Raw genomic sequence first — 128,329 nt, forward strand, 5'->3', positions numbered from 1 at the left:
TGGTACCCTTCAACAATACATGCTTATGACTAGGTGAAAAGGAATGATCCACTTACTGGCATATGACATGATCCTGACCAGGTATCTAATATGGGGAAAAGGGCATGTTTGTGGTTTTTCTACAGGATGCTGAAGGAACATGGTAGCTGTCAGAGAGATTGGTGAGACATGCTGATGCTGAGACAAAGAATGTTGCTGACCTGTGAGCTTGCTGAGTGCCCTGACAATGGTGACTGGAAGCTATATTGGACATATATTCCTCACTCACCTTTGCTTTCCTAAATCCCAGATGGTTCAAGCTGCCTTGCCTCAAGTTTTTAGACCTTGTGGGACAGAGAATCTAGAAGAGATGTTATAATGACTCTTGTATTTTTCTTACAGGTGACCAGTTATTCAGACTCAATCATGTAATGGTCTAGAAATCAATCCAATATTGGAAATAACAGTCTTCATTTGGAAGGCTGGATCAAGACATTTTCAGAGATATATTTGAAAGTTAGCTGCAATTCTCTGTGATGTTATGTTAGCATGAGATAAAGTTGGGACAGATTCTGGATTTCAAACAAGTGTTAGTGCATATGATAAGGCTCTTTTAATTGTCAAGTTAAAATTAATTTTGTTGTTTCTACAGTATTTATTGTAAGTTTCATTGATTGTATACTTTCTAATTGTGATAGTGTGTTGAAACCTGGCATGTCTGTTATGGGGTCTAACAATGAGCTTTTGTTTTATTGACCTGAGTATTACAGAACCCTGGTTTTCTGGAAAACAAAAAAAGCTTGCAAGTACTGGAAGAAGTGAGTTAAGCTTTAAGCGGAAGTAAGAGGGTAGTTGGGCTTGAACATTGCTGGTATAACAGCTTTAATTACATTTAATGCTAGCACCACAGCTTCTGCAATTGTTTTGACACAAGAAGTTAAGACAGCTACTTTTGTTAATTATTTAACAAAAATGTTACTAATGTGTTGAGTATACAAGAGGATTTAGATAGGTATTTGGAACAACAGATTGATGCTCTTTATTCCATTCAAATTATTGGAAGGACATTTAGAATTTAAGAGTAAGGAGCCATTTTGAGTGTCATGCCAAATACCAATGGAGTTGTGTTACTTCTAAAATTTACAATGATAGTCATTATAATTAGAAAAAAGTTTAAAGGTACTTGTAAGGTATTTGGCATAATTCTAACACCTCTCTGGATTTTTAACTTTGCATAGTAAGATTATGAATTTAAAGAATGCTGCTCTGCTGAGCTTTGATGCTGCAGATAATGCTGATAAAATTATCCATGGCTTGAGGTCAGTATTTCTATTTTGGTCAGGCTTCAGGAATGGCATATATAGATTGATCATGCTAGTCCTTTTTATCCTGAGAATACCTTTATTCCTGCCTATCATATTAAAGCTTGTCTTTAACAACATCAAGATATTTTCAGGCAAAGTACATGAAACTAAAAATGGACCCCCCAGACAGAATTATTAATTTAATAAGTTGGCAAGCCAAGGATGGGTAAGATTCTGCACAGAGCCTTACCAACCTAAGACAGAAGTACATTGCTTTTGATAATGCATATTCCATGACAGGTAAGGAAGGCATTCTTGTCAGAACGATCTAAGACAGGCTCAGTCTTGTTTATGCAATAAAAAAGGGGGAGATGTGGAGAGCTTTTGGGACTGCCTGGCAGAAAGCTGACTGACATTGGCTAAGGACAAGGAAATGGGGTGCTTGGAAGGAATCTCACATTGGCCAAGGACAAAGAAATGGGCTGCAGGCAGGAATCTGATATTAGGCTAGAACAAAAAAGTAATTTCAGGCAGGAATCTAAATCCTAGGCTAGAACAAAAAAATAGGCTTCAGGCATGAAAATGACTTTGGGCTAGGACAGGGAAGTAGGCTCAGATATTTTGGTCATCCTGATAAACATTTAGAAATAGTGTTCACATGAGAGATCAAGGGACTCTGTTTACTGCCTTGCTTGTTCTTTGACTATTTGTGTTTATTGTCTTGCTTGTTCCTTGACTATTTGCACCTATTATGTTGCTAGTTCCTCAAGCTAGAACTGACCTTAATACTTGCATGTAACTAAAATGGTCTAAAAGCAAAAAGGAGGAGGAGGGATGAGATAGGGGGTTTTCTCGGGGTGAGGAATGAGGAAAGGGGATAACATCTGAAATGTAAATAAATAAAATACCCAATTAATAAAAGAATGTACTATATAAGAGAAGAATCTATTTCAAGAGAGACAGAGAGAGAGAGAGAGACAGAGAGAGAGAGAGAATGTAAAATCCTACATAATGAGGCTTCATGACTTCAGAATGGCTGTTATAACTGTATAGAAGTTCACTGAAATATGTAAAGTTTGGAACAGACTCTTTATTTGAATAATCACTGTTATCTAGTTATGTGATGCTTCCATTTCCATGTTCATTGCAACTAAATAGTTTTATCTAATATTAAAAAAAGAATTCTCTGATTTTGTTTCTCAACTTGTAGTAGGTTTTATTGTCTAAAAGTGGCTGCATCAATATGCCATCTATAGTATTATGTATTCTTAAAAGTGGCATTGCTATCATGCCATTAAATAGTGGAATTTATGTTACTTCTGAAACTGGGCAGACTTCAAACTATAGTGAATGTGAATAGTATGGTACTCCTAAGACCAACTATTCAATTCAGTTTCCACCTGGTTCTCTCTTGATCCCTGCCTTCAGAACATAGTCACTGTGTTGTGAGAAAGCTAAGCAGCCCTATAGAAAAGACACATGTGAACCTTTATAAAACAAAACAAAACAAAACAAAAAAACACTCCATTTTAAATCCTAAAAACAGCCAGCACTTCAGCAACCAGACATGTGAGTGTGAGAGGCTTTAGATGGAGGCTTTATATGACTCAAGAGTTCAGCATTAGGTCACCCTAGGAGAATGGTGATGAATTATCTCACCTATCCTAGACTAAAATTTAGCTTTGTAAATAAAATAAATGTTGTCACTCTCCTCATGCTTTACAGTGAATTGTTATGTATCAATAAATAAACAAAGTAACTAAACACACACACACTCCAAATACATATACAACTTCTTCAGAGGACATGTGTGACCCAGGAATACTTTCATGTATTCCAGCTTGCACTAAGAATTTCTTATTCTGTCTGTCCCATTGTATTACCAGTCTAAACCAACTTGCCAAATCCTGATCTAGGTAATTATCTATGTCTACCATTTTCAACCAGGAGTGACTGATGCTCCCTCCCACACACACATCCAAAGCATTGCCAATATCTGGGGCAATCAAGATGGGTATACCTGGCACTGAAGAGGTGGAAACTAGGAATGGCACTAAACACTCTATAATGCACAGCCTCTACCTAACAACAAAGACTCAGAGAACAGAAAAAGTGGCACAGTTGAGGAGGGTCTCTGACCTGGATCTGGTCCATGGCTCTAAGCTACTGAGTTCTTGCCCAAGATTTTCTGCACTATCACCCAGGTCTGGTGTTCTTCAGGTAAGACCTAAAGAAATTATTTATACTGGGTATGGAAGACAAGTTTAGAATACCAAATATTCATTTTTAATATATTTAACACAATAGTATGAATGTTTATCATCCTTAAAAGTGCATGTATTGACATTTAATTCCAATGTGATACTATCAAGAGGTGCGGCATTTGGGAGGTAATAAGTTCCCATGACTCCTATAAGTAAGGTTTGCTGTTTCAAAAGACAAACCACACCGTGTTGTGTCATTTCCACTAGAAGGAGCTACCTTTGAGAAAGGTATGGAATCTGCTGGTATCTTAATCCAACACTTCTCATACTTCAGAACTGTAAACAGTTTGTGTCTGTTTTTTTTTTTTTTTTTTTTTTTCCTAAGTTACTCAGTCTGTTGTTTTGTTGTAATAGAGGAATAGACCAAAACAATATGCAAACATATGGTGTTCAAGCATTGTGGGGCGGTGGGCTGTGAGAAGCGGCCAGGTGCTTGGTCAAGCATGAGCTCTGCTCCTAGGCCCTGGTTCTTTTCATTTAGCTTCAGCCCTCCAACAACCATTCCCACAGAGAGGTCTATGGCCATCAATCCTGAGGAACAGGCCTCAGGCCCTAGAGGGATTTACATACTAATGAGGTACCTGAAGGCCAGAGGGTGGAGCCAATTAAACATTTTCCCCCAGCCCCTCCCCCCTCTCTCTCTTCCTATTTAACTCAGGTCTGCCCTGGGTTTTGGGGGGAAGGGGTGCATCCAGATCCATCCACCATCCACCATGACATTAAAGCCAGTAAAAACCTATGGACTTTCTTGTGTCACTGGGTCCACTGCCGTGAGGAGCCCCACCGCTGCACCTAACTTCCAGCCTGGAGGAACCTTCAGGGTTCCCAGTCAATTACCCACAAAGCATAACCACAGGTTAGAAAGTCTTTCTAAACCTGACCCCTCAGTCCCTAATTCTAGAGATTTTTGTTTTTAAAGTACTGGTTATTAACACCTCTTATCCAGCTTTAATGGTAGCCAAGCATTCATGAAAGAATTGGCCTTTTTACCTGGAAAATGACTCCAAAGCTAGAGAACATCAGAGAAGTCTAGAAGAATCACCCAATAAGTGATTCTGGCCTCTTCTTTTCTCCCACTGAGAGCCATGGCTTCCATGATCTGCACTTAGCCTGCTCTTTACTGGCAGGGAGAAGTCATAAGGCCAAAGCTCATCCTTTATTCCTCTACATGTATGTGAAAGGGAAACAAACTCAAGGTAATTGATTCATGTTAAGCCAGGAGGCAGCACTATTCAGCAGATGCTGAATAACTGATTCTAGCACATGTTCAATATGCTGTGTACCTCTCATCAGTAAGTAAAACTAGCTTTGCTTACTACACTGCTCATTAACTACCTATGAAGTCTGTAAAAGTGCCACTGTCTGAGAGATCTATTGCTAGAGTGTCAAGCTAAATCAAATCACTTTAAGGATTTACACAAAGGTGGCTGATGGAATGTTACTCTAGGATTTAGTCCACCCTTTTGTGAACAGGGCATACCTTGGCACTCTCCCATTGCAGATGTGCCACTATTTGCCTCACATGCTAAGCAGATGAAACTCTAAAAACTGATGGGTAGAACAACAGGAAAATGTGAAATAGCCTATGATTATCATAATTACCTCAGCAAAATGTGTGCTTTCATCACAATGGGCTTTTCTAAGCATGTTATTACATTATACTTATGGTAAGAAGAAGAATCAAACTGTTTTCCTTTTCAAAATTTATTCATCAAAGGAAAACACCAACTCAATCAATTGCTCAGTAATTATCAAGTTGCAACTTTTCTGGTTTTTTTTTTTCTTCCATTAAAGCCAAAAGATTCTGAAAGAATTGTTTATATCACATTTATGTGCACTGCATGCCTAGAGTGGCTATTAGTACTAATTGCTAAAAGTCAGTCGTGATTAAGGTCATGGGATATTACATTTAATCAACTAAATTGAATTTAACTCCACCATCTGCAATGCTGGTTTTGGACCAGTTATCTCTTGTGACTCAGTTTTCTCTTCTGAAATGACAATAGTCATGAGTATCCAGTTGCCTCTATGGACTAACCACAGAATGGACAGAGCTGGGTGACCCCCAGCACAGAAGACAAACTTGATAAATAAGTGCACCTTCACTTCAAAGTCTGTAATGAAACTTTTCTTTCTTTTTAAAACTTCAGACATGCATTTCCAACTGCCTTCTGGAGATAGCTATATGAAAATTTCTATTCTGAATGATCTTTTCATCTCTTGATTATTCCACAATTAATCATCTTTATCACTTTACTGAGACTGAGAAAGCTGATCTTTCATCCTTCTAAACATGGACTGTGCTTCAATTATAATTTCAGTCATCATTGCCCTCCCTTCTTTACAGATATATTGTTTGATAGCAGAATATGTAAAGTATTTCAATTGTCTTGAAATCCTACTAATTTTTAGTTGTTTTAATGTTCTAAAGAATATTTTCAATGGTTTTCTGAAGGGACTTGGCATATGTTACTGAATATTGCATAAATATTAACCTGAGGCTGTCTAGCTGTGCATACATCACCTCTTGAGCTCTCTCTTTTTTCCACCATTGAAAACCACATTATTATTATTATTATTATTATTATTTTATTTGTTTTTGAGACAGAGTTTCTCTGTGTAGCCCTGGCTGTCCAGGAACTCACTCTGTAGACCAGGCTGGCCTCAAACTCAGAAATCTGCCTGCCTCTGCTTCTAAAGTGCTGGGATTAAAGGCATGTGCCACCACTGCCTGGCATATTGTTATTTTCTTGCAGGACATAAAGTCAATGGGACAAAAAGGATAGGACTGCAGGCCTAGTTTGATAGTCAATAATGCATACCAGGCATATTTTGCTAGAAAGGACCCCATCAAAACTATACTGAGTGACATTTATTCACAACTAAAAACGCCAGTTTTCTTTCAGAAAAAATGATAATTGAATAAGTGAAATCTATCAAGGCTCAGGAAGCAATGCTCTATAATAGAGCCAATCTCCTGATCATTTGTTTGGTCTCCTGTAAAGTAAAAGTGGAATATTTCTCACTTTCCAGTTTCCTTCTCTATTTTATCTGTGGCCAGTGTAGATGACACTAAAGGGGCTCACTTGTTTCTGGCTTTTATTGCATGTGACTCAGCTGAGGTCATTGGCAAGCATTTGAATGGTGGTAAGAAACTGGGATCATTGTACTTGTCAGTGTGTTTTTCTATACTAGTCCCATGATTTCTTTTTCCCTTGGGGAGGCCTCGTCCTACACACACACACACACACACACACACACACACATACTGAGTATTTCTTGTAATACTTCCTTTTCTATTTCTCCAGGCTATGTGTACTATTACCTACATGAAACACATTCCTTGTGCTTTTCCTTACAAGCTCTCTACAGTCCTAAAAATACAAGCTACTTTCTCTTTCTTGAGACTTGACTTTAAATGTTATTTCAAAAGTCATAATCATTATTCAAGGTGGAGATCCTTGCTACACAGTGTACCATCAACTCCTTTAATTCTCCTAAAGTCATAATCATTATTCAAGGTGGAGATCCTTGCTACACAGTGTCCTGTCAACTCCTTTAATTCTCCTGTCTCTGGATCATCTACTCTGTTCTATTTTCCTTTGTCTTTAGACTATCAAATCTTCTCCCAACACACACAGGCATGCTTCTCTTCTTGCCAGTTGTCATAAAGTTTTCCCCTAAACCTCTGGGTGCACTTATGCCCTTCTAATTGGAGAAAAAGCTTCTACACTTTTACAGTCTGCTAGAAAAGCAAAGCCATTTGATAGTAATTGTTTGGAGTCTTGAGAAAGTCTTTTATCTTTGATCTAATGACATCAGCTTTGCAGTTTTTTTCCTAAAGAAAATCTTAAATGTTTAAGGGTTTGGATAAGGACTAGAGAGATGATTCAGTGGTTAAAAGCACTGACTGCTTTTCCAGAGGTCCTGAGTTCAACTCTTGGCAACCACACGGGGGCTCACAACCATCTGTAATGGGATCCAATGCCCTCTTCTGGTGTGTCTGAAGACAGCTACAGTATACTTATATAAATAAATAAATCTTTTTGTAAAAAGAAGTTTAGATAAAGATCCATACAAGTATGTTATCAATAGTTAAAAGCTCTAAAGAACCAGAATTTACCATAGGGCATGTCAGGTGTCTTCTGTTTGCCCGGCTCTGCCAAACCCTCAAGACCAGCCTTCTTCATGTTCTGTCTATAACTCTACTACCACTGGACTTGGGATGAGCATCTCAGTGAGATATCTTTATAGAAGACTGAAGAAGTAAAAGAGAATAAAGTATGAATTATTATGCTCTTGTCTCTTCCATGCAGGTTTGTTGCAGTAGATCGCCAACCGAAATAGCCTGGGCAATGAAAACACAACTCAATATGAATACAAGCTGCATGCCTAGATTGGGGATATCCACCACTACACTAGTATATTCCCCATCTGTGAGATCCCTTATAACTTGTGCTTTCTCCAGGTCACGTGCTTCTGTTCCATTTTCCTTCTACCTCTTCTGCGGCCCTCTTTCTGGCACCTGTTGTGGGAAATATTAAAATGAGTGGCAAGCATTTCCCGAGCTACACCCAACTACTCTCTGCCCCCAGCAGGCACCGGTGGGCAACGTGGCTCCAACAGGGTGTTCTCATCTCTCTGATTCTCTGACTCAGAGCTCCAAAATCTCTCCACCCAGCTCACTAAGTTCCCACTGGTGAGTCGCTACCATGCCAGCCCCACGTTTCAAAACCCCCACCGCCTTTGTGGTACACATCTGGCAAACCTATGCTTTGCTGCTGTACCTTTCTCTCTTGAACTCAGTTGAACCGCCACAGGGACAGAGAGTAGCTGGGTGTAGCGCTCAAACTTGACGTTCTTCTTAATATTTCCCACAACAGTTGACCTAGGACTGGCTGACTTTTGAACCAATGGAGGAGAGCATGTCCTGAACCTCTTCACACTCAGTCCTCCTGGGGTTTATTTAGTAAGGCATTCTTCTTTTGTCCTTTAAAGCCTAAGAATAACCCTCCTCTCAACACTGCTTCTATTTCCAAATACTGTGTGCTCATGGACACTTTATCCCATACATGTAAATTGTCATTTTGTTAGCAAACCTCCCTCTAATTATCCAGTTAATGGAGATTTTGCTAATGAATCTGGAGGAATTAAAGAATGTATTTAAATATACAGAGCAATAATATATTGTTTCTATAGACTTTGATGCAGCATAGAAAGATATTCATAATTACAACAAAAATGGTGAATCCAGTCTAAAAGCCACTTCGTAGTTGTCCTAATTTGGGCTAGTAATTCTATGATTAAGCATCATGATCAAAAGCAACTTGGGGAAGAAAGGATTTATTCAGGTTATACTTCCACATCCATAGTCCATCACTGAAGGAAGTGAAGACAGGAACTCAACCAGGGAAAGATCCAGGAGACAAGAGATAATGCAGAGAACATATAGTAGTATGCTTACTGGCTTGCTCCCCATAAAATTATTCTACACCATAGGTAAAGCAAAGGTCATGAATATGTAACCATTATCCTACACTTTCTATATCAACACATATTATTTGAAGGGAAGGGATCTCAAGTCAAGGTTTCTCTGTGTAGCCCTGGCTGTCCTGGAACTTACTTTGTAGACCAGGCTGGCCTCAAACTCAGAGATCCACCTGCCTCTGTATCTAGTGTGCACCACCACTGCCCAGCCACATATTATTTTTAATCAAAACAACTTAGTGATTTAAAAGTGAAAGATATACTAGACATACTAACGGGTTGGGTGTTCAGACTTGGTAGAGATCACATTACAAATAATAGTGAACATGGCTGGGGATGTAACACAATTATAAAAAGCATCTCTCTCTCTCTCTTTCTCAGAGAGAAACTGTATTTTTGACTTTTTTGACTATCAAGTGAGACCAAAAGAAAAGGGGGAAAATAAATCTGGCTAAACATGATGCTTACAAAAAGGCAAGTGAAAGTAGCAGAGCCCCAGGATCCTGGTCTGTAGAATGCTGGGCAGATGAAGTTGGAAAGTAATAGGGGAATTTCACAGAAAAGGGCACTGGGAATACGATTTGGGCTAAGAATGTCCAAAGTTTCAATGCCTCTCTTTTGTGGCCTAGGAGAGAGACAAGAATCTGACATGAAATGAATTTTAGAGGAAGGTAAGTGGTTCAGACTTCAGTGTTTCAGAAGGAAGACTCTAAAGCACTATGTAGAAGAGATGGCTGAAAGTTCCAGAGGAGACTGGCAAAAGTCTGGCCTAAAGATACTTACTAAAAATAAGCTGGTAAACTGTATAAGAAAAGAGTATAATCTGCTCATTACATTATTGATGAAATATTAATATTCAGAGACATCCAGTTGGTCAGAGAAATGATCAATCAAGAGAAGCCAATGAAGAAAACAAAGCATACATATGATAGCCCTTGATGCTCCTTATGAAGAAGAATGAAAATCCAAGCTTGCCCTAGATGATCCAGCTGTAATCACCCACTGAGAAGACCTAAATACTGACAGTTACAGGTGGACTGACAGGCTCCAGGTACTACTGCTCTTTCTCCTGAAGTCCATGGCCATGTCGTCGACTAGCCTCAATCTCTGAAACAATATATCACTATTCACTGTGAATTAATTGTCGCTGCAAAGCAGAGAAGTTTATGTATAAGGATTTGTTTTTAATGATCCTCCACACACATGCCGAACATCCTTAGGGTTTCCACCAAGTGTTATATCATATTATATTATAATAAAAGGATTAAAGCAAGCAAACAAGCAAACAAAAACCATTCTACAATCCAATGAATGCCACAGTCACAAAGGTTTTTTTTTTTGTTGTTCTTTCAAAAGGAGACCAAACTAAAATTTTTCTCTAGTGCTCAATTAATGAAAAATAATTACATGCCACTCATGAATCACCATATGCCAAGCTATAGCTGTACTAGATCTAAGGAGTTCAATATTAGGTTAAATAATCTTTCTCACTTCTAATAACTCAGACATTTGGAAAACAGAAAATGCACAGGCTTAACCATAGAGCAGCAGTCATGGTACTTAACAGTACTCACTGGAAGTGGGACATTTGGTACAAGCTATAGAGAAAACCATTTTCCAGAAAAACCATGAGTGAAGGTGGGGAAGCAGGAAGCTTGTGAATTCAAGTAGTGATGACTGTTTGGTGTAAAAAGAAAGCAAGCAATGAGGTTTGGAAGGACTTTTTACCCAAATCCCAAGAAGTGGACTGGTGGATCAGACAATAGAAACCCTATCAATTTCTTTGCTGTGATTACTGGATTGCAAGTTAACTATTTCAAGTAAAGGGAAAAGATGATTATGACTACATTATTTTAAAAAAGTCTTTTTGTAATAAACCAGTTGTTGGCAACAACAACAACAACAACAACAAAAAGGTCTTCACTACAGGACTACAGCTGACAAATGACTAAGGGACAAAAGTTATCCAACATCCACCTATAAAATGGAAGCATAAAATACAGATGTACCTGAAACTCTACTCATCTCTCTGCTGCTTTAGCTTATACAGGGTTGGTTCTAAGAACTCAAAATATTGTTTCAGTCTTGTGTTATAATTAAATGTCATACGGAGACACACATATTTATAAATAAATGCCCCACGTTTCTGAATCTTTAGAGGTTTCACTCCATAGATGTGGGGTTAGTGTTTCAAAAATTTTAGAGATTTTATTAGATATCACTAACTGTAAAAAAAAAAAAGATAAAATTTAAAATTCTGTAAGCATTTTTTAAATTTATGTCAGTCCTCTATATTTTGTCATGGGTTTTTGTTACATAAAAATGTCATCTCATCGTTTTTTGTTGGTTTTTTAGAGAGGGTTTCTCTATATAGCCTTGGCTGTCTTGGAACTCCTTCTGTAGATCAGGCTAGCCTCAAACTCACACATCTGCCTCTGACTTCTGAGTGCTGGGACTAAAATGTGAGCCACCACCACATGGGAACCTCTTATATCTTCAACTACATTTTTATAACCAGTGACACTGAACTACTCCCATGTATCTTTAAGCATTTATCTTTCCTCATTTTTACAAATTCATCTGCTCTAGACTAAGTGTTTTATAATTTATTTCTATGCCCTAAAGTTTGTAATTTTACCTTTTTCTGAAATATTTGTAAACATATAAAAATGTAAAACCTCATTAAATCTGTTACTTATTCTTATAATATTGACTAAATTATTTTTACATTTGTTATTGTTTATTAGTGTTGGTAATGTCCAATTATTACCAATGTCAGAAAGAAATTATGTATATTGTCTCAAGTTTTTACACTACAGCATCTAATCTACCACAAACATTCTGGTAAAAGTATCTAGATTAAATATCTTTTCCAAATAGCTATCATTTATTAAATCACTTCTTAATTAGTTTCTGAATAATGTTTTATGTTAGATTAAATTGATTACTGATATTAAGATTGTTTCGTCAGCTACCTTATTTAGCAATTTAGTAACTGAGTCATCTTTTTCCAAAAATCTGATTTAAATATATCTGAGAAGAAAGATTCACTTTCACTAATGTTTGTATTTTTCATAAGGCCTATCACTTTACACATAGTAAATGTTCAATAAATAGTTATATGTTTACTGAATGAATGCTTAAATTCAATATCTGATGCTTAAATCACAAAGAATTTCCTTAGTATGTTAAAAGGTCACATTCTTCAAGGTGAAACATGAAGTAATATTGAAATTAGAGAAGGAGCTGATGTTGGCTGAATGCCAAGTCTAAACATTCCATGTGCATTCAATTAGAATAATTTAAATTTTGTGATGACTTCACTCTCTAGAGGCCATGTGATCATGAGAAAATGCTGAAAGAGAAGCTTTTAGCCCTGGGCTCATTGACTTATTGAGCTTTAGAAGGGCCTGTAGCTGTGAAATGATGCATGACTCCCTCCAAATACCACAGTGGCTCAGCAGATAAACTATGTCAGTGTGAAACATTGTCTTTATAATATCTGCAGATACCTTTGTTGGAGAGACCCAGCGTTAGGTACTTAAAACTATTACATGTTTGAAGCAATAGCATGTAATGCTTATTACACATTCATTTAGTTTCCTAAGTACATAAAAGTTTAAACATCTTAAATTTGAATTAAAAGGTAATGTTATAAACATGTGTCCCTTCATGAACATATCCTGTAGTTGTATATCAAGCTAGATAGTGATGATATTGGACTGAAGATTTAAGAATAACTTTGTCTGACTAAGAAGACATAAAATTAGATGTCATTAAAGATGCTTGGGTTACAAATTTCTATACAGACAAGCTCACTGCATCTGTTACTGTGTGTAAATAAGTAAATGGATACTAGAAGGGGAAAGTTAAGCATTCAGCAAAACAACAGCATTTCTTTTGGTTTTTTTTCTTCACAACATGCAAGTCTGGTGATAATTTTTACATATTCACACATTGTAAAATTAAAATAATTCTAACTATCAATTTTTTTAAAAACTCTAAGTAGTTAATACCTGATGAATTCTCCTGTGTTTTGCTCATGGTCTCCCTTTTAATTTTAACAATTATTTTACTGGATAATTTCATGTGTGCTATGTGTATAAATACATATGGGTATGAGTATTTGTTTATGAACTATTTTTTACAACATCTTTAAGATCATACCACAATTAAAAAGCACACACAAAGAACGTTTATATATCTGTGTTTCCACATTTATACAGCTTCCCTATGACCAACCTCACACCACAGTGATATTTTTGATAGAGTAATACCATATTTCACCTATAGTTCACAGTTTATATTGAGGGTTACTCTTGCTGTTCTACATCTTGTGAGTTGACACTAATGAGGCTGACATTTTGTTCACCATTGTATAGGACACTTTCACTGCAGTCAAACACTTCTGCTCTTGCTGTTCATCTTTCTAGCCGAAATAACCTCTACCAATCACTGTTCCTTATACTGTCTCCATAGACTCCCCCCCTTTTTTTATAGAATGGTATATAGTTAGAATCATATAGTAGAACTTTTGCAAATTGGCTTGTAGTGAGAATTTCTGGTTTTGCTGGAGACCCAATTATGCCATGTGATGTTTTTCTCAAAGCTATCTTATGAAAGGATGTTTTGCTGAGGCAGACACGTGAGAGGATGTGTTTTGCTGAGAACAGATACATGGTGTTTTGCTGTAAGCTTTCTGGTGAATGGGCATGTGATATTTTGCTGGAGCAGATGCTTGAGAGGACATGTGATATTTGGAAAGAATATAAGTATAATCCAACAGATAGTGGACGATGTTCTGGTCTTGAGTCACCTTACTGTCTTCGCTGAGGATGCTCTGGCATTGGTTCACCTTGCTGTTCTTCCTTGGGCTTTGCTGATGCTGATCTGTGCTGAGCACACTCTGCCATTGGCTCACCTGGCTTTCTTCACTGATCTTGGTTGGTTGTGACTTTGTAGAGAGAAACACACCAAAGAATTTCTGGTAGTGTTCCAGCTGCTTCTTGCCACTTCAGTGGACTTGTGCTGATTGGAGAAGCCTCATGGTTTCTTCTGGGTCAAGCCACTGCTGATGATTCATATTCAGTATTTTGCTAGTAGATGGGCCTCTAGCAACCGAGATTGAGTTACTTCTGAACAGGTCCACATTCCCCTTTTCCTATTAGCCATCTTCCTCCTTTAACTTTGGTGTTGACCAGCTATAAAAGAGGTTGAAGCATTTAAGAAACCTTATTAATGTAGGTTTTGAAAAGTCTTAGCATACAGGGCCTTCTTTCATGTAACAATATGCACTTAAGTTTCTCCATATCTTTTGCAGTTTAATAATGTACTTTGTTTTAGTGTTGATAAATATTCCACCATCAGAATATATTATGTTTTACTTATTTACCAAATGATTAGAAAACATCATTTAAAAAATTTACTGAATTTATTTTTTGACAATTTCATATATGTATAAAGAGCTAATTGCTATAACCCTCTGATGTTGGGGGCCGACTTTTAGCAGAAAGCAGCTATCAGCTTTGCAGCCATCTTGAGCCATATACCCTGACATGAGACTTGGATTACAATAGCCTACAACAGCTGAGCACACTCTGATAATCTTGGTTCAGATACCTTGGGTGTGTGAGATTAAAGGTGTGTGAAATTAAAGGTGTGTAACTTAAGAGTGTGACTTAGAAGTGTAGAGATCAGACTTAGAGACAAGACTTAAGGGCATGATTAAAGGTGTGGCCAAAAGGCATGGCTTAGAAGTGAGACATAAAAGGCAGAGGCAGACAGAGAGAGAATCAGACACAGACAGAGGAGACAAGAGAAGCAGACACTTAGAGGAAGAGAGACTGAAGAATAAACAGGATTGAATCACACTCTGTCTGGTCTCCATTCTTCGAGTCCGTCCTCACTCTCTCTCTTGTTGAACCCCGACCCTCAGACTGGAGCGGCAGCCCTGGCCTCAACATTTTACTCGGGCCGCGACACTCTGACCCTTGTATCTCTCTCTCTCTGGCCATCTTCCCTACAAGGGAATAGTTTCCATCTATTTCTTTTTCTTTTCTTTCATTTGTCTAAGACCTCTACATTTAACTAGAATAATCTGTGTGACTATGGGTTTAGAACTGTCCAGTGAAGTCCTGTGATTTCTTCAATAGGTTCACAATGACTGTCCCCCAAGTATCCAGCTGTAGCCAATAATCCAAAAGAGACAAGTAGTACCTATGAGGCCCTCCAATATGTGTGATTGATTGCTGATAGTCCAGTCTTCTGTAGGCTCACTGAAAGCAGACATATATGCTACGAGCTTATTACTATACAGGTTGTGTTATGTCTAGAAAACAACATTTTACAGCCTTTGAAAAACATCTTGATTGCTTCCAAGTTTGAGAAATTATGATTAAAGGTGATATAAAAATTCATGTTCTGGTTCTATGTTGACATAGTTTTCAACTCCTTTGAAAAAAATAACATCAAATATGATTACTGTTTCATTTTGTTTATAATAAATGCCAGACAGTCTATATAAGTCTAATTATAGTACTTTGGAGTCTCGAGAGCAATGAATAGTAGTAGTTTCTGTTGCTTTACATTCTCACCAGAATTTGGTACTGTGTTAGGGATTTTAGCCATCATAAAAATGTCATGATGTATCATTTTCATTTTCCAATTCTGGTAGTTGTTTTAATGTCATCCTTGTAAAAATGAATACATTGAGGCATGGGGAAAATAAATAATCTGCCCATGATTCAACAGCTACTAAGTGACAGATTCAAGTTAGACATTTTCTACTCCAAAGTTCTTGTAATTTTTTGTTGTGGGTTACTTTATAGATAGACAAGAATAGAATTCAAATTTTCATATTCAGCATCTCAATTAGGTTCCTCACTGGTGTTATTTTAGTTCTCCCTTGAAACAAGGAAACACCAGGAAAAAGTGGAGAAATGAGGGAGACAACTCTTGAAATGCGTAGATCTACTACAGTTCATTTTCATGGGGGAGTTTAGGGGAAATGTACTCAGTGTTGTTCAAACTGTGATATAATGTATGTTCCTTTCAGAATGATCTGAGAGACAATTCTTTGTTGTTTGGAAAGGACATTTAGAAACTGAAAGTTATTAGAAACTTATACAGCCATTTAAAATTTTAGTGACATTTATTATTCTAATAATTTATTTTATTTTATTTTTATTAGCCTATGATAGATAAAAAACTATTTTTGAAAACTATTTCAAAAATACTGTAGAATATAGGTCCCAAGTGATTTCTTTCACAGAACTGGGAACTGGAATATTTATACCTTGCTCTTCATATGATCAGTTGCAGTTAAGGGAATATCAATTCACCAGCATTCCAAGCTATATCATTAGCCAGATGAGATAAGAGGCAACCCTGATAGCACCTGCTATAGGCTTGAGCCAATACAAAATTTCTCAAAATTTAGAGATGAATTCAAACATCTTTGCATTTCTAGAATTCCCATAAAGATGAATTGGAGGCTAAGTAAGCATCACTTTGCTGCATGCTGAAAGGGGGTTGCGGAGAATAAAAGGAGGCCGGAATAATAGATAAAATATTAATAATAATAATAGATAAAATATTCCTAAATAACGTATTTTCCACAGAGGAATCCAACAACAATAGCTCTTCCTTTTCTTCTCCACTCTCAGTGCTCCAGTGCAATGACATATGAGAGAAGTTCTGAAACTTAGATATTTGATTATGAATCTTCAGCAACTGGTTTACAGATAACGAGATGATTCAAACTCTTGTGAGTTAGACACTTCTAGGTGTAGTCATTTGAATGAAAATGGACCCCACAGGTTCATAGGGAGTGGCACTATTATGAGGTGTGGTCTTGTTGAAAGAAGTATGTCATTAGTAGGTGGGCCTTTCGGATACTCAAGCCAGGCCCAATGGTTCACTCTTTTCCTACTGTCTTGAGATCCAGATATAGAACTCTCTGCTATTTCTCCAGCACTGTGTCTGTCTGTATGCCATCTTGTTTCCTGCCATGATGACAATGGACTAAACCTCTGAACGAACTAAGCCAACCTCAATTAACTGTTTTTCTTTATAAGAGTTGCCATGGTCATGGTGTCTCTTCACAGCAGTAGAAACCCTAATTATGACAATCAGTCAATGTCTCCTGGTTCTGTGGCCTCATTCAACCCTGTTCTCCCAGCCTGATTCTAATTCTGTGAGCTCTCAACTTCTTCTCATTAAAAAAAAAAAATAATAATAAAAGGATATAGCATTTACAATACTATTCTATTACTTGAAATCAAAAGTCATCACTAATGTGTGGTGGTCCAAGAAAATCAGAACTCTGATTCATGCACGCCCAAGAATTCTTAAGGAAATGAAGCTATCCTCTTTGCCTACTTGGGTCTCAATTTCTACATCTGTAGAAGAAGAACAATTGAGCATTATGCATGTATGATGGTCCCAAAATAAAGAGTTTTTCAACATCAAATAAATGGTGGCCTAATCTACTTTCTGGAAATTTCTCTAGGGAAGAGCTTAATACTTAACTGAATGTTTTCTGAGCTTAATCATCAAATCTTGCTTCATAAAACAATAGTAGCTTTAATCATCTATCATCTACTTTTATAAGATACTAGTTCCACCTCTCTCTCTCTCTTTCTCTCTCTCTCTCTCTCTCTGTCTCAAAATTTCACTTAATAGACTTTGTTTCTATTGATAACAATTTTGAGAAGCCTTTATTTAGTACTTAACTATGGGCTTCAATAGTCATGAGAATAGAAAAGCCATTCTAAGAGCTTACTGAGATGGTTGCTGGGCTGTATACAAAACCTACTAATTCCAAATCTCCTGGAACAGAGAAAGAATAAAAGTTTGTTAATACTTTAAGATGATTATGTGGTAGATATTCTTCCACCTATAAATAGCAAAACAGTCTAAAGAGAAGTGCTTTCCAATGTTTCATGTGCGTCCTCAGAAGAAGCATCTAGACACGATTATTATCATGACATAGTCCAATTTTTAGATCATTTTCATCTCTTATGAGCTGTACATGAGAGAAGCTTACAGACTTGTGATGATGCTCTGAAAAGCTACCCAGTAGCTCCAGTCTCAACTTCAAAAGACACAATATTGGAGTGTTAATATAACTGGGGACACAAGTATGAAGTAAGTCATTTGGGGAAAAAACAATCAGTTTCACATTTACATACTCAATAAAATCTCTCAGATATGTCTGTCATTCCTACTACCCACACAGCTTATTCATCCTCACCATAAACTGCATTGCCAAGAAATTAAGGTTAAAGGAGTAGGGTAGAAACTTAAGTCGTCTAATTTTATGACTTATTAACAACTCAAAGAATCTAATGATTCAAGGGTGAAATGAATAGCTAGGATGTTATTTTAGACTATCTATGAATTTCATTTGCTCTCATTACCACAAATGATGAAAAATTGACTGTCAGAAATTTCAAAGCAAGACTGAGCAGCATGATAGAAAACAGAAATTAGTCATCATTTTGAACATTTTTCTTTGTTAAACTTCAGGTAACAATGGAGATATTACTGTATTTCTTTATAGTATCATGTCCATTTTTTTAAATAAGAGAAATTATAAGTTGTGTGGCCAGTGGCATTTGTTAAATACAAGTATACCTTTTATCTCTAGGTTATTTATTACATTTATTATTAGAAAACTCAAGGATGAACTGCAGAATTTCAGGAGTAATTATATTTTCATAGCCCAAAATGTTCAAATATTTTCCTCATATCTGTAGGCTCACAGTCTAATGTCTAGCACATTATTTTATTTTGATAACCAGGGTTATACTCTCTTTCCATCAGAAAAGCAGTAGCAAGTAATGCTGTCATTTTTCAATAACCTTTAAAAATTGGCATTTGGGAGTTTTGGGTGTATGCATAGTGGTGCCTGTGTCATGTATGTAGTTGTGTGGTGGTTGTTCATTTTGTCAACTTGACACTATCTAGATTCACCTGAGAAAGGAGTCATAATGAGGAATTATCTTCACTGGCTTTGCCTATGAGGGATTTTCCTAATTGGGTTTATTGATGTGAAAAGACTCTCCGTGGATATAGGCAGCACCTTTTCATGTTCTGGCCTGGAGTGACTAAAACAAGGGACCCTGGGTACTGCCTGCCCTGAGTGATTTGCTCTTTGAAGTTTCTGTCAACTTGATTTTCCTTGAAATAATGGACTGTCACCCTCAACTGAGAGCCTAGCAAAGCTTTCTTTGGTTGATCTTGTGAAAGTATTTATATCACAGCAACAGGAAACAAAACTGAGACAACCTGTCAGTGTGCAAATATACATCTGTCATGGCATATATATGCATATGTGAGTGCATGCCTGTGGACAGTGGGTAGAGTTGACTCTGAATGCTTTTCTGGATTTCCCTTATTGGATTCTTTTCTCAATTTCTCTCCATCTTTTGTTTTTTTAAGACAAGGTCTCTCATTGAACTTGGAACTCATGGATTCAGTTAAACTGGCTGGCCAATAAGCTTTGGAAATCTATCCAGTCCCTATGGAGTTGGGAGGAGGGGCTCCCATGCCAAGCTTTTTATGTAGGTTGAGGGGGATCCAAATTCAAGACCTCATGCTTGTGTGACATTTACCAACTGCACAGTCTACCCCAAACCCTGGCATTTATTTTCATGTATTTTTTGGCCAAAAATGGATGTCTTTGGAATTACTTTCAACCTTCCCTAAACAGATTTGTTTCACTGTTTTATCTTTCCACACAGTAGATTTGAATATATCTATATCTATATGTGTGTGTATATATTGTTATGTGTGGAATATATATATTTATATATATATATTAAATATATATATATTTCCCACCTAACAATATACAGTTATATATTTCAGCAGTTGCACAATATTATTATATCCATTCTTATTGTATAAGCTTCTGTCTCATTCAATATTGTAACTGCCAGTTCTGATCCAGATGTAAAAACATGTGACTGAAACGTTAATATACCAGTAATTTTACAACACAGATTGGAAACTATTGAGATTTTGTTATCTTTGTTGGAGCATTGCACTGTCTCAAAGGTTGTTGCATTGCCTAGGTTTGTCACATAATTTCAAGAAAATAAACACACTTCCCAGCTAAACAGTCTCTAGCCGTATTTAGACTATGTTAGGTTTGTGTAACACCCTGTCTCAGCTACTTTGCAGGCCCTTTATAGATGTTTCAATGAAGATGTCCATGAAGAAATTTGAAAAACAAAAAAACAAAAAAAAAAGAAAATTTAAAAATGAGGTAAAATGTGTTTTATTTGCTAAGAGAACAGTGATTTGTGTTGACTGACATCTGTCCTTGAAGTTTGTATTGCCCCCTTAGCTTAGCAAATGGTCCTCCTTAACAGATCTAGGGCACTTTTCTAACTAGGTTCCTGGCTTTATTGTTAACCCAATGCACAGTCCACACCTGAAGAAAGGGGAGTTTTCGATGTTGTGGTTTATTAACCAGGTACTTTCCATTCTCTGTCAACAATTAGAAAACAGAAAGAATTTTTTAAAGAAGGGGGTTGGTGGGACCTCCTACTTGTTTTCTTTACTCCAAATAAGAAGCCGGAAACAATTAAGTAGAGAGGAAAATCCCCTATAGTTCACCTTGACCTGGCTGGTCTGGTCTGATGCCTGTAAGAAGCAGTGCTGTGTAAGCCACTAATAAAAAAGTCAAATTTCAAGACAATGGAAATTACTTCTGCTCCAGGGCAAACTAGGAGCCAAGCTCTCCCAGTATCAAATTAGAAAAGGAGCTGTTTCCCAAACCTAGAGACTTGTGTTCCTTCTTTCTCCTTAAGGTGTCAAGGGCGCTGAGAAGACCTGGAAAGGCAGTGCTACTTCCTTGGCTGTCCAGTTTAGCCACGCTTCAGCCTCACCCAAAAACTGCAAAACTGAATTGCAAGCTTGCACTCATTTACTCTTCTGCTGCCATCTGTAACTTCTTGTTTCCATTTACTGAGAAGGTGGTGTTTAAGGTCAAAAGATCCATTGTAACCATCAAAAGGCCAAAGAACCACAAACAGACCCTGGGAAAAAGCTAGGCTGTCCCTTTCAGAGCTGAGGATCTACAAAAGGAACAACGAAATAGATCTGACAGTAGAATACATCTTGTCTAAATCTCTGGGGAGACTCCAGACAGATTTGGGATCGGACACAGGGAGAAGTCTTAAGGCTGCAAGGAAAGTGGGCAGTGCATACTCCAAGAGCAGTGCTGGGGGAGGGGAAAGGCCCCCGAAATCCACTTTGTATGCAGCAGCTGCGGGCCAGTGAGGATTCCTGAACAAAGGAGCACGCAGCACGAGGATGAAATGTTGGGGTTCAAGCTGCCACTCGAGCTGAGCGAAGTTTTCCACCTATACAGTTATGCGAGCGTTGGGGCTCAGGATTGGGGGGTGGGGGGAATAAGGGAAAAGAGAACTCAGCATGCGATTCCTGTTGCGCCACTACGCACCAGGAATTCTTGAGAACGATGGGAATGGCAACTATCAGATTCGAGGGGGGAGAAAAAGAGCTGGAGTGAGCAAAACAAAGAGCGAGTGTGGGCCGCGGTGACTTCATGCCTCACCAATGTCCCGCCCACGCTACTCCGAGCTGGAGCTGTTTGCTGCTTCTGCTGCTGCTGCCCTGGGCCGCCACTGCGCTTGCTGGCGACCCAAGCAAGGAGCATTGTAGCGTGGGGAGGTTTCCTAGCAACTCTCAGTTCGGAGCACGCCCAGCCACCCGAAAGCTGGTAGCCACCACGGGGGGCCACAGAACTAGAGCACCCCATCCCTGCCCATCGCCTGCCTTGCTTCCCTCTCATCCTCTGCGGGTACAGCCCAGAACTCATCAGCTGCCAGGGTTCTGGGTGGCCAGACGCCTGAACCGACTGAGTCCGAGAAAGGACAAGGGTACGCAACTCCCTCCCAGCGAGGTGCGTGGAACGTCCCCTTCCAGCCCAGTAGGCAACCGGGATGCCTTGTTCGTGGCCCGCGAGTGCAGACGGGAGCTTCTAGGGGGCTCGCGGAGCCGCTCCCCCAGGCTGTTGGCATCCGTGTCTCCTCTCCCGCCAATCGGGACGCTGCCGCCTCGACCTCAGTTAGCTGCGACTAAGTGGAGTTGGCCTCCCTGCCCACCTGTGGAAGAAGCTAGCACAGACTGATGCGCCAGCAACTCCCCCACCCCCTTGGCCTTCTAGCTGTCCCCTCCCACTAATGCAGCATCACCCTGTGAATTACATTAGGGTGGTTTTCCCCCCAGCCTCAGGCTTTGTTTGGGTTTGATTGTGTTTGGCTCTTCGCTAAGCTGATTTATGCAGCAGAGCCCCATCGGCTGGGGAGAAACAAAAGCTCTTTTCTTTGTCTGGGAGCGGACTGTGGAGCCCGAACTTGCTAGCCCCCGCGGGCTATCGGCTGTCCAAGGAGGTGCTTTTGGTTGAGACTGCAAGCCCCGCTGTGCGGAGCTGGGAGGGCCTCAGGGGCCCTGAGATGCAGAGAACTGCCTTGGCCCGCATACCTGTATCGCCTACTCAGAGCAACTGGGTCGGTCAACCCGGCCTGTCGAAAAGGTCCTAGGGATTCTCGGCCCACGGGCCTCAAGGTGCGCTCCCAAGACGCGAGAGCGCATTAGGCAAGCGACTAGGCAGCGGGCACGGGGCGGGCTGCTTTGCATTATGTGCGGCTCGGCCCTGGCTTTTTTGACTGCTGCATTGCTCTGCCTGCACAACTGCCAGCGAGGTCCAGCCTTGGTTCTAGGGGCGGCCTGGGTATTTTCACTTGTTCTCGGACTGGGCCAGAGTGGTAAGTTATTTTGCTTTGTTTTCTTTTCTTCTCCCAAAATCTCGGGCTGGTATTGAGAGTTTATGGCCTGGGCATCCCTGACAGGTAAGTGGTATATGTCAGTCATGGTCAGTCGAGACTTGAGGAGTGCAGGTGTGTAACAAAGTTCCCCATAAAGAAGCCAGGTATCAGACATTTTCACCCCTAAGTGACAGCAATAGTCCACAGTGCTGGGAAAAGTTTATTTGGGTTGAAGTTTGGGAAAGAGTCTGTTGTACTTACAGAATACAATTTGGGGGTTCCAGTATTTCCTGAGGGTATCACTATCTAGTTTGTATTTCCCAACTTTTCACCATGGGGGCTGGACATCATCCACTAAGTGGCTGTGGCTAAGATGATTTTTCATAGGACAGAGTCTTCCATTTATTGGTCTATGAAAGAACAAGTTTCTTCTGCCATAACATTCAGCCTGAATGAATTAAATGCCCTTGAGGAATATCCATTCATGGTTTAAGCCACTGGCCTGCGGTGGGGTGGGGAAGAACACTTTCAAGTTGTTAAATTATTGCATCTAATGATCTGTCCCCTAAGTTAGGTCTCTGTTACCAAGAGGTCACCTCTCTATAAATTTTTATTGTTTTCATCTGTAAAACAGATAAAGATGCCTACCTTTCCTAAGTCATTTCTAGTTGGACAGTGCATGAGAAGGGGCTTGGGACTTTAACATGGTAGCATTGTATTCTTGGTGATTCCTGAAACAGAGTAAGTAATAATAACAATTACCTACCTAAGAATCAAATTTACCGTAGAGGCCAAGTATTTATTTTTGCAAATGGAGTTACCATTGCCGTACTTAAATTTTTTTTTCACTTTTCTCTTTGGGTTACTAATCCCTTAAATTTTATTAGAGACTTATTGTAGTCTCTTAACCTGAAAGGAGTTTTAATTAATAGCCACACTTCTGTAGTAAAACTAAAATTTAGTTCTGCACTTTGAATTGGCGTGCTGGCTCTCTTCCTGAAGTTAACTAAACACTTATATGTAAAAGTTTATACTGGAAAAGTCCGGGTAACTTCTTTTAATTATTGAATATATAGTTGTCTAACATTAGTTTTGGGAGAGATTTTTCTAGTTATATGAAACAGGACAAGCTAGAGCTGACTTTCATCTTGTAGTTATTTTGAGACTTTGAGATTTCAAAATAAGTGAAACTTAATGCAAAGGAAAGAGTCACACTTATTATCAAGTATCTTTTAAATGGAACATGTGTTTGCCACAGCAGATTTTCCACTGAGCATAATTCCATCCTATGTCAGTACGTAAAGTGTTCTCCTCGATTTAGTAAATATCCACACCAGTAAACTGACCAAAACATATCTACAGAATATATTTTGTTCCGAAAAAAGTCTCACTCACCTTTAATCTTTGCTAATAACAGAGGTTTTAAAAGGTTCATTGCTCTTGTAAAGATAAGTCAAGTTCCTGTGTACCAGCAAGATATTTCCATCCAGTGACTATTATTGATTTGAAGCAAGTATTATGAATGGGCTGCCTTGCACCTGCTGACCTGAAAAGTGAATGCTTATCTGAAATCAAAACAAGGCATCCTTTTCCCAGTCTCTGTCAATATACAAAGGCTTCTGATGTATACTGACTTGCATGGTAGTTTAAAACATGAAGAAAAAATTTAAATTATAGCCGGTACTACTCAGCAAATTAGAGATCAGTATAAACAGCTGTACTTTGTGATACAGCTACAAGTCTTAAATTACAGGTCTTACTGTGCAAATTAAATGCTTAAAGCAGAGTAGAAATTTAGGTATCAGTTACAAAGGAAATCTTATTCCCATGCCCAGTATTTTACACCAAGAAAATGCTGAGGGCAATAAAGCCATAGTAAGAAGACTAAAGCTACACATCACTTTGGCTTTAATTTTTAAAGAACAATTTATACAAATGCACATTAGACGTATAGTAGTGCGAGTAGAGGGAGCTGAGGATGGCTGGATACAATGGGTAGAATATGTTATGAATGAGATACAAAGATTTCTGATGTAGAAAGCATTACTTTAGTTTCTTTTAATTTTCCCTTCCAGAAACTAATGACAATTAAAGTCATCAACGTCAACATTAAAAAACTAAGACAATTAAGTCATCATCGCCAACATTAAAAAACTGATGACTAATGGTTTTCCATTAAATAAAAAATTAGTTAACATTGAAGTTATTGTAGCAACATTTTGCTTCTACATTTGCTAATTTTAAAAGATTAAAACTAATTTGTTACCCAATTTCATAGCAATAGAAAAATGATATAATCTCAAAACTCACAATTTCTTTAACAAATGGTAGTAGCTATTATTGCAATGAGATTTCATTTTCTGTTTATTTAGCTATCATACATTTTTCCATTGCAATCAACCTACAGAATGAGCTTTGCTTTGTGACAGCAGCATGACTTTCCCTGAAATAGATTTCATCATATCAAGTATTCTTTGACTATCCCGAGTTTGTGTGTTTGTGTGCGCGCGCACGCGTGTGCATTCAATGCACAGCCATGATTTTGCATGTGTGGGGTGCACATATGGGTGGGTATGAATGGATATGGATAAATATGCATTTGGAAGCTGGAGGTTGATGTCCGAACCATCCTACATTGCTCTTTCACCTTATCCCTTGAAGTAGAGTCTCTCAGTCAAACCCAGAATTCATTGATGTGGGTAGTCTTGATAGCCAGCTTGTTTCTGAGGATTCTGTCCCCATCTCCCAAGACTAGTATTATAAGCAGTTAACATACCACTGGACATTTGTATGTGAGCTTCCAGAGACCTAAACCCCAGCCGTGCAAGCAGGTTAACCACTGAGCCATCTCACCAGCCTCCAAAATTCTTTAGCTAGTCTTCTATGTGACTTTCATATAATATGTACATAATAATTCTGTCTTTATGCAACAAAGACACTTTGGGGTCTGTTAAAAGCCATCCATAGTGATCTTACATATGAAAACAAGGAGCTGATATAGTTTCAAAAATGTCCTTCTACTGTAAGTGCTTTGAAAGAGTTTCCTGCTTATTTCATTTTACCATACTGAGCCCTTGTGGAAAGCTTTATACATCATGCGGAGGTTCTGCTAAACTCAGATCTGGTGACTGATTATCAAATCTGTTATCTAACTCTTAGTTATCACCTTACTAGACCTATCATCAATTAGGAAGTTGATACTGTCGACCCAACAGTATCAACTATATTCTCCTAGTTTAACCTCTTTATCCATCACTGATTTTGATTCTTGTTCATTCTATAAACTCCAATAACAGCAGTGGCTCTAGAATTCTGCCCTCATTTCTCTTCCTTATCAATACAGAGACCCCCAAGTGTATTGATCTAGCCTAGGTATTTTAAGTTGTGATTCTATGATGACACTATGCAGATGTCTATCTCCAATCTTGACTTCTTATTGGATCTCCAGAGGAGAAAGCAAACTGTTAATTCCCTATTGTGTGTCTAAAGACAAAATTGATCCTTATATATTCAAAACCAAACTTGCCCCTTTCACATTCTGTCAGTTCAGTCAGTGGTGAGTCAGATTCTTGGTAGTTCAGACTTGAAAGTGAGGACAACTGACCAGAAAGCAGAATTTCTTAGACTACATTTGCCAGCTGATAACTTTTAAAGGTATGTTTACGTTTGAAAGATATATTATTTACTTGTGAATATATATGCCTCCCAAGCTAATTCTGTCTTTATTATACTGAAATACAAATTAGTTGGCATCAAAATAAGCCAAGAAGAGTCAATGGATACAGTTCATAAAAGAAAGGGCAAGTTTCAAGTAAGATTAGGAGAGGTAATCAAGATAAGTATGATAGTTTCTACTCCAATTAAATGTTTATGAGAATTTAGAAGTATCATGATATAAAACATTATATTATCTTTCCAGTTTTTACATACTACTATTTTAAATAAAAGTTTCTTGCAGAAAACACAGCATTGAGATAATCTTGTCTCTGTTCTTTACATTTACACACTTTTGAACTCCTAATGATTGAATCTGGTACAGACAGGGATAAATAACCTGTTTTTAAAATCTTGCCACAGACAGGCTCCCTTGGGTCCTTTTAAGGACCACAGAAGTAGAAGGTTCTGTTTTAAACTCAGATTTTCAAACTTTAACAAATAAACTCTGTTTCTCTGTAGTTTTCTTGCAACTCAGTAAACTGTCTTTGGTGAGTCTTTGGGCTTGCCAAGAAGAGATGCCCACCCATCTTCCCTGATGGAACCTGTTGTATGGCATCTCCTGTCACTGAAGAGTTTACCTTGTTTCTGTTATGATAACTCTATAATAACTGACGTAAAATCCTTATCATATACTTGAATCTTACCTTGCCAGACTGGAATGAGGATATCATCTTTTGTGCATCTATTGAATAAGCAAACAACTTTCCCTTAATGTTCCTATGTTTGTTCAATCTTTCTTGTTTTTAAAACTCTAGCTTCTGTTGCAGTGCAAGTTGATGATTGTCAAGTGTTGTCAGTGGAAGACAACACTTGAAGGTCTTGTGAAGGTTCTCCAATTTTATAAGAATTCTCTGAATTACACATCAACTCTATCATAAAATAAACCATAGAAAAAAACTTACATTTTATAAAATTTTATTTGACTATATGAAGCTGAATATTAATTTACTCAGTTAAAATCTTTACAAATGGTATCCTTAAAGATATGTTTGTCATTTGAGCTCAAATTCTCTGCCAAGCCTTTTTATAAATGATTCAATGAATTCATTAAATCTTCACAACAACACTGTGAGAAAAGTGGATTTATAACCCCTGCTTTTGAAAAGAGGGAATTGATGCACAAGAAATGAACAGTGTGTACAATGCATAACTAGTACAAGGGAGATCCAGAATTCGAATTCCTTTATACAGCTTCACAATTTCTTAAGGAACTTTCTGTGTATTATATAACCCTGTCTCTGTCACACATGCCACACCTGGGAGTTTTGGGCATCACCATGGCATGAGTAAATAGGATCCCATTGTCTGTTGCAAAGTAATCACAAGGATAGAATTTTGATTTTAGAATCATGGGTATCTTCAAAACATGCCTCCTGGGGAAGCTCCCAGTTATTCCCAGCTTGCCTCATATAAACCTCACTGTGGAAAGGTTTCTCATGTAGAGGGAGAAAAAACAGGTGGCTTAGTGGGGAACACCCTGTGGTAAAATCTGCTTCCCTGTGGTTCCTTGGCTTTCCAATGTGTCAGCAAGAAAAAAAAAAAAAAGAAAAAAGAAAAAAGAATGAGTCTCTAAGGTCCATCAAAAGTACTTATACAAAGGCCAGGTGCAGTAGTGCATACCTTTAATCCTAGCATTGGGGGAGAAGAGGCAGGCAGATCTCTGTGAGTTTGAAGCCAGTCTTGTCTACAAATTGAGTCCAGGACAGCCAGGGCTGTTACACTGAGAAAACATGTCTCAAAAAACATAAAACAAACAACAAAGGAAACAAAAAGTACTTATAGGAACAAATCTATGATGTGGTCAGATTATTAACCAACTCAGGCTAGTTAAGCTTCCACCTGCCTGTGTGCTACAGAGTAGCTGAAGTTCTACATCATTTCATATGTTCATATCATTTTTGGCTCACCCATGCATACTTAATAACTCGAGTGTTCCATTGGCTTTTAATAATTTTCTGGTTGGGAATTTGGCAGTCTATGAAGCTCTTAAACCTACAGTCCAGGGTCACATGCATATATTACCTTTTCTTTTGTGTTTTGTTTTTTGTTTTTTGTTTTTTGGGTTTTTTTCCTTAGCTCAAGACATTCTTCAGTTTAGTTTCTCAGGGAAAATGTAACAGGAGGTAGATGTTAGGACAGGCTGTCATAAAAGGGCTCCTGCCTTGACTCCTCAATGCCTTCAGGCTCTGCAGCTGAGTGGCATACAAACCCCCTCCAGAAGACCAAAGGTCCAATGCTGTCTGCTTTGTTTATGTCCTCTGCCTCCACCCCCACTGATCCCTCTGACAGGATACAATGTGCCTCCTGATTCTGTCTCCAGACACTGGCACAGTAGGTCCAATAAATCATTTGAAATGAATCACCTTGAATAATGTAAGAACAGTGAGCAGCTTTGAAATAAGATAGTGCCTTACACGTTAGTGCCTGATCCCCACTCAACACCAACCCTTATGTGAACCTATGTAATAAGAGTTTCTTCTAAAAGTGGAGTTGCTTGTTTTGCCTTTCCAAGTCTATCCCAGCAAGCATTTGCAGCAGATCCTGTCCTCTGGGCCTTTGCAGCATATCTTTACCAACATCAAAAGCTAAGACTCTGAATTATTAAATCTTAACTCCATAAGTCTGTTCTTTCTTAATTAGTCCTCACATACTTCTTTTCATGGTTACTTAGATAAGTATGAAAAGGATCCCTGCTTATCCCTCGTTGGTGCTGGCTTTAAAAACCACTTCATTTAGAGCACACAAAAAAAGCAATTAATAGACAAAGTATTCTCATCCATGTTACCATCGTGTGGCTTTTCTTAAGCCTTTAATGTCATGACAAGTACTACACTGAACTTTAGAGTTAAAAGAGTAAGAATGGTTAAGATTTGTGAAAGATTTCTACAGGCCAGGATGCCTCCTAAGCATGTGATGTGAAAATCTACTATTTCCTTATTGTTAACAATTCTCTGTGCTGGGGGAAGTTACCAGATAACTTCTGAAAGTTCTCTTACTTAGCTAATAAGTAATGGAAACAGAATTTAGAGCTGGATTTGACTCAGCACTCTGAATCACCATCATAGACTGCCATCTACAGGGGAGTGGAGTTCCTCTCTGACCTTGTGAGATCTCCTTGTATCCTCCTCTGGTTATGTCTCAATCTGGCATGAATGATCCATGGAGGGTGCCTTGTCTGTCAGTCACTTCTAGATTGTTCCTAAAATTCTTGATCTAATAGCCCCAAGCTGCTTTCTGGGCCTTCTTTTTGTACCAAACCCAAGACAAACAGCCAAATATGGCTAGATGCCAGAGGAACAAGACAGAGCTTAGACACACAGGCTGCAGTTTCCATGTAGGTAAATGGCTGCCTCTTTGCATTGCAGAATGATTCTAGAGCTGGGAGGGAGAAGACTAACCTTGGGTGGAGGTTTGAGAGCTTCATACACTGCCAAGTTCCCAACCAGAACTTGAAATTCTTTTGCTAGAATTTAATTAACAAAACACCTGAGAAATAAACTGTAAGAAGGGAAATTTGATTTGCCTTCAGGCTCCAGATTGTCCCACCTTTATCTCTTTAGACATCCTGGGCAGGCTACTGAGGCAGTGGGAATCTTTGGCAGAGAATGCTCACTTCATGGTAACCAAAACTCAGAGTGAGAGGGGGAGAAAAAGAGACTGTCAGGGAGCATGCTCATGAACATGGGCAAAAACAAGATCTGCCTTTCCTCAAGGACAAGTGTTCTACTTCCTCAAATAGGCTCTGTCTCCAAATGGTCTTTTCAAATAAAAATTCTTCAATGGATTTATCCATTGATAAGATTAGCATGCTCATGATCTGATTGCTACTCAGACTCACACCTCTGAACTGTTGCTTTAAGTACCAAGCCTGTAGCATGTGAGTCTTAAAGGAACATTTTATATCCAAATCACAGTGAACTCCTTTGATTTAATGATTTCTAATTCTAGTTTGCAAGTATTAAATTCTTGGCTTTGTTATTCCTGGTGTTGTTTGTACTCTGGCCTTGGCCTTGAAAAGTTACAGCAGACTTGCCTAATAGTTTAAATATTATTGGAGAGTGGGGCAGACAAGGATAGTATCAGAGTAAAGTACAGAAGGCTTTTATATTTCCCTACTTTCAGTAAACTCCAAGACATGAACTGAGTTCTACCCTCTTGCAAATAGTATGCCTGTGAGAGTCGGTGCACAAATATTCTTAAATTAGTTTTACCTTTTATTTCCTGGAATTAGTTTAAAATATCACAAGAAAGATCATTTTACTCACATGAATAAGCTAAATTTGGCCAAATTATTCAGCACATATAGTTACTATTAGTAGGAGGATGAATGTGTAGTAGGTAGCACCACACTGTTTTCAAGGAGTAAAGGAACTACTTTTCACTTCACTAATCAGGTTTAATGTTACCTTTTTTGACTTTCACAGTCAGTAAATCAGCATAATTTTCAGCCTAAGAAAACTGTAATGAAAGTGAAAATGGCATCCAGTGGGATTTTATACATTAAAGCAATCCCACCTTTCAATAGAAGAGCAGGAGTCAGTTCTTGTCAAAAAATTATGATATCAAACAAATATATTCAAATTATTCCAGTTATTTTTTAAAGGGCAATTAACTTAATTAAAATCCAAATCATTGACAGAAAATTGCAAAGTAAATTACAATGGTCTTATCATATATATTCTTTTAAAATTTTTATTAAATTTTAAGAAGTTATTTTATTTATTTATCATGGGTGTTTATGTGTGTATATATGTGGGCACCCATGCCATGGCATGAGTATGGAGGATAGAGGACAACATGAGTGAGCCCATTCTCCTGTTCTACTGTGTGGGTCCTAAGTATTGAACTTAGATTGCCAGACTTGCCTACTGTACGTATGTTCTCATGGTAACTTTAAAAGATGTTTCATTTTGATATATATATATATATATATATATATATATATATTACCATATTACATTTTAAAGCAGGATATAAGCTTTTAAGAAGTAACCTTTCATCCTGACCTTCCTAATGACCCATCTATCATAAGTGGTTTAGAAATGTGTTACCTCTTCCTGCAAGGCCTTGGTATGCATGCAAACACAGATCAAGAGGCTTCATTTTGCACAGTATATCTTGAACTATTAGAGTAAATCCAAAGTATCTAAAGCTATTTCATGTTTCATATTACTTCATTTTGCCTGAAAATATTAATAAATTTGACAGAGAGTCTGTTGTGATTATAAGTAAGTATTGGTGAGTGTGATTGGCCTAGAGTGATACCAAATATACCCCATGCCTAATACCGAAGTATAAAACAGAAATAGCTGGGAAGGGCTGTGTTAAGCCAAACATTCTGGATGGTTATAAGCCTGGGATTGTGGGAAGAAAGGATAGTAGTCAAGGCAGAAGAGAAGGATGGGACAATTAGACACAGTTCCACATGTGTCCTGCAAGGCACAGAGGATGGACACTGGGCTATTTCATGTTTTGAATAGCTTTAGATACTTTGGATTTACTCTAATAGTTCAAGATATACTGTGCAAAATGAAGCCTCTTGATCTGTGTTTGCATGCATACCAAGGCCCTTTGCCTTGGAATTGAATGACAAGTACCTTTCCAGGTAGAAACATTTTGCCTAATCTGAGCAAGGTCTATATACTGAGTAGCACTCTTTAGTAACTCTGGCAGGTATTGAGTGGGAGAGGGAAGCTTCTCAGAGACCGAATACCTCTATCTTACAAAGGGACTTTTGAATATTTAGAGATCTTAAAGGAAAGTCACTAAAATAAAAACTCTAGTTTCTTTAAAAGGAGAAAGTTGACAGAATGTACCTTGTAGAGTGCCAAACTGCTGGTGACTTTCCTAAGTACTGGAGAGAAGCTCCAAAGCCAGGCTGGCTTTGCCTAGTCATGTAAGGTATTCATTATTGACTTCTAGGGAACAAAGAATATGAGAAAGTAGTAGGAAGGGCAGGGATTGCTGTAGAACTGGCTGTTCTAGTTGCAAACAAAGAAGTCATTGTAGCAAACTTTATTGATGGCAGAGAAAGGATGGAGCCAATCTCTCTTAATACAAGGCATACCTCCTTAAAAGGTGTTCCTCTGTTGTCTTTTTGTACATTTGATTTGAATTTGTGTAATGAATTTTAAACAAGTAGATTATAATTTGTAAAAGACAACCTTCTACACATGACATACATTGGAAAAAAAAAAAAAAAAACAACCTTCATCTGGATGGTTAACCCTGAAAACAACAAAGCAGCTCAACTCATGATAGAAGTCAGTTTTAGGAATCCTGAGTTTGATTTAAAAGGTCACTTAACAGGTATGTTGGTGCTGATCTTTAATCCCAGCACACAGGAACCAGAGACAAGTGTATCATCTGCAGGTTAAAGGCCAGCTAGATCAACATAGCAAGCTCCAGGCTAGCCAAGGCTACACAGTGAGACCTGGTCTCAAAACAAACAAACAAACAAACAAACAAGCCAAACCTAACTAAACAACCAAACAACAAAAAGATCCCCTTTCAATGAGCATTTCAGGTCCAGTCAGCTCAAGTGACAGTCAAGAGAAAGGTCTAGTATATATCGGCACAATACCAGACCTCTCTAAGTTGGTGATTAAAATATAAGGATTAAATGTCTTTACCACTATTATTAGTTCATGGGATGCCTGTATAGATGATGCTTTGTGAAGAATTAAGACCACACAGGGTTCAGTGCTATCTGCTGGACTGAAAGGCGTGGGAGAAGAGGAAGGGGCTCCTGAGGGTTGCACATGTTTGGCTGAAGGCAGAGCATTTGGAAGATGATCAGCATTTCCTAGCTAAGTTCCCATGATGGCAATAAACAAGTCCAAGTCAGTCCTGGTCTGCCTGGAGGTCAGCACAGCACTAATACCAGAGCCCACTTCTCTGAGCCTTAATTATCTGTGACAGACTTTGTGGGACAGTGGATGATGTCTGAATATTATGGAGGAAGCAGATATCAGGACTTTGGAGAGAAATTCTGCCTCCCAGAGACGAGTTTGGCCTTGAAGAAGTGCAACTTCTTAATGAACTTGTGAGCAGGGTGGATATGCCTGGCCAGAACTGTCACTGAACATTATACTTTTCCTCACAGATAAACATCTTAACTATTGTCTAGAGACCACAAACTGTTTTCCTTCTGCGCTACAAATTATGATTCTTGGGGCTTAACCGTTTTTTCAACACAGTTTCTATGTGTAGAACACAAGTGTTCTTGATCCTTTGTGGTTACTAGGTATTTCTGTTATGTTAAGGAACATTTAGCAACAAATTATTCCAGACTGTATAAAGCCATAATCTCAGAGAGCTTACTAAATCATCAATCTGTGTGAGAATCTTTATTAAAGATGTTTATTAGTAAGCAGGGAACTAAATGCCCTGAAAAAAAAATCACAAGAAATACAGAAGTATTTCAATTTTTAGAGGCCTTTCTCTAGCCAAATATTACTCTTAAACATGGTTGTCCTAGAAAGAGTCTGGGTCATGATAACTTTACCTTCAATATTGCATATTCACCTTCGTAGAGCTTTGACAATACTGTTCAGTAAGTGATCCAAATGGTGCAAACTAGTTGGTCATAGAAATCTAGGTTCCCAGTGACTTTTCACAGATGATGTAGCATCAAACTGGGAGACTGGCAGGAAATTCTAGAAACTAAGGTAGTTTACAAATCATTTGTAAACTTGTGTCATAAGAGGTCTTTATCTATTCCTTCTCTGAATTGTTTTCATACCAAGGTAAAGTGTCATAAAGTTCAGGGTACCTCTGATTGTCTACAAGGGAAAGACTAAATAGCTATCAGCATTTTCACTCTGAGTATGGGAATATAGAATCCTGTAATCTCTGAGTTTCAGTGACATTTATTTTGGAGTATAGCAGTGTTTTAGACCCAAAAGGTAAATTAAAACAGTTATGTATACATGGACCTATGATTCTGAAACATTCTATAGCTTCTTTCATTGTGAGCAAGTAACTCTTATACTGCCCACTCAAATATGATTTTATTGGAGTATTATAGGAAGCTTGGCGTCTTTAGAAGAAGCATTAAGTCTGAACACTCAAAGAGGCCAGTAGGTGTTCAAAATCAGAAAAGACCTAAGTTTGAGAGGAAGCTGGGTAAATTCTAGGGGTCTTAGCAATCAGATTGAATAGGGGTTCTGGATAATGAGAATCATTTCTTGTCTCTGAACATCCTGCTGCTGTTTTGTGGTTGTCATCAATCTTGGTCTAGTCCTGGCAATAGGGTGTGATATTTAACAGGCAGCATGAGGCAGGGAACCAGACAAAATAGAGGTGCAATCATGCAATAAAAAGGCCCCAGAACTTCCTCGAGGAAGTTTGCTTTGTCCCTCTTTGTCTCCATTTGAGGTGACAAGTCCCTGTTATCTGATGCCACTCTACCCTGCCTGATCCTTTTTGTGATATAGTTGTAAAGGTTCTGTTTTACATCAGGTTTGGCTATGATGCCATAAACTTCACACAGCAAGTACTGTAGCCTTAAAATCTCTGTACAGTAGCAGGCAATACTAGAAAACCCATAGACAAAGAAATGCCATCAAAATCATTACTAGTCCAAAATCCTGAAGAAATGGAATCTGCTACCTCTACTCCCCAAATGACAGGATATTCTTTTTTGGACTAAATCCTTGCCCACTTCTTCATCCTAAGCAACCAGTTTTTACTAATACTAGCAGGGTTCTTGTGAGGTGAAAAGTAGTTAAACTTAGATTCCCTGGGCTACATGTAAAAGTTGTTTTAATAAAGTTCATGATCATTCATATCCTGACTCCTTTTTAAAGTATTTAAGATGTGTATATATGCTTTCCTCTGTTGACAATGACCTTATTTAAATGTTATTTGTTAAGAGAAGGAAACCTTACAGTTATCATTTGATCAGATTCACAAAACTCAGAGCTGATCAGAAAACATCATTAAAACATCATTAGGAGTTCCATGGGACCTTGGTCTTGATACTATGGAAATTGCCTTTAGACAGAGTAACTGCTCCTGAGGATTTGAGGGAGTACACACGGCAGTGGTATTGAGCTGCAGAGGAGTCCTTTGGCTCTCAGTCCCTCAGAGCTTTAGACGGTTTACAGGGCAGATGCACTGTAACAGAAGACAGAACCTCAATGTCTTTATAAATATTAAGGTTTACTTTTTGCTTTTTCTCTCCTCAGCAGAGTGTTAGAGTGTGGATCCCTGGCTAATAGAAGATTTTAAGGATGTTTATTTCTCAGTACACATGGGCACAGTATGTCCCTACTGTCATTAACTAAATCATCAGAAAGTGCCATCCATCCAGACTGTGCATGCTGTACCTCAAGAACATAGTCTGCTTGTACTGTGTTTAAACTGTGAAATATGTGTGTAAAATGAGAAACAGGAGGATTAACTAATGAGTAGACTTGGGATATCAAAGAGCCCAAATTCAGGGTTGGCTCATAGAGGAAAATATTAGCGTATGTAGGCTGGGAAGTAGTACAGAAGAGGCATAACAGATGAGATGTGTCCAGGCTAACCTCCTCCAAGATGGGCATGCTGAGTTCCTGAGTGGATTGAGAAAAGGGGACACAGATGGGGAAAAGCAACATGAATGACACAGAAGTAAACACAAGTCAGATGTGGGGGAGGGTGAGAGAGAATACACACAGGGCATTTCGATCAATGCAAAAGATGCCCATTCATTCTCTCACTCCACAAATATGTACTGTTTAGAGCATGCCTGGTCTTTCTCTAAATGCTAGGAGATGACAGAGAACAGAGTGAACAAAAGTATTTGTCTCATCGGAGATTACATTCATATGACAAGGAAACAGTTTAAAAAAAAAAAAAGGAAGAGGGTGGCTAAGTGGGTAAAGTACAAGCACTAAGACCCGAGTTCCATTCCCCAGCACCAGAATAAAAGCCAAGCATGGTGGCACAAACCTGTAGCCTCAGTGGTGGTGGGGGGACAAAGATAGGCAGATCCCAGATCCTAGGGGGAAAATCTTGTCAACCAGTTGCTGAAATGGTAAGGTCTAGGCTTTGAAAAGCTATCTCAGAATCAAAGTGGACAGTGACAGAGGCACTTAGCATCAATTTTTGCCTACATACATGTACCCACATGTACACAAAAACACAGTGTTCTTTTCTCCTCTCTCTCTCTCTCTCTCTCTCTCTCTCTCTCTCTCTCTCTCTCTTTTTCTCCTCTCTCCCTTTCTCTGTCATGCGTATGCACGCTCGTACACACACACACACACACACACACACACACACACACACATACACACACACATACACACACCAATACACACACCATCCTTTTCCATGTGAGTTATTATCTTGGTAGGAGTCAAAAGAATAAATAATAAGCTACTGTCTTCTGCAAGGATTCACTACGTGGGGTGGTGAAGAAATGAAGGAAGAAAAGACAGACACACAGACACCAAAAATCTGAGATGGTCTATCTAGTGGAAAAACCATGGCAGTGGAAGCTCTTAGTCTAAATTGAAGAAGCTACCCAAATTAACCAAATACTTTGTAGGCTTAAACAACCTAAGTTGGCCACTAAGGAGCTGAAGCCAAAAACATATATAAAGTGTCATTAGTTCAATTTTTAAAAGCCATATCATGCAATTTACTGTTTTCTGTAACTGTTTTTTTTTTCTGGAGAAAAAAAAATATATTTTATTTGGCACTGGTTGCTCGTTTAACAAATAATATTCTAATTTACAATGTTAATTGTGCATCTTATTGATATAACATTTAGAATGAGTGTACAGATTATGACAGACTTGTGGAGGAGGTGCTGTGTCCACATGCAGACCCCTCCCATTTTCTGTATGGGCTGATGATGACATTTAGTAGTGTTAAAACAGGAAACAGTGATTGTTCACTCAACATTATGTGCACGTGTTGTAGCTAAAGCATGGGGATTTTGTTGATCATTAAAATAAATCTTGCCAGTTATAAACTGTATCTTAAAACAGCCTCATTTGCTAAGATGTATAATCTTGTACAGGCTAGAGATCTTCACCACTCATGTCCCATTAATTCATATTTTGCTTTTAAAAAGTTCTTTGGTTTTTTTTTTTTTTTTTTTGGTTGTTGTTGTTCTTTCTTTTTAACAATTTGGAGGACAAGCAAGGCCTGTGATTTGGGGAGCAGCACCTCTAATCCACCAGCAAGCAGAACCTCAGCTGAGTTCAGTAACAGAGCCAAGGTCAGGGGAGCAGTTGTGACTGAGGACCAACCTGCCCTCTTCCCTGGTCCAGATTTGGCTGTCAGGGCAGAACTGGAAGTTAGCAAGTGAAAGGCCACTGTGAAGAGCACTTTATGCTTTTGCCTAATTAGTAAGCAGCTCAGAGCATCTCCTGGCAAGAGGCCAGGGAAACAGTTGAAAAGAGGATCCTGCCTCTCTCCACTGAGCACTAGCCAGCAGACCTGATTCATGTCTCAGCAAGAGGCTCAGGCAGAACTTTCAAGCTAAAATTCATAGTTATCCTGAGCATAGAAAGAAAATTAATCTTGCAAAGGGCTGAAGCATGTAGGGGGTTCTTTGGCATTGAGTATACCAAACACTTTTTGGGGAATGAAACATCCTCACTTTTAGAGTGGGAGAATAAGCTGACTTTAGGATTGATGATAGGAAAACTGCTGACTGAATATTTGTACTTAAGTTATGTCTTAGGGTATCTGGGGTTACTGAGTTATCACTTAAGGACTAACATTAATGACTCTAATGCTCAGGAGCTTTGAGGGGATTGGTTTTCTGTTGTTCTCAACTGCATGGTGTGGGGGCAATCCTCAAGATGAAATGCTCTGTAGTCATGACTGCCCATGCCTGTTCCCAGGCATACTAGCTGGATGATGACTTTGGGTTGAAAATTAGCTTCTCTAGACTTTAGTTCACCATCAAAAAAAAAAAAAAAAAAAATAACAAAACAGAGATAGCAGTGCCACCCTTCAAAGGATTTTTATACCGTCAGTGAGACTCAGTTTAGAGCCCAACCTGAGGTAATTACAAGATAAATTTTTACTGTTTTAATTTTCCATAATTGTACCTGAAGGTGAATATAGACTTGACTTTTCAAGTGGCAGTATCCAGACCTTTGAAATACAGTGTGGAGAAAACAATTTCTAACTGGACTTCATCCATGTAGGTTTCTATTTATTTTATTAAAAACTAAATTCCTGGACTGAGAAGTGGTACATGGCTTGTTGGGTATAAGCATGTGGACCTGAGTTTAGATCCTAAGAATTCACATAAAACCAGGTTGATAATGTATATCTGTAATCTCATTGCACCAGTGGCAAGATGAAAGACAGAGATAGGAGAATAAGCAGGAATTCACTGACCATCAGACTTGAGTGAGGTGTTTCCTCTGGTGAACAAGAGAACTTTTACAAACCATACAGATAGGAGTCACACACAGAGACAGACACACAAGGTTTACAGAAAAGCAAGGTGAATTTCTTAGGATGTAGGTGTTGCCTTGCGGTTTTAATCAAGTGCACACCTGCAATATGACTCTCAGTTTGGAAGATTCTATTCAGACAAAGGATTTCTTACCAGAGGGCATTTTTCTTTTGCTTCTTTAACAAAGACATTTTTTCTGGCATGTGTGTTTTGGGTTTACTGTTGTTGCTGTTTGTTTTTTAGAGTGGGAGAAAAGGAAATTCCTACCTGCATAGAATTGGAAAGGAAAATAGGGAGAGCCCCCTGGAACCCACTCTATCCAGTATATTAAGTTCAAAACATGTAGGGTGGAAAGCTGGTGAATATTTGGCTTTTATAGAAAGGGAGTGTGCCTCATAAACAGGATAGTTGGAATGTATGGAAAAGTTCCAGTTAAAACAAGACACAAAGCACATGACTAATATTGCCTTTCCAAGTTAGACAAATGCAGCCTTAACCAGAATTTACCTCAGAGTAGCCTCTGGAACCTTCTTTGAGTCCTGAGCTTTTGATGTTTTTGAAGTCTGAGGCTTTGGTAGAAAGCTGTGCTGAGAGATGAGTGGTCTTGACCCTACCTTTCTTCCTAAGTTTGTCTCACTTTCCTACCAGTTGAGTGTCTGAAGAAAAACTGAAATGTCAAATGAACAATCTGTTGCAAAACCAAATTGGATGCTTTGTGACAACTTGGCCCACCAAAGAACATCATGACCTAGGGAAAAATAGGAACAGCAATCATCAGGCAAGCCAATATTAATGTTGTGTGTTCATCTGCTTTACACATCAAATGATATAGATATAGATGATATAGATATAGATATCAGGGTGTACATGGAATATGATCTAAACATAACCTTCTTTCAATTCAATTTCTGCACTTACCTAGCCTTCAATCCCTGCTCCAATTCAGACTGTGAGGTCAGAGTCCTTCATCACTGACGGCTGTGGGGAGTAGAGGCTTCCAATCGTCAAACTGCTAATTGCTTTGTTCTTACTTCTCATTGCTCACCATTGAAACATTCAGGGCCAGTGGTTCTCAACCTTCCTAATGCTGCGACCCTTTAATGTAGTTCCTCATGTTGTGGTAACCTCCAAGCATAAAGTTATTTTCACTGCTACTTCATAGCTGTAATTTTGTTAGTGTAATGATGTCTCAGGTCCTAGGACCATTAGAAATCTGTGTTTTTCAATGGTTGTGACTCACAAGTTGAGAACTTCTGATTTAGGCTGATCTTGGCCTTCGGCCTCCCTGGGGAGTTCCAGTTTATACCAATGACATAACTGTAATTGTAACTAATTATACTCATGCCCTGTTAAATGTAAAAATTGCCTGAAGATAAAGAATGAATAAATAAAGCACCCAATGGGCCCACTAGTCAGAGCCTTTCAAACTGATTATTATGTATAAAAATATATTATAATGAAAACTTCTGCTATGATCCTCTCTGATCAGGCCCCTAGGGACCATGAGTTTCAACACAAATGAAGGTTACTTGTAGCTATATACTGGCTCTTCTTGTAAATTTGGCATTCAGATTTATGCCATCCTAGCCCAGTGCAACAGACTCATTTTGGATTACCCCAATCCAACGAAATGATTAGACCAATAACTAGGACCAATGACTAGAATGTACAGTGTTATTACAACATTCCAGACCTGCCAAAGTTAAACTGGTCTTTTCCCATTTTGCTTTCCTAATATAACTGCATGAACTATTTGCTGGCTGGAAAATGGGAAAGTTGAGTCTTGTCCTTGAAACACAAGGTAACATACACTAAGGACCTCTCATCCCCAAAGCCCCATCTGGCTTAAAGGAGCAATTCTTCTTGCCATTCATAAGGAAGTTCCACATTGGGCTTATTCCAACATAAAAAAGGAACACTTTCTGAATGGAACTTTGGCTTTGATCTGAGCAACCAAAGAATAAAAATGGATATAGTGGTTTTTGTATCTGATGAGAATAAGATTAAAAAGTGCTGTTTAGTTCAGTATCATCTCATCATATTGTCAAGAATTCTTTTGAAACAAATTTAATTTTCAAAAATAAATTGTATTTTCAAAAGACTTTCAAAATAAAAGTTGTATTTTCAAAATAAATAATGTTGCTAGGGTATATTTGTTTTCATGGATTTGGAGAGTCATGTACTTTGTGCAGATGTGGATCAAGAAGCAAACATAGTTATGTTGCCTTTTAAAAATAAATGTTTGGTAAATGAAGGCTATTTTAAAATGAAAGCATTCAAGAGCTATTATAAACCCCAGGAATTAAATTTCCAAATTAAGCTTCACATAGAATTCTGTTTATTAATTACACATTTACTGAGCATGACCCAGGTACTAGGGATATAAAGAAAATACATTATAGGCATGCAAGAGAGCTCAGCAGGTAAGAACACTTGCTACAACCTGAGTTGGATCTCTGGAACCTATGTAATGGTGGAAGGAGAGAATCAACTCTGCAAAGTTGTGCTCATGATGACATGTACCTGACATGCACAAACATATACACATATCACATACACATGCACTTGAAATAATGATAAATAATAATAATAAATTAATCTTTTAGACAAAAATATGTTTAAAGAGTCTAGTAATCTCCAAGGGAAAGCAAACAAAATGTGTGAGGGTGGGGGTCTTTTCAGCGTGGTAGGTTTACTTCATGTTTGTGAGAGAAGATGTCCCAGTTGTTTTAAAACCATGTACTTGAATTTTTTTGTCTCTCTAAACTCTTAGGTAAAAATTTGTTAGTTAATATCTGTCAATATTTTAGTGTGAGGTTTTCTAAAAGCAGTGGGTTAATTAATACCAGGATATATGTATTCTCAGCCTCAGATGCAGCTATTGAGTGTTACATACAGACAGATTCAGAAAGGCATAGATCCTCTCTGAATCTTTAGTATTGACTTTCTGAGGCAAGCTCTGTCTGGTCGAAAGATGATGATGGGCATTGGAGATATTTACACATACTAGAAAATAAGAAACAGGAGGCAAAATAAAGAAAATGCCTTTTGAGAACCTTTCACAGAAGACCCATTAAGCAACTCTGTGATAACTCTGTCATTAGAGTGATTCATACTACCATCATCATTGCAAGAGAAGCTGGGAATTGTGACATTCCAGTTCCTATCAATGCTGGTTTAAAAATCCTGGGTATAGTAATTTAAAAGGAACAGGCAGGCCAATAGTTTAGCACTAATTGGGGTAGACCATTGCAGATGTTGGTGGCAGTCTACCTAAACTTCTTTCATCAGAATGTCAGTTGCCTTGCCTTCTGCTTTGAACTCCTGTTGTTTGAATTGTTCCCTTTCCCAGAAGAATTGTTCTCCTTCCAAGCATGTTAAGGGAAAGCTATTACAACCCAACTCTACCCTACACTGGCCAGCCTACAACCTTTGAGCTTGAAGTTAGACCTTTCCTCAAGGTGGGACAAGATTGTGATGCCATTTGTGCTCTGGGATCCACTACTGTGCTCTTCCCAACCATATTTCTCAACAATCCAGTGCTAAGGATCTCTGTATTTTTTTCTCATAGTTCCCTCATTTCTTCAGTCTTTCTTCATCTACTAGTAAGACTTAAGCGTTATCATATCACCTTCTCTTCTTCTAAAACTGCTTCAGAATTCCCAATCTGAAAAAGCTAACTAAGAGGACAAACATAAAAAAATATGCAATTTTCACTCTCACTAAATTCACAATGGTGTGTGATTTTCTACATGGACACATGCACACACACACACACACACACACACACACACACACACACATCTACACATGCACACACCAGCAAAAGAAGCAGCTGAACCTACAATATTGCTTTCCCCATAGACACACTGACCTACAATGCTTTGATTTGAATGCTTATTTATAAGTTTGAAACAGATTAACTAATATAGTAAAGGATAAAAGGGGGAGTCTGCTAGTTGACATTATTTACTATATTATGTTAGAGACTAGTAGCTTCTGACTCCATAACTTAAGAGCAAATCACACATATAAGAGAACAATTTTAACTACTTATAAATAGATAAAGATGTATTTTGTCCATAAGTAATTAATTTAATAGCTAAAGCTTTGATATAAATGTATTGTAATTCTTTTATCTGCTTCCTTATTGGTTCCAAGGGTAGAATTTGTCTACACACTACATAAAACAGTAAATGAAAAATTGTAGCTTACAGTGTTTGAATGTTGTATGTATGAAGTCCAAGCATAGACCCATAGGAAGAGAAAAAAGTAGAAGACCTGTGCCATTTTCTCATGGCCTTTGTTTTGAGGTGTGGTCTCAGGAACTAACTTGCTCATCTTAGCCTTCAGAGCTTCCCTTCTCAAATCCTATTTCAAGAAATGTTCCTGCCTCCTCCTGTCTTCTCTGTTCTGTTGCTTTTCTGATCCCTACTACTCTTTGACTTTCATTTCTCAGCCCAGTTTTCAGAGAAGTTACTCCCTACCTAGTCTTGAGTTTTATAGGGACATTTAGGAAACAGTAGCTCAAACCTTGGAGTAATTAGATGATTCTAATGATTGAAGCATCAGTGTTTTTCTTTGTTGCTGTTTATACATCAAATAGCAGCATACATTGAGTCTTTGTATTAAAAAGCTTCAGTAATCAGATTCAAAATCTTGAGAGTAACGGTAAGGAGACCATGGCACACATTCATAGGATGATATGAGTATCAAGATGACCCTGGAGTTACCCTTAAAGAATACATAGACTCTGTGTGTCTGATTTGGTTGTTATCAAAATACAGTGTTGATTTTACTTCCACTTAAGGAAGTAGCTTTATACAATTTTCCAAGCATAATTTGACTTGTATAATAAATTGAAAAAGGACAGGGACAGTGCCTGGAATAATGTACTCTCTTACAAATCATGCCGTCTAGTAATAATGGAAGAATCTGGAATAAGTGCTTCTAAACATCAAAGTTTACAATGCCTGTCAATCCTATTTGTTCAGAAAAAATAACAACATACCATTTAAATTACATAAAATTTTCACTGTACAGTCTTTACAGAAAGAAAATAATACTGGAAATCTTGTTTCTAGCCTTCATTTGGCCTGATCATTTGATTTGAAGAAAGCTCTCAGTCTAAACACCAAAACACATATTATGTTGTTTGTTTCTTTGGGAGGTGTGTTGGGGCATGCTTGTTTGATTTTGTTTGGGGTTCTTATCATCTGTTTGAGTTTCCTTACTTCTACTGACTAGATAGTCTCAAAATGAGTAGTGATGAAATCTAAACAAAGAAGACTGAGCTGAGCATCATGAATGTGCAGGACCTGATCTTTCTGCCTTCTGTGGGTGATGGTTACTTATTAATTATCCCATAAGTGGACATTCATAGACAACATTTCATATATATCACAATGAAAACATGAATAAAATGAATATGTTCCTAGAAAGCTTCTACAATTTGGACGTCTGTTGGGCCCAGCTTTACTCACAGGACTATATTGGCACATGTTTCTTTAATTCCTTTGTTTTTAATAATCATTTTAAACAACTAAGCTGGGTGCATTAACTTTTTGCTCACCTATATTTTGATATTAGCGACAGTTTAAGTTTTTGTCTTATGACTCAAGAGACTTACATATTAAGGGCAGACAGCAAAGTATATTTACTACAGATATAAACACATACCACCATGCATTATGGGAACCTAGAACTAAACATAAAATCACACCTATGTATAAAAAATTATGTGTACATGAGCACTTATGATTTTTAATGTCAATTATAATATTACAATAGGTCCTCTACTGTGTGTTACTATGCTTGCCTACTTTAGAGCATCATTGCAGAAACATGTGGGTTAGATACTCATTAGAGAAAGAAAATGACGTTATAGAGGTTTTAAGACATATGTTAGTAAGTGGCAGCTCTGTAAAAGTCTGGTGCTGTTTCCAGTAACCATTTAGCAATACTGCCCCAACATATCTTCTACTCCTTCAAGTCTCATAACATAATGTAAAAATTTTCTCATAGGTCAAGGGTTAAAATTACTTAGACAATAAACCATTAATTTCTTTACTGATTTGTGTCACAGAGAAATGACACATATTTCAGGGGACTAAAAAGATACAAAATATGTATTTGGAGTCATGTGGCTTTAAATGTTGTCAGCATGTACATAAGAGTACTCATTATGATCAATATAAAACTATATTAACTAAGAATGTAAGGCTAGAATATAAAGACTAGTGTGCACAAAGCAACAACATTGGACAAAAGGCTGAACAAGTGGACACTGTAATCATAGATGAGGGAAGAACTCCTCAAGCCCACACTATAATGAGGTGTCAGGGCAGGGCCCTGGGCTGCTAAGAAACCACCTCATTCTTATATTCGGAATGAGAAAGCCAAAGAGCCAAATATACCCAGGGGCTGATAACAAATGCCAGAGTCCTAAACAACACTTGTCCATTAAGGTGTGTGTGTTGTGTGTGTGTGTGTGTGCGCGCGCGCGCGCGTGAGTGAGAGAATTGTTGACTAATAGTCCAATCAGTGACAAGAAATGCCATAATTAATATGTTATTTAAATGTTAGTCACTTTTCTAACTTGCATATTTTTAAGTTAAAGAGCAATCTCATAAAATTCTGTCAAAACATATCTGGCAAGTATAACCATGACATTGTACAGAAATAATGTTTGACACTGTTCCTATGTAGCTCAGTTCCCCACCTTCCCCCAGGTTTGCAGAACCTTCTTCAGGCCCACCTTCTCTAGATCCATATCTGGGCTCAATCTTTGTAGTTATGTAGGCTCTGAGCACTGTCATCCCTGGAATCTGTGATGTATCCACAGGACCAAGGTCCCTATCCATCTTGACTATCATCTTTCAAGTGTCTGACTTGGACAACAGTGGTTGGCCCTGTAATTTTTTAAAATAAGGGAATACAGAGAAAACTTCTGCAGCTCTTCATGACCACTCATTTGGGTAGTCTGTCACATGGGCAAGAAGATGGCTGCTACTTCAAGGCCAGCTTGGGCTATACAGAGTTCTAGGCAAGATAGGAAGGGAAAGAAAATTTTGGTTGTAAGTTTGCTGATTCCCATGTGGAAGAAAGTAGGAGCTTAACAAAAGCTCAAAACTGGGGAAACCTAGGTCAGAATTAGACAAACATAAGACATAGCCCCAAGTTCTGCTTCTCTTCTTCCAGGATTCTGCAATCTTAACTGGCAACATAAAGTTCTATCTGTTGAGTCAGTGGCCCATTCAAGTCTGAACTGAATTGAAATACATGTCACTCCATGTTCCAGGAAGGTCAAAGTCAGCACTAGTAAAGGTCAAATCACCTCTGTATCTTATTTATTTCTTGTTGCTGTAACAGTATATCTGATATTAAGTAATTTATAAGAAGTCTATTTCTCACAACTCTAGAGGCTGGGGAACCCATCATAAAAGAGCAGTCATTGCATCCTTTGTGAGGGTCCTCTGCCTTCATGTGACAGAGTCCAAGAAGGCAAAAGGGGGTAGTCACAGAGAAGCCTCTTTTAAAAGGGCTACAGTCTCAGAGTGGAGGAATCTCAGACACATTCTCACTCTAGAGGCCCCACCTCAACCACTGGATTGGAGATGCAGAATGCACAAAAGTTTGCCAGTGTGCCTGATTTCTAGACCCAGTTTGGTTTTTTTTTCTGGAAATAAAACTGAAAGGTCACTTCGTCTTCTGAATATTTTAAGAATTATTTAAGCAGGGTTTTCTTTTTCTTTTTTTTTTTTTTCAGACTAAGCCAGATGGATGATTTGGACTAGGCAGTCTCCATATTTAGATAGCTAAGCTGGTAGTGAAGGGAGCCCAAAACAGAAGTTATTTTTAGTTCTTGGAATTCTAGACTAGATCTAGGAAGATCGGTGGATAACTCTTACAGATTTGTGTGTATGTGTGTCTGTGTGTTTGTGTGGAGAGAGGGGAGAGGGGAGAGGGGAGAGAGGAGAGAGAGGGGAGAGAGGGGAGAGAGGGGAGAGGGGAGAGAGGGGAGAGAGGGGAGAGAGGGGAGAGAGAGAGAGAGAGAGAGAGAGAGAGAGAGAGAGAGAGAGAGAGAGAGAGAGAGAGAGAGAGAGAGAGAGAAGAGTATGCTAGGCTTAATGCAGAGCCTGCCTAGGGAAGACAGGGGAGGGTGCACATAGTCCTGACACTCTGCTATAGTTAGTACCTCTCTACTGTAGTTGCCGCCTCCACTCTGCCCACTTTAACACCTGGGCTATGACACATGCAAGTCAGAGCTGTTTCACCCTGGATTCCAAAATGTTTAGGAAAGTTGAAAGAGAGAAGAAAAATTGCAACATGAATTTGATGGATCCTATCCTTGTAAATTCTCACAGTCATGTGTAATTATGTCCATAAGAATGCATACTTCAATGCTGAACGCACTTTTAAGGGGAGAAATACAGATTAGAATATGTGAACCAAGAGAGCAAAGAGAGTACTGTATGACACAATATAGAGCAATACTTTAAGAGAACCACAGCCCCACCTCTTTCCATTGCTCTAAAGTAGAGAGAACTATCCTCACCACATCCCCATAGCAATTTGCTGAAGTCCCCTGTGTTTGTACATAACCTGTGTATTCTCTCCCACCTGAACTGTAAGTGACTCATAACCTTGATGTCCACCTCATTCACTGTGAGTCTATGAACAAAGTGGAGATAATTGATTTTCAGTGCCTGTAGGCCATCTCAGGTTAAAGGATAAACTACAGGATCACTAAAAAAAAGAAAAACTGATACATGCTCATTCTGTATTAGAGTCTATGTCTATGTTTACCGTAATGAACCTTTTTATAATCAAGAACTGGGTACATGGAGGAATAAAGGCAATTTTGGGATACAACTATCTATTCAGAAACAGCCCAGCATAGGAATGAATGATCTTAATGTGATCCAATCTAAAGAAAAAAAAAATACATTGAATTAGCTAAAAGGGTTTACTCAATTGAAACACTCTGTGTCTAAAATACTGAATCATGCCACAGCATCTAGATCTGCATTACACAAATCGGTATTAACACAATCTACTTTGACTGGAACTACTTTAAATGTCTGTCAAGATTACTTCTCAGAAATTTCCCTCACTGTGACTCAGCGTGCCTTCACCTGTTGGTAAGCTCATTTTTTACATGAAAACCAGCAGAAGGAAGAGCATGGTTCAGAGATTATGAACTATGCCTTCAATGAACTGAAATTTTAAAAGGTTCCCTTGCAGTGCATCACAAACTTCAGTGAAGCTAAATCCCCAGATTCAACAAAGGTCACATTTCCATCTTCCTCCTTTCTCCCAGTCCTAGAAAATTAAATGTTAGCTATCTCGATGCCTGTTAATGCTTTCCACAGCAATTATACAGTATTTTATGCTATCTATTTCTAACAAAAGGTGACCCTGTTTTACTTTTCTAACTGCAATTTGAATTGTGTTCACTTTCCATCTTTACGGAAAAAAAAAAAAAAAAAGCCTAATGGTTCATCTTAACTTGAATTTCAGAACACAATAGATGTGGCTCTGCAAATGTGGTCTCCTGTGCCAGGTGCCTCCAGCTGGGTCCGGAATGCGGATGGTGTGTTCAAGAGGTGTGTCTTGTTTTTGTTTGTTTGTTTGTTGTTGCTGCAACTTTTGAGTTTTTTCTATCCTTAACTTCCCCTCTAGCCTGATCTCATTGCCCCAATATTCTGTATTTTAAGGATGCATCAGGGAAACTTTATTTGGCTTTCTGTGGGAAGGCAGCTTATCTGACTGAATATAAAATCAATTGTAATATTTTTGTTAGAAAAAGTGTGGTAATTTTGACATGAGTGTAAACCATTTATGCTTTCCATATGTTCTATAGAAAAACTTGGCAAGCATAATAATGTTGATAGTTCAGTAGACTTTGTTATAAGATTCTTGCTGCAACTTGTAGCATAAAGTTATATACCTAAGTTTGCTAAGTTTTGCTCTTTTAATACTTACTCATAAAAGAAAAGCAGGACTATTCATTGGTCCATTTTGCTTCTTTTTATGTGAAATACTAAAAATTCAGTGATTTCCGAAAATTGTATAACAATTTTTGTTCCTTATAGACAATGTGATGTCTTTATTTTTATACTTAGACCTGTTCATAAAATATTATGTACATTTAAATCCTATAGAGTGGTGAATAATAATACGCTGTTAATTGTTTTAAAAGTTAATGTTTTGCATTCTGTGTGGAGAAACAAATTCCAACAAAATTCTTAGTAAAAATTATAATGTCATCTTTTTTTTTTTTTTTTTGCTTTAAAGTTGTTTTATGATGTTTTTGAAATCTTAAATCAGTGGTACCTATCTCTATATAATGTTTTCCCAAGGTGCCATCTGCTACATTGGAGTTTCTTTTGACGTTATTTGGGTAGTTTTGTAGTTACTTATGCAACTCCTGGGCATTGCAACCAATGAGCTTTCAGAGACTTCTGCCTAACATGGATATGAATCTCTAGTTTTACTTCCCCTAATTTATCTCAACAACTAAATTCCCATCATTTTGTCACCCTCCCTTCTCACTCTCCCTCCTCATAAATGCAACAGGAAGACAAAGACTACTGAGAAGTAGCAGGGATGATGGATATCACTCTGACCTGTGAACAAGTCAGGGACTACAGTGTAAGAGATTCACATACAATAGCCATACCTAAAAGCTACCTTTTCTGCTGACAGTCCCATGTTTTCCTGTGTTCTCTGAACTCCATCATAGGAAAAATCAGATGTCATTAACTAACAAGGAAGTACTTTGTCACCACCCAGCAAGTCACACAATGTCATTAAAAGGAAGATTCCAGAGTTTCTTAGTCTAAGATCATCAGTCCTATGATCTAAAGACTAGGCAGCAGTCTCTCCATTCTCCAAGCATGCCTTTCTCTCCTCACCTCTACAGCCTTGAACATGGAGTTGCCTTTGTAGGGCTTTCTGTGTCAGGGATGTGGCCTGGTTTTTCTGACCCTAAGCCAATACTCCACTCATCACTTTAAAGATAGCCTTGCTCTTTGTGCCAAGCCATCTTCAGCTGCTGAGTGCTTTAGTGGGAGTTGTTGGGGTGAGCTTTCAGAAATATGCTTCAAAGCGTAGTTGTCAGCCAAGTGTGACATTGGGTTCCAGAGAGACCACTCCTCCTCACAGCTGTGATTGATACAAAAGGGAAGAAAAATGGCAGCTCTGAAAATACCCATCTGTCTGCCCACAGAAGCAGAAACTTGGGAGTGTGCCAAGGGATGGGAATTCAGAAGGAAGAAGGCCAGTGCAGGGGGGTGTGCTGAGGAACAGAAGGAACCTGTGTCAACTATTGGACCTGCAAATAGGGACCTTGATGAAAACATTGAACATTTGCAAGGTTATTCTTACACTATAGTGTAATGTGATTCATGTTTAGAAAGAGACACCAAAGACTAAAGAGACACCAAGTTCAATTTAAGCCGTTATTCTAATGGTTTCTAACTGTAAACTATGTAAACAACTATATAAACTATGTTACTTTATCCCTTTAAATCACATTTTTCCCAATCTCTAAAATGGAAATACTGGTTCTGCCTACCCCACGCTTTAACCAGTATGTAATGAAGTAATATATGGATAGGACATAAAACATTGCTTGAGATATAAGACTTGTGACTATATACTATATATTCTTTACTTATGTTTAGAGAGCTGAGCTGACTGTGCCAATAATTCAACCAGGAGCTGGAGTAATGGTTCAGTGGGGAAAGGTGCTTGCAGTACAAGCAGGAGGATTTCAATTAGGATGCCTATCACCCACATGAAAGCCAGATGTATTGGTGCACATCCAGCACTGGGAAGTGGAAACAGACATATTCCTGGGTCTTGCTGGCAAGACAGTCTAGTTGAAATGGCAAACTCCAGATTCAGTGAAAGACTGTATTTCAAAAAACTTAGGTGGAGAAGTAATGGAAGAAGACATGTAAACATCAACTTCTGGCCTCCACACATACCTTCGTGCACAAGCAGTCTGATATTGTCAAGAAGTAAAATCACCCATCGTATAGACACAGATACCACTGGTGGCTCTGATTTCTCAGCCAGAAAAGATGGAGGGAAAGAAAGAGGAGGTTATTCCTTATCATGATGATAATGGCTGAAAAGGACCTTATTCAAAATACCACACCCTATAAGACTCATGAGATACCCAAGAAGGGGTGGTGGAAAAGATGTAAGAGTTGGAAGATAAGGGGAGAGGCTCAGAAATTCTGTCTACTGAAAATGACTCAGCATTGCACTCTGAAATTTACAGCAGCTGTAGCTACCTGCACTGGACCTGCATTTAAGACTGGTCTTGTAACAATGAGTTATGGATGGGCTCTCCTCTCCTTGCCAAAAAATTTAGCAGCTGAAAGGTCCTGGAAAGGTTCGATCATTGTCTTTAGTTGTGAACTGAATGGTGAGCCCATCAGGCTGAAGTAGATAATTCCAAATCCATGAAAACAAAGACAGCCCTGGGTCACAAAACAAAACAAATAGACTTGAATGAGGGAAAAATATTTATAGGGAGGAGAAGGCATTACTGGTGGAGAGAGATAAATGGGGGATAAATACAAAATTCTGCCTCAAAAAGTCACTATGAATGTAGACAGTGTATACTCAATTTGCTTGCATTCACATGTGACATTTTAATATATTAATCCATATTCTCTATTTCCCTTCCTTCCATGCTTCAGAAAGCCATCAGAAAACATTTGAGATAGAAAGTACCTTGTTAATATAATCTAGTTAACATGTGTGTTTCTTATTAACATCCCTAAGAGGAGACACATTGTTTTGAGCAATATTCTTTCTGTCTTGGCTGATAAAGCCACAGCGAGGACATGCCTGACATGAAACCACTGTCATCACAGATTAGGATTCCAAGGGCATTTGCTGTCTAAAGGGAGGTGATAAGACCCTTCAATTTCCAAGCAGATTGGTGACTTTGGAAGCCCAAAACTCTCGGTAGAGAGGAAATGCATTTTGTTTATATACCCAGAGTATTATGGTAATACACCCAAGAAGCAACTGGTGAGAAGCTACAGAGACTTCAGCCTGGGCCTCTCATTCTCATCAGATCCTAGCTACAGAAACTTGGAGTTTAAGTTCCCCAGTATTTTTCTTGAAGAAAAAGTAAAACATAAGGGTTAGAAGAAATTAAAATGACATAAACTGCCAAGAAATTAAAAGGGTGTGGTTTCAAATTGCTTTTCTTTCAAATGGAAAGTAAGCCGCAATGGCAAGAGCCTTTTCTTTCCTTTTCAAGCATAATTGGTCGGTTGGCAATGCTTTTCTGACTTAGTGCTTACAGTGGGCTAAAAACCACCATTCTGATTCAGACATTGCAAAACAATTGAGAAGATTTTGCTATTTTAGCAAAACTATTTGACATTTAAAGGTCACAGGGCATATAGCTTGATGTATAGTTACAGGAAATTAGCCACCTCTTCATCTTCTCTATTCTGTACACCTGAGTTCAGACACTCTAGGAGGATGAAAAGAAAGATTAGAGCTGTTTATATTTTATTTACTTTGCATGATATGAGATCTTGGGGACTTTACGTCTGGAAAATGACTGTAGCCCTTTGTGTTGTGACATCTGAGTTGGAAATTTGACAAGTAATAAACCTTGTGTACGCTCAGTGTCCACATGCCAAGAGAAATAGAGTCCTCCACCTAACCTGAAGCATACTAGAGGAACTGTGGTATGTGCTATACCAGTTACTGCCTACTTCTTGGAGGAACTCCAAGCAGTTTATAAACTGTATCTGGCTGGTAGTTGTAGATGTTACCAGTTGATATGATGCATTTAGATATAAGTAAAGGCTACAACTGTTTTAAACTTCCGATTAAAATCTAGGTGAAGGTTAACTGTAAGGCAAATTTAAATGTGCCTGTTTCCACAATACCACTTAGCAAACAAACACTTGGAAAATTTTAATTAGAAAGAAGGGCAGATTGCCTTTTCCCTCTTCACTGTGTTTGGATCATCAGTGAAAGCCATACACTAATTATTAGTCAATGTTGTGAAGACCAAACAGTAAACCATTAGCACTTGCAGCCATACACAGTGTCTGCTGTACATTCTTCTACCATAATCTAAAAATGGGGCATTTTGACACACACACACTATGAAAACAGACAAATGGTTGCATTTGTCCCACTTACTTTAATTTACTAAGCCATGCTTTAAATTGAGAAAAAAGAACATTTTTTTAAATGTTTTATATTGCCTACTATGGTACTATCTAGTCATTCCCTGGTGCTGGGGATATCACTCTTCATAATTAATGATATCACCTTTGGCCTATCATTTAAGGTTTATATTTCTGCTTCTCCATAAACCCTACGTCATTCTCTTGCCCCTAAGCTTTAATCCCATATATAATATAATAATTATATTTTTCTGCTTAGTGACTGAATTCATCCACGATCTGTTGACTTCAGTAGTGAAGACTCTACCTGCCTTGCTCTGTATCCTTAACACTTAGAAAAATCATTATCTTGTAGTGTCTGTTCAACAGTCTTTTGCTGAATGATTAATTAACTAGAGATCAAATTCCCTGAATCATATAACTTAAAGGTGAAATGCTTAAATGCTGGGCCAAAATAGCTCTGCTAGGAAGATTACTGCGCAAATATTCAGCTCACATGTAACTATCTCAAATAAATAACTTAGATCAACATTATTCATATTAAAATATTTTTAATCTTTTAAGTACAAAATCTGAATGGTCATGTGAAAAATGGAAGTACCATTTTTTTTTTAATCTCAGCCAGAACAAATTAACTTTTAATCATATTTCATTAATCCTAAGATAGCCACCATTTTATGCTGAACAATCATGGAAAGTTTAACTTTAGATGCAAAATCAGGAAAGCTTGAATTGGAATCATCTATTACTGTATCATCACAAGCATCTTCCTTGGCTTATCTAATTATTTACAGGCTGCTTTGTATACAAGAAGCTGCAAAAATTGATAGTCTAAGAAGCTAGAATTCCAATTCCTTCTTAGATGAGTTGTCAGCACTCATGAGTAGTCATGTGATTTTTAAAGAGTTGCTCTCATCTCCCAAGCACAACAGTATACAGTAGACATGCCAGCTGGGTTCCTTGAGACATAAGGCACACATGTGGAAACAATAAATTGTCTACTTGGACTAATTCCTTTCTTAAGTCTGTCTTTCCAAAGTCAGATGTTTAAAAAGAATGAAACTGGTGTGATTTTACAGGGCTCAGTCAGTAACAATTAAAGTGCTTGATTAAACTCTCCTCTTTACTAACTTGATTTCTTATTTTTAAATGAACTGTAGAAGTGAAACTTTTATTCCTGACAAAGCTGCCCAAAGTTTTATTAGAAGCATACAGCTAATTTATGTGATGGCCTAATTTGTTCTACATGGGAAATATCTCCTTCGTCATTTTTACATTGTAAATTTCTTAAGTTGTCACAGGGGTGACTTGCTAAAAACATCAGTGATTATCTTTTTTTTTTTTTAAATAGGATTTTGTTACAGGTGGATCAAGAAGTGAACGTTGTGATACTGTTTCCAATTTGATAAGCAAAGGCTGTCCAGTTGACTCGATAGAATACCTGTCTGTGCATGTAGTAACATCAAGTGAGAATGAAATCAATACCCAAGTGACCCCGGGAGAAGTCTCAATCCAACTGCATCCAGGTTTGGCAATTGTCAAAGAAATCTGTGATGATCTCTAATTGCAATAGTAGCTCCTAGTTACTTGCTCACAATTAATATGCAACCAACAGCAGTATAGTTGAAATCTACTGAGCTCAGATCAAGGAACCATGGTTCTAGTCCCTGTCATGTTTGTAGCTAAATTGTATGGCCTGGGACACTTTACAAACCTTATTGCAACCTATTGTAATTCTGTGTTCTGCTATTACAGTACAGTCACACTGTGACATAATTATGCTCTGGATCCAATGAAGCTCTGGAGGAAGGGAAACTTTTTCTTATGTTTAGTTATTTAGTTGGTAGAAGACAAATAGGCACACACATGCCAAAGTATACCTAGAGGTCAGAGAATAAGTTGCAGGAGTTGATTCTCTCCTTTAGTCATGTATGTTCAATAATTGCATGGCCTGGTAGCTCTAAGCCTGTCATACCTACTAAGACCAGAAAGGGAACATATTATTTTTATATTCTTTCTCCATTCCTCAAAGTGCTGGAATAAATTTTCCATAAATACTTGTATTGCTATGTACTTTTCAACAAAACTATCATTTATTATTATCATAATTACCTTAGAGAGCTCTGTGATGGCATTTGAGATTAGTATGTACTTTACTTCATGCATTTCTCTGATATCTCCCCTTCTGTCACAGTATTCCCCTCAGTCTGACATATGTTGTAGATCTGGAAAACATCCATTGCCCCAGGTACATGAATTCCAATATATGAACTGTATACAAGCTGTCAAAGAACACAGATATAAACCACAGAGCTAGAAAACTGGTTTAAAGTAATATTAAGTTGTTTCCGACTCTTCATTAGTTCACTGTGGGTGGTCCTATATTGTTTTGTTTTTAATAAATTTAATTAAACTTAAGAAAAAGGTTTTGTTTTTAATAACAGTAATAATAATAATAATAATTTTTGCTATACTTCTCATCTACTCTAAAAGCTGAACTATTTCTTCCAGACTCTTTAGTTACTAGCTAAACTCTATTTCTTTCCCTGGACATGTTCCTAGCATCAGGTAAAACTGGGTTCTTCACCATATAAAATAATGAAACAACTCAGTATGGAAGCATTTGAGCACGAGCAAGAAAAGGATCCATAGCCAGTACAGGAATTATGACTCAGTTGGTTAAGGTTATGGTTCTTCCTCCCACTTACTATTGACAGGAAAACAAACAAACAACAACAAAAAACCCCAAAAAGCAACTATTTCACAATGTTTGCCCAGTCAATTTTTTCCTTAACATTCCAGTAATTACATACATGTCTTGCCTACACACACAGCCTTCTGAAGTTATTATTGTCCAGCCACCTCTAATGACTTTCTTCTCTACCTGTATCTACAATAGTCTTGTGATCTCAGGTTTTCTAATCTCTCCTAGATTACTTCTAAAAGTCCCAGTTTCTTACCAGTCTCCATATCCTAGCAGCATTTTACAATTTTGCTTGCAAAGTCTTCATGAGGTTGAGCTTCTTTGTTTGCTTGGTGTTTGTTCTTTTTGTGTTAACCATGAATGGTAACACACATGACGTTCCATTATAATTTGGCTTTCTAGCGCAAGTGTGTCCAGGGTTACTCCCTGAGCACACCTACATTTGAAGGCATGATGTTACCATGGTTTTTACCCCAAGCCTTTCTTCAAATCCCACAGATCCCTGTGTCACCTCTCTTCACTTGACTTAACAAGTTGCTCATTAGAGGAGAGCTTAAAATCATTTCCTTCAATATCTTCAGAGGAAATAAGGGGGAAATTATATAACGGAACAGCTGAGCTTAAAAATTTGATGATTTAGTATATTTAGCTGCCACCTTACAATGCCTTGCATTTGGTGACACAGAAAACAGAATTATCTTTTCTCACAGTTCCAGAAAGGCTAAAATGTCTAACGGTAGGGAAGTTCAAGAACAAGGTGTAGGCAGACTTAGTGCCCAGTGAGAGTTCTTCTCCAAGCTTACAAGAGTTCCTAATGACTCCTCACAAGCAGACTTGACAGGGGAAGTCATAGGAAAGGGGATAATGTAGAAAGAAGCTCTCCAGTATCTCAGAGGATTATTAATCCCATTATGAAGTACTATCTCCATGATCTCATCTAACCTAATCACTTCCCAAGGCACATCACCAAGTACTATTCAGCTTATAACACTGATGTATAAAATATTAACGTCCATAAAATATATTAAGAAATTAATCACAGAGAACCCTGTTATAGTAACTAAAAATTATTCCACAATCCATATCCTTAAGCACAGTGCATTAAAATTGACTCAAAAGATAAAATTAAAGTTTTAGTCATAAACTAAGAATAACAGTGATAAAATACATTCAAATAGATAAGATATAACTTGAATTGTCCTAAAAATGGAAATGTTTGTTTTTACTTTGAAAAAGAAATGAATAAAAATGAACTGAACATTCAAACAAAAGGACAGCAAAACAAGCAATCATAAAATAAAATTAAATAACTTAAATTTAAAATAATAAAATAAGTTAAATATAGCATTAAAATAAAATGTAATAAAATATAAATAAAATGTAATAAAATATAGCAATAAAATAAAATATATTAAAATAAAATATAGCAATAAAATAAAATAAAATAGATATATAACCTCAATAACAATAATATATTGTTAGTAAATCTAATTAAGAAACAAAGATAAAATTAAATTTAATTTCTAATTAAATGAGAAATAGTCTACAAGTACTTTGGTCTAAACAGTTACGTGGTAAGAAGTGCTTTGTGTTCATTCAGATTTTCAAGGAACATGTTATACCTGTATCATGCAAATGCTTACACAGATTTGCTGTAGGCCTACAAGATACTTAGTTATTGTGAGTCAGTCTAGCGAATAAAATCAGACTGCATTTGCTAAGAACCACTGTGTCCTGACAAACAAAAGAATACACATTCTTGAACAAGAAGATGTTGCTGTAACAATTACAAGTCTCCATATAAACACTGTTACATTATATTCAGTAAGGGTGCAATTATCCCAATCAGGTTCAAATACAGTTTCTCTAACAAACCAGCTTATTTCCTTAGAATTGCTAAAAGTGGATTTGCTAGATGAATTAGTTTTATGTCACTGTGACAGAATACTTCAGAGAAATAACAGATTTCTTTTGTTTTATGACATCAGCATTTCCACCCATGGTCATTTGGCTTCACTGTTTTGGAGCCTATGAGACTGTTTATTATGGCATGGAGATGAGACATGTTTATTCCATGTGATTTGCTTGTTCATACTAATATGCCAATATCCTATTTTATAGTTAAATGCTAATTTACAGCAAGTTATCCCTGTTTATATATTTTTCTCTAAGAAATGTGACTATATCCTTCAAATGCCCTGTTCTTTAGAAAATATTTGCAATTTAGTATGTATATAAATTGCATGTTTCTGCTTAGGTGTTCATGTAATTTATATACATCAATAATTATACTTTTTCCCTTTTGGATCTGTATTGTTTTAGGTCTTCTCAGATAAAAAGGCTTCAGAGATGAAAAGCAATCCCTATCCTTAAGTTTACTTAGGATTCAATAGAAATAATGGCAATAATCAGTAATATATATGTTTTTACTGTGTGCCAAATACAGAGCTAATCATTCTATGTAACGCTATCTTATAGTAACTTTTAGAAATTGAAAGACAATAAAGATGTTATGTCTGGGACCTCATAATTATATGGAAAATATTAAAGTGAGAGTATGATTCAGTTGCCAAGGAAACAAGAGAAGGAAGCTCATCCTGGTCCAAGGGGAAGTAGCTTACCGAACAGTAAGCTTGTCATAAAGCAGTAATTACTCGAAGGAAAGGGAGGTTAGCTTACCACAGCCAAAACGAACATAAAGCAGGCATGGAAGCATGTGGTTGCAGAGTATTTCTGGGGACTTACAAGCAGTTTTATTTTGTTAGACTTAAGGTGAAGATGGAGGTGCTTTGATCTGCCATAATTGGCTACTTGAGCACCTTAAGCAGGCAGGGACATATACAACTTTGAGCTTTAAAAACAAAAACAAACCTAGAATCTATGGTGCAGTGTCTGTGGAAAAGCTCAAGGCCGAGGAGAAAGGTGAAATAAGGAGGGAAAATGTAAGCAAAAGCTAAGACGGGAAGGAGAGAGTCAGGGGGAGTTGAGTTTTAAGCCAATCTGAGCTTCATAGTGAGGTCTTGTCTGAAACAATATAATATAAAGCTGGTAAGAAGAGGATCCAAGAAGGGAGGGGAGGGGAGAAATTCATAAAGGCAAGAAAATACCAAGGAGGAAATGTTATGGTCAGCCCCAGATTATAGTCAATCATAACCATTTTCCACATAGTTGGCCTTGACATCATCTATATTTAGTGGTTTGACGGTTTAATGTGGGTGATGGGATCTAAAGTTAGTTAGAAAATGTGATTTAAATCACACTACACACACACACACACGCACACACACACATCTTCACACTCACTTGTACTCCACAAAGAGAAGCTAACAAAGAAAAGGAAGTGTGTGTTCCATGGCAGCAAATGACTTGAACAAAAAGTAAAACATTGTCAGAAACTCCCTCTCATTGTCCAAAATTTCTTCTTCATGAGATTGGTAAGAAAAAGATGCCAGCAACATAATCAATATTGCCTTTTATCCTCCACACTCAGAAAAAAAAATGACATGAGTGATGATGACCAACTACACATGAGCTAAGAATACACTGACTAAAACTCTCTAGTAAACTTCAATCTAAATAGCTGTCCATCACATCTTACCTCTGTAAGTATTTGGAAAGTAAACTCCATGTCAGTTTCTCCTTACTTAGAAATCAAATACGATTGAATATAAAACTGTTTTACAATATCTAATAGTCCAGTTTGTTTTAAAGTAATAATAGAAATGATTAAACACAGGTCATTGTCTTAGTTACTTTTCTGTTGATGTGATAAGACATCATGACCAAGGCAACTTAAAGGAAAATGTTAATTAGAATTATGGTTCCAGAGGGTTAGATTCCATGATGACACACACAGCAAAGGCGTGGTAAGAACAGCCTAGAACTATTATCTTGATCCACACGTAGAAGGTAGTGAGAAACAAACTGGGAATGGAAAGTCTTTTCAAATCTCAAAGCTCACCCCTAGTGACATATCTCCTCTGGTAAGACCACATCGTTTAATCAGTTCCAAACAGTTCCATTGACTAGGTATCAAGTCTTCAAAGATTTAAGCCCATGAAACCCATTTTTATATGTTTGTGCACCACTTGAACACAATACCCTCAGGAATCAGAAGAGGGCTTTGGATCCCTTGGGACTGGAATTACAGATGGTTGTGAGCACTATGTGGGTTCTGGAAACCTGAGTCTTGTGAAAAAACAGCTAAATCTCTTAACCACTGAGCCGTGTATTTTGCCCAGGAGGCTATTCTTGTAGGAGTAAAGATACAGCATTCACTTCTTTCCTCCCCACCAGTGTTAGTTTCTTTGTTTTAAGCCACTGCATAGCACCAACAAGTGTTTAATGAGCATGAGGCATTGCCACTTCAGTCCAGAGTTCCATGGCCTACCGGCACAGTTCTGCTGTTACTGTCATAGTTCCTTTGGTAGCAATCCTGGGAAACAAGACAAGCCCTAGAACACCAAGCTAGGCAGTGGCAAATTTTTAATTAAATAGGACATTTTGGAATTTTATAATTTAGATATCCTAAAGTTTCCATATAATCTAATTATAAAATCACTTATAATGTGACAAAGGACATAGTTTGGGTTGAGTGTGAATAATGGGCTTAAGATTAAACATTTATTTAAAGACTGGTTTGATCGACTAATATATACCAGTTTGTAGAGTATATAAATGTAGTACATATATCTCTGCATAGCTCATCTCCCACAGTTCCTCTGACATTAAGACATTGCTACTTGCATTAACAACCCTGTAATGGTGACAGTCATGAGTCTTAAGTAATATATCTATACACATTTCTCTATATTACAAAAGCATAGCTAATTTTTTCTCCACATAGATAATTGCTTAATCTAAAGGCAACCTGAGAGCACATTATAAGTAATGCTTGAAGTTCACAGGCAAGGAAGGCTTGGTAATACAAATTTAATCCCATCTTAACAAGCAAAGTGCAATTTGAGTAGAAAGTGGCCTTTCTATGGCCTGAACTGGCAAAACCTCGATGGCAGTTCAGGGGTCTGGAAATGTAAATATAACAATTATTGTTCTCCTGGGAAATGACTAAAAAAAAACAAAGTATGGAAAGTTTTACTTTTAAATAACAACTTGTCTTATTGAGGTCTTAGCCCATGTTGAGGACTGATCCAGGTACCTATGCTGAGTCCAGCATCTAGATAATTCAGGATCTTGTCACAGTGGTCTCCAAGGCTTTCTCATCAACTCTTCTTTGCTGAGCCAGTGAAAGGAGATTTTTGCTGGCTAGGCTGTGAACAAATCTTGTCAGCACAGGACTCCAGTGTGGCTGGCATTTGCCTGGATTGCCTTCAATTTCTTAGTCCCCCAAGGAAACCTGTGCAGCTGCTGCACAGACTGCCTTTCACTGGGCTCACCATCCCACACTTTTGCTGAGTTCCCTGCACAGTCTGCTGAAAAACTGACACATCATCTATAAAAACATAGAGTCATTCATTGTCAGACAGAATCACCATGAACTACAATGATCCACCAAGATCAAAACACCATATGTCTAAAGCCTGAGGCCTTTAGCAATATGCCCAAGTCATCAGTCAAAAAAAAATTACACAATTTTTATATTTCTTAAATGCTGACCTATGTGTTAAGTTCAAGCCCTTCTGCATGAACTATGCTATCCAATTTTTGTTCTGTGTCTGTTTCTTTTTCTTATCTGGCCCTATATACTATTTTCTGATGTTCTCCTACATTTAATTTCCCATTTTAATTACAGAATGTTTCTATTGGTACTTGTCAGCCTGGACCCAAAGGGTGAGTAGACTAAATGCTCTCTGAAGGCAGACCATCTCCTAAAGTGGACTGAGAGGACGGATGAGGCTGGATTATGCTTGCCTCACGTTTCCTTCCAAACTTCTGGGATGCAGAACTCAGAGCACTACATTCACGGGGTTTCCTACTCAGGCAGCAAACTGGAAATGAGTGAACACCTGCTTTTTCTATATTTGTTCTTATCTGCCAGGAAAGCCTTGTTATTTTGATAGGATAGATAGTTCAGACTGAATAACATTGGAATTATAAAAGAATTTAAAGGAAAATACAGGAATAATTCACTGAATAGGGAAATCTTTTCAGCATATCATCCCACTGACTATGTGAATATACAAATTGTAATTTATTTTTATAAATACTTCCCAGTTGAAATGTTCTCTGTGTATGAGCAGTTAATGATTTGAAATCATTTAACTTATTGTTTTAAAAGGAGAAATTCACAAATTTTAAGTAGGTGATTGTTCCTAGGATATCTTAAAAAATGCAGACGTAGAATCTCTGAAGGGCTAAGATGAATAACCAATATCCTATGTCAAATCATAATATGGCCAAGAACTAAATAACCTGCACTGCAGACATGTGCCCTTAGGCAACTCTACCTGTCTTGGGAGTGACTGTCTCTTTCAGTCCAGGTATTTTGCTCAAGGCCTTTGTGATCTTCTGCATACATTTACTGAAGCTCCTCTTCATGCTGAACTAATAATCTCCACACCTTCAACATAGCATGCCTTGTTTTCTGCTCCAACCCACTGACTTACCCAGTAATCTATAGGAAGAAGCTCATTAGCTGATTCATAACGTGTCTCTTATCATTTCAAAAAGCTTCATGTACTGTCAAGTACCAAAAGGTTCACATCTCATTGACAAAGGAACCTTATAGCAAAGGATGAATTAACATCTACACAGAGGAAAAGGTCATTTTTCTTAAGGTATCTTTCTGATTTGCCTCATATCATTCCCTGAGCACAACCACCTAAATCTTTTTCAGACAGAATGCTGTTTATTTTACGTTGTGAACAATTTGTGTTTACGCAAATGATTCCTCCTACAGTTGTACTGAGTTGGTCAATTTTTTGTTTCTTTATTGTCTATAGAATTGTCAGAAATACATTGTTGTAGCTTAGATCTGAAACATCCTTCACGGCTATTTGCTTGAACACTATGTTCCCAGCTTCCAACACTGTTTTGAAAGGATATGATGGTATAGTGGGTCACTGTGAGAGGTTTTCAAGAGCCATACCCAGCTCTGCTACCTCTGTAGCACTCTGAGGCCTGATCTACAAAGATACAAAAAAGTAGGTCATCAAGCTCTTGCTGTCCCAGCTACCATGCCATTCCCACCAAGATAACTGGCTGTATCCTCTGTTCTGTGAGCCCAAACAATCTGCTTTCACTTAAGTTTCCTCTATCCAGTATTGAATCATGTACATAATGATACATAGTGGCAGCCATATCATAAGAAAATTAACTTGGTAGTGTGTAAACATGATAATTGTGCTGCATAATAAAGTATCGATTCAAGCCACTAAGATGGCTCTGTGGCTACAGGTGCTTGCCACACCTAACCACTATAGTTCAATCTCTGGGATCCACAGGACAGAAGCACAGACCTGATTCTGACTCCTGCAAGTTGTTGTCTGACCTCAGTGTATATAGCATGACAAGTGTGCTTACACATATGCACACACACACACCCCAAATGCAAATGAAAACTTCATTGACATACTGACATCTAACATGTGTAAATGAAGACTACATGATGTTTTTCTTTCTTTGAATTAGGAGCTGAAGTTAATTTTATGTTAAAAATCCGTCCTCTGAAGAAATACCCCGTGGATCTTTATTATCTGGTTGATGTGTCAGCATCAATGCACAATAATATAGAAAAATTGAATTCCGTTGGAAACGATTTATCTAAAAAAATGGCCTTTTTTTCCCGTGACTTCCGTCTTGGTTTTGGCTCATATGTGGATAAAACTGTCTCGCCATACATTAGTATCCACCCGGAAAGGATCCACAATCAGTGCAGGTAGCTAATGTTTCATGTGGATAATAGTAAAAGAATCTTAAGCATGTTGTTTGTTCTTATATAAGGACTTACCATGTTTCAAAATATTGTCTTCTTAAATAAAAGTTAAAAATATTTGAGGAGGATCTTTTTATTTTGGAATATAACATTTAAGTTATATTTCCTCAAATATTGTTTATTTGCTTTTTGTCATACTAGAAAACCTTACCTATTATTAGTAATTTTGTATGAATTTCCACCAATAAGGCTGACATGCATATAAATACCTCTGGATATTCTATATTCCTCCTTTGTGGTTGTCCCAAATTTGTTGAAATTTTAGGTTTGACACATTTTAGAATATTTATCATCTCAATGCTACACTGACATCTTACTGTATTGTGATATTGTATACTTACATTGTTACTGATGAAGCCAACTGTCTCAAAGACCATGACTCAAAAAATTACCAGTTTGATTCTAAATAGTACCTATCTTTCCAAGCAAAGAAAATTAACTTCAAGCATGCAAGTTTCTACATAGTATCACTTATTAAATTTTCAGAGAAATGACTCTGTAAACCTCTTGTCCCATAAATCATTTTCCTCAAAGGTGTTTTTTTTTTTTCCTATAAACTGCTCAAATAATTTCAGTCTACACATTCAAACTTGTGGAAATAGTTATCAATTGTACAGAATGGTATTAACTTATCTTTTACAGGACTTTGAGAAGCCTTTACCTATTTGGGTTTTTTTTGTTGTTGTTGTTGTTTTGTTTTTTTAATCCATTCATTTGTTAAAGTTTTCTGTGATCGAATGTTACTTTGTAGCTTGGACTGACCCTGAACTCACAATCCTGATGCCTCTGCCTCCCTAGAGTTTGGATAACATTATGCCAAGCTTGAACGATCTCCTTGAAGGAGAGCCTACCTGAGGAATGAATCTCTTTCTGGGATGCTAGAGTGTTTACCAAAGTCATGTTCATAAGTTTTACTGCTCATTAATAGTTACACAGCAAGCTTCCTTTTCAAAATTAGTATGATATCTTTTTAGAAATAAAAATGCAATATCCTATTTAAGCTGAATTCCCAAATTATCTCTCTGGATGTGTTTCTCATCATCCAAAACAAACTGTGATAGAAAATTAGTACAAATTCTTATGTTACTCTTAAAAAATTATCCCGCAATAGCATACTAAAGTGCTTCATTGTCCTGTATTTGTGAAACACATAGAATCATCATTTTAAACATCAAACCCTACAGTTCTATATTCTGTTCACAAAAAGTGTTCACCAACATTAAATTCTCCAATATTACAGATTCTCTTTGTTATAAAAATTTTCCCACCCCTCCATTCTTACAGCAACCACATAATTTGACTATTAATAGCACTTTGAAAATTTTAAGGAAGCAGAGAAAACTAGATTTTGAACTTCCTTTTCCCACACAGTGACTACAATTTAGACTGTATGCCTCCCCATGGATACATTCATGTGCTGTCTCTGACAGAAAACATCACAGAGTTTGAAAAAGCAGTCCACAGACAAAAGATCTCTGGAAACATAGACACCCCTGAAGGAGGTTTTGATGCCATGCTTCAGGCTGCTGTCTGCGAGGTAAGTAGTTTTGCACGCTGAGTGCTTGAGTTCTCAGGTGTAGCTGAGGGTGCAAAAGTTTTATGTTCTAGTTGATTTGTGGAGTGGAAACAACGTGGAGGAATACATTTTTTAAAAATCCCAGCTCTTATCACTATTGGGATTCATTTTGCTATATGATGGGATGGCAAGGCCAAGTAGAGAGAGATGATGAGATTTAACAAAGAGGATGCTCTTTGCTTGTACACACCTCAATGCAGAGCCAAAGTCTTGTGCCCCACTCATATCATTTGGCTTATTCTTCTACCAGTGGACCGTGTGCCCCTATAGTCAGAAACTAGAGTGGCCAGATGATAGTGAGGGAATGAAGGGTAAACAAATACTTAGACATGCTATTTTAGAGACAGTACATCATTCAAGCCTGACAATGTTTGTCAACTCAAATATAACGTTTACTTGAGGCAAAGACCACAGTGAGATCCATGTCATTGTACAGGGTCTAATTACATGTTTATTTTAAGAGTCAGATTGGATGGCGAAAAGAAGCTAAAAGATTGCTGCTGGTGATGACAGACCAGACATCACATCTTGCTCTTGACAGCAAATTGGCAGGCATAGTGGTGCCAAATGATGGAAACTGTCATCTGAAAAACAATGTCTACGTCAAATCGACAACCATGGTAATGTAGCAACAGCTTTTCCTAGCTATGATGACTCCAATTGTCAATTCAGCCACCCTTGTTTCAGGAAATTACCTAAAAGCAATATACAGAGCCAAGATGAACCAGGAACCAACACCTATGGAGCAGAATACTCTACAGTTACTGGTTGAGAAAGTTGATGTCTAAAAGTCACTGATACTGTATAGTATATGACTCTGACATGCTACTAAGAACTGTAGAGGTTTTTGGTTTTGTTTTGTTTTTTTTTTTTTCAAATAAAGTGATACAAGGCCTTATTTTCATGTGATCCAAAGGTCTTGAAAAGAAATAAAAACATGGCTTTGCTTTGTGGAAATAAGCTACTTCTATTAGTTTGGTATCTATAAATAGAATAAGAACTGACAAGAGAAAAGGAAATGGTCTAAAGAATATTCAGAATATAATACTAAATAAGGTAAATAAAGATCATGAGAAGAAGCATAAAACAAGGCAGGCTTTGTGCACCAACACGGCTCATTCTCCTTCTGCAACATAGAAGGCTGCTAAGGCTGCGTGAGGGATGCAGCTTGTCTGAATTACTTCCCAAAGGTTAGCATAAGATTTGAACCAAAATGTAGCCTTTTGTCACCACATTTCCCCTAGCATTAATTAATTGTGGATATGAAAAAAAAGAAAAAAAAGAGGCAACAAGGTATCATTTGTGTATCATGTTGACAGCTATTTACTTGCAAATGTTTGAAGAAAGCTGACACATTTCTCAATTCACAAGCTCCATTGTCTAGTACCACGTAATTAGGAATGGTGGTTCATGCCTCTAATTCCAGCATTCAGAGGTAAAGAAGATCAGAAATTAAATATCATATTTAATGATTAAATACCATTATTTTATATATAATAAAATATATAGGAAGTTCAGGACCAACCTGAATACAGCAAATTCTGTTTTAAACAACAAAATAATAAGATATAATAAATCCAATCTTTAGCATATTTAAAATCCATGCTTCAGAATAACTCTGGGGGTATCTTGAATTTACCAATTCTCTCCTATGCAGTTACTCATTTCTTATCTAGTTTTTTATCTGTGCAGTTAGTTCATTTAATCTAGGTTATAGATCCAATGTGCTCCTTAGCAATGAAGGAGGAAAGAGGAGGAGCTGCTCTGTTCTGAGACAGAGCAAAGCTTTTGAAAGGAGACATGACAATGGCATGGTACCCAAGTCCTGCTATTCTACTGAAGTCTTGCCAAGTTACTGACATCATCTCTTCATCCATATACTTAAATGGATGTTATGGCTCATCCAGGAAGGTACTTTGGGCAAAAATAAGGTGTTGTCATTATATTAGACCTATGTTATACTATATAACCTTATGGAGATGTCACAATTTTTATAGGACTTTTAGACACCATTTGAGTTATTGTGATATGAGGGAAACAGGCAATGCATCATGTCCTTTGTTGTATTCCTGGCAGTTATTCCATTTATTTAGATGAATGATCCTAACACTTGTCACTCCTGTGATTTATTGGGTGAATCCAAGAGAAGTACACTTGATAATAATTCAAAGAACGCCCTTATTTCAGTTACCCCAGATCTGTATTTTAAAGAGTCTTCCTGTTGAAAATTCTCATTGCTAGCCACACTGAGGAAAAAAAAAAAAGGAGCTGGTGCATTGGAGTGACTCCTTGGTTGTATGCTGATGTGTAAAATGTACAATAATGACTCTGAAGCTTTGTGTGGCTCAGTCTACCATGATCCCTTCTCTAAGCATAGTCTACCTGTTCTTCTTGTCAAGTACTATGAAGGAATTCTAAATTCTGTACCAGTTAAGGAAGAAGTCAAACACTCTGCTTCCTAGCCTCATCTCCGAAAACCAATGATACACGACTTCTTTGGGTCAGTAATGATACTAGACTTCTTAGCCCAAAGACTTTGGACTTTCTTTCATCAAGGGAGGTAATTGATTAAATGCCTCTTGTGTATCTGAATTGCAGGGACTAAATTTATACTTTTGAATTGTAACCATTTCAGGAAGACCAATGTAACCCATGCTAATCACAGTAACTATACATTGACTGAAAGCACCTTTGCAAACACTTTACATATGGCATGAAGTTTATCACTTCAAAAGCTCTAAATAGTAGTTACCAGTATCATCCTTTAACTTACAAAAATAAGGTTAGAAAAGTTAAGTTAAATCCATGTGAAGACTGGACACTAAAAGTAATGAACTGTGGGGTCTGGGACCTAATGCATTTCAATCTGTATTTTTAACTGCCTTGTCAAAGTGTCTTAATCAAAAAGTAAAGAAATAGGGAAATAGTTAAAGGAAATAGTTATCAGTGTTTTCAGTTCTAAGTTTTACACTGTAGCCTTTACCTACCAAAACAAAAGCAAAACAAAAAACAAAAAAAAAACATATGCCTTAGTTTTATCTGAATTATAAAAGACAATTTAAGATATTTTGTCTGTACAGATTTTTTTCTATGAATGCCTAGATGTTGGCATTGATAGTATACTATTAAAAAAATCTATTTTCTAGTGTTTCCCTTACACTAAATGCCATAAAAACGTGTAGTAACCTAGTGTTTCAATCTGCCCAGCAATAATGTCAACTTAAAGAATGATATTCTTTCCCAAAGGACAGCAGTTCATACACAATTGTTGATGATAGAAAAGACACATTAATACTTAGAGCTTGGAAGTCTATTTTGGTTCCCCACCTAAATCCCCCAAACTTACTCTCAACCTAAGTCAGAGCCCTTCCATTCACCTGACCCTTGGCAAAGGCCAAGAATTATACTAAGATCTTCCACCACAAAGGAGACCAAGGGACACATTGTGGAAGGCATTAAGTGAACCTGGCCAATGGGCATTCAGATGCCAGTATGACTCAGTCAAATGCAAATAGATAAGACCAGTGTATGATATACTCACTAGCACCTCCTGTTTAGACTTGATGTTCCTTTCTCCTTACAGCCTTTTATGTGCCCTAATCGTTAGCGATTCTTCACTCTTCCATATGCCTCCTCAGAACTCCCTACCACCAAATCTATCTGTCATCCCTCTCCCTGAATCCTCAATGGGACAGAGAAGCTGCTGACTTGGTCAACATCTTCATAACTGATGGAGAACCACTGAAGGCAATTCACTATTGCTGCATACTTATGCTTCCTTGCATAGAAAGATATTCAACATTCTTGTTCTTGTTCTCACACAGTTTTGTTTAACATGTACTTCACTTTCAGATACTCTATAGAAGTTTTCTATTGACCATGAAGTACATTTAAGTTTTTTTAGAACTGCCAATGAAGAAAGCAAAGAACATACTTGATTATTTAATTCATAGTTTAGCTAAATGAGTTAACAAACTTTTATGAAGTTATATTTATTTCAGTGCTCTTTTTTTTAATAAAAATGGATTTTCCTTAACATTCAAGATCACAAAGGCATTTATAACTAATACTGACATCAGACAATTCCATTTAAACAAAGACTTGCAATCTTTAAAAAAAAAAAAGATTTATTTCTTTATTTTATGTGTATGAGTACACTGTAGCTGTCTTCAGACACACCAGAAGAAGGCACTGGATCCCATTATAGATGATTGTGAGCCACCATGTGGTTGTTGGAAATTGAACTCAGGACCTATGGAAGAGCAGACAGTTCTCTTAACTGCTGAGCCATCTCTCTAGCCCTGACTTGCAATCTTTTAATAAAAAATTTGTTTAGTAAAAAAATTTAGTTAATTATTTTTGCTGTTGTTGTTTATGAAATAGGCTCTTCAACATCAAAAAGTGTTAAGTATAGTTTCACTCCTCAGCATGTGTTTTGAATACATTAATAAAAAGACAATCTTTTTTTAATAAAAAGACATTCTTATTCTTAGCACTTAAATATTTCTAGAAAGCTTGAAGTCTGTATTCAGTTTTTAACAAATATTGTTTTTATCTTGTGGAGCTTTTAAAACCAACAAAACACTTATTAGCAGATGACTGTACTACGGGCTTTAAAACTGAAAACATGCTGAGAACATTTTTGCAGTTATTTTATAAAACCCAATTTGAATGCTTTACATGTTCTCAGAAAAGTAGCCAGGAAATGATCTCTGCAAACAATACCTAACTGAACTTACTCTTAATCAAAAGCAAATGTTACATGCAAAAATCACCTACTCCAGGACCACAGAACCTGGCTCTGTAGAACCTCTGGAAAGAGATTCAACTGATGTCTAAAAATTTAGCTCAAGAATGTTTAAATTTCATTTACAAGTTATGGGATAAACTACATTGCTTAAATTAAATGTTTGGGTTAAAACATTTAAGCAGAAAACATTCATTCTTTTTGAAAAGCTTACAAAGATTATAGCCCTTGCTGTCCCTTACTAAGTAGAAGTTCATGATTACCGTTGACACCATTTGCAGCCTAGGAGACATATTCAAACACCCCAGGAGCCAGGGGCACAGGGTTAGTGAGTGAGGCAGATTTGCCAAAGCACACAGAAGAGCATGCCCACAGTGTTTATTGGTAGCAGTCTTTTATTTAAAACTTTTTAGTAAGTAATCATTTTGCATGTGTACTTTTAGTTTTCAAAAGCACAACTTCACAAACCAGGTAGAGATGCTGTTTTACTTCTCTTGGGTAATTAAAGGTAACAGTAAAGATTGAAAACAGTCTTTCCCTACTCCATGGAAGAGCCTGTAGTAAATGTCAGCCAGTGAGAAATCAAGACCTGGACCACTTCATACTGTTGGTATGGGTTTAGTAATTATAGAATCCCTGAGCAAAGCCTTTTTATTCAATAGCCCAGTTACATAAGAGGGCACCACCATAATTCTGAGAAGTGTAAACTAGTATTTCTATATACTCTCATAGCAACAGGACCTCAGATAGCTTGACCCTGTGTCCTGGTCTCATAGTTTGCCAGTCACCATTTCTTACCTATAATATTTACCTGAGATGATTAGCTTGTTTTCTTTTGTTCCTCAGTTTGGAAAATTGTGGTCCATAAAAGTCTGTCCCCATTACATTGGGACTGTGGTGGCCAAACTGCTTACCTCACAGCCAAGGAGCAATAGCTGGAAAGAGACCCTACAGTTTTCTCCCAGGACATGCCCCAGTGGCCTCAATAATTCTAATAAATCCCACCAGTCAAAGGTTCCACTGTTACCCCTAGCTTCACAGTGTTCAGACCAGTCATGCACCATGTAGGCTGTTAAGAGACATTTAAGATTCAAATTAATGACAGAACTGACATTTGCAGAGCTAGGAGTTGTAGCCCCAACATCATTGCACTATCCAGCTCACCTATTCTTGATTTCTTTGGGAGATTTAATTTTTAAGATGACATTTTTATGCCAAAGACATTTTAGCTATCACAGCACAGAGAAAAGGATACAACCCTTTAGTGGGTAGTCAGACATTATGTTTCATATTCTCTATTCCATAGGACACTCTGTATAGATTGTATTGCATAGGACACCCTCTACAGACACACTCTCAAAAACAGAGACAATGTTCATCCCCAAATGTTGGCATCTTCACTCTTGCCCAGTCTGCCCTTTGCTATTACCAGGATCTGTTATGTGCTGAAAACCCAGGCTGTTGAGACAGAGGTAAATGGACAACATATGTTCCAAGTTTTCATCTCCAGATGTCTTCACTATCAGTTTCCAGTTTGCCTGCCTTACTCTAAACTCACTAAAAAGTGAAGTTCTCAATATCTTATAGTTTTCAGTACTACAAACTCTTCACTCACCTTACTTCTTACATCAATTATACTTAGAATAAAGAAAATCTTTAGCACTTCCTTTGTCCCCTTTGCTATGCACATTATTATAATTCAACTGTATGTACTTCCAGCACACTAATCTATTTGACTGAAAGTGTTCCCCATCGACCTCTTTTCCCTCCTGACATTTATAAGTCCCTTCCCACAAGCTTAATGACTTAGCAGTACTCCTGGCATGTTCAATCCTTTCTCCCTTTGCCTCTGAAATGCACCTTATCGCCATTAATTATTTTCAGAGTTTAGATAAGCGAGATGTAATGGGTTAGGTTGGGGGATGTGGGAATATTTGCAAGATTTGAGGAGTCATGACATCACTAGGACAGGGCAGCTGAGAGGGAGTATGTTCTCCTACTAGCAGAAAAAAAAAGATATATAAGATAAAAATGCTTAAAAAAATAATGTGCTTCATGGAGGAGAGGTGAGGAGGCTTCAGAAATGGCCATTAATCCCTAGCCACTTGTCAACAGTGGTTTATTTAAACATGTGTTAGACATTTATAATCTAAAATATCTGCCTTGAGGTACTTAGGATTTTTCTTTTAAATAGATTTCTCTTTAGAGGCAAAAAAAAAAAAATATGTTTTTTTTAAAGCTTAAAAGTCTGATGAACCTTTTCAATGAGCTTCTAACCAATTAGAATGAGTATTCTAGACTTGAGTTTTGTGTAATTTTGGTTAACATCTCTTCCTGTTTGTAAAAGAGGAAAGAAATTTAAAAGGCTCCAAAAGCTGCTCACATCTTCAACTTTTCTTTAAATATTGACTTTGTGTGAATTAAGTATAAGCTAGTTAAAAACATATGATTTTTTTTTCTTATTTTAAATGAAATGTTTTTATAAGTAAGAAGAGTAGGTGCTTGGCAAGCCGTCATTATTTTTTGTCAAAGCAAAAATATTTTTAAAGTAACTATTACTATTAAAATAATATTTCCAATGTATCTAGATTTGTCTTGCTTTTTACTTATTCCCTGTAGCTTAACTGGTATTACGCAAACTGTCACAAATCTATTTTAAGGTCATCTACTTTATTAGGAACAGGAATAGGAATTTGGCTGGGAGAATTTATATTAAGGGAGTAATTTTTTCTATTACTTTAAAGTTATGTTCTTAAGAATTTCTCTAGGCAGAATTCTTATGCAAGCCCATGTGCTAACACTTTTGGGCCTCTTCATGAATTGGTTTCATATCACATCTAAATGTAACTGATGAAAACAAACAGAGCATTTGCTCTGATGTCTCCTTCAGGTTGAGCCCATGGTCTCATGTATGCTAAGCAAATGTTTTAACCCCAAACACACCTGCTGCCCTAGTAGTATTTTTTTTAAAGCAAGGCTGTATCTTTGCCCGTGTGTAAAAATTTAAAATGTGGGCCATAGCACATTAGCTATACATAAGACTAACTAATTTACTTTTATTACTAAGTGCTCATCATTTTTAGATTACAGAGATTAGCATTGGCACAGTAACCTGGTCCAGATACTACAAAAACCTTGACCTTCATCTGCTTGAAGCTAGGTAGGCTTAGTTACACAACCTTTGGCTCCTATGCATAGGTACCAATGAATATCTAGTGGAGTTTGGCATCTCTCGGGGGATGTCCAATTATAAACCTATTGTGTGAGAAAATCTAATTCTTAGAAGAGCATTTGAAAACAAACAATAACAGTGCTGTGCCTATTTAACACTAAATGGCAACTTCTGGATTTGTCAATCAGGAGGATGAAAGGGAGGGCATTGCTGAGAATTATAGCCAGGATCTTTTGCAAACTAGGCAAGAACTCTACCATGAGCTGCATTCTTCTCCTTGAACTAGAGTGTATTTCCTTTTCTAACTCATCCCTAGCTTTCTAATAATCACCACTACAAAAACAGACACACACATACACAAACTAAACAAAACAAACAAGAAAAGCTATATTTAGTTTTTCATGCTTCATTTACCAAGGTAAAGTGAGCTCATAATATACCATACACCTAAAACCAAGTATAATAATAAATACGTCATTAATATGTACTCTACAGAAGAAGTTAAAATCGAAATCCTGAGTGCTGTTACAGTATCTGCTGAATACATCTTTCTAATTTAATTTAGTATTGCCATCTTTCTAATTAACCAGTAACTATAGAAGATGGATCTCTGCACATGCTGCAGAAGGGTAGAAGTAAAAGTTTCTGGTATCCAAATAAAAACATGGGGTTTTCTATTTGTAAAGAGAGTTTATGTATGCTATGTCAGAAGTCAAATTAGATGAGTGCATGCCCAAACACAGACACACATATAAATGTATTCATAGATGTATGTGTGCTTACACAATGTGTGTATATGTATATGTGTGTGTATAATATATATATCAGATTTTGCCAAGTTTCACCTCAGAATACACTGTCACTGGCCTGTCTCTACTGTTGGATATTACAATATTTTTCAGTTTTGTCAGTTTTAGTTCAGTGTTAACAGGACTCTGATCCTTCCTTTACTGTGTGAATTTGACCCTCTTTTCTAAGTTGTAGACTTTTGTAAAGTTCTGCTTGCAAGACATTCTGACTTCATTTATATTGGTGTTGCATTTGAAGAGAGTTTAAATGTTCCTTAACTGTCACAAACAAGTAAATGCATTGCTATTCTAAATCACATGGATTCTTTTCCATACTAAAAGTCTAGAGATGAATGAGACAGAACTGCTCAACTTCACTCCCTTCTTTCCTTCATTGTCTATTACAGGAACATCCGTCATTAGGCCAACTTTCTGAAAAGTTAATAGACAACAACATAAATGTCATTTTTGCAGTTCAAGGAAAGCAGTTTCATTGGTACAAGGTATGTTCATATCTGCAACATTAAAGGTAAAATGCTTGGATTGGTTGAAGTGAGGGCAGTTTTCAGAAGTGGAGATCTAGATTCTAGAATTGTGATAAGTGTGAATTTAATGATGTCTCATAAATACTCATGATGATGTCGTCATAAGATACTCTATGGTATCTTATGTTAGCATTTAGGTGCATATTCTGTCCATGACACCTAGAACTATGACATGTAGGCACTGAAAACTATGTGAACTACACTCAATACACATGGGCACAGCTGGGCACCTAAGCTGGTACTAAATGCAACAATAATGGGAGACTTCCATCAGATGAAAGTATTTCATATTCTAACTCTGTCCCTTTTGTGCTAGTACCAAGATCCATGGCCATGTCCTTAGAATAGGCTAAGACTGGAGAACAGCAGCTGTCTTTTGTTAGATTTATGTAATTTTTTGGAGAATTTCATACATAAGCACTGTATTTACATCATTCCTACTCTCTCTCTTCAACTCCCGTATGCCCCCAACTCCTTCTTAAATCCATAACCTCTTCCTTATTATTGTTAAATACATGCACACATATGTATGTATTTAACAATGTCTCCTGCTGCATTAGTATTGCTTTTATGTACATATGTTTAGGGCTGACTTGGGATTGGATAATTTACTAAGACCTGTAAGGGACTCATCCCTGGAGAAAAGTGATTCTCTCTTTGTAGCCTTTGATTGCCTGTAGCTTTTCCTCTAAGAGTGGGCCCCATGAAAATGCTTCTATCCATGTTGGTATGTCTATTGGTATCATCATTATGCAGGTCTATGGTTAGTCAGCCATATTGTTGAGATTTTATGGGTGCAGCCTCACTTTCATGTCTAGAAGACACTACCTACTGCGTACTATCTGGTTCTTACTTCTTACAATATTTCTGTAAAAAAAACAGTTTTTTCCTCCTGCCCCCAGGCTCCTAGAATAATGACTCTGAGACTCAAATATTTTTACAAATACCTAGGTCATAAGCTTTGGCTGTTCCTCAACTACTCATAACTTAATATCCCATTTATTCTAATCTAAGTTCTGCCATGTGGCTGCTCTGTAGCTGCTCAGCTCTCACAGTTCTGATCTCCTCCTGTTCCCTGCCTGACTCTATTTCAGAATCCTTTTCACCTGCCAGATGGCCCACCTTCTATTCTACCCTTTCCTATATGCCATAGAGATTTTTTTGTTCTGCTTTTTTATTGACAAGTAATACAACCATATGGTACACAAGAGACTCTCACTACATTATTCTGCCCCTTCTTCCATGATTTTCTTTGAGCCTTGTGTTTAGGAATTGTATTGTAGATGCATTGATTTTTCAATGGTACTGACACACATAGCTTTCATCTAGATTATAAAGCAAATGACCAACAAAAGCCATGGAAGTAAATAAGCCAGTCAATGGCTTGTATATGAAAATAGTTTCTGAGATTCCCAGAAGGCTTTGGTGTGTGTGAGATTCACCAGAAAAGCAGGCATGGTGCAGCAGTAGTATTCTGGAGATGCCATGTAGCTTGCAACAGAGAAGTGTGCTGTGCCTGTGGTGTTCCTGTCTTCTCAGTCTTTGAATATCTCTTCCTTTTCTTGTTCCCATGAGACCATGATACCTTAGTTGTCCTCTCTTCACTCAGCCTTTATCTCTTTACAATTTTTCTTCTTCCTTCTACTCTCTACTCTGAACAACTCACAGTGGCCTGTCTCTGCTTTACCTTAATTTATCTATCTATCTATCTATCTATCTATCATCTCTCTATCATCTATCTAGCTCTTGGAGTAGCCACATTTTCTTCTGACTTCCACAACTGCTGAAATTCATTTCCATCTTCTACAAAGCTGCTGTTTCCTTTACTAGTTTACTTCATACCTAATGACATTGCTATCAGTTGAAAATGCAACTTTAAGTGTATCACTATTTCCATTTGAAATCTATGATGAAAAATTTAATTCCCTGATTCCACAAATGTATATAAATACCACGAAATCAATCATCTTTTAACATAATAGGACATTAGCATTCATATGAGTTAATTCTGGCCCAAACTGAATGGTACAAGCTACTAGAAAAATGGCACAAACAGCTGCTGTTTGGTGAGTACCTAACTATTTTCAGATACTGAGCTTAAAAACATCCATTCTTCTAGTACTTTTAGCTACATAAAACAAGGGAAGTATTGTGAACATGCTTCTTTTAATATGAGCAAACATTTAGAGAGGTTAAAAGCTTGCCTGGTTTTCTAATAACTCAAATTCTGAGCTCTTAACCTCTAGATTAAGAGCTGACCTTCAAATTCTATGCAGCTTTTTGTGTCTTTTGCCTCCTCCTTTTCCACTGCTTATTGTTTCTTCATGTGTTATTGGCACCAGGGTTTCTCCCTCCTTTTGTAAATCTGCCATTGACTGATAAAATATAGAATCATGTTTATTATTAACTGAGTTGTGTGCAAAGTAAGAATCACTTGGCTCTTCAAGCCTGGATTCTGCTCAGAATTCCAGTTGCCCCTGCTGTCACCTACTCTTAGGGGGCTCATTTTTTTTATAAACCATGTTTATCTAGTTTATAAACCAGCATTTTGTGCTATCTCCCAGGTTCATTCTCTACCTGGCTACCTAGAAAATCCACCGAAATCACAAAGATATCCACAATACTCTCTAAAGCAAAATGTTATGTTTTTCAATAGCTCAGTATTTTATAGGGTATAGGAGACCGTATGGCCTCTGCCCATCTCCCATTCCTGCCTGTTTCCTCACTTACACTTGTCCTTTCAGCTGTATGTCTAATTGTTCTGTGCACACACACACTTATCAGGCTGTATCTATTCTGGGTGCCCTGGTTCTTGGTCTCTCCCCACCCCAGTCCTAGAAGCCATCCTCCCTCATCACCAGCTTAGCTTTTGCTTGTCATTCAGACAAAGTATTTAAGTCACTTTCTCAGGGGAACAGTCCATGACAATGCTCCCCAAACTGAAATGCTTGCTGGTGTCTTTCCTCATAGTACATGGGCATATCTCCATTGTGTCGTGTATGCTGTGCTTTGTGAAATTGCTCCTTAAGAACTGAAACTATGTGGCCTAGTAACATCTCAAGTATTCAGTCAGAGTTTGACACATGGATTTTAAAACCACTAAATCTAAGTCTAATTGGCACACAGAAGGACTTGGTGATGCTCAATGAGTAGGAAAATGAATTAAAGCATGAACCTTGATGTGTTCATACTCTGCTTTCTCATCATAATTCTGTGCCAATCACTTCTTACCCTAATGAGGCAGACTTCCTCTCAAGTAGACCTTAAGCCATTGCTCATTCTCTTGTTCTCTCAAGAGATACCTAGAATCTTCCTCGTCAGATCTGTGAAGCTCACACCTTAACTATGACCTTCATCTGGTCCAGCATGTCCCAACACGTCATTCCACAGAACAGTATTTATATTAAGAACTTGCCTATGTCACATGAGAACAGAGTTTAGAAACTAAAAAATTGGGAATGCTGCTTAAATAATATTAAACTATTTGCACATTGTAAGTCCATTCTGAATAATTCCCAAGTGTTGATTTTGAATCTCTAAATGAAGAAAAAAAAACCATAGAACTTCATCAATGTATTTGCCCTAAGAACCCTTTTCATGTTAAAAATAGTTTAGGAAATGCTGAGAGAACTTTAATTAGATTTGAGATCATATATTTCAGGTCATGCATACTCATTTACACACAAGACCACACACACTGATACTTCTCTTAGCTTGCTTGTGGTTTTTGTCATATTTTTTTCATTCATATAATGGCTTGCCTTCCTGATGGCTATAAAATGCTTGATGTCTTGATTGCTCACTGTTTGCATGCTACCAGCATATTACACACCCCTGACTCACATATTTTACAGGACCTTCTGCCCCTTTTGCCTGGTGCCATTGCTGGTGAAATAGAATCCAAAGCTGCAAATCTCAACAATTTAGTAGTAGAAGCCTACAAGGTATGTATGTACAGCCTATAAATTTTTCTACAAGTCAACTTTTACTACCATTTTTGTGACAAGGTACAAAGTAGCACTGCTACATCTTGCAAGGAGTGACAGAAAGAATATAAGACTGGGAATTTAGTGCTAGGGTTATTATTGGATGAACCATAAACTAGCAGTGATGTCTGATGCTTGAAAGAATCAGGTCTGTTCTCTGTGCCTCACTTGTTCCACAGACAGGTGAACTAAGATCAATCCAGCCATCTGTTTTCTTTCAGATTGAGGGTCAATGAGTTGCAAAACTTTGGATAGTTGCCTACATCATAAACTTAACAAAAACAAAACCACGGTGCTGTTATTTAAAGAACCACCTGTAGGGGCAAATGGACTCCCCACGATATACAGATTACTAAGAGGGCCTTGTAAGGGTTTCCATGACCAGTCATTGTAGTGTTCCAGTCAATTAACATTTTTACCAAAACAGGCCAAAGTTTCACTTTCCCAGATGTTTTCTTGGATTGTTGATTGTATGTTGTCATCAGTCCTGTAAAGAATAGATGCAAGAAGTTTTAAGGGAACATCTGGTCTCTCAAACTGGATCATGCCTTCATTAAAAGGCTTTATTAAAAATTGCTAATACTGACTTTTCTTTTCATGGCAGTCACTTTCCATACATGACTTCACTTAATCCTCACACCTGCTCCATCGAGCAGCAATTAGTAGTCCCTTTGTCTATTTAGGAACAGAAAAGTAAGTGAATTAACCACAGTCCACACAGCTAATAAGCAGAGGCAGTAGGATGAAATTCCAGGTGCTACACCATGCCTCAGCTGCTCCCAGTTGTATAGCCTGTTTATCTTTTGTCCTTTGATGTTTTCTTTTTAAAACAGGTGTCAAAAACTATACTTTATTCTTCAATAGACTTATTGGCCAGTTATAAGTCCTGGCTTCTTCAGATTTTCTGCCTGCCTGCTTGCCTGACATTTAGAATTAGTGTTGCCTAAGCCACAGAGCTGTGAACCCCTCAGGTGGCTTTGTTAACTGTCTTTAAGCAGCACCTGCTTGCAACTCAGGTTCAAAGGGGAAGGAGGGAAGCAGACATAGGGCAGAAAATGAAAAAAATTGTTTAAATGTATTCTCCTTTAAAGAAAATAAATCTTGCTAGATTTGTTTCTGCAGAGGACTTTTCAATGTCTGAAAACTACAAAGAATTAAATGGGCACAAATATCTTAAGTTAAATCTTTTACTACCATAAAAATAATGTTAGATCCTAGGGCTGGAAGGTAGCTCAGTGGCTAAGAGTACTTGCTGTTCTTCCAAAGAACAGAGGTTCAGTTCCAGCATCCACATGGTGGTTCAGAACTATGTTTAACTATAGTTCCAAGAGATCCATCACCACCCCGTTCTAGCCTATATCAATGCAGGTAAAACATTTATATACATTTTTTAAATAGTAGATTCATGGAATTTTGTATCAAGAAAAGCAAAACATACCCACACTTAATTGCTATCCATAGTTTGTTTTTAGAAGTCATCCAAATGAAAAGGGAGTTTATCCAATTAAGTCCTTTTAATTACTACAGTGTATATCCATTTTATTAACCTGAAGTATATAAATTGGCTTCTATTTTGTTGTCTTTGTTTGTTTGTTTCATAAGCCCAGTTTAGCCTTGGAATCTTGTTCCTGCTGCCTCAGCCTTCTCCTGAGTCCTAGAATTATGAGCCCATACCACTACATCTAGCTTTTTTTAAACCTTTGTGTCAGACTTATAAAAAGTGAGACAGTAAGCTCAAACAGGAAAAGCAAACAGATATGTATGGGTATGTGACTATGTTAGCCTATTGTGGTTCCATGTAACCTTGCAGTGAAAGAATAATAGCGAACTCAACAACATTTTATTTTGGCTAAGTTAATCTTCTTGAGATGCTATTACTATTATTTTTATGTGTGTATGTCTTCAAAATTGTTTTAGAATTGTATTTTGTTTTCAAATCCCAACAAAAACAATTCATAATTCATTCAAGTATTACACAGCAGGAAAAAAATGGGCTTTCCCAACAACTCCTAGACATGAAATAGCATTTGTCCTAGCACCTCTCAAATAGGAAAGACAAAATTTAACAGTTCACCAGACCCTCGGTTTGCAAAGCAAAAGATAGAAAATATTGTAGAAGTTTTTCTTCACACAATACTTCAAAGACATTGGTCCAAGTGGTTTGAGAACTTAGAGGAACAGCAAACATGGCTGACTATGGCTGCTATGGAAGACGTGTACTGACCAAAAAAACTAGTGCATATCCAAATTATTTTACACCACTGTAAAGTTCTCCTAGTTTGCCAGAATTACTTATTATTGCAGTATATGAACTCTTGGGGAGAGAAAACTGTGTGTGTGTGTGTGTGTGTGTGTGTGTGTGTGTGTGTGGTCTCACCTACTCAAATAATATTCCTTTTGAGGACCTGCTATCATAATTTTGTGATCAATTATTCATTAGTGAATACCTATCTCTTTATCAAAAATATTGTTGAAGGAGTAAAATTACTTAAACTAAAACATCAGAAGCCTCTCTAAGTTTTTTCCTCCACAGGGTACAACCCATTCTCCCTTCATAGCTGCATATTTCACATCTTTGTTAATTTTCTTTACAAGTTTAAATTCAGGATTTTTGCATGTGCCAGGCTCAGATTTATGTGAACAAATGTACACATATCTAAAAGATATATTTAAAGTAGCTGGATCCTTTGGAACAGTGAGATTGTGATGGAAGGCCTAGTATGTACCCAATACTTGACATCAAGCAGTAGATGTTTACTGGGTGAACCTATGAATGACTATGTAAATACATGCATGGCTCTCTAGCCCATATGAAGCCCTGCTTTAGAATTAAGGCTAGGAACAAACTTTATGGATACAGGCAAACATGGAAACTTGATTAAAAAAAAAACAAACAAAACCCCCTAAGCCCTTCTTACAGAATCCTGTAGTACAGTGATTCCTGTGCATAGCCACAGTTTAGGAACACCCCCCCACACACACACAAAACTGTTTCAACTTTGTATTTATAAAACACTAACTTTTCATGATAGTCAAAAGCATTTGAAATTCAAGTTTTGTTTTTGCCAAAACCGTGTTTCCTGCTGTAAATTGTCAGAACTCACTTGTTATGAGAATGTTTCTTTAAACTTCATCATTAAATATCATCAGTATGACTTTGGAAGATTGTCTTTGCCACACTGGAGAAGGGAGGTATTTCTATATCGATTAAATTGCATAATTATAGATACGTGAAAAAATTAAACCATTTAAACACATTTAGTGTTTCTTATATTTTAAACATAATTGAGCTGTTGCAAGGAGCCACCATTATATTCATTTTTCCAGAGTTTAACTTTGATTAAAGGTAAATATTAAATCTAGGATGACATAATGATTATGAGTCTGCTTTGTTGCTTATGCTAAGAAAACTACTGCAGTGTAATTAAAAATTGATGTCTCTGCAGAAACTCATCTCAGAAGTAAAAGTACAGCTGGAAAACCAGGTCCACGGTGTCCATTTTAACATCACTGCCATCTGCCCGGATGGGACCAGAAAGCCAGGCATAAGTGGGTGTGGAAACGTGACAAGCAATGACGAAGTATGTGGCAGTATGTTTTTCTTGTTTAAGATAATTTTTTGGTGTGCTTTCTCGTGAAGTAAATATCAAACTACTTTTAAAACATTGTTACTAATCATGAGAATCTTGTTTCAACTTTAAAGGAGCCATCCTCTCTCTCCTCAAAGTTACTTCTATACTTAATTGACTTCTCAAATTTTCAAGTTAAAAATAAATATGTATTGTGTTAAATACCTATTAAATAAATATTTAGTAGTAATACATTTTCTGAGAGTTTCAGTCTAATGAAGAAATCACATCCAAGCAAGCAGTATCTGTAGTTGTAATAGTGACAAAGCTGTTCATTCTCAAAGTATGAACAAATGGGACAGTATATAAAAGCTAAGAATTCCAAAATCTTCCATTGCGTGATGCTCTGGATAAGAAATTTGTTAAAAGCAGTCAAATCAGAGAGATGACACCATTTATATAATAACTAGAAAGAGTTGTGATACCAAGGGAACTCCAGGACCAGATGAAATGATTATTCTCCAAGGACTATCACAGCAGAATATATCATGCTTTCAGCAGGGGGAAGGGGTGGGGTGTCACCTTTACAACATGCCTTACTTCAGCTGTACCTGAATGACCTGATGAGAAAATTTTGATTCTTTCCTCCTTCTCATTCTAAGGTTCTGTAATTTTATTATTCCTATCCTGTGTTGAGAAGGAGTTTTTTAAAGAGGTAGAAAGTCCTAAAGTTCTAAGATTAATTCAGAGAGAACACTTTTGCCTCTTTAGTTAGAAAAAAATTTTTTTCCTCATGGGAACATTAGAAGCTGTGGGTAGTGTGATTGTGCCCACAAGCTGTGTATCTTTAATTAATTATCCTAAGCTTCTAATTCGGTAGTTTCCTCTATAATTATTCCTTGAATATCGTTCAAAAAATCATATACTAGTTTATATAATACACATTTGATTTCTGCTACAGAAAAGTTTTTGTAGCAAGATACCACTAAGCTAACTTCTGAAAAACAAAGACTTTAAAGACTCTCAAATATATAACAATGGTTTACCTTCCTTAATTTTTTTTTCTTTCTTTGACTATGTTCCTTTCAACTATAAACAGCTTGACTCCCAGGAGGAGTTAACCAGCCTTCAAGTATAGAAGCCCGAAGTTTTCTTATACTAGTGTTAACAGCAGTGGCCACTCATCTTACACATCTGTGGGGCCTTAAAATTCTTAAGAGCAAAACCAACTTGAGCAAAACTCATACCAACCACACTAATTTTAACGTGATATATTTAAATAAAATGTCTTGTACATGGATGCCTAAATATAGATCTTTTATTTCATGCCACATAACTTCCAATTTAAAAGCCCAGCATCCATTATTTAAATGTGGGAATTTATTTATTATAGTGAACTTCAGTTCAAAGTATATACACATATATAACTATATGTGTGCATAAGCTTTCTGATTTGCCAATTCACCTGAAGACAAAGTCAGAAAATATAGATATTAAATCAACCATATCATAGATAAATAAGCAATTAAAGAACAAGGAAAAATTGTTAGGCAAATAAACTCTAGTTCTAGAAGGAAACCATTCCTTGCTACTCCTTTCTTTAGTTCTGGGATGACCCCACTGTAACAACAGACTTTAGTGAGGTTTTGAAGCTGAAGAATAAGTTCTGGGCCTCTTTCTTGAGTAACATCAGAGATGGTTGTCGTGTTTTCCTCCACTGACAAACTGTATACACTAAAAATCATGTATACACTAAAAATCATCTCTGGGTCTATAACTTTGGCCTCTAGAAAGTAAAATACAAATAAATAAAATTGTCCATATGAATATCTCAGGGTTCTTATCCAGAAGATAAAACTTCAGCAGTTTTCCATGAAATCAGTTATCTAAGGTGACAGATACTTGAGGATGAATGGACACATTGTGGTTGACAGGTAATTAGCAATTCCTTTAATTCTAATTAAAATTAGAATTATGCAAAAATGGAATTAAATAGGAGTGTTGTACTTATATATGAAAGAGATTACATACACATATGAGTTATAACTATTGTTAGCATCTCTAAGGTGTTCACTGTTGATTTAAATATTATTACTTGATAGACTATTTGCAGTATCAAAGGATATAAATATATTTCCATTTTCCTTTGGAATTTAGGTTCTTTTCAATGTAACAGTTGTGATGAAAACATGTGACATCATAGGAGGAAAAAACTATGCAATAATCAAACCTATTGGTTTCAATGAAACCACTAAAGTCCACATACACAGAAGCTGCAGTTGCCAGTGTGAGGACCACAGAGGACTCAAAGGACAGTGTGTGGAAGCTGTAACAGATCCCAAGTGTCCACAGTGTGATGACAGCAAATGTCATTTTGATGAAGACCAGTTTCCTTCTGAAACTTGCAAGTCACAGGAGGATCAACCTGTCTGCAGTGGCCGAGGTGTTTGTATCTGTGGGAAATGTTTATGTCACAAAACCAAGCTTGGAAGAGTGTATGGCCAGTACTGTGAGAAGGATGACTTCTCCTGTCCCTATCTCCATGGGGATGTGTGTGCTGGTGAGTTGATATATACTGAAAGTTGGAGTTCATAACAATATTGGCATATACATTAGTGTATCTTTAGATCTGATGTGATGAGGTACTGCCACTTAACCCAAAATCAAAGTTCAAAGCCTCATAGTCTGTGAAATTAGGTCATGGCAAGATCATGTTTATATTTTTAGTTTGAGTACAGTGGCTATTTTTAAAATCAAAACCTAAAATGAAATATGAATCTCATGTATCCCTTGATCTCAGAAAGATTCGCACAAGAAAAGGAAGTTATTGGTGATGGCAGACACAGTTTTCTAGAAGAATGGCGGGTATTCTATAAGGGTCTGATTCATTCCAGCAAGTGGCCCGCCTCCTGCTTGCAGAGGATTTTATTTCTGTCATGATGAGGGGAAGTGAGATATAAAAATATAATTCCATTCACAGGAAAATTCTTAAAGTACCATTGTAGATAGAATTGTAAGTTCGAAGTCATTCAAACCTCACCAATTTATTTTTGGAAAAGCCATCAGTCACAGAATGGACAAAGGACTGCATTCTTCAGAGAGAACTGGATTGTTAAGTAATCCAGAAGATTTTTCCTTCCAGCCACACACAGATCAGATTTTGCAATGAAATAAGATAAGATAAAAATATCAAGATTACTTTTGGCTAATTCAGTTTACTGCCACCTACTGGTTACAGTCCAGAGAAAATTACGCAGCATTTGAAAATTAAAACAAAATGTAACTTTAAAATAAATTAAACTACCTGTCATTTGAATTCCTCGATTGTTTCTTCATGAAAGGGTAAGTCTACTTTATAAAGATCTCTTTATTGTATGTTCATGTTAGCAAGGAAATATCTGTTAAATTATTGTGAAATGGAAATATTTCATTGTTACAACTGGATGGAAACCAAAACCTATAAAGCCTCTTTATTCATGGGTAGGTAGAAAGCTTGTCTTAAGTTACAGAAAAACATTATTACAAGTTGTCTTTTTATTGTCTTACACACACAAAATGCTCTGTGTTCTAGACATTTATTCAGTTGTAACTAGAATAGTTGTGGATAGGAAGGAAGATGACTTCAGAATAAACCCATAGTTGTCTTATTATATTTTATAGGGAAAAGAAATATTTTACAGGGAAGAAGAAAATAACATTTCTGGCATCATTCAGTAGAACTGTCTGTCACATACATTGAGAATCTGAGGTTCTTCTGCCTAATCTCAATGCATTGATCCTGTCTATATTTGACCACACACTCAATGCACACAGAGGCAACTGAAAATGTGCTTTGAATTGCTTGTGTGAGTGCAAGCTGACAGGCAGTTTTCCCTACCACTTTCCCTTGGGAATGAAAACTCATGTTCACAGGTCAGCTGGCTAGGATTCAGCATGCTAGCTACATCAGGAAATGGGATATGCTCGGCATTTGTTTGCCTAGACCTCATTAGTTTTACACTTAGCAAATTGAGCTGATCCAGCAGTAGACTCTATGGGACAATTAACCTGTTAGGTATTCAGCAGTAAGAGAAGGAAGAGGAAGGGACAGAGAGAGAAAGAGAAAGGAGGGGAGGAAATAGAGGGAAGGGAGGAGGAAGAGGAATACGAGGTGATAAAGAGAGTAAAAAAGAGGAAAGAAAAGGAAAAGTGTTTGGTCTATAGTCAGATAAGCTTGAAAATATATGAAACATACAGTGTACCTCCTTTCAAAGACTTCTACTTCACATTATCATGTTAAATTTTGGATACTTCTTATCATCTAAAATCCATTTATTTAATAGTGTGTAGCCAAGATTTTCACAAGTTAATTGTCTGCATGAATGCTCCTCACACATGCCTTTGTCATTTCCACTGTTTGGCCTACATAGAACAGATTAAGCCTGCCCTGCTAATATAGTGTTCTGGATAGTGTTTTAAGGATGTTAACTTCCTGCATAGTATTCTGAGGATAAGAGAAATTGTTTCTGCTTCTGACAAGACCTATCTGTAACCATGTCTGAACACAGAGAAGTGTTAAAATGGTTGCCCCATCATCCTGAAAATTTTTCCTGGGCCCCTAGCAACAGTACAGAAGGAAGACTGTGGCAGCCATTGACCAAATGCTCTTACTTCGCTGATTTGAAGTCGCCCTTATATAAAGAAACTATATTTATCTGTTTCTAATTTAAAACTTGAAAGCACAATGGCATTTAAGCAGTTGGGCAGACACCAAAGTAGGGGCTTTCTTTGTACATGTTAGCATAACATATAAGTAGGAGAAATCTACCTATAATAGAACTGTGTTTAAAACACTTCTTAATTCTGGCACTGCTTTATCAAAATAAGTAGAAACTGATGCTGTTTCCACTCACCCGATGTTGCATGTTTCATGAAAATGGTCACCAACTTAGTAAGTCTGGTGACCTTGATCCTCTGTTGCAGGGCACGGGGAGTGTGAAGGTGGCAGATGTCAGTGCTTTAATGGCTGGGAAGGAGATCGTTGTCAGTGTCCGTCAGCCTCAGCACAGCACTGTGTCAACTCCAAGGGTCAAGTGTGCAGTGGGAGAGGCACCTGCGTGTGTGGCAGGTGTGAGTGCACAGATCCCAGAAGCATTGGCCGTCTCTGCGAGCACTGCCCAACCTGCCATCTCTCCTGCAGTGAAAACTGGTATGATTCTGTCTCCAAATGAACAAAGCAATCCTGTCTGACAGCTGGTATTGCTTTTTATTTTGCCTTCTTTAATCTTAGATGCTGAATTCTTAGTTACTATCATACAAAAACAATGATGATGATTTAAAATTTTTTAAAAATCCTGAGTGGAAAACTCTAAGAATTAAGATAGTGGACTTCCCAATTTTGGCTAGTAAGTTGCTTTGGAATAATCAGAACAAATCTATATAAAGTCATTAACTTGTTTGTTTTTAAATAATTTCCAGAAAATAGAGGTTGCCAGCTCTATTTAGATGTGATGTATAATAATTTGTTAAAACTCTCTGTGCTTCAGTTTCAGACAGAAATCTAAATTTTAGGCTAAAACAAGGAAGTAGGGTTCAGATATGAAAATGACTTTGGGCTAGGAGAGGAAGTTGGCTCACATATTTTGGTCATCCTGATAAGCCCTTAGAAACAGTGATCACAAGAATGTTTAAAAAATTTTGTTTATTGTCTTGCGTGTTCTTTGACTATTTGTGTTTATTGTCTTGCTTGCTCCTTGACTATTTGCATCTATTGTATTGCTAGTTCCTCAACCTAGAACTGAGATTAATACTTGCATGTAATTAAAATGGTATAAAAGCAAAAAGGAGGAGGGGGATGGGATGGGGGGTCTAGGGAGGGAAAATGGGGAAAGGGGATGACATCCGAAATGTAAATAAATAAAATATCCAATAATAAAGACTAATAATACCTTACAAGAGTTTGTGAAAGAATTAAGCAATATTTGTGAAAATAAATAAAAAAAATTGCACTTGGTACCTGGCAGTCAGTGAATAAATATGACTCATAACTGGATTAAATATTTTAATATTTAACATAAAGAATTATAGTGCTATGAAGCACTCAGGGTATGCATAAATGGAAAACCATGTGTTACATGGCAGTAGCATTATTGTTTTGTGTTTCAATAGCAATCTGAGACTTGCTCACAGAGCACCTATATAAATGTGTGCTTCAAGTTTGCTTAGATAATTTTTAAAACATACTTTCTCAGATCAGTAATGCAAGTAAGAATTTTAGACATATACATAATAAGCTATTTAAATCACTTAGAAATATAGCATTTTAATATAATGGTGGGGTTTATTTATTTATTTGCTACTGGGGAGTGAATCCAGACTCGCACATATTGGGCAAGTGCTTTACAAAGCAATATATCCTACCTCTTTATTTATTTATTTATTTAATTTATTATTATTATTTATTATTATTTTACTTTTCAGACATTGTTTTACTTAGACTGGCCTTAAATTTACTCTGTAGACCATATCATCCTCCTGCCTCAGACTTCATGTATCTGGGATTAGTGGTTTGGGCCACCAGGCTTTGCTGATGTGGTTAGTTTCTAATGGACCTAATCCAAATTTGACCATTAGTTGTTTTTTTATTTTATTTTTCACAGGGATTATTCAGTCTATTGCCTTTTTAATGTAGTAATCCTTTCATGTTCCTTAAACAGGAATTGTCTGCAGTGCCTTCACCCTCATAATCTGTCTCAGGCTGTCCTTGATCAGTGTAAATCCTCCTGTGCTGTCATGGAACAGCATCATGTGGACCAAACATCAGGTAACTCTGAGGAGACTCCTGGGACTGAAGGATCTACCATGTACTTTATTCCTGAAGGAATGAACAGTAGCTTCATGTTGACTCCATTGTAAATTATTGAATTCCTTTTGAAAACAACTCTGTCACTGTGTCACAGATATTTAAAAAAAAATCCAGTACTAATACATATATACAATATTGAATTTGTAATCCATTTTTTAATCTCCCAAAGATGAAATATTTAAATAGTCATACCTCCCTGCTCATCCTCACAACTCTATGTGCTTCCTGCCTCCACCAAGGACCATGCAAATGAATTATCTAGGACTTCCATGAGCCAAAAATAGAAGTTCCCTGTGTAGAATAATTTCTCTAAGAAGTCAGAAGCTATGGTTTCCCTATAGAATTGAAATTTGCTTCTCCTGCTGACCTTTTGCATACCTAACGAAAACTTATTCTCCTGTTTCAGATGAAACCCTAAGATTTTAAGTGATCATCTGCTGTTGTAGTATAACTAAGGTTACCAGTCTGGGGTGTAGCTTTGTTGGTAGAGCACTTGCCTGGCATAGATAAAGCCTACATTCAATTCCCAGCACCACATGAAATTAGGCATCATGTGACGTAAGAGAACTTGGGAGGAGGTACCCAGAGATCAGAAGTTCAAGGTCAGCCCAGCCTCAGATGTATAGGAAGTCCAAGGCCATCCTGAGCTATGTAAAATCCTGCCTATTAAAAGGGGAAAAACGTAAAAGAAAAACAGAAAAATGAAAAGAAAAAATATAACTTCAAGGTGAATAATTCCGAATTTGACTCAATGGAAAGAATGCATTACTTTTAAGCTAAAGACCTTGGTCTAAAATATAGTAATTAAGAAACATAAATCCTTCTGTAAAATTTCTGTGAGCCCATACCTCATGGACAAAATAGAGGATAAAAGGTGGATTGAAAGATTTTATGACACTAAATGTGCCAATGAACATGGAGAAGTACCTCAAGTCAAAGATGATATATAAATGGGAAAGATGTGAGAGCTATCATAAAAAACTACTTTTAAACAAAAATTTATTTTGAGCATCCCCTTCTCCCAGTAGAACTTGTTGTACAGGTCTAAGCTGTAAAGCCACCTATGAAATACAAGCTATGCTTGCAGTCAGATTTTTGGAAATGTTCCTATGGATTCTGCTATTTCAAGAAAAAAAAAAAAAAAAAAAAGCTCCAGAGAAATAGCAGAGCAGAAATATCCTGTACATCTTAGTTTCCCATATTTCATTCCCTTAGCCCACAGTGACTTTGGCTCAGAAAAGAGTCCCATGTGCTGCCAGCTCAGGCTGCAGCAATCTATTCAGAAAGCCAAGTGACTTTCTAATAAAGAGCGCCCCTACATATCATTAATTATGTTAGGTAAACACTACTCTGACTTAAGTGTTGTTGCAAACAGTGTTCCCTTCAAGCTCCTTAGAAAAAGACCTATCCTGACCTCAGCTAAGAAAAGCATGACCAGAGGCAAATGTCGGACCATCATAACAACATAGGGGAAAAATGAATAAAGACTTAAACCCTCAAAGGATCCTGTGGCGAACACATTCGTAATATTTCTGAAATGTATCAGAAACTATAGGACTTCCCTCCCCTTGACAACTATTATGCAAGGAGAGGAAAAAGAGCATTTGTTAGGCACCTTAATTATCTGTCAACTCAACCACACTTATAGGGTCTTCTTTCAGTCTCTCTGGCTAAACTCCCACCAGGCAAAAAGCCAGAAGGATCAAGCCACGTGCCCCTCTAAGGATTGGCTTAGCTGATGGAGCAAAGTCAGCCAAGGGACATCACAATCTGTCAAGACATAAGTTATGAGGGTCACTAACGTGAAGGCAAGCAGCTGCAAAGGATCAAATAGCACCACCTTTGGACACACACTTTGTATTGTGTCTCCATAATATCTTTAACTAGGAAGCACTGTACCACACTGGCATCTGTTGTTTTCATTTCAATGCATAAGAATGGGTGTGTCTTTGACCTCCTCAAAGTTTTTTGTCACCAGTTACAAGCAATGGTCTCTATTAAGTCCACCTATTTGGAGAAGATCCCTTGTTCCCATTGCTGAAATCTTACCTCATTTAAGAGGCATTCTGGGTTAGCATTAAGCACTTGAGCCAGAATCAAGCCATGCCTGGATGCTACTATGCTTAAGACCTTGGCACATCTTCTCTCTAGATGCTCTTTCAGAGGCAACTCAGCATTCAGACCAGGTCCCTGAAGCGTGCAAAATGGGTGGAGAAACACATGCTTCAGTCCAGGAAGTGTTTTATGAATCTAGGGCAGCCTGTGAGCACTGTGGAATACCCACTATTGTGCAACCATGTTCCTCAGAGATTAGAGTAGAGCTTACAGATTTTTCCAGTGAGAGTTTGCCAGAGATCTGGTACTGAAACAAAGGTCTAGCATGCTCCCTCTCCTAACACAGCTTTTCCTTCTTCAGCGAGTGATTATTCGTTTGTGAAAGAACACGTAATGAATTTGTGGAGGCAAACAGACTAGATTAGTAAAGTTAATTAGTAAAAAGTGACACAAGAGATTTGGGTATTATCCAAGATGCAACACTCCTACTTCTCAGAGCCATGATGTGTAATAATAATGAAATCTCACACCAGCGTTTACAGGAAATATTTATTTCCCTATTGGAGTAGTACGGAGTCAGCTTCTGCAGATGTTTACTTTATTTTCCATCACTGCTGAGTAATCAAGGAGGATAAAGCATAAAAGGAAAAACACATGCTAAGTGCTTGGGGCTGCTCAGTATCCTTTTAAAATCATGTTTTCCAAACAGTGCTGAACTGTACACACCTCTATATCTCTCTTGGTCACGGTTCTAAACAAACTTACATATAGGTAAGAGATTTTGACATAGCAAGCTACAGAAAGAAAGAAGGAAAGAAAGAAAGAAAGAAAGAAAGAAAGAAAGAAAGAAAGAAAGAAAGAAAGAAGAAAGATTTTAATTGTGAATATTTGTCAAAGAAGGGCCCGCTGTTTCGAGTAATGAGTAATATCAGCCTCCTATTTTGAAAATGGAGACTTGTAAATAAACCTGTTTCTATTATAGGAATGTAGATTATATTTATTTGACAGAAAACCTTGATTTACTTTTTAAAACTTTTTTTTTAACCCATCAACTTGTTTTCTTTCTTGCAGAGTGTTTATCTGGCCCTAGCTATCTGCGAATATTTTTCATCATATTCATAGTCACATTCTTGATCGGGTTGCTTAAAGTTCTTATCATTAGACAGGTGATACTACAGTGGAATAGTAATAAAATAAAGTCCTCATCAGATTACAGAATGTCTGCTTCCAAAAAGGTTAGTGAACTCAGAGGATAGCTGTGTGTTACTGTCCAGTTATAACACTCAGGTCCTTCACTAATGCTAATATTTCTTCTTCATCAAGGATAAACTAATTCTGCAAAGTGTTTGCACAAGAGCTGTAACCTACCAACGAGAAAAGCCTGAGGAAATAAAAATGGATATCAGCAAACTGAATGCTCAGGAGGCTTTCAGGTGCAACTTCTAAAGAAAGATTAACAGACAAACAACAAACAAAAACTGTTGGAAGCTGGATACTTTTACACAATTTATTCTAGTAAGTATAATATAAAAAGTCACAGGAGGAGACAAATTATTGAAGATTGTGCCATGAAGACTGGCAAGTATCTTCACAACCATGTGACTCACTCAGCTGCTGAAGTTTTCAGTGAACTATGTGTCTTACTACTGTTGGAGACTAGTGTTGTAGCACTTTATGTAATATATAACTTATTTAGATCAGCGTAGAATGTAGATCATCTGGAAAGCACTGATTACACTTTACAGGTACCTGTCAGCCCTGCGCTTCTCAGATAGACACAGGCTATGGAGTAGGTTGCTTGGTGTCACCCCCACAAAGTGGTGATCCTTGTGCACAACCTGCTGATGAAAATCATCCAGGAATAGTTGAAAGCAGTTAACTACACCCCAAAATTGGCATTGTCTAGATAAGCACAACCAGCTGAGCAAGGATTTGGGTTTCATTTCAGTTGGGGGTGAACAGATAAACTTTAATCTAAGTGGTGTTGCTTTTGAAGCTGTGCAGTTTTGTGCATGCACGAGTCTGTTTCTTCTCTTTTGAAGCTGTGTGGTTTTGTGCATATACCAGTCTGCTTTCTTCTCTTTTGCAAAATGGATTTTGACTCCAACATCTTTTCCTTTTTTCATTTACATTCTGTTTTTCTTCCTTTGGAATAAGTTTATAATGTCACAAATGACTGGATTAAATAAGTGCTAAGTTACTACTGCCATAGAAACCTATATGACAATGTCACTTTATTAGAATACTGGTTTTTAAAGCTGAATGTTAATAAGGTCACTGTAAGGTGTCATCTAAGTCCATAGCTTCTTTGTCTGAAGATAGTTTATATTTTCTTACCTGTCAAACTGGATGGATTGTTTCACTCTGTCGTTGATCTGACCTGTAGCCTAAAATCCACAAGGTGTTCAAGGTGTCTACAAAACTGCTTCGAGCAGAGTACCCTCTTTTCTGAGTATGTTCACTTGAGTTTTACTCCAAGTTGATGTCAACATTTTCAAATGGAAAGTTGTATTATTATTGCCTTCCTGTGCACCCTAAGGACATTCCTTGAATCATCCCAATCCTCCTCATGAGAATTCACAAAGGTATAAAATTGGAGAAGTGAGGATAATATCTTGGAAGCAAGTTAATTCCCCTCTTTTTGTTAGCCAGGGAATGGAGGCTCAGAAAATTAAAATGGTTTCACAAAAACACAGACTCAGTGAAATGACAGTATCAGAGAAGAGCTGCCTTCCAATTCCAGGCCAGCATTGGACAATACTACTCTACCTCTTGGATATGCAAAATATCCATGGCAAAATTTAAAATACAATTCATTGAAGTCCTCAGTATTTTTCATGAGATTATTTCAAAGCAAAGTACAAAAGGTACAGTGCATAAGCAGCTTCTAGTTTTTCCCATTAGCCGCCTTCTGATAAGGCTTTGGTGCAGCCCTTCCCTCCACAGTGGCTACAAGAACAAGCCTCCTGGAACTGGCCATTGCTCAGCTTTGATCCAGAGGCTTGTGGCTTGAATTCTAAATTCCACCTGTCTTTTGTGTAGCAAGTGTCTCACCTGTGACAACAGAGGAATCTAATGAGTGTCTCTCTTCAGTTTGCTGCTCTTCAGCACTTGAAAGTTCTAGATATTAGTGTGTTGATGAAGACTAGCCTCCATTAGGTATTACACTCTGGGGCCTGGAAAGCCTGTAAGTCATTCTCTTGCCAGCAAACATGATGTGTCCCTTAGCAGAGCAATGGTGATGCTCTTGACTTGAGTGTTTCTTTTTCCTCATTGGGAGATGGGCATTGTCAAAATACTGTGACTGTGTCTAAAGAAACTGTGCTCACTGAAGCTGATATGAAAATCCTACTTTGCTGCTCAGAACAGGATCCTTTTATAAATATATAAATTAATGGATGTTTGGCAGTCCCCTCCCCAAAAGGAAGATGTCCATTAATTAAATGCTAACAACTCAAAAGTGAGCAGTGTTTATGAACAATAATTTCCACATGAAATGAGCAAAAGAACATAATTAAAGAGAATCCTTGGAAAGCAGGGATTTGTACATTTTTACTCCCTCACTAGTTTGCACTAATTTTAAAATTGACCAAGGCTGTTGCCACAAGAAAGATGAATTTCCTTGCCAGGAATTCAGTGCTGGGTGATAATTTGTACTTACATGTGGAACGTCTTGTAGCTTCCCTTTCTCTTCTTTTTGTTAACTTAAAAAGCTAATTTTTAAAGGATTGTAGGGCTTATATTTTACTTGAATAATTCTTCTGTTTAATAGTTTATGAGAAGAGAATTAATATTTGACTAGGTAGAATTAATTAACATGTAAGGGGAACAGGGTATTCTTAGATTAAATAATTTATGTACTTTTCGACTATTTTCAAATGTTATGAACACATGAGTTTTTTGAGTTGTTGATAGTAAATGCAATTAATTGAATTTTAAATTGTTAGCAAAACGAATAACTTGAGTGATATGGTTTTTTTTTTTTTTTTTTTTTTTTTTTTTTTGGCTTGTCAGCATTTTATGTCCTGGTGTGTAATTATTCAAAAATGTCCCATATTTCCACTACATAAGCAACTATATACAACGTATTTCTTCTGAGACATTTTTAGACTGCAGTATACATGTATTTATAAACATTTGATACAATTTTTAGGTATTTTCTACTATTTATTAAGCCATATACATTCACTATGAGACTTAAAAGTTTGTTAAAAATCTAATTATGTCCCACATGTTCAAATTAACTTAGTTTAGGTATCTCTGGGATCAAATTTTTCAAAATTCACAAATTAAAATTGTGTATACATCAAATGCAAAACCACCAAAGAATAAAATTCAAATATTTTTTAATATTTACTAAATCTCCATAAAGGATATTCTTTTATATATCAACAGACATCTATGATAAACTTAAATCAGTAATTCTTGATAGATTATGAATGTTTTTCTCAGTAGAATTATATTTCTTCTGGTACTTGGTACACTAGCTTATGCTCAATGGCTCTTCCTTTCTTTCTGGCTCCCGTTTGTCCCACCACATTTCTCTAGAAATTGCCCATAAGCTTCAAGCCAATAAGCCTAATTTTGAAAAATTACAGCGTAACAATGTAACTAAGTTCTTCATTTCCAAAGATCTCTTATTAATGTCAGCACTCATTTGGACAACTACAGACCCTCTAAAAACAAAAAAATTTAAATTTTTACAACGTTGTGTTTTATGTTTCGTAAAGGTAGCAACTCACTAGGAAGTTCAATAATATGCATACTGTATTCTCTTTGTTTACTCTTGATACTTAGTTTACAGCTATCCTTATGTCCCTATGAAATATATCCTGTAAAAATATCATTTATGTCCTGTAAAAATATCATTTTATGTAATGCAAACGTTTTCAAAGGAATAGGACTAATATTCTCTCAAATCCTTTCCTTTTCATCTTCCATGATCCTTGCATGGCAAATTAGTTGTGCGTAATTGATTAGACATACCTACTGTGTGTCTTGCTGATTCTAGAAGACTTTTTTTTTCAATTTAGCATCCCCAAATTGTAACATCACTTTAAATTGTCATCTGCAGTGTAGTGTTTAAAGTTGTGTAGAGATAAACACTACACTGATTAAATATTCATGGATGCAGTCCTTTCCGTATAAATGTTTATGAATTCGTTTGTGATGACGTGTGAAGCCAGGTTTTAATACAACTGAACCATATACCACTCAATGCAGGCCTAACTGACTAATGGCTCAGATCCTTTGAATATTTGAGTTACAAAAGCTCTTTCAGGCCCCATTTATACCTTCTGCCAACAGCAGTGATTTAGGCAAACCTAAGTTAACTAATAAAGTGTGGAGTTTCTTGGGCTTCCATTTAAGGATCTTTAGCATTCCCATTCCTTTTGAATGGATTGTTTGAAATGATCATCTCACTTTTAAATAAGTTAACTGGAAAAAGGATTACATGAAAACATCATAGTTAGATTTCACAGCACTTTGTAAGTTTGATGCCAGTTGCCAGAGACTAAAATGATGCAACCAGCTGGTCTTGAAAAGATTTCCTCTGAGAACTTTCTAATTTCTCCTTATCCTTTATGTTCTTTTGATGTTTTCTTTGGCTCAAGTAACTTTTCCTCTACAGCCCATGTGATGACTGTTAAAAAAAAAAAAAAAACAAAAAACTGCAGTTAAAATTTAGTACTTTATGTGAAACAATTGTTCAACTCTCTGGGCAGCTTTTGATCGAATATGTGAGAGTTATAACACTACTCTGTCTACCTGAAATAACTTTCTGCATAAAATGTATCTTTGTAAGCTAACTCTTTCAACCAGGTGTCTATTCTTTACAACCAATGTCAGTACAACTATGTAACTCATCAGTATAAGAGAAAAAAAAAAAAACACTGCAATTATCAAGGATAGAAATCATGTGATTTCTGTTAAGAACTTTACTGACTTTACACATATAAATGTGATTCTGAAAACATGTCTGCACAATAACAAGTATGGTACGTAGATTTTTATTGAAATATTGAGTAAAATTATTTTCATTCTAAATTATAAGTACAAATTTGCACAAATTAATATAGAAATTCATTTTGTTTATATTTAACATATGTTTAAAGCTATTTTACATGTACTAGCTTCTTTATGAAGGTTTGTAAATCTTTCCAAAAGCAATTAGACATGTCTTAAAATTAATAACAGTCTTTGTTTGACTTAACAAATACTGCCTTTGTAAAAACATTTAATATAGAATGTATTTTTTAAATCAAAATATTTGAATATAAAATAGCTCAAACAAAAACAAATTCTTTATGAACACATTTTATGTTGTTTCTGGCTTTGATTATATGAAAGGTGAAATTGCCTTAAAGACAGAATATTGGTAAATATGACAATTTCACGTACTATACTATGAATTTCTTTGCATAACTGGTTGACTACTAACTTCTCTTTTATGTATTTATTAAAAGCTGACACTGTAGATTGTTGTGAGATGTTTATTTTTCTAACAGAGCTTATAACAGTTGTGACATGGCATTTAATTGATATACCAGTCTGTTTAAATGTAGGTGTTAATCGATATAAAACTCTATGTTTTAAAATAAAACTTTAAAGATCTAATAAAAACATAAAGAATATATAAAATTGTTCTTCATTTTTTATGTGCTTCATAATCCTCTAAGCCTTGGGTAACAGTACTGACAGGAGAGAGAATATGGAAGTAATCATTTTATGCTGTCACTAAAAGTGAACACTGCATAATTTTTAAAAGCTACTGTCTTTAGGCCATGAGGACCACCAAGGAGGAAGAGTTGTGACATCCTAAACTGCCCTTGCCCCTTTAGGTGGCACCTAATAATAGAAATAGAAAGAATACTCTAATGACAAAGTATTAAAAAAAATTAGTCAGTTTTAAAACTGGCATCCTCCACTTTCAAGACATTTCAACATCAGATACAGAACACATTGGACACAAACACCTCACTACTAATACCCAATTACACATTTTAGAATGTCATTATTAAGCAATTGAAATTTGTTAAAAAGTGTTGTAGCTTTCTTTCCTTTTAACTGAAGGGAAAGAATAAAACAGAACAATGAAGCACGTATTAAATACTAAATAAGACATAGAGTTTATCCTTAAGGAGCTCCTAACAAGCCGGGCGGTAGTGGTGCACGCCTTTAATCCCAGCACTTGGGAGGCAGAGGCAGGCGGATTTCTGAGTTCAAGGCCAGCCTGGTCTACAGAGTGAGTCCAGGACAGCCAGGACTACACAGAGAAACCCTGTCTCAAAAAAAAAAAAGGAGCTCCTAACAATTTGAAGAGGGTATGTAAAGTTCAGAAAGAAGCTACTAGAAAGCCAGTTTCAGGAGACTTCATTTTTGAGAATTCATCCCAATTGTGTTTGAACTACACCTAATCTTTGAAGGTCAGACTTTTTACCACCCTGTTTTAATCATATAATCTTCAATGTATTGAAGTTCAATAGAGTGAGTTCAATAGAGTACACTGAAATTTCCTTTATAACCAAAAGTAGATACAGGGGAAAGGAAGGAGTAAGTGATGTGTACAAATCTAGTTTCACTTTCTTTTCTTTTTCTTTCTTTTTGTTTTTTTTTTTTTTGTTGTTTTTTTTTTTGTTTTTTTTTTTTTTTGTGTTTTTTTTTGTGTTTGTTTGTTTGTTTGTTTTCGAGACAGGGTTTCTCTGTGTAGCCCTGGCTGTCCTGGAACTCATTCTGTAGACCAGGCTGGCCTTGAACTCAGAAATCCACCTGCCTCTGCCTCCCAAGTGCTGGGATTAAAGGCCTGTGCCACCACCGCCCGGCTAGTTTCACTTTCTCTTTCCCCCTTTGTCTAGGACAACTAGAGAAAAGTGCCTTGGCATAGAAACCAGGTCCTGAGACTGGTAGATAGCTTCCTCTTTACCTAAAAGTGTTCGACTCACTGATTCCTGGCAGGTCAACTATGTAGTTATACCATTTGACATGACAGCAAATAACCTGTATTCCACTAATTGACTCATTATATAATTGTCTCACCAAGAACCTTCACTGACATAAATATTGTTTTCTCTAATTGTTCAAAAAAGAAAACTGAGTTCCATGGAGATTCAGGAACTTATAAAAATGTATCAATAATTGGGCTAATTAATGCCCAAGCCAGTGTCCACCACACTCAGGTCAACTTTTCATTTCACAATTGACTGACCAAATGTATTTTGAGGATCATAAACCAGTTTAGCTATCAGAGGCTCCTTCGTCCCTGTACTCCAGAAGACAGGCAGTTAATAAAGGAGAAGAACTGATGTGTGTGAACAAATACTACATGGAAATAGTGGGCAACTGAAATGCTATGTATCTTAATATGCCACATTAAGAGAGAACAGAAGACCCACACAAAATGTTCTAGCCTCGCAGAGAAAGTGAGTGAACATGGATAAGTGGAGAATCAAGGGAGACCTAGAAAATGGTAAAGCATGACCATAAGGCAGAGAGAGTGATACTATATTTTCTATGCACTAGCATAGAAAAGATCAATGACCTACCATTCCCAGGTTATGAAGAATTTGGTGTCAAGGATAGGCCAAATTTTGCTGATTAGGAAGTAGTCATGCTGAAGATTTTATACCAAAAAGCACGTGTACACATATGCATAAAGACTAGAGGGCAATACCAGGTATCTCAGATGTCATTCCTCTGATGTCATCAATCTTTCTTTTGAGACAAGGTCTTCCACTCGCCTGGAACTCACTGAGTAGGCAAGCCATCAAGCCTCCAGGAACTGCCTGTCCATTTCCTGTCACTGTGATGAGTGCATGCAACCACACCAGCTTTTTCTTGAGGTGGTCTCTGGGAGTTGAACTCAGATCCTCTTGTTTGCAGGACAAGCACTTTACTGAGTGAGCTGGGTCACTCCCAGTCTAAAACTCTGCTTACAAGGTAAACTGTGCTCTGATCATGTTCATCGAGAAAAGAATAAACAGGGTAAGATATCAAATATAAAACATCATTAACCTCAGTATTCAGAAAAAGAAAATCAGTTGTTTTAGTGGGAAAGAATTGTCCATTTTTAACAAAAATTTAAAAAGCCAGAATAGAGAGAAACTTTATATTGGGAAGATTTGGGTGAATTATGATATGGGGATGGCCATTTAAAACTGTGACAAGCTAGAATCCATATAAAGAGTGAAGAGTTTTTCCAAGAGAGAGTAAAGATCCAAACAAGTACAAAGAGAACTATTGGGTACTAAAGAAAATGTCAAGAAAGCTTGGGAACCAAGTTGGTCTAGGTGATAAAGGAGTTTCTCCAAGAGAACTCTAATGCCAGCGCCAATAGTCACTCCTGGCATCTGTCCAAACTGGATCAAACTCCCAGACTGGTCTCACAAACCACATTATTCTTGCCAATCCTTGACTTGTAGACTAAATTCTCACATTATCAAAATATTTGGCCAGACCAAACTAAAGCAGGAAATTTTTAAACCACGTCAATGATCACACTTTCAACGATTCATAGAAATATTATCTAATTGAAAGAGCGGCAACATGTGTTTCAAATATTGAGGTCATATTTGCAAGCCAGCATGCACTGCATGAGAAAAACAAATGCACCTGTGTATTGCACTGGGTCCCCTGAAGCACCCTGAAGATGCTGCACTGGGGCCAGTGCTCTTCAGACCTCTTTGGGCCTTATTCAGACAAGCCCTCAAACCAGCCTGGAAAGAGGAAAACTATTTATTGGGCTTTTCATACTATGTGCTACATTGGTATGATCCTAAACTCACTGTAATCATCACTAAAATAATAAGAATAATGTACTTAAAAAAACTTAATTTGCTGATACATTTTCTTTTTTCCCCATATTAAGTTCATTATAATTTGTGAGTCTCTAGTGTTCACAGATGAACCCCTGGGCCAGCCAGAAGTAGCATCAAGGGAAAGTCACCTGTTGATAATGCAAACTTCTGGTATCTAGCTGTCTTGGATAGTATTCTATTACTGTTAGAGAGACACCATGACAATGGCAACCTTTTGTTTTTCTCTTTTTGTTGTGTTTTAAGACAGAGGTTTTTTTCTGTAGTCCTGGCTGTCCTAGAACTCACCCTGTAGACCAGGCTGGCCTGAAACTCAAAGATCCACTTCGGTCTCTCTCTCTGAAGTCCTGGGATTAATGGTGGGTACTGTCACCACCCAGCAACCATGGCAACTCCTATAAAGGAAAACATTTAATTGGGGCTGGATTACAGTTTCAGAGCTTTAGTCTATAATCCTCATGGCAGGAAGCATGGTGGCAAACAGCAGACATGGTGCTAGAGAGGTGGCTGAGGGTCTTATATCTGGATTGGCAGACAGCAAGAAAAGAGAGAGACAGAGATGGTTAGACAGAGACAAAAACATTGGCCCACATCCATTGACATACTTCCTCCAACAAAGCCACACCTATTCCAACAAGGCCAGACTTCCTAATCCCTGTCAAGGAAAGCCAATAATAATACCAAACATTCAAATATATGAGCCTATGGGAACCATTCTTTCTTAAACCACCACACTAGCCTCAATTTTCTAAGTTAGAAACTCTGGAAATGGGGTTCAGCAATGTGCATTCAAGAGCTCTCTACAGTTTCAATGACAATTAACATATCAGAATCACCCTCAAAAAGACTGGGAATGGACACTAGCAGACCCTAAGGTACAGGCAGTTTTTCCTAATTTTAGTGAGAGCAGAGTTATGCTACAAAAATCTGCTCATGTGTGCTAGGGGAACAAGGATTGGGGGAATAGTCTGATTGAAAATATAAATGGGAAAAAAATAAATCTGTCCAACCTAGTTTTCCATGATACTCTAACTCTGAGATAGAAATCTAGGTACCTACCCTGCTAGGCTTTTCTGGTCATGGTGTTTTGTGTATCCATTTCTCTAACATCATTAAATAAAAATAGGTCCCAGCATAATTGAGGATATGGATTATTTTAGAGAAAAAAAACCTACCTTATCTTACAAGTGTTTATCAATTAGTTAGAGTGGAGAGGACCCTCCTGTAGATAAAAATCTAGGTGGACCTACTAGAAAAGGAGCTACCACATAGCTTAATCCCAGAGAATATTTCAGGGGAATGAACAACAGCCTAGGAATGTCATTTTATACATTATCAATTAAAAGTTGCTGATTGTTGTATATTAGATACTGTCTTAGGGCTTCTATTGCTGTGAAAAGACACCATGACCATGGCAACAGTTATAAAGTAAAACATTTGGTTGGAACAGGTTTACAGGTTCAGAGATTTAGTCCATTATTGACAGGACAGGAATTGGTGTACAGGTAGACATGGTTCTGGAGAAGGAGCTGAGAGTTCTATATCTGAATCTGCAGGTGGCAGGAAGAGAAAGAGACTGGGCATAGTGTGGGCCCTTGAAGCCCCAACCCCCCCCCCCATCCTACCCTGTGACATACTTTCTCTAATAAGACCACACCTAGCCGGGCAGTGGTGGCACACGCCTTTGATCCCAGCACTTGGGAGGCGGAGGCAGGCTGATTTCTGAGTTCGAGGCCAGCCTGGTCTACCGAGTGAGTTCCAGGACAGCCAAGGCTATACAGAGAAACCCTGTCTTGAAAAACAAAAACAAAAACAAAAAAAACCACACTTACTCCAACAAGGCCATTGGTTCTAATCCTTTTAAATAATGCTATTCCCTATGAGCCTATAGGGGCATTTTCATTCAAACTATCATAAATACTCCCTGCCCCTTTTAATTATTAGGTTCAACCAAGTATATTGGATTAACACAAGTGGTAAACTAAAGTTTCTCCATACTACTTCAATAATATATTAATTTGTTTGTTTAAATAATGAGTTTCCAAGAAACAAGCATTTCTCTAAGTTTCTCTTTTGAGAAAAATATATCCCTTAATTATTTTTCATACATATTAGTATTTAATGCTTCAGGAAAGGTTAGGAATAGCAGAAGGTTTTCATAAAAATTCATTCTGTGTCACTGAATGAATCAGGAATAGGGCAGATAAATGAAGACACAGGATGTAAGCATTGGCATCTACCTGTCAGTGTGACCTGGGGCTTTGCTCATAGTTATCAAGGTGCCAGGTCGAGAAGATTTTCACCTGTCACATGCAAATTTTCAGAATAAAAAGGCATTAAGATTTTAGCTCCCTCCCTTAGGTCAGAGAGAAAGAGAGAGACAGAGAGAGAGAGAGACAGAAACAGAGACAGAGAGACATAGAAATAGAGAGGGGGTAAGGAAAACAGAGAACAACAAAGAAAAGGGAAGATAGATTCATTATTATTTACTTTTAGAAGTCCACATCTGTGCTCTCTGTGTGTAAAGTAGGAGATAGCTAGACCAACCTCAAACTTGAAATGGATCAATGAATTCCTGGATCAATGGATTCCTGACATTTAGGATACAGAAAAGTCCTATGCCTGATTCATGCCAGAAGTCTTGGTCATAGATTACTTCTAATAGATTGCAAGGCTATCATGTCTGCATCCTGTTTCCTCCCAGGAAAACAAAATGGGACAAAGTTGAGCATGTTCTTCCTAAGTCTAATTACATGTCTATGCTCATTGTACAGCTTGCTGTATAATTTGAAGCAATAATCAGAATATTCTCAGGTATAATTTGGACATGACTCACAGCCTTCTATTACCTGAACAAAAAAAATCTGAAAAAAAATTTGTTCACAAAAATTTAATAAAAATTTTCTATATCATTAGAATTTATGTTTTGCACATTTCAATTTAATGCGATTACTTTGCATACAAAAATATCTGCCTTGATTCACAAATCGATTCTTCACATACTGGTAACTTCTCTCTTGATAATTTCTTATATTCTTTTTATTATACTGCACATTTTAAAGTTTTAAGACAAATATGATGTTTTTAGTATTTGAAATAACCCTAATCCTATGTGTTTGTCCTTGGGTAAGCTAGGAAAAGACTGTTAGCAAGCTTAAAGCTATTATTGCTTTGCCCTCTAATGGCATGAATTCCATCTGGAAAGTTCTGTAGAACTCTGGGTAAAATGAGATAACCAGAATAGTAACTGCATATGCCTCCCCTTTCTATTTCCTCCATTAATAAAAGATAAAGATGCCATTTAAATTCCTTCCTACCTCCTTAGTCATTTAAGGCTGAACATATATTCTGTCTCTATTTTGGCAAAAGGAGTAATGACGGTCTAATTAGTGAGAGCAGAATAGAGGTAACCCACATACTTCCAAAAAACTGCAGAAAATAAATAGGTTCTTAAAAGTGGCGGTGACTAATGGTGTGGGTGGCTCAAAAACATAGGAGAGACAAGTGGATAAAAATATTAGAAGCAAAGTCATCATCACTTATCACCACCAGACACACATATACATGCATACACATACACACATACTCAAACTTATGCACATACATGTACTCATACACACACAAAGGCATATGCATATTTATGCACACATATACATTCTGTATGCTAGGTAAGCTGTAACATCAGTCTTAAGACAGCTTCCCAGAGTCTCTTCTAGAGTTTTATTAAGAATATATCATTAATTTATCACAATAGGCAAATGTGAAATTTACCACTCAACTTGTTTTGAGAAACATTTGCACCCAAGACAGTACCATCCTAAATCAGATTCTGAACATTTATGATGGTTTAGAAGATCCTTAACCCCTTTTCCAGTCAACTAATCCCCTCCTGTGCTGGTTAATCAGACGGCAACCACAGCACTGTTATCTCTGACCAAAGATTATTGTGGATATTTTAGAAAAGGTGCTTTCAGATGAGGCTATATTTGAAACTGTGGACTTTCAGTAAAGCAGTTTGTTCTCCTTAATGTGATTTAGCCTAATCCAGTGAGTTGAAAGCCTGACCAGATCAAAAATGTGATCTCACAGAGACACTAAATATTCTTAATATACTACTTTCTGCAAGGCTGGCTTATCCTGTTTCTGTCCAACTTCCACTGGACTTGGTTACATCTCTGTTCCCCCAGAATTTTGACTCGCCAGGTCTCCACGTTAGTTAAGTAAGTAGCATTTTAAGCAACTGAGTTAAAAAATCAAATGCCACAGGTTCTGTTTCTGTGAAGAACAATAACTTTCTTATTATAATTTCCCTTAAAAATAGTATCTCACCTAGTATTAAAAATGTAGGTTTCTCACAAAACAATAAAATACCAAATCTGTTGTGTTATTTAAATTGTATTTGCTTTCCTCGAACTCAGGTTCATGGGAGTAATTTAGAGGGAAAAGAATCACGAACTTCAGGAGTATAATGTGACAGATTGTAGATAAAGTATGTGTATGTTAGTAAAACTCTTGCTTGAGCAGCACATATTTCCAAGAGCCCCAAGAGTTTCTCAAGACCTTTGTAGTCAATCCTCTCTTTCTACTTGTTCTTAACCCCTAAGAACCACAGTGATTCCTATATCCTCCTTTGCAGGGTGTAGTAAATATGGAATTGTGTCCTGTGTGGCCCATTACATTGGCTTTTTTTTTTTCTTCACTTAGCGTAATGATTTTGAAATTTAACTGTGACCATGTATGTATACACTTTTGTATTTATTGTTTGCCAAAACCCCACCATAGTTTGATTTTTCTACTTTTGGTTAATATCTTGTTTTGATTTGCTACATTTTAAAAAATATTTATTTAAAGGGACAGAAAGAGGGGTTTTAGGGGCATGCATGGAGGAAAGAGAAGAACTTGGAAAGGCCAGTTCTCTTCTACTCTGTGGATCCTGGGAATTAAACTCAGGTCGTGAGGCTTGCCAGCCAAATTATCTCATTGGCTGTACATAATACCTTTGATGTACTTCTGCCTGGGTGACTGTGATGAAATTGCCATCCACAGTCATATACAGCTCTTTGTACGAAGGTGTGTTTCTGTGTGTCTTATTTAAATGCCTAGGAATAGGATTATAGGGCAGGCAGTAAGCATAAACATCATTGTTAGACATGACCTAGCTTGTTGCAAATGGCTGTGTCATTTTCCACAACAAAATAAGACTCTCCCAGTTGCTTGGCATTCTTAAGGAGGCTTTGTACTGTCAGGGTTTTAAAAGCCACCCTAAGGCTGTGGGGGTGGCTCGTCAGTAAAGTGCTTGCCATGTAAGAGTAAGGACTTGAGTTCTTTGTATCCCCAGCAACCTTGTAAAAAGCCAGGCATGTTACAGTGCATCTGGGACCCCAGTTAGAATTGGGAGGGTCCCTGGGGCTTTCTGGCCAACAAGTCTAATCAGATCAGTAAGCTTCAGGTTCTGTGAGAAACCCTACCTCAAAAAATAAGATGGATAGAACTGAGGAAAACAGCTGACATCAAGCACTGACTTCTGTGTATATAGAAAAAAATTCTAAAGGGTACATTCAGCTAAGACATTGAGGTCCTTTTAGGTATTTTTTGATACCTCTGTGGCTAGCCTCCGAGATGAACCCCAAATGACCCCAAGATACTGATGTTCATGATCCTATGTTGTAACTATTAGGACACCATAGAAAATTTCTGAAATTAAGTTATAAAACCATTAATGTTATCTCTTTAATGTCTCTTGACTTGCTCATTTTGAAGGAAACCAGCTGCCATGTTAGGAAGACATTCTCAAAACCCCTTAGGGAGAGCCACAAGATGAAGAATGCAGGCCCCCTGACATTAGCCAATACTGGCTTGTCTGGGCATGTGAGTGAACAGTTGGAAAAAACATCTTCAGTGCCAGCTTACAGTTCAGTCTTCAGCCTTGTCCAACATCTTGACTCCATCTTCAACCGGAAACCAAGACTACTCAACTTAGCTGTTTCTGAGCTATAAATACTATTAGATAACAAATGCTTGCAGTTACAGTTATTCTGTGCCACTAACTTTTATGGTTAGATTACTGTGCAGTAAGAGACAACACACAAAATATTCTTTTCTGAAACTGTACAAATAAATCATTGTCAATTATGACTGGATTTACAATTACAATGGGAATAGTCTTCTGAGTGTGTCTATGAGGGTATCTCTAGGAAGATTTAACTGAGGAGGGAAGACCTCCCTTGAGTATGCACAACATCATCCCATGTGATGGACCCCTAAACTAAATAAAGAAGAGAGGGCAAGCTCTACACCAGCACTTACTTTTTTCCTAACCAGGGACAATATGACCAACTGCCTATACACCTCCCACCAATACTGTCCACATCACAATAGACTGAGACAAAATAGACTTCTTCCTTTAAGTTGGTTTTGTCAAGTATTTTTGTTAGGTCACATGAACTATTACCACTGAGTGTGGACCCTTGCCTCATCTTTGAGTTTAAATCCCTTAGAAAGGGAAGATTCACAATTCACTCTCCTAGAACTAAGATGCTTTATAAAAAGTGAAGTTACTGGAGAACGCCATTAGAGAAACGTACTTCCCTTCAGAACCTGAGGTTTACCACTAGCCCTGGTGGAGACAGAACATTCTGATCTTCTCTGTCTTAGTTAGGGTTTCTATTGCTGTAAAGAGACACCATGATCATAACAACTGTTATAAGGAAAAACAATTAATTGGGGCAGATTTACAGTTCAGAGGATTGGTCTATTATCATCATGGCAGGACGCATTGTGATATGCAGGCAGACATGGTGCTAGAGAGATAGGTGAGATGTCTAAATCTGGATCTGCAGGCAGCGGGAAATGAAAGCGACACTGAACCTGCCTTGAGTTTCTGAAACCCCAGTGAAATACTTCATCCAAAAAGGCTCCACCTCCCAATAGTGCCACCGCCTGAGCCTATTTGGGCCATTCTCACTTAAACCACCACATCCTCCAAAGAGTAGAATGTTAGATACTATTATCTCCTCCCTTAAGAGGTAATGCAAATGGGTCTATCAGTCACCTCTCCAAGGGACCATCCCACAGGAGTCCTGATTCACCTTAAAACACGCTAAGGATGTAGGTGTAATAATTACCTCCTTCATAAGACAATGCACTTACACCTCCAAGGAGTCCCTCTCCAGTGCTACAGCTTGTGAGTCTTCACTGCTAACCATGACCATTTTTTCTACATTCCAACTCAAAACTGAAACTTTCCTTTGCTTTCTCTAGCTCTCGATCTCCTGCTCTCATTTGTTATTGTTGCTGTGGTTTTGTTTTGAGCATGTAAACAAGTATCACCTGTGGTTAAGGAAGCCAGGACAGTGCTGAAATGAAGCAATACAAACATCTCACTGTCTTTATCGCCAAGATGAAGGCATCAGACTTTGACCATTAAGTTATTAGTTGTAAGCTCTTCACAAATTTCCTATGGTGAGTTGAGGAAATTCCCTTCTGTTCCCAATTTACTGAGAACTCTTTCAGGACAAATAATTTTATTAAATTCCATTACTGAATGTACTCACTGGATAGTATTCTGATTGTGTTTGGGGCTTTTGATGTGGTGACTTGCATTCATTGGGATTTTCTGTGGTTGTTTTGTTTTAAACTCTACCCACCCACCTATTTTGAAACTCCTCCATAGCAAAATTTTACTTTCCATTTTTAGCCATATTTGGGAGGAAGTATAGTAAACCATAAACCACGTTCTGTTCTATTCCTTTGGCCGATGCTTCTCCTCTGACTTGCAAAGTTTTGTTCCACTCACTTCCTGGGGAGACTCTCTCTGTTTCAGAAGCAGTTTTACTTCCGTTTCCTCTAAGGATCTCGTCTCATCTCCATAGGCCAATATTTTGGACATAAATGATCTTCTAATCCACTTTTTAGTTGTAAGAAGTCATATCATGAAGGAAGAAATTGCTAGAGAGTGGATTAAAAAAACAATCAAACCAGGAGAGGAAGGGAAGAACTTGGGAGGCTAGGTAGAATATTTGGGGCCACGGTGGCATTTTCTCCTAGCAAAGTACAAGGGATAGCTTTCTGCAGCTGTGAGGAGATTCCAGTCACATTGTTTTTATTATCATGGAGGAGCCTCCTCCCACCCTTCCTGGTCTAGGGACATTTCTAGAACACTGAAATCATTTCTTTTCTTTCTGTTTAACTGTGAACATAAAAAGAATCTCCTGTTCCTTCAAAAATCCTAAATAAAAAATATGTAATTAGGAATAAGGCAAAATGCTATATTTATTTATTAAAAATAGTCTGCAGCATCTTTCCTCGGACTCCTTGTTAGGCATAAGCAAGATATAAAATAAAATCTATTTGTTATCTCTGAATTTCAGTTATTTTCAGTGTTCCAAATAATTTAATGTTGTGTTGAGTCCACTCCTTTGTAGCCCTCTGCTCCAAAACTATATTCATTATGTCTATCCTTGGGCAAGTGGCATTCAGTCAAGTACTAAAATGACTGGTCACATAAATACGTTAATATTAATTTACCATTTTTTTTTACACAACGAATTTCTTTTTTAATAGCAAGATATAACCCAAAATTTGTTTAAAAGTCATTTTGTAAATTTCCTCCTCAGGCTTGTCAAGAAGATCCTCTTAAAGCACAGCAAGCTGGTTTTCATTAAAACTTAAAAAATAAAAAGCACCTTGGTCAAGCAAGCTCTGAGAATTAAAACAATATGCAAGCCTAAACAGGACAGCTTTGGCACAGTGGGGCTTTCCTGCGGTGGAGCTGGTAGTGCTTAGGAAGTGTCCTGTCACCTATACTTTGGGGTTTTGCTTTAGTAACAGTCTCCAGATGATTATTAAGTTACCTGGATATAGAACTTCAAATTTCTAAGTAGCTCCTTTTAAAACATGTTTGTAATGTGTGGACATACTAGAGTGGTCGCCTGGGAAAGCAGAACTTACCCAATGTTGGATCAGAGCTATTTCAACCTCCCAATCAGTGTCTCGAGTCACAGTGGTAAAACTTCGGTGATTTCCATGATCCAAGATGAAAAACAAAGAATAAAGTCTTATACTGTAAGTAAGAGTGGGGATTTTTCTCTTGTTACAGAACTCAGCTAAGTCGAGTTCAGCTGGAATTTAACAACACTGAACATCAAGAACCAACTGTATGTTGGTTCCAACAGGGATTATAGGACACGAAGCATTATGAATCTCAATTTTATATTACTTACAATCAAAATTATTGAGACTCTTAATTCTACCTTGGAAAGATTCAGGAACCATCTGCCTGGAAAAAAATTCTGTGTATTACCCTTCTTTGGTCCTCTGAGTATCTAAATTTTAGTGTGTTTTTCTAGTTTAGCCTTGTCAACATTAAGTAAATAATTTATCAGTCCTGGGGAAGATGTAATGGTAGAAGAATAAACACCATGATACAGTTTACAGTAAGGATGCTTTTAAAGCATGCAGCTGTGTGTAGGGCTTCTTTCAGTGACCACTTATAAATCACCCCTAAAAACTAGTTGGAACAATCCACAAACATTGGAGACAATAGGATATGTGGGAAGAACCCTAGGGAAGAGGATCGCCTTGCTACCTCTTGCCAGGCCCCCTTGCTTAACACACTCTAGAACTAATCTCCACTACACACAGCAAGCTAACATCTGAATGGTCTTTGTTCATATCTTTATCTTTCTAAGGTATGTTGGCTATAATATCTGAGGGGATTCTATTCTTATTGTAAAAACAGGGAGAACAAATAGACCTGAAAACACTCATTAGAAATATCAAGTATAAATAGTAAGTATGAAAGTGCCTTCGTGAGACATGGGAGAAACAAGTGTTAAGTATAGATGCAAGTTAGTGGCCTGTGAGATATGTCAGACATAAGTGTTAAACAAAAATGGGGATAGATAGTGCAAAAGACATAAATAAATGCCCTACTAAATGCTAATAAGATATGAAATACCAAAGAAAATATTCCTGAGAAACTATTTTCTAAATGTTAAATTGCACTCACTGAGGGTGATATCTATAGATAGAATCCATAACTTCTCAGAAAGCTAACAGAGACTGCAGCTTGCTCCTGTGTTTCTTCCAAAACCCCACAATCTATTGGTTCTGACCCCTTCCACATTTTTGAGTCCCTTGGTCATCTTCAGTTGTGTCTTTGTAATCATACAAGCAATGCGAACAGATAAAAGATGGAGAAAAATTAAGTCATACAAGCATTATGTGAGAGAACTCTCACAGTGTGGTCCTGCTAACCCTCCACCCTGTCTAAATCTGCCCTCTGTCTTCATCTTGATATCAGTCTGTTTTATACTGGCTCAATGCACTTGAACAATTTTAGTTTAATTCTGCATTGTTATGATCTGTTGCTTCAGAGATAGGCCACCTAGTTATACACTTGGAGACTATCTTTCCATTGAGGTCATTTTCCTGTGTTACTCCTACAGCTTTCCAAGTGTCGACTCAGCCTTGCTGCCTTGTGTAGGGGCAGTAGGTGTCTAGGGATTCCTGTAAGCTCTAGATACTCCTTCCAAATGTCATGCACTTGAGACCTCTCAATCCCTCAAAATCCAAGCTAAAAAGTGCCTCCCCAGATAGAAGTCTTTCTCTTGAGGAGCTCAACTTTTCTTACAAGATCTCCCATGTTTTGATGTTCTTTGGTTGTGAACTTCCCATTTAATTATCTTGTTTATGCATGATTATTTGCTCTCTCTCTCTCTCTCTCTCTCTCTCTCTCTCTCTCTCTCTCTGGCTTGTTTTATAGTTATAAAACTATTAATAGAATGACATTGTTAGCTCTATAAAGAAGTAACACAAAAGAATGAATAATTATAACTATCTTTCTTCTATATTTCAATTTCATTCATTAGATACAAGTAGTTTATCTGAAGGAAATCCATGAACTCAAAACAGGGAAGCCCACAAAAAGCATGTGATTCTGGAATACATAACTTTCTAAATAAATCTCAATTGAGAAAATATTTTCCTCTGTTGGGAAAAAAAGAAAATTTTAATCATATGCTGGATGGTTTTGTTTATTTACTTTTAATGTTGTGGATATGTAATACTGAGCACTAGCCATAGAACAGTAGTTCCCAACCAGTGGGTCATGACCCTTTGGTGTGTAGAACAACCCTTTCACAGGGGTCACATATCAGATATCCTGTATATAAGATATCTATATTACAATTCATAACAACATCAAAATTACAATTATAAAGTAGCAACAAAAATAATTTTATGGTTGGGAATCATCACAGCATGAGGAACTATACTAAAGGGTCTCAGCATTAGGAAGCTTGAGAACCACTGGCTTAGAAATGTTCTGGATCATTCTTCTGATCCACACTTCCAACTGCACCCTTGGCAGATTGACATGCCTCTCCCCCACATCACAGCCTTACCTGTCTCCCAGGAGGACTGCTCTAGCCAGGGACAGAGGAGGCCTGCTCTAAACAAGGTCATAGGAAGCCTGATCAAACCAAAAACACAGCACCAACTGCTTCTCAGTAAACCTGTTCTAACCCAAGACACATGGCTCCACATACCTCAGGGAAGGCCTGTTCCAATCCAAGACATCTAGGTCAATTAACACCAGAAACAACCAGATGGAAAATGCAAGCACAAGAACATAATCAGCAGAAGCCAATGCAATTTGACATCATTCAAACCCAGCTCTCATACTACATCAAACCCTGAATACACCAACATACCTGAAGAGCAAGATTCTGAACTTAAATCCTATCTCATAAAGATGATTGAAGCCTTCATAGAGTGTATAAATAATTCCCTGAAAGATATACAGAAAAACACAGACAAACAGGTAGAAGCCCTTAAAGAGGAAACAAATAAATCCTTTAAGGAAGCACCAGAAAATATAATCAAACACAGGAGGGAAATGAACAAAATGGTCCAAGACCTAAAAAAAGGAAACAGAAACAGTAAAGAATCACAAATAAGGGCAACCTAGGAGATGGAAAACCTAGGAAAGAGAATAGGAACTACAGAGGCAAGCCTCCCCAACACAATACAATAGATGGAAGAGAAAGAATCTCAGATATAGAAGATACCATGGAAGATATTGATACATCGGTTAAAGAAAATGCCAAGTATAAAAAGTTTCTAACCCCCCAAAAATCCAGGAAATTTGGGATACGATGAAAAGAACAAACCTGAGAATTATAGAAAGAGAAGAAGGTGAGAATTCCAAGTTCAAAGAGCCAGAAAACACCTTCAACAAAATCATGGGAGAAAACTTCCCAAACCTAAAGAAAGACAGGACCAAAACCAAAAATCCTCCCACCACAAAATAATAAAAACACTAAATGTACAGAACAAAGAAACAATATTAAAAGCTGTAAGGAAAAAATGCCAAGTAACATATTAAGGCAGACCTATCAGAATTACATCTGACTTCCCAACAGAAACTTTAAAAGCTAGAAGATCCTGGGCAAATGTCTTGCAGACCCTAAGAGACCAGAGATGCCAGCTCAGACTACTATACACAAAAAACCTCTCAATCATCATAGATGGAAAAACCAAACTTAAACAATATCTTTCTACTAATCCAGTCCTACAGAGGATACTAGAAGGAAAACTCCAATACAAGGAGGGTAACTATACCAAAGGATGCACAAGAAATTAATCATCTCACAACAAACCTAAAAGAAGAGAAATGTGTGTATGCATGCACACTCACACACAGTATGATCTCTACAAAGTAACAGGAACTAAAAATCATTGGCCATCAGTATCTCTCAACATCAGTGGACTCAATTCCCCAATAAAAAGACACAGGCTAACAGACTGAATCCATCATTCTGCTGCATACTAGAAACACACAGCACATCAGCAACAAAGATAGACACTACCTTAGACTAAAGGGCTGGAAAAAAGTTTTTCATGCAAACAGTCCCAACCAACAAATTTGAGTAGCCATTATAATATCCTAGAAAATAGACTTTCAACCAAGAGTAATCAAAAGAGATGGGGAAGGACACTTCATAATCATCAAAGGAAAAATTAATCAAGATGAAGTCTCAACATCTATGCCTCAAATGCAAGGGCACCCACATTTATAAAAGATACTTTTCTAAAGCACAGAACACACATTGAACACACACAATAATAGTGGGGGACTTTAACACTCAACTCTCACCAATGGAAACTAAACAGAGACACAGTAAAACTAACAGAAGTGATGAATCAAGTGGATTTAATAGATACCTATATACTAAGAGTGGACACCACAACAGAAACACAGAAAGGGGACATAACTTATGGAAACTGAACAGCTCTCTACTCAGTGACAACTTGGTCAGGGAAGAATGAAAAAAATAAATTAAAGACCGTCTAGAATTCAATGAAAATGAAGGCATAACATACCTAAACTCATAAGAACACAAGAAAAGTAGTGTTGAGAAAAATTTATAGCACTAAGTGCCTTCATAATGAAATTGGAGAGATCCTATATTAGCAACTTAACAACACACGTGAAAGTTCTAAAACAAAAGAAGCAAACACACGCAAGAGAAGTAGACTGCAGGAAATGGTCAAACTCTGGGCTGAAATCAAACAATTTCAAACAATACAAAGAATCAACAAAACCAAGAGCTAGTTCTTGAGAAAATCAACAAAATATACAAACCCTTATCCAAACTAACTAAAAGGCACAGAGACAGTATCCAAATTTTAAAAATCAGAAATGAAAATAGAGACATAAAAGAAACTGAGGACATTTAAAAAATCATTACTACAAAAGCCTATACTCAACAAAACTGGAAAATCTAAACAAAATGGATGATTTTTCTACACAAATACCGTATATCAAAGTTAAAAAAAAATCAGGTAAATTATCTAAACTGTCCTTTAACCTCTAAGAAATAGAAGTAGTCATTAAAAATCTCCCCCCCCCCCAAAAAAAAGAAAGAAAAAAGCCCAGGGCCAGATGGTTTTAGAGTAGAATTCTACTAGACTCAGACTGACTTTCTCTCTCTCTCTCTCTCTCTCTCTCTCTCTCTCTCTCTCTCTCTCTCTTTTTCCTGAGTTATTTTTAATTAACTTTTAATTGGATATTTTTTTACACTTCAGATGTAATCCTTTTTCCCCATTTCACCTCCACCCCTCTTCTATCCCCCCTCCTCCTGCTTCTATGGGTTGTTCCCCCACCTACCCCACCCACTCCAACTTCCCCGCCCTCAAATTTCCCCACACTGGGGCATCCAGACTTCCAGGGACCAAGGACTTCCTCTCCCACCTATGCCCTACAAGACAATCCTCCCCTATACATAATATATATAGCTGGGGCCCTCCCTATGTGCTCCCAGGCTGGTGGTTTAGACCCTGGGAGCTCTGGTTAGTTGATATTGTTGCTCTCTCCATGGGGCCACAAACCCTTCTGCTCCTTCAGTCTTCTCTCTAACTTCTCTATTGAGAACTCCATGATCAGTTCAATGGTTAGCTGTGAGCATTGGCCTCTGTATGTCAGGCTCTGGCAGACCTCTAAAGGAGACAGCTATATCAGACTCCTGTAAGCATACACTTCTGGCATCCACATCAGCATCTGCCTTTGGCGACTGCACATGGGATGGATACCCAGATGGAGCACTTTCCGGATGGCCCCTCCTTCAGGTTCAGTCCCACACACTTTGTCTCCATATTTTCTTCTGTGAGTATTTTGTTACTTCTTCTAAGAAGGACCACAGTACCCACACTTTGGTCTTCCTTCTTCATGAACTTTATGTGGTCTGTGAGTTGTATCTTGGGTATTATGAGCTTTTGGGCTAATATCCATTTATCAGTGAGTGCATACCATGTGTGTTCTTTTGTGATTGGGTTATCTCACTCAGGATATTTTCTAGTTCCATCCATTTGCCTAAGAATTTCATGAAGTCATTGTTTTTAATAGCTGAGTAGTACTCAATTGTGTAAATGTACCACATTTTCTGTATCTATTCCTCTGTTGAAGAATATCTGGGTTCTTTCCAGCTTCTGGTTATTATAAGTAAGGCAGCTATAAACACAGTGGAGCAGAGCATACACTAGCAACTTGACAGAAGACCTGAAAGCTCTAGAAAAAAAAGAAGCAAATACACCCAAGAGGAGTAGACAGCAGGAAATCATCAAACTCAGGGCTGAAATCAACCAAGAAGGAACAAAAAGAACTATATACAAAGTATAAACAAAACTAGGAGCTGGTTCTTTGAGAAAACAAGAAGATAGATAAACCCTTAGCCAGACTAACCAGAGGGCACAGAGACAGTATCCAAAGTAATAAAATGAGAACTGGAAAAGGGAGACATAACAACAGAAACTGAGGAAATTCAAAAGATCATCAGAGCCAGACTTTCAAAGAAGAGCTAATACCAATACTCCTCAAATTATTCCACAAAAGAGAAACAGAAGGAACAATAGCTAATTTATTCTATGAGCTCACAGCCACTCTGATACCTAAACCACACAAAGACCTAACAAAGAAAGAAAATTTTAGACCAATTTTACTTATGAGGCAAACATACTCAAAAAAATCTTGTAAACATAATTCAAGAACACATCAAAAAGATCATTCACCATGATCAAGTAGGTTTCATCCCAGGGATGCAGGAATGGTTCAATATATGAAAATCTGTCAATGCAATTCACTATATAAACAAACTCAAAGAAAAAAAAGCACATGACCATCTTATTAGATGCTGAAAAAGCCTTTGACAAAATCCAATACCTCTTCATGTTAAACATCTTGGCGAGATCAGGGATTCAAGGCATATACTTAAACAAAATGAAAGCAATATACAACAAACCAATGCAATTAAATTTTATACTAAAAATTGAAGCAATCCAACTAAAATCAGGGACAGGACAACGATGCCCACTATTTCCCTATCTGTTCAATATAGTACTTGAAGTTCTAGATAAAGCAATAAGACAACAAAAGGAGATCAAGGGGATACAAATTAGAATAGAGGGATTCAAGTAATCACTATTTGTGGACAATATGATAGTATACATAAGCAACCCCCAAAATTCTACCAAAGAACTCCTGCAGTTGATAAACAACTTCAGCAAAGTGGCTGGATATAAAATTAACTTAAGGAAATCAGTAGCCCTCCTTTATACAAATGATAAATGGACTGAGGAAGAAATTAAGGAAACAATACCCTCACAACAGCCACAAATTATATAAAATATCTTGGTGTATCTCTAATCAAGCAAGTGTAAGACATGTAGGACAAGAATGTCAAATCCCTAAAGAAAAGAAATTGAAGAAGACTTCAGAAATGAAAAGATCCCCTGTGCTCATGGATTGGTATGATTAACACAATAAAAAGCAACCAATCTATAGATTCAATTCAACTCCCATCAAAATTCTAACACATTTTTTTTACAGAAATTGAAAGAGCAATTCTCAACTTCATATGGAAAACCAAAAAAATCCAGGATAGCCCAAACAATTCTGAACAGTAAAAGAACTTTGGGAGGAATCAACCTCTCTGACCTCAAGCTGTACTACAGAGCTACAGTGTAAAAACTGCATACTATTGGTACAGAGACAAACATGTTGACCAATGGAATAGAATCAAAGACCCAGAAATAAACCCACATACTTATGGATACTTGATTTTTGACAATGAAGCCAAAACCATATACTGGGAAAAAAAAGCATCTGCAATATATACATACATATATATATATATATATATATATATATATATATGCCAGTCAAACTGTTACCCTGAATGTAGAAGAATGCAAATTGATTCATATTTATAACCCTGAACAAAGCTCAAGTCCAAACAAAACCAGATACACTCACTAAATCTTATAGAAGAGAAAGTGGGAAATAGCCTTGAGTGCACTGGCACAGCAGAAAATTTTCTGAACAGAGAAACAGAACAGCTTCTGTAAGGCAAAGAACATTGTCAATAGGACAAAGTGACAGCCTACAGATTGGGAGAAGATCTTCGTGAACCCAATATCTAGAAAATATATAAAGAAATCAGAAGTTAGAACCCAAAAATCAAATAACCCATTTAAAAAATGGGATACAGAGCTAAACAGAGAATTCTCAACAAAGGAATCTCAAATGGCTGAGAAGCACTTAAATAAATGTTTGATATCTTTAGTCATCAGGGAAATGTAAATAAAAACAATCCTGAGATCTCACGTTATACTAATAAGAATGGCTAAGATCAAAAACTCAAGCAACAGCACATGCTAGCAAGAATGTGAAGAAAGGGGAAAACTCCATTACTGGTGAGAGTGTAAACTTGTCCAACCACTTTGGAAATCAATCTGGCAGTTCCTCAGAAAACTGGAAATTGTTCTATCTGAAGACCCATCTATACCACTCCTTGGCATATACCCAAAAGATGTTCTACCATATCACATGGACATGTGCTCAATTATGTTCATAACAGCCTTATTCATAATAACCAGAAACTGGAAGCAAAGCAGATATCCCTCAGTGCAAGAATGAATACAGAAAATATGGTTCATTTATACAATGGAATACTATTCAACTATTAAAAACAGGATATCATGAATTTTTTAGGCAAATGATGGAACTAGAAAATATCCTGAGTGAGGTAATCCAGATCCAAAAGGACATACATGGCATGTACTCACTCAGTGGCTATTAGTCAAAAAAAGTACAGAATACCCATGATACACCCCACAGACCCTAAGAAGTTAAATAAGAAGGAAGGGCCAAGTGAGGATGCTTAAATCCTACTTAGATGAAGGAACGAAATAATCACGTGAGACAGAGGGAGGAAGGGATCTGGGTGTGAAAGAGGAGTGGGAGGGAAAAAGAAGGCAGAATCAGGTGTGTGTGGGGGAATAGAAGAGAGGCCCAAAGAGTCAGGAGAATAAATGGAAATATGTAGCTGCTGGGGGTTAGGCAGTAGGGGGAACCTCTAGAATGTCCCAGAGACCTGAGATGAAGGAAGCTCCCAGGAGTTACGGAAGGAAAGATCTGAAGGGGAGGGCAACCCCATAGGAAGACTAAGAGTGTCAACTAACCAGGACCCTTGGGAGCTCCCAGAAAGAAGCCACCAACCAAAGAGCATATACAGGCTAGTCAAGTCCCCAGGCACATATGTAGTAGAGGACTGCCTTCAGGCCTCAGTGGGAGAGAATGTACCTAATTCTATAGAGACTTGAAGCCTCAGGGAAGAAGGATAGGAAGGCACTCTCTCAAAGGAAAAGGGAAGTGGGGATGAGAGAACTCTGCAAGGGGGGACCAGGGTGGTAACATTTGAGATGTTAATTAATTAATTAATTAATTATAAAGTTATAAAAGTAAAAGTCAAATGAAAAAAAAAAAAAGAAATGTTTTCCAGATCTGAAAAATAAGTAGAATGTCTACACAAATTAAGTTGATTCTAACATGAAACTAAGTTGGATTCCAAACCCTTGCCTCTTTACTGACAGCTTATTTCTATCACAAATAATTCTGTTCTGTTAGACCATGTATTTGTCACTCAGATCACTTCTCCATAAATATCATTTGTTTGTAGTTTCTTGATAACAGAAAAAATAGATAAGACAGAATAAAAGTCAATTCAGTAATCAAGGTTAGATTGTACACTAACTCTAGAAAGCATAAAAGGAGAGAAATCACTTAATATCAAAAATATCTTAATATTTTATTAAATATAAAGTAATCATAAAAGTAGTTAAAGTGCTGTTGGTACTTAATACTATTCAAAGTAATCTTAAGATATATTTTTGGTGTTCACTGGAACTCCTTAAGAAATAAGTATTACATTGGTAGTTGTATGATTACAAAACCCCTTAGTCTGTCTATGCATCAGTTCCTGCATCACATAAAAACTAAAATAAGAAATATTTTATATAGTGATTGAAATATCTAACATTACAGTTGTATATGAGGTGTCTAGCCTAAATGCCTGGCACTTAATCATTTGCCTTTCTTTACCTGGACCTTATTCAAGACTTCGTTGACATTTTTTTCTATGACAGTTCAACCTTTAGAAAGTAATGATGTTGGGACTAAAGAGATGGTTCTGTAATTAATCATGCATTTCCTTTGGATTAAACTACTTGTATCTAACAAATGATACTGATTGAAATATAGAAAAAAGATAACTACTTGTTGCTCTCATAGAGGACCCAGGGTTTGTTCCCAGCACTCACATAGTGGTTCATAATGATCTGTAACTCCAGTTCCAGGAAATCCTGTTCCCTCTTCTGAGCTCCCTGGGCACTTCATGCACTAGGTGAATATACATGCATCAAGGCAAAACAATCATACACATAAAATAAAATAAGAAAATGTAAAAAATAGGTAATAATGTTAAAAACATCCACTACTTATTAAAAACTCTAGACTAAGTCAGTGTTTAAAATAATAATATGATCAATCAGATGTTATGAAAACTTTTTGCACCTCAGGCACTCTGCAATATACTTTATCTATATGATCTTTTTAATACTTAAAACAACCTCACAAGTATATAACATATAACATGTGAGGAGCAAAGAATTAACATGAATAAGTTTTTTTCCCCTGAGAAAAATCTAGAGAATAAAGTCAGATCATAATTCAATGAGTTCATCAAGTTTGTATAAGAAATCCCAATGTTAATATTATATTTTGAGCCCTTTTATCAAACTTCTGAAAACATTTCTCCTTCCTATAGTTAACTTTTTATTTTTGTTTATGCTAACAACAACACTAAGTTCTTTATGGTAAAGAAGGGTAACCGGGACTTGCCTGCTCAGAGCTCTAGCATCGGTGTGGACCTGACTCTTCACAGTTGTTCACCAAAGAAGAGGGAGATGGAGACCTTAGGAAGCAACTCCCATCAGAAAGAAGTAAGACGAGAGGTGCCTACTATAACAGTGGGGCCTCAGGGTGGTATGGAATTCTAAAGTTTCTATGGCAATTAGTAAAAGAAAATGCTCTGGGGACCAGTCATGAATGAATGGCTGGGTTGTAGAGTCTTTGGAATGAATCAAATTGATGTGTGTGAAATGTCGACCCTTGCTGGGGTGACTTTTCTGTTGTCCCCTCCAGGGTGACCATTCTGACCTGTTCTTCTGTCAATGACCTACCTATTCTTACACAACTGCAGCATTTCAATCATGGTAGTTAAGCGTCTGAAGACAAATTTCTTTTTACTTTTCCTCAAAATGTGTTTCACTGACCTCATTCCTCAAGATGAAATTGAGTGTTGTACAACAAGACTAAAGACTTATCACAGCACTAGAAAGGTGGAATAAAGGCACTTGCTGTGCATGTATAGGGTCCTGAGTTCAGAACCCCAACATCCAAGTAAAAGCCTGTTACACAATGAATGTCTGTAACCCCAGAGCTGGGGATGCAGAGACAGGCAGATCCTGGACAACCCATCTAGCCTTAACATGGTGAGCTCAGGGTTCAGTGAGAGACCGTTGCTCAAGCCAAAAACAAACAGAAAACAGGTGGTGCATAATAGAGGAAGGCACCTGCATGTGCGTGAGCAGACAAGCTCACCGGGGATTATGGATTTTAATGTATAACAGGTGCACCCTCCCCCCCCACACACAATATAACTGGCAATATAGCAGGATTTAAAAAAATAATTTAGCCACAACTGATAAATGCAAACATAGAAATGCTTTTTTTGCATAAGTTAATGTTCTTTACCTAGTCAACGCTTCCTTTGTGCTTCTCAGTACAGTGCTGAACCTTATCCATAGGGTGTTCTATGGATTATTCTTTAGGCAGAAAGTGAAAAATCATAAACTATGAAGTCATAAAGCTGAAATATGTTCTCTTTAATTGAAACCGAGTAAACACTTTCTCTCTCACCCACTCCCCTCTCCCCTCTCCTTTCTACTTTGTCCTCCTCCCTCTCCCTCTCTTCCCTCTCCCTCTCTTCCCTCTCCCTCTCTTCCCTCTCCCTCTCCCTCACCCTCTTCCTCTCCTTCTCCCCCTATCCTCTTTTCCCTCTCCTCCTTCTCTCCCTCTCCTCCTTCTACCCCTCTCCTCCTTCTCTCTCTCTCCTCCTTTTCTCCCTCTCCCCTCCTCTCCCTCTCCCCCTTTTCTCCCTCTCCCCCTCTTCTCCCCCTCCTCTTCTCCCCCTCCTCTTCTCCCCTTCTCCTTCCCCTCTTCTCCTCCTCCTCTCCTCCACCCCATCTCTCTCCCCCCTCTCCCTCTCTCCCTCTCTCCTCCCTCTCTCCCTCTCTCCTTCTCTCTCTCTCTCTCTCTCTCTTTGTCTACCTCTCCCTCTTGAAAAAGTCTCACTATATAATTCAGGGTATACTTTAAGTTTTTCTTTTAGCTATTCAATCAAAACTATATATACTCAATGACAAGACATAATTGGGTAAGGCAATTTTTTTTGCCCAGGAGCTTGGCCCAACAATCCTATCTTCTGTCTAGCTATAATGTATTCATACACTTAAGAAATTTATTATTATAACTAATTCATATTTTAGAGGTCTAAACATGCTCCTCTTTTCTTGTACTAACTATATAATAATTTATTCACCTTCAAAAATGTTAGCTATCTTTTAAGCCTTCATAAAATCCTATCATTAATCATTTATTTATTTGAACCAAACTATCACCTCAATATCCTTTGTTGGGCTGATAAGTGCACACTTGGCTTTATTGGTCATTCTTAGCTTATCAATGCAAATTCACTCATAAGATCTTTTTAGAAAGGCATTCAGTTAAGATAATGATACATCAGGAAAGAAAGATTATGACTCTAAGAAAGCAATATCTCAGTCTTCTCCCTGGGCTCTGAAGTCAGAACAGAAACATAACTGCTAAGCTTGCTGGAGAACTGCCAAAATATAGTGTCTTCTGTGGGTAGTAAAGATTAGGCAAGGACCTGATCTCAAGTGACATTTCCATTTATCTATCTGGCCCTTTCCCAGGTCTTGACTGGCTACTACTCACACTGCACTTGATGACAAGACATGAATTGAATAAGACCTCTTTGACCAGGAGCTTGGCCCAATACTCACTTTTTTTGAATTTCCCAGAGCTGCATACATAGGATATGATTAACAAAAGATTCTGGAATTGATTATTGCACACATAGATTATGAAACATTTTAAAGCTTCTGGAACATAGTATTCCTACTCAAGAATATACAGAGACCTTTAGTAGTCTTTCCTAGTAGAATCATGTATCCAATGTTATTCATAATGTGCTGGAACTCACTAGAACAAGATGACTCTGGGTAAAAGACTAATAGCTTTTAAAATAAGTGTAAATATCAATCAGGAAGGAAAACAGTCTTCAGACACAAAATTTTATTACAACAAACACAGCACTGAGATAAACTAAAGAAAAGGAGAACAGAAAAGAGGAAAGAAAAAAAGGCCCTTATACACCTTGTGCTTTAAAGCTCTGTCTAGGATTTTCTTTTTTTCTGTTTTCTTTTTTTTTTCAAAATTAATACTAAAATAGAACCATGGTGACTAAATATCACTGTCTTAATAATAGATTTAAAATATTAAGTTTTGAATTTTTCAATAGAACATAGAACTTAGGGAAGATATTAATGCAAAGTAAGTCAAAATGTTAACCTTGATAAACTATCAAAATTTGGATTGATTCATACAAATGATGAAAATTCTGAATTTAAATGGAAGCTGTCTTTAAAAGACAGTCTATCTCTATCACATAGAGTCATCCAAAGACCTCCCTTATCTCGATACTAACCTGATAACTCAAGTAATGCTTTGTAATAAAAGTTAATATTGGATACTTGAAACTTCCAAATCAAATTCTCCAAACTGCACTTTTGTTACAAGTGAAATGAAGACTTAACAGTTCTTTGCCTTGAAGTTTCATTATATACAAGCAGCACTGTGTTTCAGAATAATTTATGTAACTATACATTATATGATGTAATGTAACATATATATGCAAATTATGTCATTCATATAATTATTGATATAACATAAGTTTAAAATGTATCAAACTTTTATGTTCTTTTAATTACTTGTTATATTACTGCACATATATATATATATATATATATATATATATATATATATAAAACTGATGTGATATAAGGTCACACTACGAGTCCACACAACACATGGTTAGTAAAAATTACTGCTGCACAGTAATTTTTGTGCTCTTCTGCAGTGTGAGGATACCCTGCCCTATGCACATTTCTCTTTGGCTGGCTTTAGTGTATGTCCTGTTACTATAAAAACAAACACACAATCATAAATATAGTGCTCTCCTGAGTCCCTATAACATACCTGAGAAGTAGTGAACACCCCTAAGTTTATAGGCAGCTGGTCAGAATTTAGGGTGCCTAGGGTTTCATGAATTTGTAGCCCATGTTTGAAGTGAGAATAGTGTATATAGCAAGCTGTACATTAGTTGATGAAGTTTAACCTAATTATTATATAAAAATCTATTGTGTTCCCCTCGTCATACCCTCATCCATAGAAATGTTGACAAAAGAAACAGGTTTCATCTCAAAGGTATGAAAGAGAAGGTTTATTATAGAGCCAAATATGAGCTGTGGCTTAGAAACATTGGACTCAGGTTTCCCCAGATACCAAGTTCCAGTAAGGTAGCAATTTTTTGAGTTTTATAATGACCAAACAAAAAAGTTCATGAAATTAAATACTTTTCAAACATATGAGTGGTTATATCAGGTAGACAGGTTACAACAAAATCAGCAAAACCTCAGTTATAGGCCTTAGATGCTGTTAGATACATCTAAGGCCTTTGGTTGATAGAAACTAGGGGTCTGTTTATACATTGCAAAGGATTTACCCAATTTATTACAAAACATGTTAGGTCATGTATAGAGAAAAGTGATAAAAGATTTTGAATGAGGCTAAAGATGGTAAAGGTGACCCAAGGTAATTTAGCTATGAACTTGCAACATTCCAACTTCCTCATATCACTGAAGATCTTCTAATTTGTCAATCAGCCTGTTGCGGCCCGAGCTGGCCCACGTTTGGAGGCCAAAAATGTTGAGAACTACTCTGCCCCACACTTGGGGGCCAAAATGTCTCAGGCTGCTCTGTCAGTGTTTGAACCCGCACTGCCAAAAGCCTTGGGGGCTAAATTGTTAGAGCCCTCACTGCCCCAAGCTGCTCCGGTCTTCGGGTTGGGTTTCAGCAAGAGAGAGAGTGAGGACGGACACGAGGAATGGAGATGAGGCAGAGTGTGATTCAATCCCGTTTATTCTTCAGTCTCTCTTCCTAGTCCAAGTCCCAAGTCTTGAGTTCCTAGTCCCTAGTTTCTAGTCCCTAGTGCCTCCAAGTTCCAAGTTTCCAGTTCCAAGTTCTCTTCCAAGTGCCTGCTACCTAATGCCTAATAACTAACTCTAAGTTGTACTCTCTAACCTAATTCCTAGTTCCAAGTTGTACTCAACTCTTCTGTCTGCCTCTTGCCTTTTACATGTCTCATTTCTAAGCCACGCCTCTAAGTCATGCCTTTAAGTCATGCCCTTAGGCCTTGTCGCTAAATTTGATCTCTAAGTCATGCCCTTAAGTCTCGGCTCTAAATCACAGCTTTAAGTCTCACACACCCAAGGGAAGATCCTGGGTATCTAAAGCAAGATGTTATGAAAGTGTGCTCAGCTGTTGTAGGCTGATGTAATTAAGTTTCTTGTCAGGGTATATGGCTCAAGATGGCTGCAAAGATGATAGCTGCCTTCTGTTGGCTCTCCACATCAGCCTTTGTAGAAATGCCTTTTTTCCAGAAATTCCTGTTCATGGAAATCACATATCCATGAATGAAATCCTTCTAAGTTTTTCTAAGCTCTTTTTTTTTCTTTTCCATCCTCTGGTATTAAGACTACTAGTGGTTTTACTGTCATGTTAAGAAAAAAATATATTACTTAAAAAATAAATAAAGGCCAGGGTTTTATACCATCACTTTTTCTATCATGTTTCCAGGAAACTGGCTGGTGCTGTGCATCAGGGCTTATGTCTGCTGTTCATGTTCTAAATACTAGTCTTACATCACTAAGCAACTATCTAAATCTTATAGACTTTTGGGGGATTCACATTCCTCAAGAAACTTATTTAAAACTTATTTAAAAGCAATTATTACCATAACTTAGCTCCCTTAGCACTTTTTGAGGAAGTTCATACGGCTCTGAGTGCTTATAACTGTATCCAACTTCAAGGTTGTTCTCTCTTCTTCTTGCTTATAGTTGAGGATAGAGGGCTCAGCTTCCCATTCTTCCTGTCATGTCTGCAACTTGCCACACTATCATGATGGACTTTTATCCCAATGAAATCATAAGTCCAAATAAACTTTTCCTTTTATAAGTTGTACTGGTTATAGTATTTTATTACAGCAGCAAGAAAGTAACTAATATACTGTAGAAATTGCCATTGAATTAATAATACAGAGTAACAAACAAGTTAGTAAACAGTCTATTGAGTCTTACAATAACTCTACTTCTTTTCTGTAATAGAATACTTAGATACTACCCAGGTAAATTGCTTGTGATAATAGTCTCTGAGACCTTCTACCACAGTCTGAAGGCTTTCCAGGTGATCTGTTGCAGGCAAGGCAACAGGTAAGGGATATTCCAGAACACTGCAGCAGCTGGGAACCCCAAGAAGCCCAGCAAACTCTAGACCCATCCGTCCCCCCACCAGCCTTCATCCCCACTGCTCTTACTCCACCCCGTTTTGAGCCTGTGCCTCCCACTGGGGCAGATCATCAGCTTGTCTGTTCATCTGAAGGCTTCACAGTCTGAAGGCCTGCTACAGCTAGGGTCACAGGCCTTCCAGGAGACTTCATGAAACTGGAAAACTTCTGTAAGGCAAACAACAGAGTCAATAGAACAAATCGGCAACCTATAAATGAGGAAAAAAATCTTCACCAATGATTTGGTTACACATCTGAGAGAGGACTACTATCTAGATTATATAAATAACTCAAGAAGCTAACCACAAAAACAAACAAACAAACAAACAACCCAATCAAAACATGGGGTATAGAACTAAACAGAGAATTCACAACAGAGGAATCTTGAATGGCTGAGAAGCACTTAAAGAAATGTTCAAAGTCCTTAGTGATCGGGGAAATGCAAATCAAAATGACCCAGAGATTTCACCTTTTACCAATCAGAGTGGCTAAGATCAAAAACTCAGGTGACAGCACATGTTGGCAAGAATATGGAGGAAGAAGAACACTCCTCCATTGTTAGTGGGACTGCAAACTGGTACAACCACTCTGGAAATCAATTTCGAGGCTCATCAGAAAATTGGAAATAATTGTACTTAAAGATGGAGATATACCACTCCTGGGCATATATCCAAAAGATGCTCCACCCTATCACAAGGACACATGCTCAATTATGTTCATAGCAGCTGTATTCATAATAGCCAGAAACTGGAAGCAACCCTGATGTCCCTCAATGCAAGAATGGATCCAGAAAATGTGGTTCATTTACACAATGGAATACCATTCAGTGATTAAAATCATGGAGGACATTATGAGTTTTGCAGGCAAATGGGTGGAACTAGAAAATATTACCCATAGTAATGTAACTCAGACCCAAAAGGACATGCATGGTATGTACTCACTAATAAGTGGATATTAGCCAAAAAAGTACAGAATACCCAGGATACAATCCACAGAATTCAAGAAGGTTAACAAGTTGAAGGGCCCAAGCGAAGATGCTTCAATCCCACTTGGAAGGGACAAAAGAGCAATCATAAGGGGCAAAGGGAGGAATGGACCTTGGGAGAGAGGAGGGGAGACAGATGGGAACATGAGCAGGTATTGGGGTAGTTGAAACAGGAATGAAGCCCTGAGTACCAGCAGAAAGAAGGGAAACAGGCAACCTCGGAAGGTAGGAGGCAGGGGAACCCTCTAGAATGTACCAGATATGAGGTGAGAAACTCTTAAGACTCAAAGGCAGGGACCTTAAATGAAATGCCCAACAGTGGAGAGAGGGAACTTGTAGAGTCTACCTCTAGTAGAAAGACAGAGCATCAAGTAGAGTGTTGGGGTTGCCATCCCACAGTAAAAATCACTGACTCAGAATCACTTTTATTCCTGTCTAAAAGTGACCAGCCCAAGTTGGGATCCATCTCAAGTGGAGGCTCCAAGGCCTGACATTATTACTGATGTTATGAAGTACTTACAGACAGGAGTCTAGCATGGCTGCCTTCTGAGAGGCCCAACAAGCAGCTGACAAAAACAGATGCGGATATTTACACCTAACCAGTGGACTGAAGTCAGGGACCCCTGTGGTTGAATTATTTAAAGGCTGGAAGAAGTTGAGGAGAACAACCTCATAGGAAGACAAGTAGCCTCAATTAACCTGGACCCTGGAGATCTCTCAGACACTGAGCCACCAACCAGGTAGCATACACAAACTGGTAAGAGGTCCCTGACACACGTACAGCAGAGGATTGCCTGGTCTGGCCTCAGTGAGAGAAGAAGCACCTAACCCTCCAGAGACTTGAAGCCTCAGGAAATAGGGTGTTCTGGGGGAGGGGTGGGAGTGGGAGTCAGGACATCCTCTTGG

The 128,329-nt window shown here is 37.4% G+C and overlaps 1 protein-coding gene across 1 annotated transcript; it reads left to right on the forward strand.

Moving 5' to 3' along the window:
• The first annotated feature begins 21,671 nt into the window (after positions 1–21,671).
• Itgb8 (integrin subunit beta 8) lies at positions 21,672–97,658 on the forward strand. The gene is made up of 14 exons (XM_076920913.1): positions 21,672–22,833; positions 48,485–48,570; positions 54,494–54,668; positions 63,437–63,683; positions 65,112–65,277; positions 65,778–65,936; positions 74,431–74,526; positions 78,423–78,512; positions 82,001–82,135; positions 84,281–84,683; positions 87,086–87,311; positions 88,819–88,925; positions 92,094–92,257; positions 92,346–97,658. The coding sequence occupies exons 1-14, from the start codon at positions 22,707–22,709 to the stop codon at positions 92,466–92,468; spliced, it is 2,304 nt and encodes a 767-aa protein (XP_076777028.1). The 5' UTR covers positions 21,672–22,706; the 3' UTR covers positions 92,469–97,658.
• The last annotated feature ends 30,671 nt before the right edge of the window (positions 97,659–128,329 follow it).

The sequence above is a fragment of the Arvicanthis niloticus genome, chromosome 23 (genome assembly GCF_011762505.2).
Source record: "Arvicanthis niloticus isolate mArvNil1 chromosome 23, mArvNil1.pat.X, whole genome shotgun sequence".
Taxonomy (NCBI): domain Eukaryota; kingdom Metazoa; phylum Chordata; class Mammalia; order Rodentia; family Muridae; genus Arvicanthis; species Arvicanthis niloticus.

Excerpts from the sequence above, each read along its gene's own strand:
- Itgb8 (XM_076920913.1), top strand. The coding sequence starts at position 22,707 with ATGTGCGGCTCGGCCCTGGCTTTTTTGACTGCTGCATTGCTCTGCCTG. Across the intron at positions 82,136-84,280 it reads ACGTGACAAGCAATGACGAA|GTTCTTTTCAATGTAACAGT; the intron begins GTATGTGGCAGT and ends TTTGGAATTTAG. Across the intron at positions 84,684-87,085 it reads CCATGGGGATGTGTGTGCTG|GGCACGGGGAGTGTGAAGGT; the intron begins GTGAGTTGATAT and ends CCTCTGTTGCAG.